This window comes from Dermacentor variabilis, chromosome 2 (assembly GCF_050947875.1).
Source record: "Dermacentor variabilis isolate Ectoservices chromosome 2, ASM5094787v1, whole genome shotgun sequence".
NCBI lineage: Eukaryota > Metazoa > Arthropoda > Arachnida > Ixodida > Ixodidae > Dermacentor > Dermacentor variabilis.
Genome location: NC_134569.1, coordinates 168,970,046 through 169,114,224, shown reverse-complemented (window position 1 = coordinate 169,114,224; position 144,179 = coordinate 168,970,046). Strand labels below are relative to the sequence as shown.

At 46.8% G+C, this 144,179-nt stretch overlaps 3 protein-coding genes across 11 annotated transcripts; all 3 read left to right on the top strand.

Annotated features, from left to right (window-relative positions):
- The first annotated feature begins 4,161 nt into the window (after window positions 1-4,161).
- On the top strand, window positions 4,162-33,423 carry LOC142572931 (uncharacterized). Of its 3 annotated transcripts, XM_075682390.1 has the most exons (4): window positions 7,007-7,137; window positions 9,261-9,368; window positions 19,526-19,811; window positions 32,968-33,423. In XM_075682390.1, exons 3-4 carry the CDS (start codon window positions 19,550-19,552, stop codon window positions 33,270-33,272), a joined length of 567 nt encoding a protein of 188 aa, XP_075538505.1. In that variant the 5' UTR covers window positions 7,007-7,137; window positions 9,261-9,368; window positions 19,526-19,549; the 3' UTR covers window positions 33,273-33,423. The 3 variants fall into 3 exon arrangements, 2 of the variants coding, with proteins under 2 accessions (XP_075538504.1, XP_075538505.1); XM_075682389.1 differs by lacking the exons at window positions 7,007-7,137; window positions 9,261-9,368 and adding an exon at window positions 4,162-4,537; XR_012826172.1 differs by lacking the exons at window positions 19,526-19,811; window positions 32,968-33,423 and adding an exon at window positions 13,035-15,893.
- Window positions 33,424-37,230: 3,807 nt separating this feature from the next.
- Window positions 37,231-140,019, top strand: LOC142572926 (uncharacterized). Of its 7 annotated transcripts, none has more exons than XM_075682383.1 (4): window positions 37,231-37,935; window positions 82,772-82,945; window positions 134,352-134,459; window positions 138,300-140,019. In XM_075682383.1, exons 1-4 carry the CDS (start codon window positions 37,523-37,525, stop codon window positions 138,649-138,651), a joined length of 1,047 nt encoding a protein of 348 aa, XP_075538498.1. In that variant the 5' UTR covers window positions 37,231-37,522; the 3' UTR covers window positions 138,652-140,019. The 7 variants fall into 7 exon arrangements, 2 of the variants coding, with proteins under 2 accessions (XP_075538498.1, XP_075538499.1); XR_012826168.1 differs by lacking the exons at window positions 134,352-134,459; window positions 138,300-140,019 and adding exons at window positions 85,384-85,491; window positions 92,224-94,556 and having other exon boundaries at window positions 37,631-37,935; XM_075682384.1 differs by lacking the exons at window positions 82,772-82,945; window positions 134,352-134,459; window positions 138,300-140,019 and adding exons at window positions 42,719-42,826; window positions 75,248-78,296 and having other exon boundaries at window positions 37,235-37,935.
- On the top strand, window positions 105,985-120,493 carry LOC142573351 (uncharacterized). The gene is made up of 4 exons (XM_075683004.1): window positions 105,985-106,109; window positions 108,942-109,200; window positions 111,939-112,056; window positions 118,395-120,493. The coding sequence occupies exons 1-4, from the start codon at window positions 105,985-105,987 to the stop codon at window positions 118,697-118,699; spliced, it is 807 nt and encodes a 268-aa protein (XP_075539119.1). The 3' UTR covers window positions 118,700-120,493.
- Window positions 140,020-144,179: the final 4,160 nt, after the last annotated feature.

Here is a 144,179-nt window from a genome sequence, read left to right as displayed (position 1 = left end):
AACAGGAGGAAAATGCATGAAACTACATGAAAGAGCTGGTGATAATAATAAATTGCATTCTGCACTACGGTCACAAAGAAGTAAACAAAATATGGGAGAACCCTGACGAACAGAATGGCTAGAAAAGCGTAAAAGGAGGAAACGAGATGCTTGTTTACGCTCCTCCCCTCCCCCCCTTCTTTGTCCGCGCATTTCACTGGGGAAGCCCACGTGCGGCTAAGCGTCCACTTAAGCTTGGGATCAATCCCGTTCATCCGTACTCGGTGCTGGCGTGGCGAGATTTCTGAATCCCAGTCACGTCTGTCTCGCTCTCGTGCCTCATTAATCTCAGAGTGCGTTACCGAGTCTCTGGTGATGTTTTTGCCGTATTTTGGATCAGCTCGGGAAAGAAAGTTTGCTTTGCCATGGCCCTTATAGTTTCTCGAAGTCGACATAGGCTCGCCATCGAGGACGTGCCCACCAATTGGCGTTTCCGTGATGTGCGTCTCTTAGATTGAAGACAATATTAGAATTACACAGAGAGACTGAAATCCTAACCTTAGTGATCGCTTTTGCTTTCACAGAGAGCTGTAAGAAGTGACGCTGGAAGCAGTAAAAAGACTGATATGTAAGAAATTGTGTTCGACGCGTGAAGTGAAATTCCCTATAGGAGCGTTATTCAAAGGCGTTAAGAAAATAAGTTACGGTAATTTTCAGAGGTTTTGACACAGGTGGAGCATTCATCATATTATCACGGGTACAGAGCCCGAAACAAGTTCGGAACTAACCGCTAAGTTAGTGCTTTTCTATACATAGCTCAGCGTTCCTAGGCATTGACGTTTCCGGGTGAAAACAAGTGTGGGATATTACCGCATACAGTTTTCTATGAGGCCCTTTTTCTTGTTTTGTGGCCCGTTGCCAGTATTATCGCACTCTCACACCTGTGAGAATGTATCTTGCGATATCATCGTGGTAATGATGCAGTACTGGAAGCCACTTAATAACGCTTTGGCTGATTGCAGCGAATGTATAGTTGGCGGTGCTCGCACCTTATATCCAACGCTGGTTGCTCATTTTGACTAATAGAGATTGTCGCGAAAGACAAAGTGAAAATTGGCAGTAGCTCGTCATGTACCACTGGTAATAGCCCCCAACTTCAAGCTAGACTAGTTATAATCGCACAACATTGATTTATTGCGTCATTTGCAAGTGACACTTCTCTTGCATTTCACATACCTTCTGCAAGCTTATACCATATCTATTATCGACAACGTTAATCTAACTTCTTAATGGTTGAGAAAGCATACCATGAGACACAGTGAAATTGCTTTAGAACTACTCCGTCAAAAAAGTTGCACCTGCTTGCACCCGCTTGCACAGGGGTATCTGTAGACAGAGCAGCGTAAAACTAATCGTATGCATACACATGCGCGAACCCAATTTTCAACACATTCACGTCTGAAGAAGGGACGTGGCCTAATCACTCTGCGTTATACGACATTACACCAATTGCAAGGTTTTTTTTTTTTGCTTCACTGGAGCTTACGTGTAGATTATCAAGTTCAAAGAAGGACTATGATTGATCTGTTGGTGTATGACCTTCAGATGTTCGGGAAAAAAGTAAGGTGACAAACAGATGCATGTGAACGACAAAACGACCTAAGTGAGAAAGGTCACTGTGGCACTTCTTTATCAGCGGCGCCTGCAGTCAACATAAAGAATCATTGGTGCCGCCTAATATGCACATTCGGTGTTCAAGTAACGTATGTCGCCGTTCCTACTTAGCAAGCACCTCTGTTAACGGCTACATGCTTTTTTGGATTTCAGATCATCATAGTTGAGACATTTAGCACTGCCAGCTACAGAATGTATGATTTTCTGAACGTCACTTAGGTAGATTGATGTGAGAGATGAAGAATCCGAATGCTACATATTTCGCTGCTAACATCATATATAAGGTCTTGTCATACGAAGCCGTTGCTAGGCCAAGGATTGTCGGTTCTGATAATAGCCCGTCATGGGTTTTTCGTAGCTTAAAAATTGTATGACAAAACCATACAAGGAGCACGACACTTCCGACACTTCCTTTTCTTCGCAATTATCGAACTGCCAACCTACAAAAGCACGCCAACCTGTTGCGTCTCATTTCACTAAAAGCCAAAACCCGTGGTGGCGCAATGCACGGAGAGTCAACGTTGACGTGCACGGAAGCGCACACTCCGTCAATATGCTTGTCGGGGGTCGAGCGGGACTTCACGAAACAGCGACACCCTTGAGCTTTAGCGGCGAGACGCTTAGGGTTCTTTGGCGCGAAATTGCACGGAATGTAGTTATTTGTAGTTGAAATAAGCAGCTTTTGTGGCCGGATAATTTGTTAACTTGCTCAGATAATTGCACGGGCACTCCGCCATCGCATTTATGAAGACACAAAGTCAGCCACCACGGTATTCCAATGGATATGAATGACTCTCTGGTGCTGAGCTCCTGTTCGCTTGTTCCATCACCACCGCATTTCGATGAAAAAAAAAAGTCGGCAGCGACACCAAAGACTGATTTTGTGTGGGAATGCGCTAGCGTTTTAGTCCCTATGGTAAAATGAACTTTTACGCTCGTTCTTTTTTCGCGCAAGCTGTCGCTTGCGTTTTTACCGCGCCTCGGTAAGGCCAAATGAAAACGCGCCAAGCGTCTGAACTTGTTCGCTTGTTCGCGAGCAGTTGATAACTAGAATGACGGCTCAGCGGCATTCGTTTGCGCAATAATGCTTTTTATGCAAAAACATTATATGCCAAATTACGCCAAAGTCGACGCAGTCGGCGGCGTGACCGAGTGAATGTACCAAAAATGGTCATGGCGCAAAAACAAATAAAAACACGTCGAAAAATGCCGAGATTGACGTCAATATTTTTAGTGAGGTTCCTGTAAACAAAGCAATGTCTTTGATAAGGAAATTTCGTAAATTTCCGTCAATGCGGGAATCGAACCCGGGCCTCCGGGGTGTGTGAAGAGCAAGCTTCTCAGGAATCATGGCGGGGTTTCTATTTTCTTTATCGCCACAATGAACAGCATGAACAACGAATAAAAATATTTGGGAGCTAGTCTCTAAGAACTGCCCTTCTTGTGTGAACCTGTTAATATTCGCGCATGTTTAGCAATGCTTCAACCGTAGGGAGCCCTTCAGGCTCTGGGGTTTCAAAGTGGTATACAGCCATAATTCGGCTGTTGCTTTCCTTGAAAGAGAGCCGTATCGGCTTAGTGTCTACGGCAGCGTTCCGAACTGTCATCTTCCACCACCAAATGCTATAGAGCCTCAAGAGCTTAATGAGGTCGAATCGAATGCCATCCTCATTTTCAACTGGCAAACATCTTACGTCGAAAGCGGCCAAAAGCAGGTCTTTCTTAAAGGTACGTTGTAAGATACCCCAGAAGAAAAATGCTTCCCAACAATCCAGAAATTCATGCTCGATCGTTTCTGGCTTGCGTAACAATTGCGCCGAGAGCATGGCCCATTTAAACGGGTAAATACAGCATTACGTTAAAATTATGGTAAATTACATAATCCTGTTACCAGTACGCTAGGCATTATGGAGCTATTGTATGTTAGTATTGCTGTTTTCGATACATTTCTATTAATCGAATGTGTCATTCCTACTTTACGAAACCCAATAAATTGAGGGCTGAACTTTGAGATCTCGTCTATAGGGAGCATCAAGAGCTTGCTTGCTGTTTTCGCATCCTCATTGCCTTTCTTGAGATACGCGTTCCTTCAATATGATCATGATGGTGATGCTACATAATAACACATACCCCCAACCGTGGATTGGCTAAGAAGTGGGCGACTAAATCATCCCAAAAGTGCATGTTTCGATGTTTAAAACACCTCATCAATTTGTACATAGAAAAAATATCCTACCCACGCTCTGATCATCCGTTAAAAGTAGGATCTTAGAATTACTGATCATGTCATTCGCAACGCCAAATTCCTTATTTTTTACCAGAACATCAGACTTCTAACTGCAATATTAGGAAAGGGTATGGTTCATAGCACAGATAGTTACACGTCCAGAAGACTGTTTGTTGTTATCATTTTGCAGGCATTCAAGTTTTCTCGGAAACACTGCACGCGCAATTGAGCCTTGAATTGAGCTGCGTTCCAGCGCGTTCCAGCGCGTTGCAACGTGGCGCTCGAACGCGAGGGGCTCGAGCTGTGCATGAGCTGAAATCACGCTTACACGCGCAGTCGTTCGGCCGGAGCTCTTTTCTTCTCTGGACGGCGCACCGAGAGAACTGCGGAGGCAACGCGACTGCTCCGAGATTGGCGTGGCTGACCACGATCATCTTCGCAGCAGTCAGCCTCAGCGGTACGGTGCTGCCTTCCGTGGTTCTCTGTGGCAAGCTGCACCAGGGTCAGGCCAGGACATGGATGAAGCCAGCCCCGTTCCGGTACTGCAGCCGGCTTTCTCGATGTTTCTCTCTGTGCCAGGCAATGCAGGCCCTGCAGCACTTCGTCCGCTGCTGGAAAAGGCGCTTGTTTATTGCAACTGCATCGGTGACAGGCACTGTGAGTCAAATTTCATATTTAAAAGAGAGCGGGTGTCTACTCTCAACTATACAGTTAAACTTGTAGTATAGGCTGGAGACCTGACAGATCAGATCTGCAGAAGCCCGCGCAGGGCAGGATAATTTGTGCAAGAGAAAGTTTTAGCCCGCAGAAATTACAGAACGAAAATAGAAATCAAGCCCGTACTGGTTTACTGCAAAACTTTACAATTGACGAAAATTTCCTCCTGATCCGGAGTTGTTAGGAGTCGTTAAAGATGCTATGTGTGATTAAACGGACAGTACTTCCGATGGGAGTGAGGGCTCGCTTATTCGGATTCGCTGTCTTTGTTGTACCACTTGTTATCTTGGCATATATCTTGGAAGGATTGTTGTCAGGTCGTGTATCGCCGTCTCAAGCGGGAAGGTCAGCCAGGATACTGTGCTACTTCGGTGGTAAAGAGCAGCCAGCGATGCAAACAAAAGCACATTTCTAATCATGTAAATTGTTTTCCCCTTGCGGGGCGCCATCCTGTAGTACTGCAGTTGCAATGTGGCCGTTAAAACCACTAAATTAAAAGACAACAGATAATCTTTAGTAATTAGCCCAGTAGATGACACGAGCCAACAAATTGAAAACTTAACCTGGAGTCCCCCTATACGGCCTGCCTCACAATCAGACCGCCATTTTGGCTCGCAAAACCCCCAAAATTAATTTTAGCCAATTAAATAAATATTCTTGGGTAATTCCTGGTAATCAGCTAGCGAATTGAGATAGTTCTTCAATCACCTAATAGATGTCACTATGAAGGAAGAAAGGGTGAAGGAAGCATATTCGCATCGGGTAATATTAGCAATATGCATATCCCATGTCGTCTGGAATCAGTGAGCTCGGAAGACAAAATGTTTCATTAAGACGAGAGAGGCGGTGCGAATTTCAGTGAAGAACAGGTGCTGCGGCCGTCTAGGTGGTTTTCCAAGAACAGGTTGAAGTTTTATTCGGCACTAAAACGTTGTTGTAACGTGCCCTAGTACTACATTATGATAAGAGAAGCGCCATGAATTCCTGAACGTGTCCCACAACTCATATCTCGACGGACATCTAGGACTTCTCCGAGGTCATTTTTTGTCAGTTGATGCTATAAGTTTATTCTCGTTAACCTCCCTGCCTTCTGCTTTTATCTTTCCCTCTTCCTCCTGATGCTATACGGGCAGGACCTAACGCGGCAAGCGTTTCAAAGCGCCAGCCTGCAAGAGGGAAATTCGTAGGAGTGTTTATTGCGCGTTTCAGGCGCAAAGGTGCCTGGCCAGCGCTTCAAATCGGCGGTGTTTCTCTGAGGCCGCGAAATATTCTATACAACAATAAACTTGTTCCTCCTATCACTAAAGTTGCTCATTCATTGTCTTAAATTCTTTACAAAGTCAGTCCTCGGTATTTTCAGAATGACAGCCCACAAACAAGTGTCATGAAAGAAAACATCGACAGCAAATGCTCATGCTTTCTTTTGAGACTTACAAAAACAAAAGATCGGCCCGCGCAACAGGCCGCATTTCTACTAGAGAGCTCGCCTTCGTGCATAGCGTTTTGCTCAGACGCCGCGGTGCGCGATGCTCGTGTTCGCGGCGTCTCTTTACGTGCGTAGCAATGGCGCGTTCCCTGTGCCACACCAGGCGTTGCACCGTCGATATCACTGTAGCGACCGCCTTTTCAGTTTTTGCTTCGACGCAGCGGTGCTCACTGTGCTAACGCCTCCTTGGCTGTGAATGTTCGCGGCGTCCATGCACTTTTCGCAACCAGCGTCACTTCTTTTCTTCAGACATGTGCCCTTGGCCTAATAGATAGACCATCGGGTGTTTATGCCGTGGCGCAATTTCCAAGAGGTTGATGTAGCGCGGCATTTTACGTCAGTGGATAGCAGTAAGATTATCCCCACACTGCAGGGAGAGGCTAGGCGAGCTACTTTCAAAATGTGTACGTTAACATAGATCAACCAGACACTCGCACGTCATAAGTGCGCCAAATTAGACAGACATGGCGAGCAAAGTGCTCGATGCGGCTACATGGAGCCCTAGATGTTACATGGTGTCCTACAGTGCAAATGAATAGTTATTGCAGTCATTCTGCAAATATAGAAAAGTAACAGAAGCATTTTTGTTACTAGCGCCAACAGCTAACTCGTCACTCAGAGCCCAAAAAGAGAGGTCTTAACAGTTACAATTTTGCTTGCTCATGTGGCCCTTACTCAGGAGGGTGCATGCAACAAAGCACGGTACTAGTGCAGTTTAGCAGAGCGTTGCTTCAGCACCCCTCACATTTTAGGCGGACGGGTGAGTTAATCGAGTTCGCTTATTTAAGAAGCGTGTCTACCAGTGACGCCAGCGAGGCGCTGCCAGTTTGCTGTGAAACGACAAGCAAGCAAGTAGAAGCACCCTGACGCTTCTCTCTCTATCTGCTCTTAGATTCGTAGCGGAGTGTGGGTGGCTTTACCAGAGACCCTGGTTCTACGTTCCCCTGCCTGTCTGAGCTCCATGCGCACTCAAATTAGCCTTCCAACATTTCTGCTTAACGCATGTGAGCAAATTGTTAGGATACTCCGGTCTAAGTGGAGCGGACCGCTTCAGGTAAAACTAAAATTAAAGCTTGCTTTACCTGTTTATTGTCATGTCAGCACACCGACGACGCATGATTACTTGCCCAGCAGCAATGCCCTATTCATGTACTTTTAGTATGGTCATATACGCAGGCTGACATAATCAGTTCGTTCATGAACGAATGAATTTGCTTTTCTAACAAGATAAATTTATTTGCACGTGTGTTGCATGAATTCTTACAGACCTCTTTAGCATTGAGGTGTTTTTGAGCATTGAGTTTTTACTGACACTGCGAGACATCTGGCACAAGTACTCTTTAGTTACCATAAGAACGATGGCTGTAGTTCATGTATTTGCTATAATTGTTATTCTGGCTTCGAATTTTGTTGTAGTTCTCTTTATTAGGCTTATCTTCCCAAATGGCAAGTCACATTTTTCATAAATGGGCGAAAGCAACAACTTTTTGCGCACTGGCAAGATCAGCGTAATGAGTGCTAATTTCTGCAATTATAACGCAATATTGTGTTCAAAAAAGTAAGTCATGTAAAGCTAGAACGAATTTATGATAAATCTACGTACGTTTAACATTGCCACGCTGGCTAAACCGCCTTACTTGCCGCTCATGTGCGCACTAGAGCCAGATATATTCCAAGTAATCTTTGCAGGAAACTCTATATCGTATCTCCTCACCTTCTATGGCATTTATTATCCGCAGCAGGAACATACATGCACTAGTCGTGTTACCTTGTGGTGAGGGTATGCTGGCTCTCGCAATAGGGGCGAAGGTGTGCTGTGCAAATGTTATACCTTTACTAACCAGTGTCGAGCTTTATGACAACTCGAGATACTTCCCAGGGCGTGTCTTGTTTTCTATACCTAATCCGAAGATTGCTGCGTTTTTCGATTACAATAACAAGTTGCCTCAGAATGTCAATCATCATACTTTCATCCATGGTGCGGTGGGCGAAAGCGATCGGTGGTGTGGCTGGTATTGTTTGCACACCGCACGTAGGTATGAAAAATACCACTACAATATTATGCCTCACACATGTGTGTCATGTGATGCTAACTTCAATGACTGCTCAAAAGCTTTTCTTCACGCCATCAAATCTTCCCTGATGGCATTGTCAATGATTTAGCTTAATTGTGCCAATGTATTGAAACTATGATGAGAAGCTAGTAACGGAAAGAGGAGCCTAACTTTGCAATAGTTTCTATTTGTTGCCAATACACCCCGACTCCATTCACTGCTGTCCGTATGCCCGCGGATGCATTGTCAAAATTACGCCTGATCATTGATGCTCGCTTCGGAATGCCTTCGGAACGCTTCGGAAAGCGGCAGTTGTAGTGTAGCAAGTAACCCAACCGTGAATTTCAGTCTTTTATTTCTTTTCTGCGTCAAAACGTCAATTATCAGTTAAAAGATCCCACAGCGGACAATAAGAAATCAGCTAAGCTGTGTGGATATTAATGCCAATCCCTCAACTGTGTTTTTGGACACGACATCATGTCGCGAGGTAATTGTTGCGCGCGATTGTCGCACCCAATGGAGAACAGTGCTTTGTTCGCCTCATGACTAGCACCTTTGCTCTAAGTCAGAAATAACCGCCGATAAGGAAAAATCTGCTCTGATATTTGAGGGGGGAGGGGAGTGAGTGACAAAACGGAAACTACTTGAGAAAAACTTCAACGCCTACAGCTGCATAACTTCCACGTAAGAGAGAGATAGCGAAGGATAAATGAAAGGCAGGGAGGTTAAGCTGGACTAAGCCCGATTGGCTACGCTACACTGGGGGAGGAGAAATGTGGAGGGAATGATTAGGAGAATAGAAAGTCCACTGTGGATATCGCTGACGTGGTAACAGTTTTCTGGTCCATATCACTGGCGGTCACTCAGTCCGGATCAAAAACGTGAGACATACTTGTACTAAGCAGATGGTCAGTATTACCATCTCGGAAAACTACAGATTCTCTCGCCCCAAACTGAACCTCTAGCTTGCTGTTGTGTACAATTCTTTATAGCCTAATGGGTAAGCTTTTCAGTCATGAGACATTCCAGCTCTTTTAGGAGAACTTTGGCATTTTTCTCGCCCATAGCACCCCTTTAAGAGCCATACGAGAAGCCACTGAACCCCATGCTTAATTCCTTACAGTACTATTGGCTGGAGGCGACCATGTCAATGGCTTCGCCGTCATCCTGAAGCTGCCAGGCCTGTTGCACCACCAGCCGCTCCATAGCTACGCCGTAAACCTGTTTACTGGTAAGGTACACCTATTCTCATGATGTTTGCGTCATAGAGATTTCCAGTAAGACACTGGCCCCTTTGAAACCTGCTAATAATTTGAACCTATAGATTACCCTTTGTAGATTATGCGCAGCGTCCAGACATTAAGCTATAGGTACGTGAAAGATCACGGTGGGCTTGAAGCACAATGCATTGCGAAGCTCACGCAGTGGGAATCAGGCGCGGCTTTCAAGCAGTATAAAAAATCCCACTCTCGCCAATTAGCCATTGTATTGCAGCAGGCCAAACCACGTCGCTGACGGATGATCGTATGGGGAACTTGTCTGATATGAAAAAATAGGTGAGGACACCTTTGTGCGTAGAGAACCGGTGCATGAGGATTGGGCTGCTGCCATGTCCAATGCGAAGCATAGAGTCAGGCACTTAGGATCACCTTGGCGTAGTGGTAATAGTGGTAAGAACTAGGTTGTCTGTTATAATAATGTTGTAGCTGAGGAACGGAAGAAACGTTTCTGCTTACCGGGCTTTAGCGGTCTAGAACAGCTAACTCCTTAGCGAACGCCTGCAGAAGGCGGAGAAGCGGGTGGGCTGGAGGGCAGGGGAGTTAATATGGCGATTGATAATATAGTACAGAGTGCACGCAGCCCAGACAAACTTTAATATACTGCAACCTATGCAGGCGTCTTAGCTAAAGTTAGCAAAGGTTTCAAGATATTCATGTGCGCTATAATATGACACTAATAAAATCATGTAACTAGGCACTTTAGGGAACAAATAAGGTTTTTGTTGCATTGTGTTAACTGAATATTTAGTAAAAATTATTCTACTTGACCAGAATTGATATTTATAAAAAAGTTAGGGAGAAACAGGCAAAAATAAAATGAAAGTCTATTTTAGGAAACATTCAATTGAGAAGTATTTATCTTTTCACCCAATGCCCAGCCACTTTTCCATGGTCATGAAAGAAGTCCATTAAAAATGAAAAAAAAACTGCACTTGAACGTACTCGCAAGCAGCCATAATAATGGTCAAAATATTACCATGTGCGAACGGATGTATATATATATTTAAGGTAGCATACTGATAGGGAGAAAGTCGCACGGCGAAGACGATTTCAGCTCCTTCATTGTGTTTATCACTGCGTTAACATCCCCGGCTGTTTCATTTGGCAGCGTCACCTAGAAGGAAACACGTACCTCGGCACCCTGTCACTTCCTCAGCAACAGCGCAGTGGATTCACGCATAGCACAAATGCAACCAATGCTATAGCGAAGCGGCAGCGCGTGTTGGCGTGGCGATTTTCTATGCGTCGTCGATGTTGCTTCTGACGCGGAAAAAAAACGCAATGGACGAGAAGCTAAATACTGCGGAAATAACAGATTTCCTGGAAAATTCAACATCCCCGTGGTACATTTTCTGGAAATTTGTAAATTCCGAGGCCGAACTTAGACTTTTTTCGACTAAAGAGAATAAAATAGTGCATCGACTTGCTTATTAGAAAGGCCACCAACAAAACTTGTCAGGTTCTATTATATCGCTCCTGTAGATCGTTCTGCTATGCGTGAGCGACTGTAGCTCAGACGGATGTTATGAGTATCATTTCTTTACAAAAGAAAATGATTCGGTACAATAATAGCACGTTTTTTCGAGAGACGACGCAGCCAGCTTTCTTAAGCCGTAAAGTTGTTGAAATAGAACATCGCTATGTTTCTCACCTTTTGAATCTATTTTACATCTAAATTGTTGCTTTGTAAAATTTTCTATCGGATACCACCTCCTTGACACCAAGACTCATTTCTGGCAATACGGGAAATAATGGTACATGGTACGTCCCGTGGTTTTGTAATAATTATAGGCTGCAGTCATTACAACATAATCTGCCATACATTTTAAATCGATATGAACGCGTAAATGTTTTTTTTTTCATGCAAGGAACTTCGATCTCATTTTATAACGAATTGATCCGCGATATCATTTCATTTTGAGTGTGCCTTGTGCTCTTTAATTCCCTTGAGCACTCTTATTGTCGTGATTGCGTTGTCGTTTTTCAGAGCCAAGAGTATTTTTTGCAACCCTAGCATCTGTGCTGGTGTATCAAATATGTAGTTTTCAGTATCTAAATAGTGTTAATGTGTCGGTGCACCCCCATGTTTGCCTTGTGAAGTACATGGGTCCCACTCCAGCTGTTTACAATGCCAACAATGATAGCCAAACTTTGTCAGTCTAATAATCGCATTTTGCACCGTGTTTTTGAAATCATTTTTTTAGTTGAACAGCTTGGCTAACGTTATTTGGGGCACACTGCATACATTTTCTTTCTAGAGCTACCGCAGTACGAACTGTTCGAGGGCCTCCGTGTCCAAGCAGTCCTTGCATGCGTTCGAGTAAGCGACGTTCAGGAGTTGCATGTCCTCTTTTGTCGATGCAAACAAACCCTACACACAACCGCAACAACACTGTGCCATGCTTCCCAGATATGCTCTGGCCAGCGTCTCTCTGCACGCTATTCGCGGGTTGGGGTGCATTGTGTGAGATTATAAGGCGGACCGCATGTCGTCGCTTTTCAGCAGAAAGGCGGATGATGGATGGCGGGCGCCTGCCACAAACTTTCTGCAGTCTCGCTGCCGATGAAATTGTTCTTTCTTCAGCGTGCATTGAGCTTCCGGATGTTTTGTGGAGTGGCGTATGCGGATCGAGTATTGATGTGGGCCTGATCCGAGGTTGCAGGCGCAGTAGGGGTGCGTATGTTTTTCGCAGTTTGTACTCATTGTTTTTCAACCGTGCCTATGTGATACCACTGATGTAAGAAGAAAGCAATAGAGGTAAGACAAAACGACTTGAATCGCAACTTTTTCATCTAGCCTCAGTTGGTCGAAGACATCCTTTCTCGCACTTGCCTAAATATATGTGGACTCCTTCCCCCTCGGACGTAAAGACTTACCGACAAAATTTTCACATACCTGTCGTCTCACTCCGCGTAAGTGAAGGCGCGGACTTCCCCGGCAAGGGGCGCCCTTATCAGGGTGCTCGTCTGCTTACCTCTGCGTGGTTGCAAATTTTCCGAGCCCAGCGTATGATCGACTGGTTATGAAGGACACATTCTTGAAAAACAGTCTGAGCGAAAGGGGAAACATGTTTTATTTTCTTCCCTCCCTATGGCACCCCGCGCACCCCACCCGCAATAAACTAATTACCGAAAACACTAAAGGCATTCCACACTGTCTTGTTACGATGCTTCCATGTTCTTGATGAGAATGGCAGAAGAATAATTTCTTTGCGGTTAATAGGCACCACTTCTTGCTCAAATTTCAGTAAAGCGACATTTGATAGCGTCTCTGGACTTTACGTAGCGGTGACATCCCTTCGTTGCTATTTGAAGCGCTCGGGATTCTGCACTTTATTCCGGAAATAACTCCGATCAACTAGTTTTATTGCCGTCATTTTACTGTAATAAAATTTTTGATCAGGTCTGTTTTCTCCCGACTCGGTTCTCATCAGTGCACGCTTAAAGAAATATAATTCATAGATAGCTTTCGAAAGCATCAACCTTTAACGGGAGCGTACGACATACTGCAAAGAGCTCGCTTTCTTTTGACGTTCTCCAACTATAGTTCATCGCGAATGCTTTCTGTATAGCAAAGTAGTCCCCAGGGGATTCGAGACACAGCCTTTGTTTCGCAGTTGAAAATCACCACGAGACTGCAGCCGGGCACCACATCAACCCTTGGCCCACCAGCGTGACATGGGTAGACGCCATCTGCCTAGAGGAGCTGACTCGGCCAACGGCTTTTCTACAGCACTGTTCGTGCATGCGTCGGATGTCACCTGTTACCCACATGGCCGCACAGAGAAGCCACCAAGTCAAGCTCCAAGCACGAGGCCAGCCGCTCGTGGGCCACGAAATCCAAAGTGGAGAGCGCACAAAATTTACTGTCCATAGGGCTTGCGGATGCGAGTGACGGCGTAGCAGGGGGCTACCGCCAAGGCGTGCCGATAGCTACGGCTAATTAATACGCCTTCGGGGCTTGAAGGTGTTGGATACACGAACGACGAGGCCTCACCGTGCCGCGATCCCACGTGTTTATAGCTTCGAAAAGCCGGGCGCGGTTCTAGCTCCTCTTGCTGTGGTGGCGGTATACACTGGCGTGCTTTTGCGTTTATTTCCTGTAGCGGCTATCCTTGGGCGAATTTCGGATTTTAGCGTATTTGAGTGTACCTATCCTTTTCGGATGGTATATATTTCTCGATTTATGCGTTATTGTCTTCGTTATTTTTATCGTTTAAACTTCTGCGTTATAGTTTATTCGTTTTGAAGAGTTCCGGAAGGATCGCGAAAAGAGTTCCAGTAGACTTTCCTAAGAGTTCCGGTATACTTTCCTAAGAGTTCCGGAAGGTTTACCAACGTCTTATTCCAGCAAGCGACCTTCCAAACAACCATCAACAAAAGCAAAACATTGCTGCAGATTTATCAGTAGTGACTATTATTCACGCCTATTTCACAATGTAGAGCATTTAAGCGTTCATATTCGTTGCGACTGGTATATGCCTCTCGATTATTGCGTTATTCGTTATTATTTGTCGTTTAACACTGCTGCGTTGCAATTTATTCCACTGGAAGAGTTCCCCTAGGCTTTCTTAATGGTTCCGGAAGGTTTGCCAACATTTTGTTTTGAGCTAGCGACCTTCCAAGCAATCATCATCAAAAGTCATTGCTGTAGATTTCTCAGTAGCGACTGTCAGTCGCGCCTATTTTGGAATGTAGCGTATTTAAGCGCGCATATTGATTTCGTCAGCTATGTATCTATGGGTTTACGCGTTATTATTTGCGTTAATATGTATCGTTTGAATTTTTGCGTTTATTTTCTGTAGCGGCTATCCTTGCGCGAATTTCCGATTTTTGCGTATTTAAGTGTACCTATCTTTTTCGGATGGTATATATTTCTCGATTTATGCGTTATTGTCTTCGTTATTTTTATCGTTTAAACTTCTGCGTTATAGTTTATTCGTTTTGAAGAGTTCCGGAAGGATCGCGAAAAGAGTTCCAGTAGACTTTCCTAAGAGTTCCGGTATACTTTCCTAAGAGTTCCGGAAGGTTTACCAACGTCTTATTCCAGCAAGCGACCTTCCAAACAACCATCAACAAAAGCAAAACATTGCTGCAGATTTATCAGTAGTGACTATTATTCACGCCTATTTCACAATGTAGAGCATTTAAGCGTTCATATTCGTTGCGACTGGTATATGCCTCTCGATTATTGCGTTATTCGTTATTATTTGTCGTTTAACACTGCTGCGTTGCAATTTATTCCACTGGAAGAGTTCCCCTAGGCTTTCTTAATGGTTCCGGAAGGTTTGCCAACATTTTGTTTTGAGCTAGCGACCTTCCAAGCAATCATCATCAAAAGTCAGACATTGCTGTAGATTTCTCAGTAGCGACTGTCAGTCGCGCCTATTTTGGAATGTAGCGTATTTAAGCGTGCATATTGACTTCGTCATCTATGTATCTATCGGTTTACGCGTTATTATTTTCGTTAATATGTATCGTTTGAATTTCTGCGTTATAATTTATTATTTGAGAGAGTTCCGGAAGATAAGCGTTAGAGTTCTGGTAGGTTTGCTTAAATGTTCAGGAACGTTTTCCAGCATGTTATTTCACCTAGCGACGTTCCAAACAGCCATGAACAAAAGCCAGATGTAGTCTCAAAAGAACATTGCTATAGATTTATCATGTTCAAGTGCGGGCATTGTGAACCGCAGCCAGTTTGTACGAGGCTCGAGGCTAATGTGTTGCGTGCTTTCTCTTAAAGAAGATCGTTCGCGTTTACGCTCAATTGTAGGGTAAATGCACATGTATATTTCATGCGATGTGTACAGTTCAATGTAATAAGCGTTAGTAACGTTGTCGTTTCTTACTTGTATTTCTGTGTTATATTCATTGCAAGAAGATCTGGAAGGTTTGGTTGCAGGGACAACTGATAGCGATCTTCCACGCAAATATCAACAAAAGTGAGACTATGGCTAAGAAACAACCTTGGTGTAGGTTCATTATATCTCAGTGAAACGAACTGGCCTCGTCTCAGTGGAATCCATGCGAATTTCTTGCAAACTCAGGTTTTGGGACTTACTTGTGGACAAGAACTGTGACCTTTCTGTGAAGGACTGTTGTTGTGTACCCAAGAACTATACAAGCACTTGCGCGCAACTCAACTTACAGTCGGTGCAAAACTTCATGCGATGAGGAAATGTGATTTTTTCCTTTTCTTTTGCGAGAAGGGCGAGGCCGTCAGGATACAAGCCTGAAGTGGTTTGTGGTATCATCCTGACATTTTTATATGGAAGCAGATATCGCCACTTTGAATTACAGTGGAACTGAAAAGAGACATTCAAAGTGATTTATTGCAAATTACTGAACAGCATTTAGTTAACGTGTCAATAAATGCTATACGAGAGAATGTGATACGTTTGGTTATCCTTACTGTCCTGTTCAACGGGACTTTTCGTGGTAATATTTGCTTGCGCACGGGAGGTCACAGCTGTAATCTTTGTCTGCGTTGCACAGCCCACAAGCTGTGTTAAAGTGTGAATGTTAAATGGGCAGACGTGAACGGACCTCGACGCCGCGCTGTCACAAGGGCGAAGGCGATGTATGATGCATTCTTACCGAAGAATGGTAATGTGAGGTTTATGCACAGCCAGACAAGATAATTGTGATTGGTGCACCCTATACGCCCAGATAGGAGTTGGCAGAAACTGGCCGCACCTTGGCAGCACTTTAGTGTTGCTTGATCTTGCACCCATTTTTCGAGACGAATTATTGGCCACCATGCTAGCGCCGCGCAAGTTGCCATAAAATGTCTCGACATCCAATATTTTGGGATTCGCTATCTTTATACGGAACTCACTGGGAGAACAGGCTGGAGAATGGCATTTGAATCTCATTGCTGAGTCAATCAGCATTTAAAATTGTGTACCAGGTCACTGTGGTTCATATTTCAACAAAATGGTAGGCTCTCCTGCCTTACCTTCCCTGAATTGCCCTGTAATTTCCGTTTTTCCGTATTCGTGAACGTCGCAAATCAATATACACAAAACTCAGCCTTAATCAAACATATAGAAAACAAGCGGTCTTATCGAATTCGCAGTTCCTAGATCTGCAGTTTCCCCGCATGACGCAATGTCTGTCACGCAAATATGAGGTCTCATTTACGAGATTGCGATGCCGCATTCCACATTAAAAATTTTACTTGCATAGGGCTCGTGTGACGCAGGCCCTCTCTCTCACTTCTGTAATGCGACAGTGACATTACTTCATTTCTTGCAGTGTTGTCGTCGATTGTCTCCGAAAAAAAAATCTTCTCATGCCTCTGGCTCCCCAACTTGGAGAATTGACTTCCCCAATTATACTTTCTTGCCTGGTCTCCGCACAGCACATCAGGTGCAAGTATACTTGCCTTGTTATATGCAGTTTCATTGACAATACGAAAACATTATTGTGATAATTTATATTAAGCGATCACTGCACTGCTGAAGTGAGTGGGCCCCTTTTTATTCCACCGTATGATAGGTGGGAAGAGTTTTGCTGTTCATTGTATGCGAAGGGCGGGGGGGAGGGGTTGGTTCGGCGTCTCATTGTGGTCACACTAACGGCTTAACCACGCTTTAATATTCACTGCTCTGCAGTAGCTAAAGCGGCTTCTATCCCTAATGCCCCCGCCCCTCATTATGGGCTAGGCAACGCAGCCTTTAGGCTAGGCTTCGCACCCCTTGGGAGGATTCCTTTGAGTCAGGCGTTCTGGGGAAGCAAAGTATAAAAGAACAAGTATAGCGGAAATCGAACAAAGAGTATAAATAGTGACGCAACGCTTAGAAATAGTTTCCCACAAAGATTTGAATCATATGCTCCACGAAGGTGAGTCGACGCGTTAGCGGCGCCCTAAAATTCTCCCGAATAAAAACTATATCGATCTTTGTTGTTCTTTATAAGACTATTATTTTTATTTATATATACTGCAATTATGTACAAGATTATACAAGATCGTTCCGAAGGTTACAGTAAGCATTGAAACACAGAAGACGGTCAAATAGACTATTGTGCACCGTTCTCTATCGCACATTAAATTATACGAAACTGCGCTGCTAATGTTACTTATTTGAACGGTCAAATACAGCGTTCATTTTGCATTATCCTCAATTACATATTCCTGTTACCCGTACGTTAAGTGTCATTACGCTGTTGTGCATTTTGATTACTTTTTGCGCTAAATGTCCATTAATATATTCGGTGTCTAATACTTTGCAAGATGCAATAAATTTCCCACTCATATTCAGATCTCGCCCAGAGCGAATCACTACGCCAATCTGGGCTTTCGGCATTCACATTCTCATTGCGGTGTTTCAGGTATACATTGCTTTAATATGATGATGATGATGATCCTAGAAAATGACACGTGCCTTGAACAGTACATTGGCTAAAAAGCAGGTGGTACAAGAATCACAAAAGACTCGGTCTGAATTCGTCAATCGCCTCAGTTCTTTGTGCTCGCGAAAAGTAATCACGCAAGCCACGAAAGTAACTATTGGTTGGATGGACTTGTGCCCAAAAAAATTCACCCACAATTACGATACTCCGTGATGCTAAATTTGAGCGCACTTCCTTACATGTTTTCATTACTTGAACTATTGTCGCGAATAAGGTTCAGCGACAGCATAGGCAACAGATAGAAGCAGCGATAACATTGAGAAACTTCCGTCACAGAAAGGTGCGACCTGCGCCGACTAACAACATTTATCTTTGACGGCTAATCAAAAAGCATTTACAATAAGATAAGCATGTATACGCCTCACTATCTAACCAACACTTCGGTAATCCCGAAAAATAATATCTTACAGAGTTACTAAGCAAGTCCTCCATGTCTCCCCTTTATTTTATCCGAACACCAGCCCCGTAAAAATGCTTACACGAAAGAACAGGGTATAAGCACCGAAACCTTCACTTTCGGTTGGGTTTAGTGTTATGGTTTTTATGTATTCATGTTTTTTTGTAAACGCTGCACGCGCACCTGAGACTTGAACAGAAATGGAAGCAGCAGCAGTTGGCAGCCTTCACTCGATTCATAGAAATTTCACTGAATCAATAATATGGACAGCATTACAGCACCTAAAATTTCCGTGGAAAATACAGTGGTGTCTGTCAAGACAATCGGAAGCAGTGATCACCAGATTACCAGTCTGATCACCGTAAGTGGTGATCAGACCAGTAGATTACCAGTAGTAATAAGTCTCTTGGCGTCCGCAGCTTCGCCGAGTTGGGTGAGCGAGAGATGAGAAAGAGAGAGCGTGATGGCAGAGTAGAAAAATAGGATCGCGCAGCATAACGACGCGGCGAGGGTGGGTCCATCCAGATTGGGGGGAAGGGGCGGTGCGCACGCGAAGCAAGGAACGCGGCCCGGATGCATGCCCTCTCCTGTGGCACGCGATGCAGGGGGGTCAGGCGAGGGAGCATCACCTCTTCGCCTGACCCCCCTGCCTCGCGCGCTGGCAGCTGCTAGGGTGCTTCGATGTCGTCCTCGCCTGCTACTCCGTACAGAGTGAAGACAACTCCGGCGTATAGTACGACCTTGACCACGCGAATCGCGCACGCCGTAGGGACGCGTTGCCGGCGTTAGTGTGTCTCGTGTGCGGTTTGGCACTGCTTTACTGGCCTTACCCAAGCTTCGCTGGTTTCTGGTGCTTGGAATTACAGAGTCACACAAATTTTTGCTATGGCGCGGATACAAATTGTTAAGGAAACGACTTCTAGAAATTCCGCTTGGCGAATTAGGGTTAATCTTATCATCAGAAAGAACACTATCTTTCGGCACATAAAATATAGGTTTCAGCCACACGGACGTGGTTGACGCCGTTTGCGTCTGCATAATATCAACTAATCGAATAAATTTGTAATGTTTCAAGTTTTGTTTATTTTCGCATGCTTCCTTTCTTGTTTTAATCAGTCATATAATGCTTCAAAAGAGTAAGTAAACGTCTCAACAAGCGATTCTTGGCCAATCCCCCAGTGTATGAGCCATAATATTAGATCTTATTCATCATCATCCAGCGCGTTGCCACGCGCACGTGCTCGAACAAGAGGGGCTCGAGCAGGGCATGAGCTCAAGTCACGTTTCCACGCGCAGTCGTTCGGACGGCGCTTTCTCGTTATGGACGACAGCAGAGGCAAGGCGGCTTTTCCGAGACCATCTTCCCAGTCCTCGACCATCCTGTCAGCAGGCAGCGTCAACGATGGTGTGCTGGCTTCCGTGGTTCTCGTTGGCAAGCTCCACCACGGCGACGCCGCGACTTGGCCCATGGCGGACCCGATCCTTTACTGCTCTCGGCTGTCTCGCCGTTTTTCCCTATACCTGAGAGGCAAGGTCCTGGATCAGAAGCAGCCGTCGTTCACCAGAGTTTCATCGGTGACAGGTACTGTGGGTGAAATTTTATCTAAACAGAAACGGAGATATACTGTCAACTGTACCGTTAGACTTGTACATTACGCTGGATACCTGGCAAATCCGCTCTGTGGAAGCGCGAAAGATAGAAGCCAATTCTAGCCAGGGAAAAATTCTCATCCACGGAAATTGGAGCATGAAAATACAGAGGAAGCCCATTACGGGCTTATCGGAAAACATTTAGGTGGAAGAAAATTTCTCTTCCTGGGATTGCTGTACGCAACTTATTTCCCATCAAACTTCATCCACCTTCAGTAGTTACGAGTCGTTAAACATGTCCCACTTTCTATGGGCGTGAGAACTCGCATATATGACTTGACTGTCTTTGTTGTATCATTTGTCATATCGGCACATATTTGTGAAGCACCAATTGCTGTCGTGCGGTGTTTGTGTGGTCTTGTGATAGAAAGCAGCGAGCAATGCAACCAGCAGTGCTTTTCAGATGATGACAGTAGCTCTCACGTCTGGCGGCGTGATCCTCGAATACTGTCGTTTTAGAGTAGCAGTATAAACGATTAAATGATTATTATTGGCTAATTTTGGCTAATTAGCTAACGAACTGTTATGGCTTTTGACACATCACGTTTGTCACTCTGAGGGAAGAAACGATATTCGAGAAACGAGTGAAGAAAGGATATTCGCATCGGGCAATCTTAGAAGTATGCATATCTCATGCGATCTGAAAATCAGTGAGCCAGCAAGGCCAACGCATCGAGACGGCAGATGCGCTGCATGTTGCACAGCCATCTGCACCCTTAATGGTGTTTTCATATCGCCCTGGTAACACCCTAACCGCTAGGGCCTTGCAAAAATGTATAGAGGACGAAAACGGAGCTCTAATTAGACGTGCGATGACAAACAACTTAGCTGAGAACTATCTCATTCTGACAGCCTTGGGATCACTGAAATATCCTGCAAGAAAATTTCACATGGATAAATATGAAACTCTCTTGTCGGATATTTCTGTTTGCCCAAGGCTATCAGAAGGATTACCGTTTTCAAGTACGTCCTTCGTCATCGTACGTCTAGTTCAAGCACCATTGCCGTGATTTATAAATTTCCGCAAGGCCATAGCGGTCATTGGGCTACCAGTGCGACAAGAAAACACCCTTATGAGTGTTAACCTTTTTACCGTGTATTTCAAGAGCGAGTGGAAGTTTTACCCAGCATGAAAGCGGTGTTCAATCACAGCACGTGAGTCGCTAGACCTTGTTGTAATGTTTCCTTGCGTCACAGTACGATGGGAGGCGCGCAGCGAATTTTAGCCATGAATGCGCCCTGCAATTTATATATTCATGGCCACCTGGGACTTATCCGCCGTCGTAATTTATGTGTAAATTGTTGATATGCGAGGCGAGTCTGACGTGACAAGGGTCTCAAAGCGCTAGCTTGCACGTAGGATATTTGTAGCGCTATTTGTTCCGCATTTTCACGCATGCGTTGACGGCCTGATGAATGCACCATCGGGCGTTTATGAAATATCAAAATTTCCAAAACTTTGCGTTAGTGCGGCGTTTTGACGACGGTGTGCACTTGCACAGTTGTGAGCAGTCAAATTATCTCCACAGTGCAGGAACCTGATGCGGCCGTTTAAGCTTGGAGAGGACATTGGTTTGTTCCTGGTTAACTTCGAGCGAACGTGCGAGAAGCAGGGGTTCTCTCGGGAAACGTGGCCACAGCGCTTGCTCACTTTGTTACCCGGCGAGGCGGCCGACGTAGGCGCTCGCTTGAAGAGAGAGGAGGCAGAGGATTTCGACAAAGTGAAATCGAGTCTGCTAAAGAAGTATAGGCTGTCAGCGGAGGCGTTCCGTCGGAAGTTTCGGGAAAATGAGAAAGGCAAAAGTGAGTCATTTACAGAGTTTGCCTACAGGCTTATGTCAAACATGCAGGAGTGGCTCAAAGAAGAGAAAGCGTTTGGTGACCACGAGAAAGTTCTGCATTGTTTCGGGCTGGAACAGTTTTATAGTCGGTTACCTGAGAACGTGCGGTACTGGGTCTTGGATAGGCCAGACGTTTGTACGGTGGCTAAAGCCGCCGAGCTAGCCGAGGAGTTTGTGACGCGTCGGGCTCGCGGAGCTAAGGACGGTCAAAAGGGTGAATTTGGCTGCAAGTTTGAGAGGCCGAAGTTCACACCCATGAGAGCAAGGGGGGACACACGTAGTGCGGATGCGAGTGAAAGTCCAACAGAACGTAAGGAGACGGCGGCAGCCGAAGCCGAACGCAGAAAGCGGTTCGAGACGAGGCAAGTGCGCGTGTGTTATACGTGCCAGAAGCCGGGTCACTTTTCGGCGCAGTGTCCGGAAACAAAAACAAAAGTCGTGTTTTTGTCATTATGCAGCACTGACGAGAACATGAAGCTTCTCGAGCCTTACATGCGAGACCTCCTCGTGAACGGGAAAGAGTGCCGAGTGCTTCGCGATTCCGCAGCTACGATGGATGTAGTTCACCCCTCTTACGTAGAACCCGATATGTTCACGGGCGAGTGCGCATGAATCAAGCAAGCCGTGGAAGCTCATAGCGTGTGTCTGACCGTAGCAAAAGTGCTTATTGAAGGACCTTTCGGAGCACTTGAGACGGAGGCCGCAGTGTCATCTATGCTGCCTCCCCAGTACCCGTACCTATTTTCGAACAGGTCCGATCACCTCCTGCGCGAGAAGGGGCTTTTGTTTGGTGAGGCTAGCGTTCAGGCCTTAACCAGATCGAAGGTTCGGGAGCTCGCTGCAAAGGCGGTAGTTGCGGGGCCGACGTTGTCGAACAATGAGAAAGGGTTAGAGGTGCAGCAAGCTGATATTCGGAGCACGTCCGAACTGAATAAAATTGAGTCTGTCGCGTTGAAGGCACCAGATACTGGAGAGGAAATGCCCGACACGGGAAAGTTAGAAGAGCTATCTGCAGATTTGCCCATCGCGCCTACGTCAGACGGACTTAATAGGTTGCTAAAAGTCAGCCGGTCGGCTTTGATAGCCGAGCAAAAAAAGGATGGCAACCTAGAAAACATACGCTGCATTGTCAAGGAAGGTATCGCCAAGAAAAAATGCTCGCTTTGTGGAAAGAGGTGGGGTCCTGTACCGGAAGTATCTAGACCGCAGGGGAGTGGAGTTCGATCAACTGATCGTGCCTCAGTGCTACCGTCAGGATCTGTTGCGCTTGTCGCATGAGGGTTCGTGGTCCGGACACCTAGGAGTTAAGAAAACTAAGGACCATCTCTTGCAAGAGTACTATTGGCCAGGGTGTTTTCGGGACGCAGACCACTTTGTGAGGACATGTGACACCTGTCAGCGGGTGGGCAAACCAGGGGACAAATCGAGGGCGCCATTGAAGTTGGTACCTATCATTACGGAGCCTTTTAGACGGCTCGTTATTGATACAGTGGGACCTCTGCCGGTAACAGCCACGGGGTACAGACACATTTTGACTGTGATCTGCCCAGCGACAAAGTTCCCTGAAGCAGTGCCGCTTAAAGAACTCAGCTCAGTTGAGATAGTCAATGCACTACTGTCCATATTTGCGCGAGTTGGTTTTCCTGCGGAAATCCAGTCAGATCAGGGCACAGTGTTTACTAGCGCTTTGACGACAGTCTTTCTCGAAAGGTGCGGGGTAAAGCTGTTACACAGCTCAGTGTACCACCCACAGTCGAATTTCGTTGAGAAGCTCCACTCCGTCATGAAGCGCGTGTTGAGGGCATTGTGGTTTGAACAACCAACTGACTGGGAGCTGGAGGCAGGATTTTTAACATATTGCTTTTGTTTAGTGTTTCAAAGCGATGACGTGCTTTCTAGTGCAATTTTCCAATTTGTGGACGCGTTCTGAGTGCTGCTAGACTACTGTCAGGAACTAGGCCGTGGTATAAAAGGGGAAAGAGCCTGGCAGGGCTTAGTGAGGGTTGTTTCGTGCTTGCTGGCTGAGCGGTTGAGTTTCGGCGTAGTTCTACCGCTTGCCGGGAACGAGAACAAAAATGTCAACTCTTCCGAAGTCACTTTGCAGTGTCCTGTGTGAACCTGAACGAGAGAACGAGGCCTTCTCTGTGCGCTGCGCTCAAGAAACGCCGAAGGACGCCCGACTTCGGTTATGAGCATCATCGAGCGACATCCCTCCGGACAGCGGATGCAGTCCCCTGACAATCGGGATCTCCTTCCCCCGGCGGGGCGGTCTGTTACGTTTCGCCTACGACGCGCGGTATAGCCGGCGCGGATGCAACGGACGCCGGGGCTTCGTTCAAAGCGGCGGACATTTTGGCCCGTTCGGCGCCGCCGCACTTGGGACTTGCGACCCATTTGCAACAACTCGTGCCAGCGGTGCGATTGCAATAACGGGTGTCAGCACAGATTCCAACAATCTGGAGTGCTAAAAATGGGAAAGCGGGGAGGCAGCGCGCCGTAATCCATCGCGTGCGTGGTCCCTCGGGGAATGGAGAGAGGGCGACGGACATCGTTGTACTCCACTTGCAACTGGGTATTCTGCGGCCGCACGCGCATTATCCTGAAAGCGATTGGCAAACTAGATATACCGACTTCGCCGGCGGCTCATAGCTGTATGGTGCTGTGTTCTCGCTGCTGAGTTTGCGTTGAAGCGATATACAGCACGAATGTCACTTAGCTCGCTGCTGCCGCCGCGCTTCCTCACGGCAGTATCAGTTTCCACGGGCACGTTCACCACAGGCCCCAGAATGTCCTATTGGCTGCCCTTGTCGACAAGCCGCCGAATTCGCATAAACAGTACCCGGTAGGATATCCGCCGTTCTACAGCCAAGTTGGACTTGGGTAAGTGAGGTGGCTTGCGCGGACGCACGTACACGTTGGAAGTGGAGAGAGACCTGGACCTGACCTCTCCAGAGCACGGTTTGACAGGTGTTGCAAACATACAAGGCTGTTACGTCTGCTTCAGGAAACTTGCTGCAGCACGAAAGCCTATGCTTCGTAGACGAAAAGGATATCTCGCAGATGCCGGAGACGATCACACACACTATGCACAAGTACCAGAACAAGTTATTGCTGAAATCCCTGTTAAACATTCTTGTGGCGCCCGCGCGAAGCCGGGTGCTGCGCTTCCTTCTCGTCGCGCAAGACACTGCGCTGGGCTTCCAAACGGGCTTGACGATGTTGAACATTTTCTAAGCTTCGTACAGCCTCTTGCCTAGCAGACCCGCAAGCCTCCTAGCACGTTCCTCTGAAGTATCCTGGGCATGCCATCATCATCACCATCATCATCATCGTCATCATCATCATCCTGGTTGCGCCCACTGCAGGGCAAAGGCCTCTCTTATACTTCTCCAACTACCGCGGTCATGTATTAATTGTGGCCATGTTTTTCCTGCAAACTTCCTAATCTCATCCGCCCACCTAACTTTCTGCAGTCCCCTGCTACGCTTCCCTTCCCTTTGAATCCAGTTCGTAACCCTTAATGACAATCGGTTATTTTCCCTCCTCATTACATGTGCTGCCCATGCCCCATTTCTTTTGATTTCAACTAGGATGTCCTTAACTCGCGTTAACAACGCCACCTAGTGTCGTATGCTGCATGTGTGAGCGTTCGGTATGGTGCGAGCCAAGTCCCCGATTATTGCCGCACTTGTTCAGATTGAGCCTGGCGGTTCGCCCCGACTTCGGCATGAGTCGACTCGCGGTTGGCCTGCAGCCGCTTGCGTTGGCGCTCCATCCTTCTCACTCGGCGCTAGGCCACTCGATCACGGCAGGAATCCGGTGCCTCGAGAGCGGTCATAAAAACCGTAGCAACTGCCAGAGGAGTCAACCTAGGTCAACTCAGCATGCCTCCGCCTACCTTCCTCCTCCGCCACGCTTGGTGTTGTTTCTCCATGCCGTTTTATTTCGCCGTTACCTACACTTTCTTCTAGGAGGCTTTAACTTGCGACGCGCTCATCGCGCTACTGCGTACTTTCGCCGGCGCGCGATGCTCTTCACATCCAGACGGTTTCCTCCTTCGCGGCTTCCAACAAGCATTTGCCGATTTCAGTAGGTGGCCGGTTACGTTTGCGCGTAAAAGGCAATAAAGCCGCCTTATAGGATGTAAAACCTCACACAAAGACTATTTACAAAGTATGTTTACAAAGGATAGCTGCAGCGCTGGCCAGTTCAGCTGACAGCTCGGGAGCCAGAGAGCATTCGTCGTCTTCGTCGGGGCGCCTGCGTGCATCGTCCGCAAGAAATGCGCAATATGCACGTATTATGTACAAAGCAACTTTTTTATTTTCTGCTTATTTTCATCGCAAGTAGAGTGATGATAGGGATGGCTGAGAGCGCGAAAACTGGGTGCTATACCAAAACCTGCTTAACTTTCGTGTGACAAATTATTGTCCGCAGCTGATGTTCAGAATTATGAACTTTAAACTGCAGCTTCTGTCATTCCAGCCATAGCTTTAGCTCGCGGTCGTGCACAGCAAACTTTTTACCGTATTAAAGATAACGTTTTTAGTTTTGAGAGAAGCCAAGACAGTCAATTTTTTTGCGACCTTAAGGGTAATGTTTTCAGCCATGAAACAAGCGGCCACCTTTAGTGTGGCGTAAATTTCGCATGCTGCTCGCCCATGACAACACTTAAAAAGCCACGCGAAAAGCCACTGACACGCATACTGAATGCATTACAGCAACATTGGCTGGAGGCAGCCACCTGAAGCGCTTCTCCGCCATCGCGAAGCGCTTAGGCTTCTTGCACCATCAGCCACCCCGTGGATTCGCCGTTTACAAGGATACAGGTAATCTGAATTTCTTCTCCTCACAATTGCATGATATGGATTGCCAGTAAGGGACAGGTCCCTTTGAAATATCCTAATAGTTATAACATATAGATTACCTTAGATAGAACATTTGCAGCATCATAGCTTTAGGCTATATTGCTACGATTGAGCGCTGGCGCTTGAAGAGCGGTTGATTGCGGTATTCAGATGACGGGACTCTGGCGTGTGGGTCGGACAGTATCAAGAAATTGACGCTACCTATTTAGCCATTACATTGATAAACTCCGCACCATGTCGCCAACGGGTGACCGTGCAGAGAAGCAGATGAGGACACCTGTGTGCTCAGAGAGGTGGTGCCTGAGGATTGGGTTTCCCCCATGTCGAATGCGAAGAACCACAGAGGGACGTGACTAGGACCACCTTGGCCTAGTAATAGTAATGGTGCTAACTAGCTGTTTCATTATACTGATGGTGTAATGGAGGAAGTGAAGAAAATTTTTGCTGGCCGGGCTGTAATGGTCGAGAAGCACACCTTACTGTCTAACGGCGGGCTTGAGGAGATGGAGAAGGAAAGGGGGTAATAAAAGTAACAAGAAGGATTGATAACAAACCGTATGTCGCACACAAGAGCTCAAAAGAACAGCGAACTACAAAGACGTCCCAGCTGCAGTTAGCCAGTGTAGGGTGCGCTTTAAGATGCCAGGAATAAAGCCAGGAAAATTGGCATTCTAAGGGCAAACATTTTTTTTACATCTTGGTAATTGCATAATGAACTAGTATTACTCCAATTTGCTAGTGGTATGCATAAAGAAAGTTAGATAAATACTTCCAAGAACAAAACTTAGAAGTGTGTTAGCAAACGTGCGTTTCCGGTGAATTATGTTGCTAGCCGAATGCGGAACCGATTTTTCCGCGCTTATGAAATAACTCGACAATATATAAAAAAGTACATGTGACTCCGTAGTCGCCGTATCACGGTCGTCCAAATATTGCCACGTGTGAACAGACTGCACTTTTAACGCAGTATACTAGTATTCAGGAAGTCGCACGGCTGAGGTGATTTCATATTTCAAACAAATTGACTTGCTTGCTGCATGTATGCTCGTTTCATCACTACATAAAGTGTCCGAGCTGACGTTGGCCAAGCTCTTCATCGAGAAAAATAATTCGGTAAACGAAGTTCACAGTAAGAATTTTAGATATGTGCGGTATTCGGCCGTCAGACCACTGCAGCGGCCGAACGTCGTCGGTCTTATAATTGTATCTAGCACCGTGTTCTTGAATATATACATATATATATATATATATATATATATATATATATATATATATATATATATATATATATATTCGTTGAACCGCTGGAATAACGTTATTTGGGATACACAGTATACATTTTGTTAATAGAGCTCTCGCAGTTCGCGAATGCCCTGTAACCGCAGAGGTGAGCCGTTAAGTTGTCGGTGGGCAGCCCTTTCCCTCAGTTCCTTCTGCTAACATGAGAATACGCTGCGCCGCAGGACTAACTTTCCGAGGATATCCACATACAAACAGTGCATGCATATGCTCGAGTAGGCGAGCTTCAGGAGTTGCATGCGCTGTTTTGTCCATGCAAACACGTCGAACACGCAACCGTATCAACCCTGTGCAATTCTTCCGTGAAATGGTTTGCCCAGCGCCTTTCTGCACGCTATTCGCTGGTTGTGGCGCGTTGTGTATCATTAAAAGACTAATCATATGTAGGCTTATCAGCAGGCAGGTGGATGATGGATGGCGGGCGCCTGCTGCAAATTTTCCGCAGATTCGTTCCGATGAAATTCTTTTCGGCCTCTGGGGATCCATGGAAATCGGTCCCCTGAGCACGAGTGGATTAGCTTACCGCCTATGTCACGCAAGACGCGTACACCGCTGTTCCTTCCCCCGCATGCGGCTGAAAGCCGCGCAGGAATCGCACATCACCGAACATTTTTGTGGCGCTGTGCATATGACGTTAACAAACATCATCAGCGGATGAAAGCTGTAGCTTCGCTCGTTGCTCTTCCATGCTCTGAAGAGGTGGAATGACTGCCGCACTGAGTGATTTCCCTCCACGCGTCTGGAGGCGATCGATCTGCACTTGCAGATAGTCGTGTAGTTTTTCCTTAAGAAGCAGTCTCTCAAACTTCTTCAGGGTGCACTGAGTATACATTTCTTGCGCAGTGGCCTGCAGGGCACTATGCGTATCGAGAGTTGGTGTGGGCCTGACCAGAGCTTGTAAACGCAGTAAGGGCGCGTGTGTTTTTCGTACAGGCGCGATTTTTCCTCATTATTTTTCAACCGTGCAGATGTGATGCCACTGCTGTAAGAAACGATTGCGGTAACACAAAACGACTTGAATCGAAAGTTTATCATTTAGCCTCCGCTCGTCGAAGACACCCTTTTTCGCCCTCCCGTAAAGATGAGTGCACTACGTCACGCTCGCGCCTAAAGAATTCGCGAGAAAATTCTCAACTAACGCGTTACTCCGTGAAATTGAAGGTCCCTGGAAGGCGTGCCCTCATGAAGGTGCTTATGTCGGCTTACCCATCTTCTTCATAATAATAATCATCATTAACAACATCATTATCGTAATCAGCCTGGTTACGCCCACTGCAGGGCAAAGGCCTCTCCCATACACCTCCAACTACCCCAGTCATGTACTAATTGGGGCCATGCCGCCCCTGCAAACTTCTTAATTTCAACCGCCCACCTACCTTTCTGCCACCCCCTCCTACTACACTTCCCTTCTCTTGGAATCCAGTCCCTAACACTTAATAACCATCGGTTATCTTCCCTCCTCATTACATGTCCTGCCCATACCCATTTCTTTTTCTCGATTTCAACTAAGATGTCATTAACTCGCGTTAGTTCCTTCACTCAATCTGCTCTTTTCTTATCCCTTAACGTTACACCCACCATTCTTCTTTCCATAGCGCGTTGCGTCGTCCTCAATTTAAGCAGAATCCTTTTCGTAAGCCTCCAGTTTCCTGCCGCCTATGTGGGTACTGGTAAGACACAGCTTTTATACAATTTTCTCTTAAGGGATATTGGCAATCGGCCGTTCATGATCTGAGAATGCCTGCCAATTGCACCCCAGCCCATTCTTATTCTGATTATTTCAGTCTCATGATCCGGATCCGCGGTCACTTCCTGCCTTGGGTAGATGTATTCCCTTATCACTTCCAGTGCCTCGCTACCTATCGTAATCTGCTCTTCTCTTCCGAGACGAGTTAGACATTAGTTTAATGCAGATTAATTTTTAGACCCACCCTTCTGCTTTGCTTCTCCAGGTTATTGACCATGCATTGCAATCGATCCCCTGAGTTACTAAGCAAGGCAAAACCATCAGCGAATCACAAGTTACTAAGGTATTCTCCATTAACTCTTATCCCAAATTCTTCCCAATCCAGGCCTCTGAATACCTCCAGTAAACACGCTGTGAATAAAATTGTAAAGATCGTATCTCCCTGCCTGACGCCTTTCTTTATTGGGATTTTGTTGCTTTCTTTATGGATGACCACGGTGGCTGTGGAGTCGCTATAGATATCTTTCAGTATTTTTCCATACGACTCATCTACACCCTGATTCCATAATGCTTCCATGACTGCTAAGGTTTCGACTGAATCAGACGGTTTCTCGTAATCAATGAAAGCTATATATAACGGTTGGTTATATTCCGCACATTTCTCCATCACCTGATTGATAGTGTGAATAGTGTGAATATGGTCTATTCTTGAGTAGCCCTTACGGAATCCTGCCTCGTCCTTTGGTTGACAGAAGTCTAAGGTGTTCCTGATTCTATTTGCGATTACCTTAGTAAATACTTTGTAGGCCACGGACAGTAAGCTGATCGGTCTATAATTTTTCAAGTCTTTGGCGTCACCTTTCTTATGGATTAGGATTATGTTAGCGTTCTTCCAAGATTCTGGTACGCTCGAGGTCAGGAGGCGATGCGTTTACAAGGTGGCCAGTTTATCTCGAATAATCTGCGCACCATCCTTCAGCAAATCTGTTATTACCTGATCCTCCCAAGCTGCCTTCCTCCTTTGCATTGCTCCCAAGGTTTTCTCTACTTCTACCGGCGTTATTTGTGGGATTTCAAGTTCCTCTAGACTGCTATTTCTTCCATTAGCGTCACGGGTCCCACTGGTACTGTATAAATCTCTATAGAACTCCTCAGCCACTTTAACTATCTCATCCATATTAGAAATGATATTGCCGGGTATGGCCTCTTAACGCATACATCTGATTCTTGCCAATTCCTAGTTTCTTCTTCACTGCTTTTAGGCTTCCTCCGTTCCTGAGAGCATGTCCAATTCTATCCATACTATACTTCCTTATGTCAGCTGTCTTACGCTGGTTGATTAACTTCTAAAGTTCTGCCAGTTCTATTCTAGCTGTAGGGTTACAGGCTATCATACATTGGCGTTTCTTGATCAGATATTTCGTTTCCTGCGATAGCTTACTGGCATCCTGTCTAACGGACTTACCACCGACTTCTATTGCACACTCCTTAATGATGCCCTCAAGATTGTCGTTCCTTGCTTCAACACTAAGGTCCTCTTCCTGAGTTAAAGACGTATACCTGTTCTGTAGCTTGATCTGGAATTCCTCTATTCTCCTTCTTACCGCTTACTCAGTGATCGGCTTCTTATGTACCAGTTTTATCCGTTCCCTCCTCAGGTCTAGGCTAATTCGAGTTCTTACCATCCTATGGTCACTGCAGCGCACCTTGTTGAGCACGTCCACCTCTTGTATGATGCCAGGGTTAGCGCAGAGTATGAAGTCTATTTCATTCCTAGTCTCGCCGTTTGGGCTCCCCCACGTCCACTTTCGGCTATCCCGCTTGCGGAAGAAGGTATTCATTATGCGCATATTATTTGTTCCGCAAACCTTCCTAATAACTCTCCCCTGCTATTCCTAGTGCCTATGCCGTATTCCTCCGCTGCCTTGTCTCCACACTGCTTCTTGCCTACCTTGGCATTGAAGTCGCCCATCAGTATAGTGTATTTGGTTTTGGCTTTCCCATCGCCGATTCCACGTCATCATAGAAACTTTCGACTTCCTGGTCATCATGACTGGATGTAGGGGCGTAGACCTGTGCAACCTTCATTTTGTACCTCTTATTAAGTTTCACAACAAGACCTGCCACCCTCTCGTTAATGCTATAGAATTCTTGTATGTCACCAGCTATATTCTTATTCATCAGGAATCCGACTCCTAGTTCTCGTCTCTCCGCTGGGCCCCGGTAGCATAGGACGTGCCCTCTTTTTAGTATGTTTCATTTGTCCTCCTAACTTCACAGAGCCCTATTTATATCGCATTTACTGTCCTTTAATTCCTCCAATAGCACCGCTAGACTCGCCTCAGTAGATAACGTTCTAGCGTTAAACGTTGCCAGATTCAGATTCCAATGGCGGCCTGTCCGGACCCAGGGATTCTTAGCACCCTCTGCCGCGTCACAGGTCTGCCCGCCGACGTGGTTGGTTGCTTCGCACCTGCTGGGGATTGAGGGCCGGAGTTTGATTGTTGTATTCATACAGGAGGTTGTGGCCAAGTACTGCACCAGGGTGGCCAATGCTGCTCTGGTGAGGGAGTGCGTTAACGGTTGCGGTCACCGGAATCAGGCCGCAGTCGAGGCCTGTTTATGAAATCTTATCAACGCGCGGATTTTTTTTAATCTGGGGGACAATTGCACGGCACTGGGATTCGAACCGCGGTCCTCTTGCTCGCGAGGCGGATGCTCTACGTGTACGCTACCGCTACACCCTGTCGGCTTACAAATTTCGAAGCCCACGTCTTATCGAGTGGTTGTAGAGTACACATTTTCATCGATACAGTCTGAATGAAAGCGGCAACACGTTTCATTTTCTTCCCTCTTTATGACACCACGTGCACCCCACGCGTAATAAGAAAATTGCCGAAAACTGGAAAGCCATTTCACACTTCTTATGCAGCTTCCACGTTCTTCATGGGAATAGCTAGAAGAATAATTTTTCAGTGGTTGGAAGGCACGACCACTTGTTCAATTTTCGTTAAAACAACACTTGGTAGCGTCTCTGGAGTTTCCGCAATGGTGACGTCTCTTCGTTGCTTCTTTAAGCCCTCGACAATTTGCATTTCAATTATGAAATAACTCCAGTCAATCAATTTTGTTGTACTCACTTTATGGCAATAAGCATACCTTTATTACGTCGGTTTTGCCCCGACTAGGTTCTCACCAGTGCAAGCCTAAACAAGTGTAATTCAAAATTAGCTTTCGAAAGGACCGCCCTTTACCGGGAACGTACAGCATACTGCGAAAAGCTCGCGGTCCTCTAAGGTTGTCCAAGTAGTTCGTCGCGAATGCTTTGAAATGCCACCTTCTGTGCAGTAAAGTATTCCCCAGGGGATTCGAGACACTGCCTTCATTTCGCAGTTCACGATCGCCGCGGAACTGCAGCTGGGCAACACATCAGCCCTTGGCCCACCAGCGAGACATGGAGAGATGCCATCTGCCTAGAGGAGCTGACTCGGCCGCCGGGTTTTCCTTGGCTGTGTTCGCGCATGCACCCGATGCCGCCTTTACCGCGGACGGCCACGCAGAGAAGCCACCGAGTCCAGCCAAGGTACAAGGACGAGGCCAGCCGGTCGTCGGCCAAGGAAGCCACAGTGGAGAATGCACAGGCTTCAGTGGACACGGCGCTCCATGGCCACGGGGCTCCAAGGATCAGGAGTGCTTAGGCCACGCTGTCATCAGTCCCTGCCGTGCCGCGAGATCATGTGTTTAAAGGGACGAACTGTAGGACGCAGTTCTTCACGCCCTTGCTTTGTTTGCGGCATATTCCTGCGTGACTTGTGCGTTTATCTCCTGAACCGACCATATCTCACGCCAATGTCGGATTGTAGTATACTTATGCACGCGTATTCATATCGTCGGGTACCTATTTCTTGATTTATGCGTAAATTTTTTCGTTGATATTGCTTGTTTTAATTTCTGTGTTGTAATTTATTCGTTATGAAGAGTTCCGGCAGGCTTTCCTAATAGTTCCGGAAGGTTTGCCGACATCGTTTTTCATGTAGCGACGTTTCAAAGAACCATCAACAAAGACCAGATATAGCTAGAGATTTATCAGTAGCGACTTCTGTTCGCGCCTATTTCGGGATCTAGACAATTTAAGCGTAGATATCAATTTTGTACGCTATGTATCTATCAATTTATGCGTTACTATTTCTGTTATTATTTATCGTTTTGAATTTCTGCGTCAAAATTGATTCTTTTGAAAGAGTTCTGGAAGGTTTGCTCAAGAGTTCCGGTAGGCTTGCCTAAAAGTTCAGGAACGTTTGCTATCATGTTATTTCACCTTGCGACCTTCCAAACAACCATCAACAAAAGCCAGACACTGCTTTTCATTTATCAGTAGCCACTCTGGTTCACGCCTATACCGTAATCTAGCCTATTTAGGTGCACATATTCACTTTGTCAGCTACGCATCTATCGATTTATGCGTTAATATCGTTTGAATTTCTCCCTTAAAATTTATTCCTCTCGGAGAGTTTCGGAAGGTTTGCAAATATTTGCTTTCTGCTAGAGACCTTCCAAACAACCATTAACAAAAGCTGAATACCTCAAAATGATATTGCTGTAGATCAATCCCTTATAAGCGCGCACATTGCGAACCGCGACCGATTCGTACGAAGCTATTTTGCTGCGTTCTCCCTCTTGAAACGATCGTTCGCATCTACTCTGAATTGTACCGTAATTTCTCATGTATACTCATGCTATATGTACAGTTGAATCTAAGTGTTAATATTGTTATTTATTATAACTTACAATTCTGAGTTATAATTGCAAAGAGATCTTGAAGGTTTGGTTGCTGGGGACAACTGACATTCTGAGATAGCGACTTTCGAAACAAATATTAACAAACGTTAGACAGTCCCTTACAAAGAGCCTTCGTGTAGGTTCATTGCATGTCAATGAAATGATCCGGCCTCCTCTGAGTTCAATTCATGCGTATATTTGCGTGCATGACTTTTCAGACGTACTTGTGGACAAGAACTTGGACCTTTCTGTGCGAGACTGTTGTTGTGCACACAAGGACTTGCGGGCGCCTCATTTTACAGTCGGTGCAAAACTTGTGTGATAAGGTAATGCGATTTTTCTTTTTGCCAAGAAGGGCGCGAATATCAGGAAACCAAGCTGCAGTGGTTTGTGGTATTACCGGGACATCTTCGTATGGAAGCAGATTTCGCCTGTTGGTCATGGGTTGTCGAACTGAAAAGGAAATGCAGCATTCAGCGTCACTTCGTCAACTAAGCTCTAGTCAACTTGTTAATAAAAGCTATACGAGAAAGTGCGATGGGTTTGGTTGTCCTTCATGTCCTATTCAACGAGACATTTCTCGTCCATATGTGCTTACGCATGGGAGGTCAGAGTTTTAATATCTTGCACTGCGTTGCACAGCCCACAAGCTGTGCCGATATATAGTTTAAATCAGTGGATGGGAATGCACCTGAGCGCAGCGATGTCATAAGGACAAAGGCGATGTATGATGCATGCTTAGCGAAGTATGGTAAAGTGAGGTGCATGCACAACGAAAGGTAACTGGTGCATCCATATACGCCGAGATAGGACAATGGCAGCTCTTCAGAATTGCCTGATCTTAGACCCATTTTTCAAGAATTATTGGCCATCATCCCAGCCCTCCGCAAGTTGCCATAAAACGTGTCGGCATCCAATATTCTGGGATTCGCTGTCTTTGTGCAGAACTTACTGGGAGAACAGGCTGGGTCACTGTGGTTAGTACTTTAATAAAATCTTACTCTTTTCCTGTAGCTTCCCTGAAAGGCCGTGTAGTTTCCGTTTCGCCGGTTACGGCGTACATTGCTTGATCAATATCAAGAAAATTCTATATTAATGAAACGTCTAAAAAACAAGCCGTCTTATTAAATTCAGACTTCCTGCATGTTCAATTTACCCGGAATTCTCAATGATCTGAATGACGTCAAAATGACGTTTCATTTACGAGATTGCGATGTCGCATACCATATTAAAATTTTTCTTGCATAGAGCTGATCTGTCCCTTCTGTTTAGAGACGGTGACATTAGCTCATTTCTTGTAGTGCTGTGTTAGCACTTCATGGGCTCGCAGCAACGACGTAAAATCGTGGCATTATCCTACGTCTGCGGCAGCTTAAGTGGCATCTAAACCTAACACCTCCTTACTAAAGTATTATTGCAGAACAAAGGAGACTGCATGTAAGAGAAAAAGACACAAAGTGCAAACTTTCAACTAAATTTATTGTACCACTGAATAAATTATTGTAGGGGCAAAATCAATTGTACCACTACAATATAGTACCCCTGAATACAATAAATTTAGTTAAAAGATTGCGCTTGTTGTGTCTTCTTCCCTTACGTCCCTGTCGTTCTTGCGCACTAATACTTGTGTACACGTTTACCAACTTAGCCCGGAATGCGGCTCTCACTAAGACCCCCACCTCCTTTTTGTGAGGTAGGCAACGGGTCGGCTCCGCTCCACTTGGAGTACTTTGACTCAGGCGTGTGGTGAAGCGAAGTACAAAAGAAAACGTATAGCAGAAGCCGAACTAAAAGGAAAAGAAGTAATGCAGCAACCCTATAAAAGCTCGAGACGAAGAGATTTCAATCATGGGCTCCGCACTCGTGGGCCTACGCTTTTCAGCGGTGCCATAAAATTGGATGAACACGTTTGGCCTTACACAGGTCCCGCGTCGGCTGCGGTTACTCGCCAACATAGTGTTACGACTATGGTGAAGGGCCGCCTCACTATATTCAGTTCCTTCTTAATATCCTCCATACCCATGCTTAATATTTGTCGTGCAATATTCGGAAGTTTATTGCATTCCTGTTTGTTCAATGCTGCGCGATTCCTCTTATACATATATTCGCTAACGCAGATAGTGCCTCGAGTTTCCTAATATATGGTTTACTTTCAGTGCACCACCCTCTGCTGGACCAAACCACATTGTGGGTATGTTAAATTTAAGGAAATCATCATTATTATCAGACGCTGGCTGGCTTCGTCACGCCTTGTCGGCCGCCTGCCTGACGTAGCGGAGGAATTTCTGGTCGAAACTTGGTCTTGGTCGAAACTGGAGAACTTGGTCGAAAAGGCTCTCGTTCTTCGAAGAGGCATGACTAACAGGCGCTCTGAGTCATATCTAGGGCAATAGAGATAACTAGTTTCTTCTTGTTCTTTGTTTCTGGACTTGTCTTTTAAACTAACGTTGTTGTTTACAAATCATGCTGTTGGTGTGATTGTTTTCTTTTCATGTGAGCCTTGCTAAAGCTATGCAGTGCAGTTTCGCATCCTCGATCAAGAAGCAAGTATAGCCTGAACACAACTGTGTATTCCATCGTTCGGGTCATGTTCTTATTGTTTCTACGTGTTCGAAACAGCAAGTGAGAAAATAAGGACGCAATAGAAAAGAAAAAAATGCCATATAAACGCCATATATAGATTTAAACGGACCGATAGTTGCTAACGAGAAACAGATCACTTAGGCTGCTGGGAAGGCAATGCCAGCTCTTCAACTATCTTGTTGGTCATGACGCCGTGTCACAAGGTAAATATTGCGCGCAGCTATATCACCTAACGCGGCATAGTAAAACATTTTGTATCTTTAAACGTTTTTTGTTCGTCTAAGGATGTACACCTTAACTCTTATTCTTTTTTGAATGTCACACGGCCTAATGTGACAATGCACTTAAAGCATGCAAGCCCGTTTCATAGAATACTGCAACAGCGAATTACTGAGAATGTGATCCTCCACCTTTTTCCTTTTCTTTTCTCCACCCTTTTCTTTGACGGAACGCCAGTCCATTACCAACATTTTCAGGGAACAGTATGCTGTATAGCACAAAAATTCAACGCCCAGAAGGCTGTTCGTTGTCAATATTTTGTAGGTGTTCATCTTTGAGCCAAAAACGCTGCACGCGCAATTGAGAGATGGAGCGAAAAAGAGGAAGCAGGAGTTGGCCGCGTTGGAGCGCGTTGCCACGCGAACATGCTCGAACACTAGACGCTCGAGAAACGCATGAGCTAGAATCGCGCTTCCACGCGCAGTCGTTCGGAAGGCACACCGAGACCGTGGAGGCAACGTCGCTGCCCCGAGGCTGCCATCTTAGGCCGGGACCATCTACCCAGCAGACAGCCTCAACGGTGGTGTGCTGGCTTTCGTGGTTCCTGGTGGCAAGCTACCGCAGGATGACCCCGGGACTTCGCTCAAGGCGGCCCCGTTTCGGTACTGCAGCCGGCTGTCTCGCGGTTTCTCCCTCCACCAGGCAAGGCAGGTCCTGCAGCACTTCATCTGCGACCGGGAGAGGTGCTGGTTCATCAGCGTTCCATCGGCGACAAGTACTGTGAGTCAAATATTATATATACAGAAACAGAGATATACTATCAACTACAGCGTTAGACTTGTGGCATATACTGCGCACTTGGCACTTCTACTCCGCGGAAGTCCGCAAGGTGAACGACGATTCATGGAAGGAAAATTGTCATCCACCCATACCACAGTAAGAAAATACAGACTCCTTGCGGGTTTCTCGGAAACCTTCGCAGTTCAGAAGAAATTTTTGTCCACCTCAGGGCATTTGTGGTCTCAATTTCTTTTTTAACGAATCTTCGTCCACCTTGGGTGGAGCCATTATGAGTTGATGCACGCACTATTAGCCATTAAACGCAGCATACTTCCGAGTGGTAACAGAGATCGCCTGCACGGCTTCACTGTGGTTGATGTATAGTTTCCAATATTCGCACACATCTATCAAGTATTATTTGTTGTAATGTCGTACTTTATGTTTTCAACCTTCAACGTAAGATATGAGTTTGAGCGGTTCTGGTGGTAAACAGCAACCAGCAGCTCTTTTAAAACTAGTGTACTCGCTTCCGTTTGCCCGGGCGCGATCCTGTATCAGGACATTTCCAGCCTACCTGTTGAACTACTTAGTAATGATTTTGGTTAATTAGCTGACGTGCTGATATCATCCAACCTTAGTCACCCTGAAGGAAGAAATGGCGAAGAAACCACATTCATATTGAGTAATCTGCAAATTATCCACCTGCCATGCCATCTGGAATCACCGAAAGTTTCAGCCGGCATGGCGATATGACGTAGTACGACGAAAGACGTGCTGCAAATTTCAATGACGAACGCGTCCTTCGACCGGGATTTATACAGCATTGAAACAGCACTCAACCGCAGCATGCGACGTGCTTGGCCTTGTAGCAACATGCCACAATGTCACAGTTACTGTGAGGGACGCGGACTGAATTTCGGTGATGAATGCGTCCCGCAACTCGTTTTCCGCTAGAACTTTCGTGCACTCGGCTATTATAATTGCTGCTCTACGACGCGCCCAACGCCCCGGGCGTCTCAAAACGCTAATTTGCGCGTGGAAAACTCGTAGGATTGTTCATTCCGCATTTTAGGCATGCGTCCGTGGCGTAATAGATAGAGCATCGTAATTTTATGCTGTGGCACAGCTTCCCGCAGATTGTGGGAGCGCGGCGTGGTGACGTCATTGTACACCAGCGCAGTTGGCAGTAGTCAACTTTGCTTTACAGTGTAGAGAGAAGTTAGGATAGCTTCAGTTCAGAATGTTTCCGCTAACAAGATCACACCGTGTACTCTCCCGTGCGAGGTGCTCCAAACAGGATACCTATGGCAAACATAATATTTGCCGTGATCCCGTTTTCCAAACAGTTATTATGGGCAGTTTCCAAAAAGAAAGAAACCCACAACGCCTTCATTACAGAATCCGACAGCTAAGTCGTCAGTCACAGCAGAAAAATAAATCTGCAATCTCAAGAGTTCAGCGTGCTCAAGGGACCCTTGCGCATGACGGTGAAAGGAAAGTGTTGTAATAGTGTTTTAACAGAGCGTTGCTCAGGGAACCGCTGAAATGTTATGCACAGAGGTGGCTGCATGAATTGATGTTGCTTGAGTGCGTCTACCAGAGGTGTCAACGACACGCTATGAGTTGATGGTGATAGTTATATACAGAAGGAAATGACGCATAATTCTGCAATCTTTGAGGCACCATGGTGCAGCGTCGTCAGGGAAGAGGGAGTGGGTAGTGAAAGTGGATAAAGGAAGAGTTAGTATGAGCGGTAGTAGATTCCTAACAGAGGACGATGCAACGAGCTACGGAAAGAAGAATGATTGGTGTAATGTTAAGGGATAAGAAAAGAGCAGATTGGGTGAGGGAACAAACGCGAGTTAATGACATCTTAGTTGAAATCAAGAAAAAGAAATTGGCATGGGCAGGACATGTAATGAGGAGGGGAAGATAAGCGATGATCATTAAGGGTTAAGGACTGAATTCCAATGGAAGGCAAGCGTAGAAGGGGGCGGCAGAAAGTTAGGTGGGGGATGAGATTAAGAAGTTTGCAAGGGACAACATGGCCACAATTAGTACATGACCGGGGTAGTTGCTGAAGTATGGGAGAGGCCTTTGCCCTGCTGTCGGCGTAACCAGGCTGTTGACGACGAAGACGACGATGACGACGACGACGATGATGATGATGATGATGTAGACTCGATCATGTGCCGAAGTGGCCAGGTGGGAGTCCTCAGCAAAGATGCCAGATACCAAGCGGTGCTCACAATGTGGCGATCCCCCAGTTGCATCTCGGAAATCCAGGAGGCTTGCCAGCGCGGAGAGCTGGAGGCGCATTAGGGAATAGCACGTCAGTCCCTTTCCCTGTCGGAAGGCCCTGGCGTCGGTAGGTATTGGTGTCTATTGAACATTCTTACGCCAACGATTAGCAGGCACAGATGAGATGCTCCAGAGTCTCGGAGTCTGCGCACTTCTTGCGGGAAAATGACGTGGCTTGGCCCTTTCTGTGCATATGGGCAGCCGTCGAGCTAGTGCGTACGCGCAGCCACTCCCTGAGGGTCCTAGGAGCCTCTGGGAGGACCAGGTTAACGCTATCCTCGGCTATCCTGACGTCTGAGCTACCAGGTCGCTGAGTACTGGCAAACAAGTCAACGACACTCTACGTCACGCTCCGCTCAATCGGCTTCGTAGCAGAACGTTCGTAGAGTTCTACCAAGGACACTGCTTGTACGTTCTGCTGCCTATGTGAGCGTCGTACGTAGGCTTATTAGCCTGTCCGCTAACGTTCCCGCTGAGCGGTGTGAGCAAATTACAAGGATAAACCCGACTGAGCAGGGCAGACTGCTTCAGCTAAAAGAAAAACTTAAGCCTGCTAAACTTGTATTTTGTCATGTCTGTACCGGTGGACACATTAGTTGCCTAGATGCAATGCCCTATAACTGCACTGTTGGTTACCTACTACAGTTGGCCATACACGTAGACTGAAATGATCAATTTTTTTCCGGAACAAATGACTAGGCTTTGAGAACAAGATAAACGCATTGCACGTGTATGGCATAATAGTTTATCTACCTCTTTATAATTGAGGTATTTCATAATTTATATATATCAATGCGTCCGAGCCTGCCACTATGCGATGCAGTTTGTCGCACATGCTCTGGCTGAATATTGGTCGCACCATTTGGTCTGAATGCCGCAACACAGCCAGGCAGTGCTTGCTCTGCAGCCGCTACTGAGCAATCGTGAAGAGGAAAAAAAGTCATGTGGCGCCAGCCATGTAAAGTTTTCTAGTAAAATTGCTTAGATTGACATCTGATACTAGTATTCTTCGGTTACCATGAGAAGGAAGAATGTAGTACATACATTTGTGGTGATCATGATCGTTGCTTGGCATATCTTCTGGGACTTTTTATTATGATTTATCTTTCCAAATGGCAAACCATACGTTTTCTGAATGAACAGAAGCAACAACTGCCTTTGCACAGGCAAGAACAGCATAACCAGTGCGCGCTGCATGTATAACGCCATATTTTGTTCAAACCAAAATATTTAACACCGTCATTAAGTCCTGTAAAGCAAGAACAAAGTTTAGGGAAATATGCGTACTGTTACCATTGCCATACTGGCTAGACCACCTCCCTCGCAGATGCGGAAGACACTAGCGCCGGATATAGTTCAAGCTCTGTCGTATATCCCCACCTGCAATGGCTCGCATTAGCAACAGTATGGAAACATATATATTAACGCTACTCCCTTGAAACTATGGCCTGCTGCCTGTCGCAATACGGACAAAATGTTACAAGCGTTATATCTTCAACTAACCAGTGTCAAAATTCATTGCATTTCGATAAATTTATGACGGCGTATCCGGTTTACAGCTATTGCTGCATTCTGCTGTTGTAACAGCAAGACGCCTCACAATTTCGGTTGTCACACTTTTTGCAATATGCGCCCTCCTAAAGCGACCACGAGTGTGGCCGACAACGCGTGCACACCACGTATACGTAGAAAAAATACCGCTACAAAATCTTGGCTCACACGTGCGTCCCTTGATGCAAGCTTCATGGACTTCTCAACAGCTTTTCTCCACATAGCTAAATTTTCTCTGACGGGAGTGTTTTTGACTTAGTTTAATTGAACCAAAGTATTACCCCTACAAAGAGCACCAGTGAACGGAAGGATGCGGCTAGCCGTGAAATATAGCATATTTGTGGCCAATGCACCCAGACTCCATTCACTGTTGCTTCTTTTCCCCCGATGCGTTGAAAATTAGGGCACAGTCATTGACGCTCGCTTCGGAGTCAATTTACCGACATAGGAAAGAGCAATTTAGTGGCCTTCAATCCCTAGCAGGTAAACAAACATGCCCGTCTTATGTGCACTGAGAGCTTTAACCGATCCTTCATTCCGTCCGTATCTCATGCACGCGAAGTTGCGTGCTTCAGAAACAGTCTGCATAACCTATACTCACGCACATCAAGGGAACCATTTACAAGAAGAAATCAGCTTTTCTTTCCTGGGCGGCCTTTGCTGCAAGGGGACTTAGAAAACGTAAGCTGCATGAGATAAACTTCGATGTGAGAAATTCTTTTGCTTAACCGGAATAGTGATTCAATTGCTGCAGCTGTGGCTTTAGTTCGCTGTCATGTAGAGTAATTTTTATGGTCTTAAAGGTAAGGTTTTTAGCAATGAAACAAGCCAGAACCTTTGGGGGTGCTTAAACTTGGCATATTTATCCCCTCATAACAACTCTTTAGAGTCACATAAGAAGCCACTAACCACCAAATTGAACACCTTACAGCAACATTGGCTCGAGGCGACTACCTGATGGGCTTCGCCGTCATCCTGAAGCAGTCAGCCCTGTTGCGCCATCAGACGCCCCGTTGAAACGCCGTCGACCCGAATACTGGTAAGCTGCATCTCTGTCTCCTGACGCTTGCTTGATAGCAATTCCCTGTAAGAAACACGTTCCTTTACCTTTGATATATCCGAATGAAGTTCCCCTCGAAGATTGCTGCCATTAGTTTCCCCCGCGAGGACTAGAGGAATGGGCCTTGACGAAACTTTGGCGGCTGGAGAAAGAGAAACGTAGATGTGACCAAGATCGCCGGCGACGACGTGACGAAGCGGATTCGTTCACCGACTTTATAAATCAGCACGATGGTATCCATAGCAGCAGAAAGCTGGCTGCAGAAAGCCTCCTAACGCGACTTCTGGATTAGAGAAGTTACGGACAATGTGGTCCAGTTCACCGCTGTACAAGCAGACTTGTCGACGGTGGGGAGTGTGTCCCAAGTTAGTTCGGAGAGCTGGTGGTCGGCTCCGAGGCCTCTCCTAACACGAGGAGGAGATAACAGGTCGCGGATGCAACCCCGTTGTCGAAGGTGGAAGTGGAGGCTCACTAACTATATCGGCAAACCTCAATGGGCGTGTTTATGGGCACGGCCTGGGCGATATAAAGGCTTTCCACAGCTCCTGGTGTAAGATTTCCATGGCAAAAGCGACTGCTGACTGTGGACGGGTCAGCCACGGTTGGCAGGTTCACACACAATATTCTGCGAATGAGCGTTCGCTAATGCAGGGATTCTAAGCGGTGGCGCTCATACGTGTGTTATTGGACAGGCGCTGAAAGAGTCGGCATTGTTGCTGAACGGCTCGCTCGATTATAGTTGCCACCTTATGAATTCGTCGATCGTGGTTGGTGGGTTTTGTACCAAGCCCGCAAACAATTGCTCTTTAATTGCTCGCTTGAGATGGTGCACTTTCTCGGTCTCACACAAATCGGGGTCAGCTCAGTGAAATAGGCGGGCCATATCCTCGGCATACATGGGGTCGCTTTCGTTGTTTCGGAAAGCGCACTTCGATAAGCTGTTGTGCGTAAACGCACTGGTCGGAACTGGATAGTTTATCCATTAGCTGGCGACGAAAGTCGAAAGTCATTCCAGGTTTGGCAGCACGATTCCCTGTTCCGGAACCATGTGCGAGCGCAGTCTTCTATTGGAAATAAGCGTATAGAATTGTTTGTTCTGCGCTCCACTCGTTGACATTCGCAATGCTTTCATGTTCATCAAGCCTGTCCTCAAAGTTTTCAAACGCGACTTCACGGACGATGTCCCGAACGTGAGGATGCTGAAAAGTCTCTGGGAAGGACTTGCCATCTGTGAAGGAAGGCAGTTCGCTGATATACAAATTTTCGTGGTGGTCGGAGCTGAAATGGTCGTAAATTAGGGGCTGAAGCCAAGCATGCGGCGGCTGAATCTGTGCACAGGAGTGATGAGGAGAGGTTGATTCTTTGGGATGCGTGTGTGGGTCATAGCAGGAGTCCCTACCATCAGGTTCGCGGCGTCGGCGTCGCGGCGTCGGAAACGAGGGAAGAACGCAATAGTCAGCAGGTACAGTGAAATGAATAGGCGGTATAATATCGCATGCTAGTAACTTCTTGTTCGCTGTGTTTCCTTTAAATGCCTAGTTATCTTCTTATCGTCGTCATCCTGGTCGCACTGCGGATGCGGCAATGTGAATACTTTAACTAGGTTATTTGCCTCATTCAAGCTTTTGGTTATATGGCTACAATCGGTCATTGTGGGCTTAGGTGCATTAAGATATTCAAATCACGGAAGTCGGATACATGGGTCAGACAGTATCAAGAAGCGCAGGCTCGCGATTTAGCCATTACATTGTCGAAAGCCAAAGCATGTCACCGACAGGTGAACGTGTTGAAAACTCGACTGATTAGAGGAAACAAAATGTGAGGACACCTTTGTGCTTCGAAAGGCGGAGCCTGAGGATGAGGCTTCTCCAATGTCGAACTCGCAGAAGCATAGGGTGACGGGGACATGACCACCTTGGCGTAGCAGTAGCAGTAGGAGTACTAACTAGTTTTTTATTATAAACATGGTGTAGAGGAGGAACTGAGGATTAATTTTTGCTGACTGGGCTGTAACAGTCGGATTGACAATAGGAGAGAGGGTAAGCAGCACAGAAAACCGGAAAAATAGAGGAACCATACAGTTCGCCATGCTAAAGCTAGCCAACGCCTAAAGATAAACGGGTGCACTCACAGATAACACGAATAAAATCAAGTCAATGGCAGCATTATGGAACAAATAGAACTCTTTCTTGGCATCTTCGTAGTTGCATAACTAGTCATGTTTAATGAACTTTTGAAGTCTTACAGATACAGAAAACTAGAGAAACATTTCCGAAAATGAAAATTAGGAAGTGTTCTTGACAACATTCAAGTCCGGGTTACTTCGCATCCAACCGGATGAGAAGCCATTTTTCTCGCACTCATGAAAAAAGTCCACAAATTAAGAAAAATTTCATGTAACTCTGTATGGAGCGTCTCAATCCTAATGCCATGTGCGAATGGACGGCGCCTTTAATGTAGCACACTGGTAGTGAGAAAGTCGAAGGCCCCGGAAAATTTCAGGTGTTTTATTCTGGATTTTGTTACTTTAACAGCTACTCCTGTTTTGGCATTGAACGCTACAAGGAACCGCCTGTGTTAGTGTCGTGACACTTTCTGAGCAACAGCGTGCTGGATTTACGCATGGCATCCATACAGCTATTGCTGCCGTGGCACATAAGCATGCAGTGACTTGGCAGTTTTTAATAAGTTATCGATGTATTTCTGATGCGAGAAAAATAAATACATAGTAGACTAAAGCCTTAATACCGCGGAATTAGGGATTTCCTGGAAATTTCCACATCTGTGGAACTTCTTTAAATATTTAAACAGCAAAGCTAAATTCCCACTTATCCAACTAAACAGGATGAAATAGCCTCTTAACTTCCTTAGTGACCATGAACACAACTTGCCGCGTCCTCCTATACCGCACCTGCAGATCGTTATGCTACAGCAGGTCCCGAAATGAGGTGAAACGACAAGAGAGGAAGGAGTGCTTTCTCACCCCTTAAAAACTACGAACCAACTTGTACACCAACATACATATTTATCTTAGTTAAAGGTAGCTGGGACACCCCGTATACGCTCGTAAACAATTCATGGAAAAGTAATTAGTTAAACGTTAGGCCGCGTGTCAAACAAATATCGGTGCTTCCGGCATGTATCTTCATTCCATCACTATGTACATTCTTCTCTTGTAGAGGCACCACTGTACTGCACTGCAGTAGGAACCTTTCGAGGTTCAACTTCTCAGTTTTTGCATGTACTCGAGTTGGAGAGGCTAAGGATTTGCATGTGCTTTTTGTTCGTGTGGACAAATCCAACACGCAACTGTATCAAACCCGCGTCATACAGGACAGGGGACAGCTGTCATTCGTTCCCCCGCATGTGTCTGCACAACCCGCGCGCAGCTTACAGCGACGCATTTACAAGAGAAGGCCGCTTCCTATGCTGACACCCCATAACTCGGCTGTTGAACACTGGCGCGTTGCTTGCTGTTGTTCCACGTCGTAAAGGGCTCGGATGACTGTCGCACTGAGCGATCTGCATTCCCGCGGCGCCGAGCCATTGCTGTATGCTTGCATGTGGTCATGTGTTTTTGCCTAACCAAGTAGCCCATGTGGGCTTATTGAGCGTGCATTGTGCCGTTCGGTCTTTTGCTCAGAAGCCTTCGTAGGAGGTGCGCATCGGTCATTTTATAAGAAGCTGTCCGCGCCTCACCCGCTCCCTAGCAGATCAAGCAACAGCTACGGAATCTTCGGTGGACAGGCATGGCTTGAGATTTCGCAATCATGCAGGCGTGGAGCCACTCCACGCACGTTGTCGTGCGAACCGCCTTGCTGCCCAAAGATGGGAAACACGGCAAGCCAGGGCACTTAGTTTACGAGTATATTGGAATACCAATTTGCTAGCGAAAATGTGAAGGCCAACGTTTTAGCGACATTTTAATGCGTGGCATGGTATGGTGAATCGGTTGAAAAATTGTTTGTGAAGCCAGAAAACAATTCTCTTAATACAAGGCGGCAATGCGCAGGCAGCGGCCATTTCATGCACAATTCATAACTGCAATCCGAAGTACATTGGCAAACGACGCATTGTCCGCGATAACAATAGATGGCATAGCACAAACAATTCTGCAAGCCCATTCAATTATGGTGTTCCCTATAAGTTATTCGTAGGAAAAGGCGTTAAAGCTAATCCAGAAATAGCTAAGCCTTTTATGAAAGGTGAATAGCGAGAAACATCTAACACCCTGTTAGACAACCGACCCGTCAGGATGGAAAGGGGCTAAATGGGCCCCAAAATGAGAATATTCTCCTCGTGCAATAATTATGCATGCACGGGTAGCCGTCCCCCTCCACTGCCCATGACGGCGCTAACACCTTTGTTAAGCCGTGCCTAGCATCGCGCAAAAAAAAAAAAAATAAAAAATTAAAATTCTGAACGAGAACTGCTGAATTGCATTGTATGTTCAGCGTTATATGAAGGCCGGCGGGGTGTGGAATGTATATTTTCGGCAATGCAAATTTGTGCATCTCTGTCCTCGCACTCGTAACGTATATAAATAAATAGGTCTATAGCGCGTGCGACATCACAATTACTCTGAACACGTCAATACGACGCATTACACATTCTGCTCCGCGCAGGCCGCCGTATAATGCTACACATATCTTGGACAGTTCCTGTGCAGGAAGGTTCATCCTAATTTTTTTCTTACCAGACTGGGCACGGCCGCTTAAGTAAAGGGGTTTAGATGACGTGTGTGTGATCATTGCCCCAATGCAGTGTATTAAACGAATTCCACGTTGCGGGGCTGTGGCGGAAACGCACATTTATTTATTTTGTTTAGTTATTTATTTATTTATTTATTTATTTATTTATTTATTTATTTATTTGTAGATGCCGGTCGCTTTGTGACTTTTGCTTATGAGTGCACGCGTGGTGCTGACCATGCTCAAGGAATGATTCCGGCATGCACTCATCGCAATCTTGAAATGGCGACAGTGCGGAACCTCTGAACCTCGCAGCATACGGGCAGCGGCTGCCAAGCAGTGATAAAAGGAGCTTCCAGAGCATGCCCTGCAGACGAGCACACCTCTAAAACACTTAACGAATTGAAACGCCGCGGCTTGAAGCAGCCTCTACCACAGAGCCAACGACGGTCTCATGTATGTGTTGCGACTTGGAAATCAATCAATCAATTTCCTCAAAAACGTACATGTGAAGCCGACATTTTAGTCATAGTGGATTCGAGCATGCTGAACGTCCGAGTGTAGGATTATCTATCTCAACGGAAGGCAAAAATCATTATTTTCGAGGTTTTACTCAATAGTGCAATATTTTTAAAAACACCTGTACCATCAGCTAGAATATGCTGCATAGTTTATCGATACACATGATCCGGCTAAAGAATGAAAGGCGGAGAGGTTGGGAAGGTTGGTTATGTAGTTTCTACAAAGTAAATCCAGCAAAAAATTATTCCCTGCTAACTATCGACGGATTTTGCTCCATAACACCTGTTCTAAACTACTTGAAGACCTATTAACCTGACTCGAACACCAGATCACACGCTTTGGATGTGGACGCCAGGAGCCCAAAAGACCTGTTGTATGAACCTGCACATGCCAAGGCGGTAAAAGTGGTTACTGGTATATTTTATTTGAAGGGAGCCTTGGACAAGTAATGTGTTCACCTGGTACATGAAAGCCTGAACAATCAAGTTGATAGGTTGTTCAAAGCTTCTATCACTCTTTCAGTCCTGGTTGCTGTGGCGGAGAAGCACCTGCAGAAATTGAAGGCTAGAGCACCCCGGTAAGGTCGCGGCAGTGGAAAGAGATCAGACCGGTCCCGTATATTGATACGGTGTCTCATAACCGGAAGAATGTAGCCAATCGCTACGGTATATCAGTGGTATCTTCCGGCCGGCGCAACTTGGCCTCACTGTGCCCCTGGATCACCCCCTCAGAAAGGATCGTGCGAGACTGCGCTAAGCGCCACGCCACTCATTTCGTCGGGTGCTCGGCTGGGGTTGTATACGAAATCGCCATGACACGTGGGAAGGTTTATACCCGCTATAAGGGCGATGTATAAATGAACGACGAAGCAAGCTGCAGCTTTCGAGAAAGGGCGGGAAAGGGTCTAATTTGACCCGGCTAACCTAGCCGTGTATCGCGTGTATCACGAGTACCTTTTGGCTATACAAAGGATGATCGGTGCCGGCCTTTGTTGGCAAGAACAAAAACTTTCTCAAGCAGTCGCAAGTTGCATGAGGCCTTATTCATAAGGAACAAGAAAGATGATTGTGTCACTGATACCTGATCAGATCTAGCACGCTCGGAGGCCAAAATTTTGCAGACATGAAAATATAATTGTACGCGTTCTTCTGAATGAACCCAGTCGCGAGTGCGCCCGTCTATAATGCTCATCTTTTCCATGTTTCTCTTTTTCGTAGCCCCTCATTTAACGATGTACGACCGTTTCGTCCAACAGCAGGCACTATTTAATTTACAGTTCATTTAGGAAATCACTCTAATCAATCAGTATTCCGTCAATGTTTTTTTTTACCGTATGGATTCTTGATTACCTTTGCTTAGACCGCTTTCAGTCGTCAGTAGTCCATGTTGAAGAATCAGAATGAACCACTAGCTTACAAAAGCACCGCGGAATACTGGGTACTGCATATTGAGAAGAGCTCGCGTGATTCTGACGTTGTTTATGTAATTCTACGCGAATGCTATGCAATCCCATTGCCTGTGTAGCAAATCAGTCCTAATGGGACACACGACGCGGCATTTGTTTCGCAGTTCACGCACACCGCAACACTGAAGCCGGACAACACATCCCCCCTGGGCACACCGGCGAGGCGTGGGTAATGCCCTCTGCCCAGAGGAGCTGACTCGGCCACCACCTTTTTGATGGCCGTGTTCGCGCACGCGCCTGTAGTCTCCTCGGCCACCAGTGTACAAGGCCAGCCCGTTGGAGGTCACGAAAGCCACACTGGAGAGCGCACAGGCTTAAGTGGCCACGGCGCATGCGGAAGCGGGCGAGGGCGAAGCAGGGGATTATCGCCAAGAAGTGCCGCCGGCGACGGCTGATTAACACTTGTTCGCCGCTGGAACACCTCCGATACAGCACACCGAGAACTCCACCATTCATCAGGAGTGTTTCGGCCTCGGTGTCGTCAGTCCCGCAATTTCAAGTGTATTTAGCGGCGAGATGTCCAGCGCGGGTCTAGCTCCCCTTGCTGTGGTGGCGGTATATGTACGCGTGATTTCTTGCGTCTATTTCCCGTAGCGACTATCGTTCGCGCCAGTTTCTTATTTTAGCGTATTTACGTGCGCCCATGTATTTGGCCCGCTATGTATTTATCAATTTATGCGTTATTATCTTCGTTAACATTTATCGTTTAGTTTTCTGCGTAATAATTCATTCGTTTGAAAGAGTTCAGGAAGGCTTGCCAAAGAGTTCCGGAAGGTTTGCCTAAGCGTTTCAGAAGGTTTGCCAAAATTTTATTTCATCGAGCGACCTTCCAAACAACCATCAACCAAAGCCAGACCTCATCATCATAAACCTCTTCAACCAAATGAACCTTGCTGTAGGTTTATTCGATCGCGCAGCGCAGCCAATTCGTACTAGGCTATTTCGTTGGTTTCTTCATATTGCGATGATTGTTAGCGTCTGCTTTAAACTGTAGCGTAAGTGCCCGTCTATATTTATTTTGTCCTACATATATATATTACTCAGTTTAGACGGTTATGCTAATATTCTTGAACATTTCAATTTATGCTGTATATTTATTCCCAAGTGTCCTGGAAGGCTTGTTTGCTTGCCTGGGAGAACTTTTGTTTGTTTCCGACCTTCCTAACAAATGTCAACCAAAGCCAGACGATGTCTTGCAAAAAGCCTTCATGTGAGTCTATTGTACGCCAGTGAAACACGTCAACCTTGTATTGTTGAATTGAGTCACAATCTTGCGAACCGAGCTCATAGGGCGTTATTTTATGTGTACAAGAGCTGCGACGGTTTTCTGGGATAGTGTTTTATTGCACACAAGAAAATGCACTAAAGCGCAACTCTTATTACAGTCGGCACAAAAGATTGAAAGTTCATAAACTGTGAACAGATTTTTGTTGCATTAAGAGCCATATAGTACATATAGTCTCTTTGTTTACAAAGTGCGTAATTCAACCGCATGTGCTGGTAGTTTCACAAAGATTGCTTTAGTATATCTGGTAAATAAATGACATACCAAAAGATACAGTGCGTTCGGTTGTCCTTTTATTTTGGGGCCGTATAGTATCAAATTATTTCAATATGTATTTATTTCAGTCGCCAGACATCAAATTTGCGTAACCGCCGACGCAAGCATCGGGCGGTCACCCGCAGCGCTGCCTGAACTGCTCAATCAAATGCTCTCGAAGATTATAGGAGGTCATTTTGCTTTGCTTTCGGAACGAATACAACATTGCCTACATTGAGTGGTATTTCGTATGTAACTAGCTGCCAGGAAGCGAAGAACACGCTGAAGGGGAGAGGGTTCCGATGGGGCCGAGCCAGCACAGTGAAAATAGGTAACCGGATGAAGAGAGTGATGCCGGGGCATACGATTTGTCCGCTTTCCCTAACTTTGGTGGCGGTGGCTTGTCTAAAATAAGCGCGGCGTGCAACGGAAGGCTAAGAATATCGCTAAAACGAATCTTCAGCAACGAAGAGTTGGCAAAGCGAGGTCGTAAACGTGCCGAAAGTGCTCGAAAACATTACATGGCCACGGAAAAAGTTTTATTATAGGCAAATAAACCTATGGTCTCAGGCAGGTGCGAGTAGCCAGCGCCTGAACGATCGGCGGCAGTCATCCTTTATTCCTTTCGGGAAGGGGCAACCTGCGGCTATTCGGAATAAAATTCAGTTTTGTCCAGCATATTAATGCATCTTTAACGCGTAGACGTCACTCTGACGCGGTGAATCTTCGCGGCTTCGTGACGTCGTGTGACAGGCAGGTGAAGTTGGTGCAGCCCGAAAACTTTTCATCAATAGCCGAGGGCTACTGGCGAAAAGGCGTCGAATCAGAAGTAAATATTTTTCTTTTGCTTGGTCAAATCATGCATAGTCAGTGTGTACACGTCATGTCAAATCAGGAGCTATCGCAGTTTTCGTGACGTCGCGTGACAGACAAGTGAAGTCTGCTTGGTCCAAAAAAGTTTTTGACCAAACGCGGAGGGCTGATTGAAGATTTGAATTAGAAAAGTTTGGAATAGTTTTACGTTATAGCGCCCTTGGCCATTATTTGCTGACGCACGGCAGGTGGCAACTTTGTGTCACAAACTTGCCGACACAGTGCGCCGCCTGCAAGCTGCGCCGAAAAGTAGAGTAAATCGGCGGATGCAACCGGAACTCAACCTAATGATCTAAAATTAAATGCTGGGGTTTCGCGTGACAAAACCAATTAGGCACGCCATAGATAATTTTGACCACCTGCGGTTCTTTAACGTGCACCTAAGTCTAAGTACGCGGGTTTTTTGCATTTCGCCTCCATCGAAATGCAGCCGCCAGGGCCGGGATTGGATCCCTCAACTTCGTGCTTAGCAGCGCAAAACCAAAGCCACTAAACAAACACGGCGGGCAGCGATGAACTAGGCGTGTGTCCCAATTCTGGCCAGAATCGGAGACAGCCTACGTGTATAGCTAAGGATGGAGCCGAGACAGCTTAGAAGTCGAGTAATGCAATGCGTTTCGAGCCGTTTGGAAGACACTTCTGTGACGTGACGCCACCACGCGGAGACAAAGAAAATGTTTAGAAATGTATACAATTTTGTTGTGTATTTAACTTTTTTTGTCACTCCGAAACTATGAAGAGCACAATATGACTTACACTAAAGGGCATTGGAGAGTGTGTCTACGTTTTCCTGTGGGCGGACGACAATCCCGTTGAGTTTCCAAGCACCCTGCTCAGCCGCCATATTGTTTGGACAGGAAAGTAGCCTGCAACCTTTTTGACTTGGATGCTGTGTTCGCCGAGGCGTCTCCTTTGACGCCTCCATGAGAATTGGAAGGAGAATTAAGGTGACCGCTGTCCACTTAACAGTCTAGTTTGCCCCTGTATGGCTAGTAGTGGAGCACAGCCAAGGAGGACTGGCATGCACGGTGCTTTTTTACCTAAATATGGTAATGCCCCCACCCCCACCCTTTTCGATAGTTGATGGGAGCTTCATGCTCGATAGGAAACAAGAACAACGGTAATGTGACGTGTATGCACAGGGAAGTAAGATAGGTGCAACTGATGCTGGTATCATATGCGATGAGATGAGAGTTGGCATATTCTCTGCACATTTTGGCTGGTCTTTGTAGCTTCGGCTGCCAGATTTGACACCTATTTTTCATGCCGCATATTTGGCTAACAGTATAGCCTTGCAGAAGTTACCATAATATCTGCCAGCATCCACTGTTTTACGATTTGCTATTGTTGTACTCGGCGCTTACTGGGAGAACAGACTCGATTATATTGCTGACGTGCCATTGTTTAGTCCACCATTAAAACTAATTTGCGTACCCGGTCACTGTGCATTATATTTCACTGAAATGCCGTACTCTATTGCCAGACCCTCCGGAGTTTACGCTTTGCTGATTACGGCTTACATTGCCTAAGCAAAACACAAATTTCTGCCTTAATAAAACGTCTACAACACATGTTACCGAATTCAGAAACCCTGCGACTGCAGTTTCCCTAGAATTCTCGATCATATCCAACACGCCATAATGAGGTTGAATTTACGGAGGTTTTGATGCCACATTCCACAATTATTATTATTATTATTATTATTATTATTATTATTATTATTATTTTGCTGTTCTGAGATACTCCCTTCTCTGTCACATCTGTAACAAACAAGGGACTACGTATCCTTCATGCCTTCTAGCCCTGTCATCCATTCTCACTGAAAGGCCTCTCGAGTCTCTAGACCTCGCCACATTGCCGAGCGCTTTGAACCTGATCAGTGATTCTCAGGTGGCGATCCGCGGCTTAGCGCGCGGCCGCGTCTCGCGGGAAGCGGCCCGCATACTCCAAAGCTGTGACGACGGCAGCTCGACATCGCCCTCGCAACACCAAAATTATACAGTCTTCCTCCTCTGGACCCCGGCACACACTGATGTACCGCTCGTGGGCCAAGAGGCGGCCCATGCCGTGGCTCGAGGTCTCACAGGCCGAGCCGCCGTAGATTATGTGGCCGCACCCGAGAGAGGGGCGTCGGATCTGCCAGATCGGGACACTATACGACAAAAAACGCAGCAAGAACGATAATCATAAAGGGCGTGGGACGATGCCTGACCACGTTCAGAGACCTGACCCAACACTAGAGAGTCGAAAGACGCACATTCTCTTTACCGCACAATACATTAAACAGGAACGAGGCCGCCACCTTATGCTTAGTGTGTACACACACTCACCCTAGCCCGGCCCTCTTGCATCACTGTTACCCAGTAATATACCCGACTGAAGCTTTTAAAGCGTGCGGACACAGAGCAACGCTGCGACACAGTTCTCTGTGAACGTGCCGGCAACAACGGTACTAAAACCGCCACCGTTCGCGACGTGTCCTTAGCCGCGGCCGTTACCAGCGTGCATTAAGCCTCGAGCTCTCTTCTTCCCAACGCCGCCCCAAGTGCACGGGCCGCCGGGGACCTTTTCCGTCGGGGTCGCCGCCGCTGGGAGGCCGCTTGCAGAAGTTCATAGCTGAAAAACCAGCTCTAAGCCGTCTGGAAAGACGAAGATGCCACCCGAGCCCAAGGACTTCGAGCCGCCACTGGAGGCCACCACAGCCAAAACTGCCGGATCATTCTTGTTCTTGTTCCCTAGTGAAATGGCACCACCCACTCTGGGGGATCGACCATGAATCGGGTGGCAGAAGGTAAGAAGGGAATAATACTTAAATAGAATTTTGTAATTTAGAAATGATATCAAATAGATACTAATCGTTATAAATTTTAAGGCTGTATTATTTTAGACTTTGAATTTAATATATTTGTGTACATATTGAGGAAAGTAAAACAATGAGATTAGCATGGCACTCTCTTTGTTTCACTTGCAAATTAAAATATGGCATCAAATACGTTTCTATTGCAGTCTCCTAGTGCCCACAACCCAAGAGACAGTATAACATGGATCCTAATGCCCAATCCAAGTGCCCAATCCAATCCAAGGCGGTATGGTATGATATGAATAGCTTTATTTAGGCCCTGAGGGATCAGTCTGGGACTGATGCGGGCCGCTCCCACATCGGTACAGAGAGGCCGAGCCCCTCTGCCGTCACACGGGCCCTCTGGACAGCCCTGAGTTGGTCCGCCAGCACTTCACTGTGCAGCATCCGCTGCCACCACTGTTCACCTCGAGAACCATCACCGACCAATGCCAAGCAGCGCCAAAGCATGTGTTCTAAATCGAGCAAACCCCCACACTTACTACAATAGAGTGAAACCCCGCAGTCCGGATTAATTTTATTCATGATGACCGGGTTAGGGTACGTACGTGTCTGCAGAAGCCTTAATGTAACCGCCTGTGGCCTATTTAATTTAGAATGTGGCAGGGGGAATGCCCTGCGCCCTAGGTAATAGTGCTTGGTGATTTCGTTTTAGGTTAACAGCTGGTCCCTGTGCTCAGGAGCGGGAGATGCAGCCCTTTCGGGGAGTACACGGCACACTAATCCTCGTGCCTTCCCTTGCGCCACCTCGTTGAGTCACAGTGGGTATGTGCCACTAACACCTAGGCTCTACATGTCTGCAACTCGGAGTATTGACTTCCCAAGTTATCTTTTCTAGCCATATGCTTTGCGACAAATCCTCCTAAATAAAAATAAAAACTCATAGTTGGAAGGATTGTTGTTTTATATAAGACTACGCCACCATCTGGCGCGGTGGAAAAATACTGCTGAAACCATGCTGGTGGCACTCTAGATTGCGCCGAGCAACTGAGCATTGCGTCACCCGGTTTAGAGCTCACGCCGGTCCAGTAATATAGACAAGGAAGCCCATTCACATAATGAAATTTGTTCTTATGAAGTCCCGTCATTTCACAATACTGACGAAACATTTAGGGCATGTCATTTTCTAGGGCATTTGTCGTTGAGGAAGCTGCGGCCCGCTATGACTGACCCGTCGGACCGTGTAACTTCATGCATTGCCATTAAAAGAATGTAACACAATGCCGAACTTTTGTTACCGCAGTGATTGCCACACGGTGTAATAATATGCTTAAATACGTGCAGGCCTACTTCGTGCAGAAACTTCGCAGCAATGCAGTTATTGTCCGCTTGGCTTCTCTGTTGAGGACATTAAAGATTGTTGAGATGTCAGTCGGTGGAACTGCGGTTGATAGACAATAACATGGGAGAAAAGAAGGAAAGAGCCGCCATGTCACCTTTTCACGGGTCCAACCCCTCTGACGCAGTTCTCCGCATGAAGTGCAGAGTCCAAGTCGAAGTCACCTTAACCAGTTTGCACCCTAGCACGAATAATGTGTTTAAAGGTCAAACGTACAAAACGCTTCACTTTACGGCATGAAGTATCGGACATTGTATATAGCTATAAGTTATCTTCGGAGACCCATTTCCCCCTTAATTCTTTAACCAGATGATTGTAGCAAGAATTCCACGCTCACAGTATGAGGCTAGCATCCTGTATATGTATGCATGATGGGCGTCAGGAGAATTTTACGGCTGTTGGAATTGCGTATCAAGATTACTGGGTTTTGACCATTACGTGATGTCGTTAGCAAAGATCGGAATTTCGTCGTTCGTACGGTCTTCTCCGCGCCAACAGAATACAAGAATGTTGATCAACTAGATTGCAAAAACACTATTTGTGCAATCGGATGGTTCGACGTAAAATATTTCACCTAGCATCTCAACACAGAAACAAACATCGCCTACAGAAGCATAGTTAATGTAGCGTTTTAGTTAAATGAATCTATCAGCAATTTATCGGTAAAACACAACTATTTATTTCTGTCCCTTGTCACATTTGCCTTTATTCGTTGCGCCTACATTTAAGAAGATAAATATCGAAGCCGATTTTGTAGAAAGCTCGAAGACGCTCTATTGTGTTGCGTTCTTCTTCGCACTAGCTAGAAACAAACTGCGCTGAAAGTCTTCCGCACTTCATCGAATACAGCGTTCACGTTTCAATATTCTCGTTGCATAACTGCGCTACCGCTCTGTTATGCATTCTTGCGTTATAGCAGATAATTGTTTGATTTCTGGATTACATATGCTGTATTATTACAATATGACATTATTATATTACATTATTACATATATTAAAATATACAATAAAATATAGGGGTGATCTGAGGTCTCATCTAGAGAGCATCCAAAGGCCAATCGGCGCTTACTTTTGTTGCATTCTTATTGCGTTTTTTCAGGTACACGTTGCTGTAACATGATGATGATAATCCTAGAAATTAACACGTATCCGCTTTCGTTACCGAAAAGTGCGTCTTGTTCCAGGCGCCAATGTACAACGTTTGTTAACCGGTGAAAAGAGGACACTACGAAAAGATACACGTGTCAATATACTACCAGGAGTGTGCTCTTTTATCGAAAGTGAGATCGTACGCAATTACTCAGCATGTCATCTGCCACGTTTCCTCCTTTTACTTTACCGGAACACCAGCCCTCTAACAGCATTTTCAGGGAAGAATATGGTGTATACCACAGAAAGTGCCACGCTTTCAAAGCTGTTCATCGTTATGATTTTGTAGGCGTTCATGTTTGGTCGAAGGCGCTTCACGCACAATTGAGAGGCAAATCGAAAAAGAGGAAGCAGGAGCTGGCCGCGTTCCACCGCGTGGCCACGCGAACGGGCTCGAACCCGAGACGCTCGAGAAACGAATGCGCGTGAATCAAGCTTCCACGCGGACTCGTTCGGAAGGCGCACCGAGCGGGCCGAGGAGGCAACGTGTCTGCCCCGAAGCTGTCGTGGCAGGCCGCGACCATCTTCACAGCAGGCAGCCTCCATGGTGGCGCGCTGGCTTCCGCGGTTCCCGGTGGCAAGCTGTTGCAGGGTAACGCCGGGACATGGCTCAAAGCGGCGCCTTTCCGGTGCTGCTGCGCGCTGTCTCGCCGTTCCTACCCATACCAGGGAGGACAGGTCCTTCAGCGCTCGATCTGCGACCGGAAGGGGCTCTGGTTCATCGGAGACTTCATCGGTGGCAGGTAGTGTGGGTCACTTCAATTTTGCACACTAAATAGATTGAAAAAGAAAGAAAAGCGCATGGTGCGCCAGGAAATAGCTCGAAATGTTTGTTTAGCTGTTTCTGGTAGAAATGCGTGGTCGTTCAGTTGCGGTGCAGTATGGCTCCTAGAGAAAAATAAATCGTAAACGTCAACTATCTATGGAACGCGTAGCGCTATTTGTGGATTATCAAAAAAGCTCGACAGAGCTTGCTGAGCAGATCGCGATATTGACGTGACAGATTCATTAATTATTTTGTTATGAAAGTTAGAACGAATGTTTCAGTTGCGAAATTCAAACGGATGTGTAATAAACCAACGTTGGCTTTGCAGAAATCCTAAAAAAATGCTCCAATTTAGAGGTAACCCCCCTAACCTAAAGAAATTTCCTACAAAATATGTTAGCGCTACGAACTACTCCAGGCGCTCTTTTGGAAAAGTACGTATAAAGGCATTGCATTTAATACCAACACTTGAAGGTCGGATATCAGAAAAAGAGTGCTTGTCTTGCTACTTCAAAGAAAAGACAATTTAAATATTTTGTTGCTTTTGTTTCGCACAAATTGTCATGTAATTACCTAAACAATAAAAAATTGATATATTAATTTGACACTTGGAGTCGCAATTGCTTATAAAGGCAATTTTCGCCTCTCCGACAAATATACCTGGAAAGGTTGAGTGGTGCCTTTCACAAACGATTTCTAAAAAAATACTTTCCCGCTAAAAAGAACGAAAAGGGTGTTACGATTGGCGGTGAACGTTAAGATGTACAATCGAGACCAAAGTGTATGGGCTTATGCTGCAAGGGATTATCATTTGAAAAAGGGGATATCAGCTAAACACAAAAGACGCGCACACAAGAAGGCGTTAGACGCGGACGGACGCACTTTTTCTTCACAGCCTCTGCATGCAGGATGGCCTAGGGGCGCATCTTCGACCAATGCAATTCATCGAAGCAATTCCACGTTGCGTTGGTGTAGAACTCTGTCCGCTTAATTGCACTCATAACATTACGTAGGTTAGTGCTCTCACTTGCTTCTTCCTCCACGCTACATACATTATTTTCTCGTCCCCTTGCCCTCACCCTCAATGTCGTCAATGTCGCGCTGGGTTCCTGACAGACCTTCAGCTGGCAAGAATGTTTCCTCCATAAACTCAACATACCGCGTGTAAATAATAATTTGCTTGATCCGCGAGTAAAAGGCGAAGACATGTTTCTCCACTACTAAACAATAGCCATAACGGGATTTTTTTCCATGAGCCAGCTATGACCCATCGGCATTCATCACATATGCGGGGCTGGTTAAAGATTGCACAGCCGATTAACGAGTTCGGAAGGTTGCTGCTGTAAGGCTAGATGCTTATTTTTGGATTTTTGCGATAAAGTCCTGCACTTTGCCCTTATTTGTGTAAAGACCAACAAGAATGGTGCTAATGCTATATCCATATTGTTATGATGGACACATCAAAAGTCGCACATGTCTGCACTGTCGTACTGTTTAACCATTAACATAAGCCTGTTTTTTTTTCTTCATGGAGTAGCTTGCAGCAAATGTGGTGCCAGGAAGCATTGGCAATACCAAATAACAAGGATGAATGTGCCTGCGATAGTACATAATGATACGTGCACTCATTTCATAACATTTTCGCTTTCAACTTTTTAATGACGTTTCTGCCAAGTGCATACTCAACGTAAAGATTTCCTATGAGATGTATAAATGAAAAGTCAAGCGTCGGATTTATTGGAATGTCGTGCCTGGAAAAGTTTTGTTGTTCACGGGACACTGCAAAACTTAATGCCTCTACTGAGAGTGAAATCTAAGTGTATGGAATTCAGTTGGGTAGGGTCAGAGAGGGAATGTTCACCGTAGCCCGCATTCCCCATATGGCACTGTTTCGTCATACACCATTAACACAGACACGTGTTGAACACGTGGTGTTTTTGGTCAACACAGTAAAGCGAAACAAAAGACTCTATTTTTAATTGTTTCGTCCAGCACGTAACTGAAAACAGCAGCCCAAATGAATGAAAGGGCAAGCACCATCCTCGTTTTCTTTTTTGCCTTTGTGTAGCCTTCCGTTACGTGCTGGACGTATTAAGGCAGAATCAATTCTAGCAAGGCTTCACCTTGCTTTTAAAGTTCCACTGGGAGCAACATTATGTAGTACGTCATCATTCCCTTCAAACAGTGCATATGTGGTGGCTTTAATAGAAGAACAAAATGGAGGCAACGCTAGGATGCTTGAATCGCAACTTCCTTGTTTAGCATCACATCGTCCAAGATGCTCTTCCCCGCCCGGACCTCACGAGGTCCACGCTCCTTCACTCCCCCCCGCACTTAGAAACCTGTCTGCTACTCTCTTCAGTTCCCTGGCGTTGCACTACGTGAAAATGAGGGCGAGACCTCCCTGGGAAAAGCGCGATGTCAAGAGGGCACGCATGTCTGCTCACGACTGCGTAGTTGCCAATTCCCCAAGCGCACATTTGAAAGGCAATTAAAGCACGGCACACCCTATAAACCACCCCCACAGAGTCTGAATCAAACTGGCAAGCAAACGTTTCTTTTTATTTTGTCCACACGATGCCCTCGGTAACTCATGCGTAATGAACGAATATACAAGAGCTAGTAAGGTACTTTGCACTTTTTTCTTGCGTAGTTACCACTTTCTTCGTCGGAAACATGGATGACGCATTTATCTGCGGGAAATGTTTACCACTGCTTCGGTAAAATAACATGCTCTCTGGACACGACGGTGTGGGGACATCCCTTCTTCGGTGTTTGCTACACTGGATAATTTACACTTCGTTAAGTAAGGGGCTACGTACGGAATATAAACACGGCACAGAGGTCCATAAGGCTTGGTGACTCGCGGTTCCTTATGAAAAAGCAGTGTGCTCTTATTGTATGCTATTTGGACGAGGAGATAGTTCTCAAGGTTTTTTTATATACTTAAAAGAGTATCTAGTTTTTAAATAACGACGCTTTGTGACGCACACGGACTATGTCCAAGATACTTCAGCGATCTTAAAACTACACGATCTTTAACCTGCCCCTGCAAAATACCCCACCAGAATAAAATTCAGTAGTTAGTTAAAAACGTGACCAGATCACACATCCTGCATCCACTCGCAACGAGCCCGCAAAGACCTGTTCTACGCATATCCGCACTCCTAGAAGTTAAAACAGCCCATTGGTATGTTCTGTGTGAAGCCAGTCTTGGACAAGTCATGTGTTTACCTGGTACATGACCGCCTGAACAATCATGTTGGTATGTTGCTGAGAGCTGGTTTTCCTATTTGAGTCGTGGACGCTGTGGCGGATAAGCTCCAGCAGTAATTGAAGGCTAGACTACCCAAAAAAGGTCAAGGTAGGGAGGAAAAATCGTATCACTGCTGGTTGTCCACTATGTTAATGTGGTGTTTCACAACCTGAAGTGTGCATATCATACAGAACGCTAATAAAGGCGGGGACAACGGAATAGAATACAAAAGCGACGGCATGGGTGGTGTTGATGCTTTTGCGTTCTTTTCCGCTCTCCCCGCGTTTATTAGCATTCAATATGATATGCAATAAGCCTTAACTAGGCAAAACCTAAGTTCTGAAGAATGTAGCCAATTGCTACGGTGGGTCGGTGGTATATTCCGCCCTAGGCAAGTGCGCCTGACTATGCCGCCGGATCGCCCCCTGAGAAAGGAGCGTGCGAGGCTGCAGTAAGCGTCACGTGACTCATTTCGTCGGGTGCTCGGCCGCAATGTGTAGGAAATCGCCATGACACGTGGGAAGGTTTACAGCCGCAATACGGCCGATGTATATATGGACGACTAAGGGAGCGCCAGCTTTCGACAAAGACAGGAAAAGACATTTGCCCTAACACACGCAGTCGCGTATCCGACGTATCAAGTGACATAACGTGAATATCAAGGGTGGCCTTTGGCTACACGTGAGAATCTGTGCCAGCCTTTGTAGGCAAGGACAAAAACTTTGAGATGCAGTCGCGACCAGATGACACGTGAGCTTGCTAAAGCTTTTTTCATGAGGAACAAGAATGACGATTGTGTCAATGATAGCTTGATGAGATTGTATCAGAATGTAATCAGGTTTCTAAAGTGCCCGCAGGCGATGATTTTGCAGACATACAGGTATAAATACGCGTGTTCTGAATAAAACAGGGTCGCAAGTGCGGCCGTCCTTGTGCTCTCCTTGTCCGTATTTGTATTGCCTAGCACCTGACTTAACAACGTGCGACCGACTCGCCCAACAATAAGCACTATTCCATATCCACTTCATTTAAGAAATCCCTCTGATTAATAAGTATGCCTGCTACGTTATTTTTTACAATACATATTTTTATCTCTGCTTTATCCAGCTTTTGTTGTCAGCAGTCCATGCTTAAAGAATAAGAATGCACGCTCGCATTCAAACGCTCCGCCTTTCAGCGGGAACCTAATGCACATTCAGAACAGATCTCGTCTTTCTGAGGTTGTTTATGTAATTATATGGGAATGTTATGCAATGTCATTGCCTGTGGAGCAAAGTAGTCCTTACGGGACACACGACGCGGCATTGGTTTCGCAGTTCACGTCTGACCACGACATTGTAGCCGAGCAACACATCGCCCCTGGGCTCACCAGCGAGACGTGGGTAATGCCCTCCGCCTGGAGGAGCTAACTCGGCCACCGGCTTTTCGATGTCCGTGTTCGCGCATGCGCCTGCTGTCGCCTCTGCCACGGAGGGCCGCCCAGAGAAGCCACTGACTCCATCCAAGGTCCAAACACGAGGCCAGCCCGTTGGAGCCCACGAAACCCACACTGGAGAGCGCACAGGCTCAAATGGCCACGGCGCTCGCGGAAGAGGGCGAGGGCGGAGCAGGGGTTTAACGCCACGAAGTGGCGCCGGCGACGGTTGATACACTCCATCGGCGCTGGAACACCTTGGATACAGCACGCCGAAAATTCCGCCATCAATCAGGAGTGTTTCGGGCACGCTATCATGAGACCCCCATCGTGCTGCGATTTCGCGTGTTCACAGCGACGAACTGTCGGCCGCGGGTCTAGCCGTATATCCACGCGCAATTTCTGCGTTTATTTCCCCTTGCGACTATCGTTCGCTTTAATTTATGATTTTAGCGTATTTAAGTGTACTATTCGTTTTGCCAACTCTGTATTTATTGATTAATGCGTTATTGTCTTCGTTATTCTTCATCGTTTGAATTCCTGCGTTTTAATTATTTTTTTGAAAGATTCCCGGAAGGCTTGACAAAGAGTTCAGGAAGGCTTGCCGAAGTGTTCCGGGAGGTTTGCCGAGTTTGAATTCCTGCGTTTTAATTATTTTTTTGAAAGATTCCCGGAAGGCTTGACAAAGAGTTCAGGAAGGCTTGCCGAAGTGTTCCGGGAGGTTTGCCAAATTTCGTTTCTTCTAGCGACCTTTCATACAACCATCAACCAAATCCAGACTTTGCGTCAACAGCACCTTGCTTTATATTTATCATATTCAAGCGCGCCGCAACCAATTCGTACGATTCTATTCCGTCGCTTTCATTAGGTTGAGACGTTTGTTCACGTCTCCTTTAGATTGTAGCATAATGGCTGATCTTTTTTTAGTTTGTACTTTATATATTGTGCAGTTTTGACGTTTATGCTATCCTTATTGTTTATATAATTTCTGCTTCGAAATTTATTCTGCGGGGTGCTGGAAGGTACTCTTTCTGGGGAGAACTTTTGTTTTAGTAGCCACCTTCTAATCAAACAACAAAGGCAGACGGTGTCTTGCAAAAATCCGTCGTGTAAGGTCATTCTACGACTGTATAACGCATCCGACTGGGCTGAATTTATTTAGTTTTGCGAAACGAGCGTATAGGACGTTTTCATGTACAAGAACGGCGATGGTTCCATGTGAAAGCGCATCTTGGTGGCCAATAATTTTAAATGCAGGACTGCACCTCATTTTACTGCGAGAACAAAACTCAGAGTTTGAAGAAGTACGAACTTTTGCTCTACTTTAATGGCGAGGCCGTCGTGAAACAAGGCTGCTATGATTCGCTTCATAATCCTGGTATTTTCATGTCGAAGAATACAAGCACGTTGCAGTAGGCCATCGAAGTTGAAAAAAAAATAAGATGCTCATGCCACCTGCACGTGCCGAGAAATTTTGAATTGTAGCTCTTTTCAATGTGGTAAATAAATGCTGCACAACAGAACACGAAGCGCTCACTTGTCCTTTTATCCCATGGGACGGGAGATCTAGTGTCAATATTTGCTTATGCACGGCAGGTAAGAGCTTCAGTCGCATGCAAACTTTGCAGAAAGGCTGCGCAACCTGCAAGCTGTATTGAAATGTGAAGAATAAATCGGCACATGCAAAAGGAGCTCAACGCACCGATTCACAAGTACGAAGGCGATGTTTGATGCTTCTTTAGCTAAGAATGGTAAGGGCTCCCCCACCGCACTTCGGCTCCCGTCCTTATAGTGGGCATGTGCCAAATGCTCGATAGGAAAGAAGAATGGTAATACTATCTGTATGCACAGCGAAATAAGATAATGGCAACTGACGCTTTTGTTATATAGCGTCAGATGCGATTTGGCACATTCTCTGCACACATTGGCTGGTGTTTGTATATTCGACTGCCTTATTTGACACCTATTTTGCATGCTAAATCATTGACTACCATTCTAGCCTTGCCCATATTGCCATAAAATCTGCCAACGTTAGTTTTTAGATTCGCTGTCGTTGTGTTTGAAGCTTATTCGTAGTACAGATTCGGGATAATCTAGCTGACATGTCATTGTTTAGACCGTCGATATTTACAAGTAACTTGAGTACCTGGTCGCACTGTATTTGATTTCAGTGAAATGATAGACTATTGCGGAAACCCCCGCGCATTTCCCGCTAGTTTGCGTTTTGCTGATAACACGTACTTCACTTAAGCAAGATACAGAAAATCCTGCCTTAATCAAACGTCTACAAAAGTCATCTCATCGCATTAAGACTTCCTGCAGATGAAGATTCCCCGGAATTGGCAGTGGTGGATATAACGCCATTTCCACGTAGAAATTAGGATGATTCCGACGCAGAATTCCATATTTATTTATTTTTTTTTGCACAGCGCTGTTGTGACGCTGTCCCTTCTACGTCACTTTTGTAATGAACATGAGACAACAGATCATTCCTTGTAGTCCTGTTATTGATTATGGCTGAAAAAAAAATTTATCAAGGCTTATAATTCACGAACTCGCAGAATACCCCTGAGTGGATACCTAACACTAATATCGAGGGGGCTGTCTATGTCTACAGCTCGTAGTATTGACTTCCCAAGTTATCCATTCTAGTCGCGCCTCGTTTCTGCACTTCGTATTCATGAATGTATGCCTTGCCATATGCAGTTCCATTTGGGCTAAAAAAAGAATCATTGGTGCAATAATCAATAATTTATATCTTGCTCGTCGTTCACTCTTAAATCATTACCATGCGAAATCATTGCCATTTTTGCAGCAGCAGTGGCGGCGCGCGGACACTCGTCTAATCGAGGATTTTCTACTGCCGTTACAGTGCGCAGTCATCGCATCGTGTTGAAGTTATCAGCAGCCCGGAACTCCACTACGCCGCACACGGCACGTGTGCAAATTGGATTTCGAGCGCACCAAGGCCCACCCCACCTACGGATCCAGCTGCTGGTGTCTGCTCACCGCAGATAGCCACGTCACGGCAACGGAAGTGAAAGGCGCCACCGTCGTCTACAAATACGGGCTTCACTGCAATGACCTCCTCATTTGGCAGCAGCCGTGGCGGCGAGCGGACACTCGTCTAATGGAGGATTTTCTTCTGTCGTTACAGGTTGGTGATTGCCGTCCCTGTTTTCGTTAGCCGACTAAGGATAGTCTGCCACTGCTGCTGCCTATTGTTCTAGTTTCCTGTCTGTATTGTTCACTTGTTACCGCATCACTTGACCCAACCACCCTCGAGTACGTCCGTCAGAATGTCTAATTCTGTTTGTGACGAATGTGATGTGGCCATTAAGGTAAATGATGACTATCTGCTTTGCTGCGAATGCTCGGATCAATTTCACATCAGTCATAATTGTACAGGAGTAACCAAGAAAAAATTTGGGTACAATGATGTTGAATTTAGGAAGTCTTAGCGCTGCCCTCCGTGCCGCAGTAGTAAGGCCAGCTTCGCCGTTTGTAAAGTGCAGGATGCCTCGATCGCCACCATGCTCCTGGAAAATAACAAAAAACTTGATGAGCTGCTCCCACTCAAGCAACTGTTAGTGAAATCGATGCATCAGTAAAGCTGCTATCGGAGAAGTACGATGATGTCCTTGTGAACCTTGCCAAGCATGATAGCGAAATAAAGACGCTCGCTGCCAAAGTGATTAAAATTGAGGCATCGTGCGCAAGCATAGAAGTGCAGGCCTTCCGCGCCGCGGTTAATAACCTGTAATATCATAGTCGAAAGCTTAACCTCGAATTTCATGGCATCAAGCAAGACAAAGACGAATCGCCCATGGACAAGCTAAACGTCATAGCGTCTGAACTGGAACTAGCTCCCCTAATTGAGGAAACTGTCTCCGCCATCCATAGATTAAAATCAAGAAACACGACTCCGGGCATAATCATTCGCTTTACTCGCCATCCAACAAAGGACACATGGCTTGCTAAGAAGAAACTCCTTCCAGGTATCGTGCCTGATCGATTCATGCTGGAAAATCTGACGACACAGGATTGAATGCTTCTGAAGACGGTGAAGTAATGGGCGCGTGTCAATAATTTCCGCTTTGCATGGTACCGTAATGGCAAGGTCCTCGTGAGGAAAGAAGAAGGTCAGAATGCTTGCCAAATAAAGTGCGCGGCTCACCTTGATAAGCTGGTATTTTAGGTCGAAGTAACAACACATTTTTTTCTTTCATGTCCTAATGGCATCCTTATGTAAACCTTACGTTTTTCTTTCCGAATTAATGGCGTTCATTGGACCTGTGCACAATGGATCAGTTCGTTGTATTCATGTAAACTCTCAGTCGGCGAGAAACAAGACAGCTGAACTTGACGCCATGTTTAGCAGCCTGGATCTGGAGTTTGATTTTGTTGTGGTGTCAGAAACTTGGTACCACCAGAGCCAGTTTCCCTGGCAGCTCCCGAACTATGATTAGTTTATTCGATCCAAAACTGCTTCACGTGGCGGTGGTGTCTGCATGCTAGTGCGAAACTGCCTCAACGTGAAGTGTGTTGAGGAATTTTCCTGTGTCACTAATGATTATGAAGTGCTGTCAATCCTTCACGCGCGTACAATTTACTCTGTTTTTTATCATCCACCTAATGGAAATTCTGATTGTTTCTTGCTCTTCCTTCAAAGGCTTCTTGAACACACTTCTGATTTCCAGTACAATATCATCATCGGTGGTGACTTTAATATAGATCTTTGTGTTAACACTGTCCTGAGGCGTGGTTTTGAGCTATTGATGCACTCTTTTGCCTTCCGTAATGTCAAACGTTCTCCTACTAGAGTCACTTCTGATACTTCAAGATGCCTTGAATTGTTCATCACGATTTGTGGTCAGGCTGATATCAAATCTGGTGTTCTTTCGTATCACATCAGCGACCACATGCCAATTTTTTTAGCTGGATACGTAACTCAAAAAATAAAAATAAATATCTTCCTATATTTGAAACCATCACCAGCGATAACCTTGACCGTTTTCGGAAGAACTGTGTAAAGTTGACTGCAGTTGTGTTTATTATTCCCAGTGAGCTGACACCACGTATGAGCATCGACACCTTTAGCACGTGTTATCAGAAATATTTTCCGTTCCGTCCACGAAAGCCTCGCGCTTCCTGAATTCGCAAACCGTGGGTCACGAATGACATATTCAAAAAAATAAAGAGAAAAATAGGCTCTTTAACCGGTTTATTATTTCCAACGATCCTGGTGATTTGAAAACATTTAGGTCCTTCCGTAACCGGCTTACAAAACAGCTATGCACGACTCGTACCTCATATTTTCAACAGAACTTTTTAAGAGAGAGAGAACAACTTTAGTGAAAATGCCTGAAGAGTCGGTTAGGCTCCCTCCACGCAGGGAAGACAAGCTTTTACCGCGACGCGGCCACTACGTCAGTCTCATGCATTGTGCTCCTTGAGGTCTTGGTTCCTCGCTACTTCCGCGGATCCGAGAGGGCCGCCGCCCCTTCTTGGGGGTGCTGCCCCCCTTCTCCTCGGTTTCGCCCGGTCGCTGCCTCTCTAGAGCTGCTGAGACCTGCTGGACGGCGTTGAGTTGTGTCTCTTGGTTATAGCTCCTCGCTACAGCCTCTAGCTACGGCGGGATCGTCGTCTTCTCGCTGGCTTCTCGCGGATTTATGCTACAGTCCCAAATGATGTGAGCCGCGGTGGCTCTCTCCTTCGCGCACAGTCTACACACGTCACTCGCGTACACGCTCGGACACACGTGCTACAGCTAGCACCGGGGAGAGCAGGGACCCCGTCTGTAAATGCCTGTATAACACTGCCTCCTTCCGGGTAAGCCCCGGGTGAGGTGGCGGCATAGTCTGTCTGTTAAGTATGTACCACTTCACTATTTCGTTGAAGGTGGTAATCTTGTCCTTGGCACTGCACCACGACCAACACTCCGAGTCGGCGGTGCTTGCAGCTGCGCGGTTCGTTAGTCCTGGCGCGGCCGTGTTGGCCGTCTCGTTGTGGTTCACGTTGCCGCGTTCCGACACGTCACTGCCCATGTGGGCCGGAAACCACTTGATTACCACAGCGCTTCTGCGTCCGATGTCTTCGGCCTTGCGCAGTATGCGCGCGGCCTCACTACATACCCTACCCTTGGCGCAGTTCTTCACTGCCGTTCTAGTCACACAACACTGTAGTACATTCGGGGTCGGAGACGGCCAAAGCGATGCCCACCTACTCCGCCCGGTGCGCCTCTCGAGTCCGGACGCTCGTCGCGGTCTTCGTTGCACCCGTCGATGCCCAGACAGCCACCACCGCGTATGCGTCGCTGCTCCCTGGATACTCCGCCGTCTCCACGTAGACGGTGCCTTCTTCTCTGGCGTGGAGGTCTACGAGAGCCCTGGCCCTCGCCAACCTCCGCTCCTTGTTGTGCTCAGGGTTCACGTTACTCGGGATCGGGCAGACCCTGAGCTTTCTGTTGATGCTATCCGGTATAGGTACGTCTTCCTGCTGCTTGCCTTCCCTCGGCACGAGGCCAAGATCCCGCAGTATCTGTCTTCCGGTTCTCGTTTCAGAGAGACGCTCGAGTGGCGCCGTTCTCTGTGCTTCGGCTCTTTCGTGCAGCGTGTTGTGGACTACAAGGCTTCTTGCACCATCAGCCACCCCGTGGATTCTCCGTTTACAAGGTTACAGGTAATCTGAATTTCTTCTCCTCACAATTGCATGATTTGGATTGCCAGTAAGGGACAGGTTCCTTTGAAATATCCTAATAGTTATAACATATAGATTACCTTAGATAGAACATTTGCAGCATCATAGCTTTAAGCTATATTGCTACGATGGAGCGCTGGCGCTTGAAGAGCGGTTGATTGCGGTATTCAGATGACGAGACTCTGGCGTGTGGGTCGGACAGTATCAAGAAATTGACGCTATCTATTTAGCCATTACATTGATAAACTCCGCACCATGTCGCCAACTGGTGACCGTGCAGAGAAGCAGATGAGGACACCTGTGTGCTCAGAGAGGTGGTGCCTGAGGATTGGGTTTCCCCCATGTCCAATGCGCAGAACCACAGAGGGACGTGACTAGGACCACCTTGGCCTAGTAATAGTAATGGTGCTAACTAGCTGTTTCATTATACTGATGGTGTAATAGCGGAAGTGAAGAAAATTTTTGCTGGCCGGGCTGTAATGGTCCAGAAGCACACCTTACGGTATAACGGCGGGCTTCAGGAGATGGAGAAGGAAAGGGGGTAATAAAGGTAACAACAAGGATTGATAAATTAGCAAACCGTATGTCGCACACAAAAGCTAAAAAAAACTGCGTACTACAAAGACGTCCCAGCTACAGATAGCCAGTGTAGGGTGTGCCTTAAGATGCCACGAATAAAGCCAGGAAAATTGGCATTCTAAGGGCAAACATTTTTTTTACATCTTGGTAATTACATAATGAGCTAGTATCAATCCAATTTGCTAGTGTATGCATAACGAAAGTTAGAGAAATACTTTCCGGAAGAAAACTAAGGAGTGCGTTAGGAAACGTGCGTTTCCGGTGAATTATGTTGCTGGCCGAATGCGGAACCGATTTATCCGCGCTTATGAAAGAACTCCACAAAACATAAAAAAGTACATGTGACTGCGTAGTCGCGGTATCACGGTCGTCCAAATATTGCCACGTGTGAACAGACTGCACTTTTAACGGAGTATACTAGTACTCAGGAAGTCGCACGGCTGAGGTGATTTCATATTTCAAACAAATTGACATGCTTGCTGCATGTGTGCTCGTTTCAGCACTACATAAAGTGTCTGAGCTGACGTTGGCCAAGCTCTTCAATGAGAAAAATAATTCGGTAAACGAAGTGCACAGTAAGAATTTTAGATGTGCGGTATTCGGCCGTCAGACCACTGCAGCAGCCAAACGCCGTCGGTCTTTTAATTGTATCTAGCACCGTGTTCTTGATTATATGTATATATATATATATATATGTATATTTGTTCAACCGCTCGATTAACGTTATTTGGGACACACAGTCTACTTTTTGTGATTAGAGCTCTCGCAGTTCGCAAATGCCCTATACCGCACACGTGAGCCGTTCAGTTGTCGGTTTTCCCTCAGTGACTTCCGCTAAGATGAGAATGCTCTGCGCCGCAGTACTAACTTTCCGAGGATCTCCACTTCAAAACAGTACATGCATAAGCTCGAGTAGGCGAGGTTCAGGAGTTGCATGTGCTGTTTTGCCCATGCAAACACGTCGAACACACAACCGTGTGAACCCTGTGCAATGCTTCCGTGAAATGTTTTGGCCAGCGCCTGTCTGCACGCTATTCGCGGGTTGTGGCGCGCTGTGCATCACTAAAAGACTAATCATATGCAGGCTTATCATCAGGCAGGTGGATGATGGCTGGCGGGCGCCTGCTGCAAGTTTTCCGCAGATTCGTTCCGATGAAATTGTTTTCCGCCTCTGGGGATCCACGGAAACCGGTCCACTGAGCGCGAGTGGGGTGAGCTTACCGCCTATGTCATGCAAGACCCGTACACCGCTGTTCCTTCCCCCGCATGCAACTGAAAGCCGCGCAGGAATCGCACATCACCGAAAATTTTCGTGGCGCTGTGCACATGATGTTAACAAACGTCACCAGTGGATGACAGCTGTTGCTTCGCTCGTTGCTCTTCCATGCTCTAAAGAGCTGGAATGACTGCCGCACTGAGTGATTTCCCTGCACGCGCCTGGGGTCGATCGATCTACACTTGCAGATAGTCGTGTAGTTTTTCCTTAAGAAGCAGTCTCTCAAATTTCTTCAGGGTGCATTGAGTATTATTTTTTTTTTGCGCAGTGGCCTGCAGGGTACTATGCGTATCGTGAGTTGGTTTGAGCCTGACCAGAGCTTGTAAGCGCAGTAAGGGCGCGTATGTTTTTCGTACAGCCGCAATTTTTCCTCATTATTTTTCAACCGTCAGATGTGATGCCACTGCTGTAAGAAACGATAGCGGTAACACAAAACGACTTGAATCGAAAGTTTATCATTCAACCTCGCTTGGTCGAAGACACACTTTCTCGCCTTCCCGTAAAGATGAGTGCACTAGCTCACGCTCGCACCTAAAGAATTCCCGAGGAAATTCTCAACTAGCGCCTTACTCCGTGTAATTGATGGTCCCTGGAAGGCGTGCCCGCATGTAGGTGCTTATGTCGGCTTACCTCTCATCATCATCTTCATCATCACAATCATCATCATCATCAGCAGCAGCAGCAGCAGCCTGGTTACGCCCACTGCAGGGCAAAGGCCTCTCCCATACACCTGCAACTACCCCGGTCATGTATTAATTGTGGCCATACCGTCCTTGAAAACTTCTTAATCTCATCAGCCCACCTAACTTTCTGCCACCCAGTCCTACGCTTCTCTTGGAATCCAGTCCCTAACACTTAATAACCATCGGTTATCTTCCCTCCTCATTACATGTCCTGCCCATGCCCAATTTTTTTCTCGATTTCAACTAAGATGACATTAACTCGCGTAAGTTCCTTCACCCAATCTACTCTTTTCTTATCCCTTAACGTTACACCCATCATACTCGTTTCCATAGCTCGTTGCGTCGTCCACAATTTAGGTAAAACCCTTTTCGCAAGCCTCCAGTTTTCTGCCCCATATGTGGGTACTGGTAGTACACAGCTTATATACAATTTTCTCTTAAGGGATATTGGCAACCTGCTGTTCATGATCTGAGAATGCCTGCCAAACGCACCCCAGCCCATTCTTATTCTGATTATTTCAGTCTCATGATCCGCATCCACGGTCACTACCTGCATTAAGTAGATGTATTCCCTTATCACTTCCAGTGCCTCGCTACCTATCGTAATCTGCTCTTCTCTTCCGAGACGAGTTAAACATTATTTTAGTTTAATGAAGAAAAATTTTTTGACCCACCCTTCTGCTTTGCTTCTCCAGGTCAGTGACCATGCATTGCAATTGATCCCCTGAGTTCCTAAGCAAGGCAATACCATCAGCGAATCACAAGTTACTAAGGTATTCTCCATTAACTTTTATCCCAAACTCTTCCCTATCCAGGCCTCGGAATACCTTCAGTAAACACGCTGTGAATAAAATTGGAAACATCGTATCTCCCTGCCTGACACATTTCTTTATTGGGATTTTGTTGCCTTCTTTATGGATGACCACGGTGACTGTGGAGTCGCTATAGATATCTTTCAATATTTTACATACGACTCATCTACACCCTGATTCAGTAATGCCTCCATGACTGCTGAGGTTTCGACTGAATCAGACGGTTTCTCGTAATCAATGAAAGCTATATATAAGGGTTGGTTATATTCCACACATTTCTCCATCACCTGATTGATAGTGTGAATATGGTCTATTCTTGAGTAGCCTTTACGGAATCCTGCCTCGTCCTTTGGTTGACAGAAGTCTAAGGTTTTCTTATTCTATTTGCGATTACCTTAGTAAATACTTTGTAGGCCACGGACAGTACGCTGATCGGTCTATTATTTTTCAAGTCTTCGGTGTCACCTTTCTTATGGATTAGGATTATGTTAGCGTTCTTCCAAGATTCTGGTACGCTCGAGGTCAGGAGGCGTTGCGTATACAAGGTGGCCAGTTTTTCTAGAATAATCTGTGCACCATCCTTCAGCAAATCTGCTGTTACCTGATCCTCCCCAGCTGCCTTCCTCCTTTGCATAGCTCCCATTGTTTTCTTTACTTCTACCGGCGTTATCTTTGGGATTTCAAGTTCCTCTAGACTGTTATTTTTTCCATTATCGTCACGGGTCCCACTGTTACTGCATAAATCTCTATAGAACTCCCCAGCCACTTGGACTATCTCATCCATATTAGAAATGATATTGCCAGCTATGGTCTCTTAACGCATACATCTGATTCTTGCCAATTCCTAGTTTCTTCACAGCTTTTAGGCTTCCTGTGTTCCTGAGAGCATGTTCAATTCTATCCATATTATACTTCCTTATGTCAGCTGTCGTACGCTTGTTGATTAACTTGGAATGTTCTGCCAGTTCTATTCTAGCTGTAGGGTTAGTGGCTTTCATACATTGTCGTTTCTTGATCAGATCTTTCGTCTCCTGCGATAGCTTACTGGTATCCTGTCTAACGGAGTTACCACCAACTTCTTTTTCAGACCCCTTAATGATGCCCACAAGATTGTCGTTCCTTGCTTGAACACTAAGGTCCTCTTCCTGATTTAAAGCCGTATACCTGTTCTGTAGCTTGATCTGGAATTCCTCTATTTTCCCTCTTACCGCTTACTCAGTGACCCTCTCGTCAATGCCATAGAATTCCTGTATGTTATCAGCTATAGTCTTATTCATCAGGAATCCGACTCCTAGTTCTCCTCTCTCGGCTAGGCCCCGGTAGCACAGGACGTGCCCCCCTTTTTAGTTTCACCGAGCCCTATTATATCCCATTTACTGCCCTCTGATTCCTCCAATAGCACTGCTAGACTCGCCTCACTAGATAGCGTTCTAGCGTTAAACGTTGCCAGGTTCAGATTCCAATAGCGGCCTTTCCGGACCCAGGGATTCTTAGCACCCTCTGCTGCTTCACAGGTCTGACCGCCGCCGTTGTCAGTTGCTTCCCACCTGCTCGGGATTGAGGGCCGGTTTTTCATTGTTGTATTCATATAGGAGGTTGTGGCCAAGTGCTGCACCAGGGTGGCCAATCCTGCTCTGGTGAGGGAGTGCGTTAACGGTCGTGGTCACCGGGATCAGGCCGCACTCCAGGCCTGTTTATGCAATCTTATCGACACACGGATTTTTTTAAATCTGGGGGACAATTGCACGGCACTGGGATTCGAACCGCGGTCATCTTGCACGCGAGGCGAATGCTGTACCTTTACGCCACCGCTACACCCTGTCGGCTTAGCTCTGCGGGTTCACAAAATTTCAAAGCCCACCTCTTATCGAGTGGTTGTAGAGTACACATTTTCATCGATACAGTCTGAATGAAAGTGGCAACATGTTTTATTTTCCGCCCTCTTTATGACACCATGTGAACCCCACGCGTGTTAAGCAAATTGCCGAAAACTGGAAAGCCCTTTCACACTTCTTACGCAGCTTCCACGTTCTTCATGGCAATAGCTAGAATAATTTGTCAGTTATTAGAAGGCACCACCACTTGCTAAATTTTCGTTAAAACGACACTTGATAGTGTCTCTGGAGTTTACGCAATGGTGACGTCTCTTCGTTGCTTCTTTAAGCGCTCGAAAATTTGCATTTCATTTATGAAATAAGTCCGGTCAATCAACTTTGTTCTCACTTTAAGATAATAAGCTTACTTCTATTAGGTCGGTTTTGCACCGACTAGGTTCTCACCAGTGCACGCCTAAACAACTGTAATTCACAATTATCTTTCGAAAACACCGCCCTTTACCGGGAACGTACAACATACTGCGAAAACGTCGCGGTCCTCTAAGGTTGTCCAAGTAGTTCTTCGCGAATGCTTTGAAATGCCACCTTGTGTACAGCAAAGTATTCCCCAGGGGATTCGAGACACTGCCTTCATTTCGCAGTTCACGATCGCCGCAAAACTGCAGCTGGGCCACACATCAGCCCTTGGCCCACCAGCGAGACATGGAGAGATGCCATCTGCCTAGAGGAGCTGACTCGGCCACCGGGTTTTCCATGACTGTGTTCGCGTATGCGCCCGATGTCGCCTTTACCGCGGAGGGCCACGCAGAGAAGCCACCGAGTCCAGCCAAGGTACAAGGACGAGGCCAGCCGGTCGTCGGCCACTTAAGCCACAGTGGAGAGCGCACAGGCTTCAGTGGCCACGGGGCTCCACGCCGTGAATTCGACCAGGCATCAGGAGTGCTTAGGCCACGCTGTAATCAGTGCCTGCCGTGCCGCGAGATCGTGTGTTTAAAGGGACGAACCGAAGCACGCAGTTCTTCACGCCCTTGCTTTGTTGGCGGCATATTCATGCGTGACTAGTGCGTGTATATCTCACGACCATATCTCGCGCCAATTTCGGATTGTAGTATATTTATGCACGCATATTCTTTTCGTCGGGTACTTATTTCTTGGTTTATGCGTAAGTTTTTTTCGTTGATATTGCTTCTTTAATTTCTGTGTTGTAATTGATTCGTTATGAAGAGTTCCGGTAGGCTTTCCGAATAGTTCCGGAAGGTTTCCCGACATGGTTTTTCATGTAGCGACGTTCCAAAAAACCATCAACAAAGGCCAGATATATCTGGAGTTTTATCAGTATCGACTTCTGTTCGCGCCTATTTCGGAATCTAGACAATTTAAGCGTACATATTAATTTTGTATGCTATGTATCTATCAATTTATGCGTTGCCATTTCTGTTATTATTTATCATTTTGAATTTCTGCGTCATAATCGATTCGTTTGAAAGAGTTCTGGAAGGTTTGCGAAAGAGTTCCGGTAGGCTTGCCTAAAAGTTCAGGAACGTTTGCTATCATGTTATTTCACCTCGCGACCTTCCAAACAACCATCAACAAAAGCCAGACACTGCTTTTGATTTATCAGTAGCAACTATGCTTCACGCCCATTCGGGAATCTAGCCTATTTAGGTGCACATATTCACATTGTCAACTACGCATCTATCGATTTATGAGTTAATATTTTTGTTAATATTTAGCGTTTGAATTTCTCCCTTATAATTTATTCATTTCGGAGAATTTCGGAAGGTTTGCCAAAATTTGCTTTCTCCTAGAGACCTTCCAAACAACCATTAACAAAAGCCAAATGCCCCAAAAGGATATTGCTGTTGATCAATCTCTTATAAGCGCGCACATTGCGAACCGCAGCCGATTCGTACGAAGCTATTGTGTTGCGTTTCCCCCCTTAAAACGATCGTTCGCATCTACTCTAAATTGTACCGTAATTTCTCATTTGTACTCATGCTATATGTACAGTTGAATCTAACTGTTAATATTGTTATTTATTATAACTTACAATTCTGAGTTATAATTGCAAAGAGATCTTGAAGGTTTGGTTGCTGGGGACAACTGACGTTTTGAGATAGCGACTTTCGAAACAAATATTAACAAACGTTAGACGGTCCCTTACAAAGAGCCTTCGTGAAGGTTCATTGTATGTCAATGAAATGATCCGTCCTCGTCTGAGTTGAATTCATGTGCATGTTTGCGTACACGACGTTTCAGACGTATTTGTGGACAAGAGCAGGGACCTTTCTTGGCGAGACTGTTGTTGTGCACACAAGGACTTGCGGGCACCTCATTTTACAGTCGGTGCAAAACTTCGTGCGATAAGGAAATGCGATTTTTGTTTTTGCCAAGAAGGGCGCGGATATCAGGCAACCAGGCTGCAGTGGTTTGTGGTATTACCGGGACATCTTCGTATGGAAGCAGATTTCGCCATTTGGTCATGGGCTGTCGAACTGAAAAGGAAATGCAGCATTCAGCGTAACTTGTTGGAAAATTTTTAAACTAAGCTTTAGTCAAGCTGTTAATAAATGCTATACGAAAAAGTGCGATGGGTTTGGTTGTCCTTAATGTCGTATTCAACGAGACATTTCTCGTCCATATGTACCTACGCATGGGAGGTCAGAGGTTTAATATCTCGCTCTGCGTTGCACCGCCCACAAGCTGTGCCGAAATGTAAAGTTTAAATGAGCGGATGGGAACGGACCTCAACACAGCGATGTCATAAGGACGAAGGCGATGTTTGATGCATGCTTGGCGAAGAATAGTAAAGTTAGGTGTATGCACAACGAAAGATAACTGGTGCTTCCATATACGCTGAGATAGGACGATGGCAGCTCTTTAGGACTGACTGATCTTCGACCCATTCTTCAAGAACAATTATGGCCATCATCCCAGCCCTCCGAAAGTTGCCATAAAACGTATCGGCATCCAACATTCTTGGATTCGCTGTCTTTGTGCATAACTTACTGGGAGAACAGGCTGGGTCACTGTAGTTTGTACTTCAATAAAATCTTGCTCTTTTCCTGTAGCTTTCTTGAAAGGCCGTGTAGTTTCCGTTTCGCCGGTTACGGCGTACATCGCTCGATCAAGATGAAAAAAATTCTACATTAATGAAACGTCTAAAAAAGAAGCCGTCTTATTAAATTCGGACTTCCCGCATCTTGAATTTGCCCGGAATTCTCAATGATGTGAATGACGTCAAAATGACGTTTCATTTACGAGATTGCGATGTCGCATCCCACATTAAAATTTTTGTTGCATAGAGGTGATCTCTCCCTTCTGTTTTGAGACGGTGATAGTAGCTCATTTCTTGTAGTGCTGTCTTAGCACTACATGGGCCCGCAGCAACGACGTAAAATCGCGGCATTATCCTAGGTCTGTGGCAGCTCAAGTGGCACGTAAACCTAACACCACCTTTCTAAAGTATTGTTGCAGAACAAAGGAGACATAGATGTAAGAGAAAAAGACGCTAAGTGAAAACTTTCAACTAAATTTATCGTACTACTGAATAAATTAATGTAGGGGCAAAATGAATGGTACCACTAAAATATAGTACCCCTGAATCGGTGAAACCAATTCAGTGGAGCAATAAATTTAGTTAGAAAATTGCGCTTGGTGTGTCTTCTTCCCTTACGTCCCTGTCTTTCTTGCGCACTAATACTTGTGTACAGGTATTGCAACTTAGCCCTCACTGCTGCTCAATGCTGCTCTCACTAACACCCCCACCTCCTTTTTGTGAGGTAGGCAACGGGTCGCTCCGCTCCACTTGGAAGGAGTACTTTGACTCAGGCGTGCTGGTGAAGCAAAGTACACAAGAAAACGTATAGCAGAAGCCGGACTAGAAGGAAAAGAAGTAATGCAGCAACCCTATAGAAGCTCTAGACGAAGAGATTTCAGTCATGGGCTCCGCACTCGTGGGCCTACGCTTTTCAGCGGTGCCATCAAATTGGATGAACACGTTTGGCCTTACACAGGTCCCGCGTCGCTGCGGTTACTCGCCAACATAGTGTTACACGACTATGGTGAAGGGCCACCTCACTATAGTCAGTTCCTTCTTAATATCCTCCATACCCATGCTTAATATTTGTCGTGCAATATTCCGAAGTTTATTGCATTCCTGTTTGTTCAATGCTGCGCGATTCCTCTTATACATATATTCGCTAACGCAGATAGCGCCTCGAGTTTCCTAATATATTGTTTACATTAAGTGTACCACCCTCTGCTGGGCCCAACCCCATTGTGGGTATGTTACATTTAAGGAAGTCATCGTTCTTATCACACGCTGAGCTGGCATTAGCCTATTACGGTAGCTACTGGTGCGGTGAAGCTCTGCATTGCCCAGTGCTGCACCATGGGTAGAGGGGCTGAGAGGTAGAATTACATCCAGGTAGGATGACATGATCTGCGACCACACACTCCCATGCGCAGTCGCTGGAACGCCGCTTTCTCGCTCTAGTCAGTGCACCGAGAAGACGGCCGCGACAGTGTGGCTTCTCCGAGGTATAGGCGAGGCTGGCCCTGACGACCTTCTCAGCGTGCTGAATCCGCGGTACGCCGCTGGTGTTCGTGATTCTCGCTCGCAAGCTGCACCAGGACGACGCCCAGACTTGGCTTGAGCTGGCTTCGTTACGCCTTGTCGGCCGCCTGCCTGACGTAGTGGAAGAATTTCTGCAGTACTTGGTCGAAAAGGCTCTCGTTCTTCGAAGCGGCATGACTAACAGGCGCTCTGAGTCATATCTAGGGCAATATAAATAATTAGTTTCTTCTTGTTCTTTGTTTCTGCACTTGTCTTCTAAAACTAAATTTGTTGTTTACAAATCATGTTGTTCGTGTGATTGTTTTCTTTTCATGTGCGCCATGCTAAAGCTTTGCAGTGCAGCTTCGCATCCGCGATCAAGAAGCAAGTATAGTCTGAACACAACTGTGTATTCCATCGTTCGGGTCATGTTCTTATTGTTTCTACGTGTTTGAAACCGCAAGTGAGAAAATAAGGACGCAATAGAAAAGGAGACATGCCATATAAACGCCATATATAGATTTAAACGGAACTATAGTTGCTAACGAGAAACAAATCACTTAAGCTGCTGGGAAGGCAATGCCAGCTCTTCAACTATCTTGTTGGTCATGACGCCGTGTCAGAAGGTAAATATTGCACGCAGCTATATCACCTAACGCGGCATAGTAAAACATTTTGTATATTTAAACGGTTTTTGTTCGTCTAATGAACTACACCTTAACTCTTACTCTTTTTTGAATGTTACACGGCCTAATGTGACAATGCACTTAAAGCATGCAAGCCAGTTTCATATAATACTGCAACAGCGAATTACTGAAAATGTGATCCGCTACCTTTCTCCCTTTTCTTTGACGGAACGCCAGTCCGTTACCAACATCTTCAGGGCACAGTATGCTGTATAGCACAAAAAGTTCAACGCCCATAAGGCTGTTCGTTCTCAAGATTTTGTAGGTATTCATCTTTGGCCAAAAACGCTGCACGCGAAATTCAGAGTTGTAGCGAAAAAGAAGAAGCAGGAGCTGGCCGCGTTCGAGCGCGTTGCCACGCGAACATGCTCGAACACTAGACGCTCGAGAAACGCATGAGCTAGAATCACGCTTCCACGCGCAGTCGTTCGGAAGGCACACCGAGACTACCGTGGAGGCAACGTCGCTGCCCCGAGGCTGCCATCTCAGGCCGGGACCATCTACCCAGCAGACAGCCTCAACGGTGGTGTGCTGGCTTTCGTGGTTCCTGGTGGCAAGCTACCGCAGGATGACCCCGGGACTTCGCTCAAGGCGGCCCCGTTTCGCTACTGCAGCCGGCTGTCTCGCGGTTTCTCCCTCCACCAGGCAAGGCAGGTCCTGCAGCACTTCATCTGCGACCGGGAGAGGCGCTGGTTCATCAACGTTCCATCGGCCACAAGTACTGTGAGTCAAATTTTATATATACAGAAACAGAGATGTACTATCAACTACAGCGTTAGACTTGTGGCATACGCTGCCCACTTGGCACTTCTACTCCGCGGAAGTCCGCAAGGTGAACGACGATTCATGGAAGGAAAATTGTCATCCACCAATACCACAGTAAGAAAATAAAGACTCCTTGCGGGTTTTTCGGAAACCTCGGCAGTTGAGAAGAAAATTTTGTCCTCCTCAGGGCATTGGTGGTCTCAATTTCTTTTTTAACGATTCTTCGTCCACCTTGGGTTGATCTATTGTGAGTTGATGCCCGCAATATTAGCCATTAAACGCCGCATACTTCCGAGTGGTAACAGAGATCGCCTGTACGGCTTCACTGTGGTTGATGCATAGTTTCCAATATTCGCACACATCTATGAAGTATTATTTGTTGTGATGTCGTACTTTACGTTTTCAACCTTCAACGTAAGATATGAGTTTGAGGGGTTCTGGTGGTAAACAGCAACCAGCAGCTCTTTTAAAACTAGTATACTCGCTTCCGTTTCCCCTAGCGCGATCCTGTATGAATACATTTCCAGCGTATCTCTTGAACTACTTAATAATAATTTTGGTTAATTAGCTGACGTGCTGATATCATCCAACCTTAGTCACCCTGAAGGAAGAAAGAGCGAAGAAAGCACATTCATATTGTGGAATCTGCAAATTATCCACCTGCCATGCAATCTGGAATCGTCGCAACTTTCAGCCAGCATGGCGAATGGCGCATTACGACGAAAGACGTGCAGCAAATTTCAATGACGAACGCGTCCTTCAGCCAGCATGGTGGATCATGCAGATAAAGGGGGGATTTATACAGCATTGAAACAGCACTCAACCGCAGCATGCGACGTGCTTGGCCTTGTAGCAACATGCCACAATGCCGCAGTTACTGGGAAAGACGCGGACTGAATTTCGGTGATGAATGCGTCCCGTAACTCGTCTTCCGCTAGAATTATAAGAGCAGTCAGCTCTTATAATTGCTGCTCTACGACGCGCCCAGCGCCCCGGGCGTCTCAAAACGCTAATTTGCGCGTGGAAAACTCGTAGGATTGTTCATTCCGCATTTTAGGCATGCGTCCGTGGCGTAATAGAGCATCGTAATTTTATGCTGTGGCACAGCTTCTTCCAGATTGTGGTAGCGCGGCGTTGTGACGTCATTTTAAACCTGCGCAGTTGATAGCAGTCAAATTTTCTTTACAGTGTAGAGAGAAGTTAGGATAGCTTCAGTTCAGAATGTTTCCGCTAACAAGATCACACCGTGTACTCTCCCGTCCGAGGTGCTCCAAACAGGATACCTATGGCAAACATAGTGGGTGCCGTGATCCCGTTTTGCAAACAGTTATTATGGGCAGTTTCCAAAAAAAAAGGAAACCCACAACGCCTTGATTACGGAATCCGAACGCTAAGTCTTCAGTCACAGCAGAAAAATAAATGTGTAATCTCAAAAATTTAGCGTGCTCAAGGGACCCTTGCGCGGGACGGTGAAAGGAAAGTGTTGTAATAGAGTGTTTTAACAGAGCGTTGCTCAGGGAACCGCTGACATGTTATGCACAGAGGTGGCTGCATGAATTGATGTTGCTTAAGTGCGTCTACCAGAGGTGTGAACGACGCGCTATGAGTTGATGGTGATAGTTATATGAGTGATAGGTGATAGTAGGAAATGACGCATAATTCTGCAGGCTTTGAGGCACCATTGTGCAGTGTCGTCAGGTAAGAGGGAGTGGGCAGTGAAAGTGCATAGCGGAAGAGCTAGTATGAGGGGTAGTAGATTCCTAACAGAGGACGATGCAACGAGCTACGGAAAGAAGAATGATTGTTGTAATGCTAAGGGATAAGAGCAGATTGGGTGAGGGAACAAACGCGAGTTATTGACATCTTAGTTGAAATCAAGAAAAAGAAATGGGGGGCATGGGCAGGACATGTAATGAGGGGGCAAGATAACCGATGATCATTAAGGGTTAACGACTGGATTCCAATGGAAGGCAAGCGTAGAAGGGAGCGGCAGAAAGTTAAGGGGGTGGATGAGATTAAGTTTGCAAGGGACAACATGGCCACAATTAGTACATGACCGGGGTAGTTGGTGAAGTATGGGAGAGGCCTTTGCGCTGCTGTGGGCGTAACCAGGCTGATGATGATGATGATGATGATGTAGACTCCATCATTTGCAGAAGTGGCCAGGTGGGAGTCCTCGGCAAAGATGCCATATTGCAAGCGGGCGCTCACAATGTGGCGATACCCCAGTTGCATCTCGGAACTCCAGCAGGCTTGCCAGCGCGGGGACCTGGAGGGGCAATAGGGAATAGCACGTCGGTCCCTTTCCCTGTCGGAGGGCCCTGGCGTCGGTAGGTATTGGTGTCTATAGAACGTTCTTACGCCAACAATTAGCAGGCACAGATGAGATGCTCCAGAGTCTCGGGGTCTGCGCGCTTCTTGCAGGAAAATGACGTAGCGTTGTCCTTTCTGTGCATCTGGGCAGCCGTCCAGCTAGTGCGCAGGCACAGCCACTCCCAGAGGCTCCTAGGAGCCTCTGGGAGTACCTTGTTAACGCTATCCTTGGCTATCCTGACGTCTCAGCTACCAGGTCGCTGGGTACCGGCAAACAAGTCAATGACACGCTACGTTACGCTCCGCTCAATCTGCTTCGTAGCAGAACGTTCGTAGAGTTCTACCAAGGATCCTGGTGGTACGCTGTGCTGCCTATGTGAGTGTCGTACGTAGGCGCATTAGCCTGTCCGCTAACGTTCCCGCTCAGCGGTGTGAGCAAATTACAAGGATGAACCCGACTTAGTAGAGCAGACCGCTTCAGCTAAAAGAAAATCTTAGGCCTGCTAAACTTGTATTTTGTCCAGTCACTACCGGTGGACACATTAGTTGCCTAGATGCAACGCCCCATAAGTGCACTGTTGGTTACCTACTACAGTTGGCCATAGACGTAGACTGAAATGATCAATTTTTTTCCGGAACAAATGACTAGGCTTTCAGAACAAGATAAACTTATTGCACGTGTATGACAATAGTTTATCTACCTCTTTATAATTGAGGTATTTCATAATTTATACATTTCAATGCGTCCGAGCTTGCCACCATGCGATGCAGTTTGTTGCACATGCTCTGGCTGAATACTGGTCGCACCATTGGGTCTGAATGCCGCAACACAGCCAGGCAGTGCTTGCTCTGCAGCCGCTACTGAGCAATCGTGAAGAGGAAAAAAACCGATGTGGCGCCAACCATGTAGAGTTTTCTAGTAAAATTGCTTAGATTGACTTCTGATACTAGTATTCTTCGGTTACCATGAGAAGGACGAATGTAGTACATACATTTGTGGTAATCATGATCGTTGCTTGGCATATCTTCTGGGACTTTTTATTATGATTTATCTTTCCAAATGGCAAACCATACGTTTTCTGAATGGACAGAAGCAACAACTCCCTTTGCACATACAAGACGAGGATAACCAGTGCGCGCTGCATGTATAATGCCATATTTTGTTCAAACCAAAATATTTAACACCGTCATTAAGTCCTGTAAAGCAAGAACAAAGTTTAGGGGAAAATGCGTACTGTTACCATTGCCATACTGGCTAGACCACCTCCCTCGCAGATGCCGTAGACACTAGCGCCGCATATAGTTCAAGCTCTGTCGTATATCCCCACCTGCAATGGCTCGCATTAGCAACAATATGGAAACATATATATTAACGCTACTCCCTTTAAACTATGGCCTGCTGCCTGTCGGAATACGGACAAAATGTTACAAGCGTTATATCTTCAACTCACCAGTGTCAAAATTCATTGCATCTCGATAAATTTCTGACGGCGTATCCGGTTTTCAGCTATTGCTGCGTTCTGCTATTGTAACAGCAAGGCGCCTCACAATTTCGATTGTCACACTTTTTGCATTATGCGCTCTCCTAAAGCAACCAAGAGTGTGGCCGACAACGCGTGCACACCGCGTATATGCAGGAAAAATACCGCTACAAAATCTTGGCTCACGCGTGCGTCCCGTGATGCAAGCTTCATGGACTTCTCAAGAGCTTTTGTCCGCATCGCCAAACTTTCTCTAACGGTAGTGGTTATGACTTAGTTTAATTGTTCCAAAGTATTACCCCTACAAAGAGTTCCAGTGAACGGAAGGATGCGGCTAGCCGTGAAATGTGTCATATCTGTTGCCAATGCAGCCAGACTCCATTCACTGGTGTTTCTTTTCCCTCGATGCGTTGAATAAATAGGGCACAGTCATTGACGCTCGCTTCGGAGTCTATTTACCGACATAGGAAAGAGCACTTTAGTGGCCTTCGACGCCTAGCAGGTAAACAGACATGCCCGTCGTATGCCCACTGAGAGCTTTAACCGATCCATCATTCCGACCGTATTTCATGCAAGCGAAGTTGCGTGCGTTCAACCTTCAGAAACAGTCTGCATAACCTACACTCACGCACATCAAGGGAACCGTTTACAAGAAGAAATCAGCTTTTATTTCATGGGCGACCTTTGCTGCAAGTAATCATGATGATAGAGGCGACTGTCAAAACGTAAGCTGCATGAAATATACTTCCATGCGAGAAATTTTTTGTTCAACCAGATTACTGCTTCAATTGCTGCAGCAGTGGCTTTAGTTCGCTGTAATGTAGAGTAATTTTTATGGTCTTAAAGGTAACGTTTTTAGCGATGAAACAAGCCAGGTCCTTTGGGGGTGCTATAATTTGGCATATTTTTCCCTCAGAACAACTCTTTGAGAGTAACGTAAGAAGCCACTGACCACCAAATTGAACACCTTACAGCCACATTGGCGCGAGGCGACTACCTGATGGGCTTCGCCGTCATCCTGAAGCAGTCAGCCCTGTTGCGCCATCAGACGCCCCGTTGAAACGCCGTCGACCCGAATACTGGTAAGCTGCACCTCTGTCACCTGACGTTTGCGTGATAGCAATTCCCAGTAAGAAACACGTTCCTTTGCCTTTGAAATATCCGAATGAAGTTCCCCTCGAAGATTGCGTCCATTAGTTTCCCCCGCGAGAACTAGAGGGATGGGCCTTGACGAAACTTTGGCGGCAGGAGAAAGAGTAACGTAGATGTGACCAAGATCGCCAGCGACGACGTGACGAAGCGGATTCGTTGACCGACTTTATTAATAAGCACGACGGTATACATAGCACAAGAAAGCTGGCCGCCGAAAGCCTCCTAACGCGACTTCTGGCTTAGAGAAGTCACGGACAATGTGGTCCAGTTCACCGCTGTACAAGCAGACTTGTAGATGGTGGGGAGTGTGCCCCAAGTTAGTTCGGAGAGCTGGTGGTCGTCTCCGAGGCTTCTCCTAAAACGACGAGATAACAGGTCGCCGATGCAACCGCGTTGTCGAAGGTAGAAGTGGAGGCCGACTAACTATATTGGCAAACCTCAACGGGCGTGTTTCTGGGCACGGCGTGGGCGATATAAAGGCTTGCCACAGCTCCTGGTGTAAGGTTTCCGTGACAGAAGCGACTGCTGGCTGTGGACGGAGCAGCCACGGTTGGCAGCTCCACACACAATATTCTGCGAATGAGCTTTCGCTAATGCAGGGATTCTAAGCGGTGGCGCTCATAAGTGTGTTATTGGACAGGCGCTGAAAGAGTCGGCATTGTTGCTGAACGGCTCGCTCGATTATAGTTGCCTCCTTATGAATTCGTCGATCGTGGTTGGTGGGTTTTGTACCAAGCCCGCGAACAATTGCTCTTTAATTGCTCGTTTGAGATGGTGCACTTTCTCGGTCTCGCGCAAATCGGGCTCAACTCAGTGAAATTAGCGGGTCATATCCTCGGCATACATGGGGTCGCTTTCGTTGTTTCTGAAAGCGCACTTCGATAAGCTGTTGTGCGTAAACGCACTGGTCGGAATTGGATAGTTTATCGATTAGCTGGCGGCGAAAGTCGGAAGTCATTCCAGGTTTGGCAGCATGATTCCCTGTTCTGGAACCACGTGCGAGCGCTGTCTTCTATTGGAAATAAGCGTATAGAAGTGTTTGTTCTGCGCTCCACTCGTTGACACTCACAACGCTTTCATGTTCATCAAGCCAGTCCTCAAAGTTTTCAAACGCGACTCCACGGACGATGTCCCGAACGTGAGGATGCTGAAAAGTCTCTGGGAAGGACTTGCCATCTGTGAAGGAAGGCAGTTCGCTGATATACAGATTTCCGTGGTGGTCGGAGCTGGAATGGTGGTAAATTAGGGGCTGAAGCCAAGCATGCTGCGGCTGAATCTGTGCACAGGAGTGATGACGAGACGTTGATTCTTTGGGATGCGTTTGTCGGTCATAGTAGGAGTCCCTACCAACAGGTTCGCGGCGACGGCGTTGCGGCGTCGCAAACGAGGGAAGAACGCAATAGTCAGCAGGTACAGTGAAATGAATAGGCGGTATAATATCGCGTGCTAGTAACTTCTTGTTCGCTGTGTTTCCTTTAAATGCCGAGATATCTTCTTATCGTCGTCATCCTGGTCGCACTGCGGATGCGTCAATATGATTACCTTAACTAGGTTACATGCGTCATTCAAGCTTTTGGTTATATGTCTACGATCGAGCATTGTGGGCTTAGGTGCATTAATATATTCAGATCGCGGAAGTCGGATACATGGGTCAGACAGTATCAAGAAACACAGGCTCGCGATTTAGCCATTACATTGTCAAAAGCCAAAGCATGTCACCGACAGGCGAACGTGTTGAAAACTCGACTGATTAGAGGAAACAAAATGTGACGACACCGTCTTGCTTCGAAACGCGGAGCCTGAGGGTGAGCCTTCTCCTATGTCGAGCGCGCAGAAGCATAAGGTGACGTGGACAGGGCCACCTTGGCGTAGTAGTAGCAGTAGGAGTACTAACTAGTTTTTATTATAAACGTGGTGTAGAGGAGGAACTGAGGATTAATCTTTGCTGACTGGGCTGCAACAGTCGGATTGACAATAGGAGAGAGGGTAAGCAGCACAGAAAAACGGAAAAATAGAGGAACCATGCAGTTCGCCATGCTAAAGCTAGCAACTCCTAAAGACAAACTTGTGCACTCACGGATAACACGAATAAAATCATGTCAATGGCAACATTATGGAACAAATAGAACTCTTTTTGGAATCTTCGTAGTTGCATAACTAGTGAAGACTAATTAACTTTCGAAGTCTTACAGATACAGAAAACTAGAGAAACATTTCCGAAAATGAAAATTAGGAAGTGTTCTTGACAACATTCGAGTCCGTGTTACTTCGCATCCAAGCGGATGAGAAGCAATTTTTCTCACAGTCATGAAAGAAGTCCACAAACTAAGAAAAATTTTATGTAACTCTGTATGGAGCGTCTCAATCGTAATGTCATGTGCAAATGGACGGCGCCTTTAATGTAGCGCGCTGGTACTGAGAAAGTCGAAGGCCCCGGACAATTTCATGTGTTTTATTCTGGTTTTTGTTACTTTAACAGCTACTCCTGTTTTGGCATTGAAAGCTACAAGAAACCGCCTGTGTTAGTGTCGTGACACTTTCTGAGTAACAGCGTGCTGGATTTACGCTAGGTGTCCATACAACTATTGCTGCAGTGGCACATAAGCGCGTAGTGACTTGGCAGTTTTTAATGTGTAATCAATTTATTTCTGACGCGAGAAAATAAATACTCAATAGACGAAAGCCTTAATAGCGCGGAATTAGGGATTTCCTGGCCACATCTCTGTAGAACTTCTTTAAATTTATAAACAGCAAAGCTAAATTCCCACTTATCCAATAAACAGAATGAAATAGCCCCTTAACTTCCTGAGTGACCATGAACACAACTAGCCGTGTCCTCCTATACCGCACCTGCAGATCATTATGCTACAGCAACTCCCGAACTGAGGTGAATAAACCACAAAAGCGGAAGGAGCGTTTTATCATCCCTTAAAAACTATGAACGAACTTGTACACCAACATACATATTTATCTTACGTAAAGGTAGCTGGGACACCATGTATATGCTTGTAAACAATTCGTGGACAATTATTTAAACGTTAGGCCGCGTGTCGGTGCTTCCTCCATGTATCTCCATTCCACCACTGTGTACATTCTTCTCTTCTACAGGCGCGATTGTGCTGCACTGCAGTAGGAACCTTTCGAAGTTCCACTTCTCAGTTGTTGCATGTACACGAGTTGGAGAGGCTAAGGATTTGCATGGGCTTTTTTGTTCGTGTGGACAAACCCAACACGAAACTGTATCAAACCCGCGTCATACAAGGTAGGGAACAGCTGTCTTTCATTCCCCTGCATGCCTTTGAACAACCCGCACGCAGTTTAGAGCAACGCACGTGGTGCTGGCGTCACTTACAAGAGAAGGCCACTTCCTATGCTGACACCCCATAACTCGGCTGTTGAACAGTGGTGCTTCGCTTGCTGTTGTTAGATGTCGAAAAGGGTTCGGGCGACTGTCACACTGAGCGATCTGCATTCCCGCGTCACTGAGCCATTAGTGTGCGCTTGCAGGTGGTCATGGGTTTTTGCCTACCCAAGTATCTCGTGTAGGCTTATTGAGCGTGCATTGTGCCGTTCGGTCGTTTGCTCAAAGGCCCTCGTAGGAAGTACGCATCAGTCATTTTGTAAAACGCTGTCCGCGCCTCACGCGCTTCCGAGCGGATCAAGCAACAGCTACGGAATCTTCGGTGGACAGGCATGGCTGGAGATCGCGCAATCATGCAGGCGGGGAGCCACTACACGCACGATGTCGTGCCAACCGCCTTGCTGCCCAAAGATGGGAAACACGGCAACGCAGGGCATTTAGTTTACGAGTATATTGGAATACCATATCGCTAGCGAAAATGTGAAGGCCAACGTTGCAGCGACATTTTAATGCGTAGCATGGTATGGTGGATCTGTTGAAAAATTCTTTGTGAATCCAGAAAACAATTCTCATAATACAAGGCTACAATGAGCAGGCTGCGGCAATTTCGTACGGAATTCATAACTGCTATCCGAAGTACAGTGGCAAACAACGCATTGTGCGCGATAACAATATATGGCACAGCACAAAAAATTCTACAAGCCCATCGATTTATGCCGTTCCCTATAAGTTATTCGTAGGAAAAAGCGTTAAAGCTAATCCAAAAATGGCTGAGCCGTTTATGAAAGGTGAATAGCAAGCAATATTCGACACCCTGGTAGACAACCAACCAGTCAGGATGGAAGGTGGCTAAAGGGGCCCTGAAATGAGAATATTCCCCTAATGCAGTAATTATGCATGCACGTGTATCCGTCCACCTTCAGTGCCCATGACGGCGCTAACGCCTTTGTTAAGCCGTGCCAGCATCGCGCAAGAAAATTATGCTCAACCATTCTGAACGAGAACTGCTTAATTGCATTGTATGTTTCAGCGTTATGTGACGGCAGACGGGGTGTGGAATGTATATTTTCGGCAATGTAAATTTGTGCATCTCTGTCCCCGCACTCCTAACGTATATAAATAAATAACTCTATAGAGCGTGCGACATCACAATTACCCTGAACACACATCAATACGACGCATGACACATTCTGCTCTGCGCAGCCCGCCGTATAATGATGCTACACATATCTTCGACAGTTCCTGTGCAGCAAGGTTCATCCTAATTTTTTTGTTAGCAGGCTGGGCACGGCCGCTTAAGTGAAGGGGTTTATATAACATGTGTGCGATCATTGCCCCAATGCAGTGTATTAACCGAATTCCACCTTACGGGGCAGTGCTACAGCGCATCTTTATTTATTTATTTATTTATTTATTTATTTATTTATTTATTTATTTATTTGTAGACGCCGGTCGCTTTGTGACTTTTGCTTATGAGTGTACGCGTGGTGCTGACCATGATCAAGGAATGATTCCGGGATGCACTCATGGCAATCTTGAAATGGCGCAGTGCAGAACCTCTGCACGTGGCAACATACGGGCAGCGGCTGCGAAGCAGTGAAAAAAGGAGCTTCCAGAGCATGCCCTGCAGACGAGCACACCTCTAAAACACTTATCGAATTGAAACGCTGCGGTTGAAGCAGCCTCTACCACAGAGTCAACGACGGTCCCATGCATGTGTTGCGATTTGGTGGTCAATCAATTCACTTCCTCAAAAACGTACATGTGAAGCCGATATTTTAGTGAGTGTCCGAGCATTCTGAACATCCGTGTGTAGGATTATCTATCATACCGGAAAGCAAAAATCATTATTTTGCAGGTTTTACTCAATAGTGCAAAGCTTTTAAAAACATATGTGCCATCATCTGTAATATTTTGCACAGTTTATCGATACACATGCTCCGCCTAAATAATGGAAGACGGGGAGCTTGGGAAGGTTTGTTATGGAGTTTCTACAACGTAAATCCAGCAAAAAATTCTACAACGTGTTGGATGTGCTCGCCAGGAACCCGAAAAAACCTGTTGTATGAACCTGCGTATTCCAAGGCGGTAAAAGTGGCTACTGGTATATTTTATTTGAAGGGAGCCTTGGACAAGTAATGTGTTCACCTGGTACATGAAAGCCTGAACAATCAAGTTGATAGGTTGTTCAAAGCTTCTATCACTCTTTCAGTCCTGGTTGCTGTGGCGGAGAAGCACCTGCAGAAATTGAAGGCTAGAGCACCCCGGGAAGGTCGCGGCAGTGGAAAGAGATCAGACCGGTCCCGTATATTGATACGGTGTCTCATAACCGGAAGAATGTAGCCAATCGCTACGGTATATCAGTGGTATTTTCCGGCCGACGTAAGTTGGCCTCGCTGTGCCCCTGGATCGCCCACTCAGAAAGGATCGTGCGAGACTGCGCTAAGCGTCACGCCGCTCATTTCGTCGGGTGCTCGGCTGGGGCTGTACACGAAATCGCCATGAAACGTGGGAAGGTTTATACCAGCTATAAGGGCGATGTATAAATTAACGACGAAGCGAGCTGCAGCTTTCGAGAAAGGGCGGGAAGGGGTCTAATTTGCCCCGGCTAACCTAGCCGTGTATGACGTGTATCATGTCATATCACGCGATTATCACGAGTAGCTTTTGGCTATACTAAGGATGATCGGTGCCGGCCTGTGTTGGCAAGAGCAAAAACTTTCTCATGCAGTCGCAAGTTGCATGAGGCCTTCTTCACAAGGAACAAGAAAGATGATTGTGTCACTGATACCTGATCAGATTGTATCAGAATGAAATCAAGTTTCTAGCACGCTCGCAGGCCAAGATTTTGCAGACATGAAAATGTAATTATACGCGCTCTTCTGAATGAACCCTGTCGCGAGTGCGCCCGTCCTAGTGCTCATCTTGTCCATGTTTCTCTTTTTCGTAGCCCCTCAGTTATCGATGTACGACCATTTCATCCAACAGCAGGCACTATTTAATTTACACTTCATTTAGGAAATCCCTCTAATCAAACAGTATTCCTGCAATGTCTTTTTCAAAATATAGATTCTTTATTACCTTTGTTTAGTCCGCTTTCAGTCGTCAGCAGTCCATGTTGAAGAATCAGAATGCACCACTAGCTTACAAAAGCACCGCGCAATACTGGGTACTGCATATTGAGAAGAGCTCGCGTGATTCTGACGTTGTTTATGTAATTCTACGCGAATGCTATGCAATCCCATTGCCTGTGCAGCAAAGTAGTCCTAATGGGACACACGACGCGGCATTTGTTTCGCAGTTCACGCACACCGCGACACTGGAGCCGGACAACACATCCCCCCTGGGCTCACCGGCGAGGCGTGGGTAATGCCATCTGCCTAGAGGAGCTGACTCGGCCACCAGCTTTTTGATGGCCGTGTTCGCGCACGCGCCTGTCATCTCCTCTGCCACCAAAGCACGAGGCCAGTCCTTCGGAGATCACGACAGCCACCCCTGGAGAGCGCGCATGTTTGAGTGGTCACGGCGCTTGCGGAAGCGGGCGAGGGCGAAGCAGGGGATTATCGCCAAGAAGTGCCGCCGGCAACGGCTGATTAACCCCCGTTCGCCGCTGGAACACCTCCGATACAGCACGCCCAGAATTCCACCATTCATCAGGAGTGTTTCGGCCACGGTGTCACCAGTCCCCACCGTGCCCCAATTTCAAGTGTATTTAGCGGCGAATTGTCCGGCGCGGTTCTAGGTCCCCTTGCTGTGGGGACGGTATATGTACGCGTGATTTCTTGCGTCTATTTCCGGTAGCGACTACCGTTCACGCCAATTTCTGATTTTAGCGTATTTACGTGCGCCCATGTATTTGGCCCGCTATATATTTATCAATTTATGCGTTATTATCTTCGTTAGCATTTATCGTTTAAAATTCTGCGTAATGATTCATTCGTTTGAAAGAGTTCCGGAAGGTTCGCCTAAGTGTTTCAGAAGGTTTGACAAAATTTTATTTCATCGAGCGACCTTCCAAACAACCATCAACCAAAGCCAGACATTGCCTCAAATGAACCTTGCTGTAGGTTTATTATATACGATCGCGCAGCGCAGCCAATTTGTACTAGGCTATTTTGTTGGTTTCTTCATATTGCGATGATTGTTAGCGTCTGCTTTAAACTGTAACCTAAGTGCCCGTCTATGTATATTTTTTCCTACATATATATATTACTCAATTTAGACGGTTATGCTAATTTTATTCTTGAACATTTTAATTTATGCTGTGAATTTATTCCAAATGCCTGGGAGGCTTGCTTGCTTGCGCGGGAGAACTTTTGTTTGTTTCCGACCTTCCAAACAAATGTCAGCCAAAGCCAGACGATGTCTTGCAAAAAGCCTTCATGTGAGTCTATTGTGCGCCAGTGAAACACGCCTACCTTGTCTTGTTGAATTGAGTCGCAATCTTGCGAACCGAGCTTATAGGGCGTTATTGTATGTGTACAAGAGCTGTCGCGGTTCTGTGGGATAGTGTTTTATTACAACCAAGAAAATGCACTAAAGCGCATCTCTTATTACAGTTGGCACAAAACATTAAATGTTCATAAAATGCGAACATATTTTTGTTGCATTAAGAGCCATATAGTACATATAACCTGTTTGTTTACAAAAGTGCACAATTCAACCGCATGTGCTGGTAGTTTCACAAATAATGCTTTAGTATATCTGGTAAATAAATGACATACCAAGAAATGCAGTGCGTTCGGTTGTCCTTTCATTTTGGGGCCCTATAGTACAAAACTATTCCAATATGTCTTTATTCCAATCGCCACACATTGCGTAACCGACGACGCAAGCATCGGGCGGTGACCCGCAGCGCTGCCTGAATTGCTCAATGAAATGCTCTCGCAGATTATAGGAGGTCACTTTGCTTTGCTTTCGAAACGAATTCAACATTGCCTACATTGAGTGGTATTTCGTTTGTAACTAGCTGCCAGGAGGCGAAGAACACGCTGAAGTGGAGATGGTTCAGATGGGGCCGAGCCAGCGCACTAAATATAGATAACCGGATGGAGTGAGTGATGCCGGGGCATGCGATTGGTCCGCTTTCCCTAACTTAGGTGGCATTGGCTTGTCTAAAATAAGGGCGGCGTGCAACGGAAGGCTAAGAATATCGCTAAAACAAATCTTCAGCGACGAAGTGTTGGCAAAGCGAAGTCGTAAACGTGCCGAAAGTGCTCGAAAACATTGCACGGCCATGGAAAAAGCTTTATTATAAGCAAATAAACATATGGTCTCAGGCACGTGCGAGTAGCCAGCGCCTGAACAATCGGCGGCAGCCATCTTTTATTCCTTTCGGGAAGGGGCAACCTGCGGCTATTAGGAATAAAATGCAGTTTTGTTCGGCATTTTCATGCATCTTTAACGCGTATACGTCACTTTGACGCGGTGAATTTTCGCGGCTTCGTGACGTCGTGTGACAGGCAGGTGAAGTGGGTGCAGCCTGAAAACTTTTGACCAATAGCCGAGGGCTACTGGCGAAAAGGCGTCGAATCAGAAGTAAATACTTTTCTTTTGCTCGGTCAAATCATGCATAGTCAGTGTGTACACGTCATGTCAGATCAGGAGCTATCGCAGTTGTCGTGACGTCGCGTGTCAGACGAGTGAAGTCGGCTTGGTCCAAAAAAGTTTCTGACCAATCGCGGAGGGCTGATTGGAAATTTTGATTAGAAAAGTTTGGAACAGTATTACGTTATAGCGCCCTTGGCCATTATTTGCTGGCGCATGGCTGGTGAGAACTTTGTGTCACAAACTTGCCGACACACTGCGCCGCCTGCAAGCTGTGCTGAAAAGTAGAGTAAATCGGCGGATGCAACCGGAACTCAACCTAATGATCTAAAATTAGATGCTGGGGTTTTGCGTGACAAAACCAATTAGGCACGCCATAGATAATTTTGACCACCTGCGGTTCTTTAACGTGCACCTAAATCTAAGTACGCGGGTATTTTTTCATTTCGCCTCCGTCGAAATGCAGCCGCCAGGGCCGGGATTGGATCTCACAACTTCGTACTTCGTAAACCAAAGCCACTAAACAACCATGGCGTGCAGCGATGCACAAGGCGTGTGTCCCAATTCTGGCCAGAATCGGAGACAGCCTACGTGTATAGCTAAGGATAGAGCCGAGACAGCTTAGAAGTCGAGTAATGCAATGCGTTTCGAGCCGTTTGGAAGACACTTTTGCGACGTGACGCCACCACGCGGCGACAAAGAAAATGTTTAGAAATGTATACAATTTTCTTGTGTATTTAACTTTTTTTGCCACTCCGAAACTATGAAGAGCACAATATTACATTAAAGGGCATTGGGGAGCGTGTCTACGTTTTCCTGTGGGCGGACGACAATCCCGTTGAGTTTCCAAGCACCCTGCTCAGCCGCCATATTGTTTGGACAGGAAAGTAGCCTGCAACCTTTTTGACTTGGATGCTGTGTTCGCCGAGGCGTCTTGACGCCTCCATAAGAATGGGAAGGAGAATTAAGGTGACCGCTGTCCACTTAACCGTCTAGTTTGCCCCTGTATGGCTAGTAGTGGAACACAGCCAAGGAGGAATGGCATGCACGGTACTTTTTTACCTAAATATGGTAATGCCCCCCCCCCCCACCCTTTGCTATAGTTGATAGGAGCTTCATGCTCGATAGGAAACCAGAACAACTGTAATGTGACGTGTATGCACAGGGAAGTAAGATAGATGCAACTGATGCTGGCATCATATGCGATGGAATGAGAGTTGGCATATTCTCTGCACATTTTGGCTGGTATTTGTAGCTTCGACTGCCAGATTTGACACCTATTTTTCATGCCGCATAATTGGCCAACATTCTGGCCTTGCCGAAGTTACCATAATTTCTGCCAGCATCCACTGTTTCACGATTTGCTATTGTTGTACTCGGCGCCTACTGGGAGAACAGACTTGATTATATTGCTGACATGTCATTGTTTAGTCCACCATTAAAACTAATTTGCATACCCGGTCACTGTGTATTATATTTCACTCAAATGCCGGACTCTACTGCCAGAGCCTCCGGAGTTTCCGCTTTGATGATTACGCCTTACATTGCCTAAGCAAAACACAAATTTCTGCCTTAATAAAACGTCTACAAAATATCTTATAGAATTCAGAAATCCTGTGACTGCAGTTTCCCTATAATTCTCGATGCTGTCCAACACGCCATAATGAGGTTGAATTGACGGAGGTTGTGATGCCGCATTCCACAATTATTATTATTATTATTATTATTATTATTATTATTATTATTATTATTATTATTATTATTATTATTATTATTATTATTATTATTATTATTATTTTGCTGTTCTGAGATGGTCCCTTCTCTGTGACATCTGTAACAAACAAGGGACTACGTATCATTCCTGCCTTCTAGCCCTGTCATCCATTCTCACTGAAAGGCTTCTAGAGTCTCTAGCCCTCGCCGCAGTGCCGAGTGCTTCGATCCTGATCAGTGATTCTGAGGTGGCGATCCGCGGCTTAGCGCGCGGCCGCTTCTCGCGGGAAGCGGGCCGCATACTGCAAAGGTGTGACGACGGCAGCGCGACATTACCCTCGCAACACCAAAATTATACGGTCTTCATTTCGTTTCATTTATTTCATTTATTTATTGTACCTTCAGGGCCCGAAGGCGTTACAGAAGGGAGTGGAACTAAATACAGAGTATGTGCAGATAACAGGGTATGATTATAACAAGAAAAAAATTAGGAAGTCGGATTAAGAAAAGTATTCTTCAATAGTAGTTCTAAAAGCAGATGTATCGGTTATGTTACCAGTTGAGGCCGGCGGATGATTCCATTCTTTGGTAGTTTTAGGAATAAATGAATAAAATATAGGTTCGTGCGACAGTGTGGAACGCTCAATTTATGCCGGTGGTCAGTACGAGATTATATATATGCAGGTTCGGACAAAAGTTCACTTTTTAATTCCGGATTGTAATAATAAATTTTGTACAGCAGTGATAAGCGTGCTAACTTCCTACGGGATGAGAAGAGGGGGAGGTTTAAAGTAGCCTTCATAGATGTTACGCTTGATGTCTGAGAATCCTTAGAATGAAACGCGCGCTACGATTTTGTATAGATTCTATTGCATTTGTTAAGTAATTCAAGCCAGGGTCCCATACAGAAGAGGCATATTCAAGCTTAGGACGTATTAGTGTTTTGTATAGAAGTAGCTTTAAGTTAGTGGGTGCCATAGAGAAATTTCGACGGAGGTAACCAAGCGTACGGTTAGCATTGTTAGTGATGTGGTTTATGTGTGTTTGCCAGGGAAAATGAGATGTTATGTGGACGCCTAGGTATTTATAGGAACTGACTTCTTCGAATACAGAGTGGTTCAAGTGATAGTTGGATAGGTTAGACGAAGCAGTATTGCGGGAAATCCTCATTAGTTTGCACTTTTGGCGGTTAAGTCGCATTTTCCAAGTGTCGCACCAGTTAGTTACCGTGTCTAGATCAGATTGTTAGAGTGTCAGAGTTTGATATTACTCGGTAAATGACACAATCGTCTGCAAATAACGTTATGGAGGACGCTACACAGTTAGGCAAATCATTAATATAAATGAGAAAAAGCAAAGGTCCGAGAACGGAAGCTTGCGGCACCCCGGAACTGACAGGACAACGTGAAGAGTCAAAATTGTTAGCTGAGACAAATTGTGTTCTATTGGATAAAAAGTGTTCAATCCATGAGATAATGTTACGGTCAATGTTAAGCGTATTTAATTTTAGACAAAGTAATTGGTCAGAGACGAGATGAAATGCTTTAGAAAATTCTAAGAAGATGGTGTCAATGTGAAATTCATTATCCAACGTGGCACAGATGTCATGTGTAAATGAAATAAGTTGAGTATCACAGGAAAACGATTTACGGAACCCATGCTGACGAGATGAAAAAAAATGAATTTGTTTCTAGGAAGTTGATGAGAGTAGAGTATATTATATGCTCTAAAATTTTGCATGGCACACTTGTTAGAGAAATTGGCCTGTAATTTAAAGGTTAATGCACGTCGCCAGACTTAAATAATGCAACCACCTTGCCGACTTTAAAGTCCTTTGGTAATGAGCACGACAGAATAGATTGCTACAATCATGTGGTTAAAGAATTAAGGGGGAAATGGGTCTTCGAAGATAACTTCCTCCTCTGGACCCCGGCACACACCGACGTGCCACTCGTGGGCCACGAGGCGGCCCATGCCGTGGCTCGATGCCTCACACGCCGAGCCGCCGTGGAATATGTGGCCGCACCCGGGAGTGGGGCGTCGGATCTGCCAGATTGGGACACTATACGACAAAAAACCCAGCAAGAACGAGAATCACAATGGCCGTGGGACGATTGCCTGACCCCGTTCAGAGACCTCACCTAACACTAAAGACTCGAAAGACGCACATTCTCTTTACCACTCGATACATTAAACAGGAACGAGGCCGCAACCTTATACTTACAGCAAACACACACCTACCCTAGCCCGGCCGTGTTACATCGCTGCTACCCAGTAATATACCCGACTGAAGCTTTTAAAGCGTGTGGACACAGAGTAACGCTGCGACACAGTGCTCTGTGAATGTGCCGGCAACAACGGTACTAAAACGGCCACCGTTCGCGACGTGTCCATAACCGCGGCCGTTACCAGCGTGCATGAAGCCTCGCTTCGCTTCTTCCCGACGCCGCCCCACTTGCGGGGGCCGCCGGGGATCTTTTCCGTCGGGGTCGCCGCCGCTGGAAGGCGGCTTGCAAAAGGTTGTAGCTGGAAAACCAGCTGTAAGCCGTCTGGAAAGACGAAGATGCCGCCCGAGTCCAATGACTTCGAGCCGCCACTTGAGGCCACCACAGCCAAAACTGCCGGACCATTCTTGTTCTTGTTCCCTAGTGAAATGGCACCGCCCACACTGGGGATCGACCATGAATCGGGCGGCAGAAGGTAAGAATACTTAAATAGAATTTTGGAATTTAGAAATGATATCAAATAGGCACTAATTGTTATAAATTTTAAGGATGTATTATTTTAGAATTTGAATTTCATATATTTGTGTACATACTGAGGAAAGTAAAACAATGAGATTAGCATACCAGTCTCTTTGTTTCACTTGCAAATTAAACTGTCGCATCAAGTACGTTCCTATTACAGTGTCCTAGTGCCCACGCCCCAAGAGACAGTATAACAGGGAGCGTTATGCCCAATCCAAGTGCCCAATCAAATCCAAGTGCCCAATCCAATCCAAGGGGATCCAATCCAATCTTTCTAAACAAGTTTTTTTTTCTTCGAGTCTTTCTTTAAGCAACTCGCCCAATCCGTCACAGTGGGTATGTGCCACTAACACCTAGGCTCTATATGTCTGCTACTGGGAGTATTGACTTCCCAAGTTATCGTTTCTAGCCATATGCTTTGCGACAAATCCTCCTAAATAAAAAAAACGAATGGTTTGAAGGATTGTTGTTTTAGATAAGACTACGCCACTATCTGGCGCGGTGCAAAAATTCTACTGAAACCATGCTGGTGGCACTCTAGATTGCGCAGAGCGACTGAGCTTTGCGTCACCCGATTTAGAGCTCACGCCCGTCCAGTAATACAGACAAGAAAGCCCATTCACATAATGAAATTTGTTCTTATGAAGTCCCGTCATTTCGCAAAACTGGCGCAACGTTTAGGGCATGTTGTTTTCTAAGGCATGTGTCGTTCAGGAAGCTGCGGCTCGCTATGACGGACCCTTCGGACCGTATAACTTCATGCATTGCTACGTGTGAAGCAGACTTTCACCTTGACGTGTTACAAGAATGTAACACAGTGCCGAAGTTTTTGTTACCGCAGTGATTGCCACACGATGTAATAATATGTAATATGTGCAGGCCTACTTCGTGCAGAAACTTCGCAGCAATGCCGTTATTGTCGTCATGGCTTCTCTGTTGAGGACTTTAAAGATTGTTGAAATGTCAGTCGGTAGAACTGCGGTTGATGGACAATAACATGTGAGAAAAGAAGGAAAGAGCCGCCACGTCACCTTTGCACCAGCCCAACCCCTCTGGTGCAGTTCTCCGCATGAAGTGCAGAGTCGACGCCGAAGTCACCTTAACCAGTTTGCACCCTAGCACGAATAATGTGTTTAAAGGTCATACGTACAAAACGCTTCACTTTACGGCATCAAGTATCGGACAGTGTATATAGCTCTAAGTTATCTTCGGAGACCCATTTCTCCCTCAATTCCTTAACCACACAATTGTAGCAAGAATTCTACGCTCACAGTATGAGGCTAGCATCCTGTATATGTATGCATGAAGGGCGTCAGGAGAATTTTGCAGCTGTTGGAATTGCGTATGAAGATTACTTGGTTTTGACCATTATGCGATTTTGTTAGTAAAGATCGGAATTTCGATGTTCGTACGGTCTTCTCCGCGCCAACTGAATACCAGAAAGTTAATCAACTAGATTGCAAAAACACTATTTGTGCAATCCGATGGCTTGACGTAAAATATTGCACCTAGCATCTCAACAGGGAAATAGACATCGCCCACAGGATCATAGTGAGTATACCGTTTTAGTTAAATGAACCTATAGGCAATTTATCGGTAAAAACACAAGTATTTATTTCTGTCGCTTGTCACATTTCACTTTATTCGTTGCGCCTACATTTATGAAAGAGAAATATCGAAGCCGCTTTTGTAGAAAGCTCGAAGACGCTCTATTGTGTTGCGTTCTTCTTCGCACTACTAGAAACAAACTGCGCTGAAAGTCTTCCGCACTTAATCGAATACAGCGTTCCCGTTGCAATATTCTCATTGCATAACTGTGCTACCGCTCTGTTATGCATTCTTGCGTTATCGCAGAAAATTGTTTGATTTCTGGACTACATATGCTACATTATTACAATATGAGATTATTATATTACAATATTACATATATTACAATATACAATAAAATATAGGGGTGATCTCAGGTCTCATCTAGAGAGCATCCAAAGGCCAATCTGCGCTTACTTCTTTTGCATTCTTATTGCGTTTTTGCTTTAACGTTGCTTTAACATGATGATGATAATCCTAGAAATTAACACGTATCCGCTTTCGTTACCGAAAAGTGCGTCTTCTTCCAGACGCCAACGTATAACGTTTCTTAGCCGGTGAAAATAGGACACTACGAAAAGATACACGTGTCAATATACTACCAGGAGCGTGCTCTTTTATCGAAAGTGAGATCGTACGCAATTACTCAGCATGTCATCTACCACGTTTCCTTCTTTTACTTTACCGGAACACCAGCCCTGTAACAGCATTTTCAGGGAAGAATATGGTGTATACCACAGAAAGTTCCACGCTTTCAAAGCTGTTCATCGTTATGATTTTGTAGGCGTTCATGTTTGGTCGAAGGCGCTTCACGCGCAATTGAGAGGCAAATCGAAAAAGAGGAAGCAGGAGCTGGCCGCGTTCCACCGCGTGGCCACGCGAACGTTCTCGAACACGAGACGCTCGAGAAACGAATGAGCGCGAATCACGCTTCCACGCGCACTCGTTCGGAAGGCGCACCGAGCGGGCCGAGGAGGCAACGTGGCTGCCCCGAGGCTGTCGTGGCAGGCCGCGACCATCTTCACAGCTGGCGGCCTCCACGGTGGCGTGCTGGCTTCCGCGGTTCCCGGTGGCAAGCTACTGCAGGGTAACGCCGGGACATGGCTCAAAGCGGCGCCGTTCAGGTGCTACTGCGCGCTGTCTTGCCGTTCCTACCCATACCAGGGAGGCCAGGTCCTTCAGCGCTCGATCTGCGACCGGAAGGGGCTCTTGTTCATCGGAGACTTCATCGGTGGCAGGTAGTGTGGGTCACTTAAATCTTGCACACTAAATGAATTGAAAAAGAAAGAAAAGCGCATGGTCCGCAAGGAAATTGCTCTAAATGCTTGTATAGCTGTTTCTGGTAAAAATGCGTGGTCGTTCAGTTGCGGTGCAGTATGGCTTATAGAGAAAAATAAATCGTAAACGTCAACTATCTATGGAACGCGTAGCGCTATTTGTGGATTATAAAAAAATCTCGACAGAGCTTGCTGAGCAAATCGCGATATTGATGTGACAGATTCATTAATTATTTTGTTGTTATGAAAGTAAGGACGAATGTTTCAATTGCGAAATTCAAACGGATTTGTAATAAACCAACGTTGGCTTAGCAGAAATCCTAAAAGAATGCTCCAATATAGAGGTAACCCTCCTAACCTAAAGAAATTTCTGACAAAATATGGTGGCGCTACAAACTACTCCGGGTGCTCTTTTGGAAAGGTACGTATAAAGGCATTGCATTTAATACCAACACTCGGTCGGATATCAGAAAAATAGTGCTTCTCTTGCTACTTCTAAGAAAAGATAATTTAAATATTTTTTGCTTTTGTTTAGCACAAAGTGACATGCAATTACCTAAACTATAAAAAATGTATATGTTGATTTGACACTTGGAGTAGCAATTGCTTATAAAGGCAATTTTCGCCTCTCCGACAAATATACCTGGAAAGGTTGAGTGGTGCCAGTTATAAACGATTTCTAAAAAAATAGTTTCCCACTAAAAAGAATGAAAAGGGTGTTGCGATTGGCGGTGAACGTTAAGATGTATAATCGAGAGCAAAAGTGTATGGGCTTATGCTGCAAGGGATTATCATTTGAAAAAGGGGATATCAGGCCCCTGACAGGCCTTCAGCTTGCAAGAATGTTTCCTCCATCAACTCAACATATCGCGTGTAAATAAAAATTGAGTAAAAGGCGAAGATATATTTCTCCACTGCTAAACAATAGCCATAACGGGATTTTTTTCCATGAGCCAGCTATAACCCATCGGCATTCATAACATATGCGGGGCTGGTTATAGATTGCACAGCCGATTCACGAGTTCGGAAGGTTGCTGCTGTAAGGCTAGATGCTTATTTTTAAATTTTTCCGATAAAGTCCTGCACTTTGCCCATATTTGTGTAAAGACCAACAAGAATGGAGCTTATGCTATATCCATATTGTTATGATGGAAACATCAAAGGTCGCACATGTCTGCACTGTCGTACTCTTTAACCATTAACATAAGCCTGTTTTTTTTTTCTTCATGGAGTAGCTTGCAGCAAATATGGTGCCAGGAATCATTGGCAATACCAAATAACAAGGATGAATGTGCCTGCGATAGTACATAATGATACATGCACTCTTTTCATACCATTTTCGCTTTCAACTTTTTAATGGCGTTTCTGCCAAGTGCATACTCAACGTAAAGATTTCCTATGAGATGTATAAATGAAAAGTCAAGCGTCGGATTTATTGGAATGTCATGCCTGGAAAAAGTTTTGTTGTTCACGGGACACTGCAAAACTTAATGCCTCTACTGAGAGTGAAATCTAAGTGCATGGAATTCAGTTGGGTAGGGTCAGAGAGGGAATGTTCACGCTAGCCCGCATTCCCCATATGGCACTGTTTCGTTATACACCATTAACACAGGCACGTGTTGAACACGTGGTGTTTTTGGTCAACATACCAAAGCGAAACAAAACATTCTATTTTTAATTATTTCGTCCAGCACGTAACTGAAAACAGCAGCCCAAATGAATGCAAGGGCAAGCACCATCCTCGTTTTCTTTTTTGCCTTTGTGTAGCCTTCCGTTACGTGCTGGACGTATTAAGGCAGAATCAATTCTAGCAGGGCTTCACCTTGCTTTTAAAGTTCCACTGGAAGCAACATATATGTAGTACGTCATCATTCCCTTCAAACAGTGCATATGTGGTGGCTTTAATAGAAGAACAAAATGGAGGCAATGCCAGGATGCTTGAATCGCAACTTCCTTGTTTAGCATCACATCGTCCAAGATGCTCTTCTTCGCCCGGACCTCACGAGGTCCACGCTCCTTCACTCCCCCCCGCACTTAGAAACCTGTCTGCTACTCTCTTCAGTTCCCTGGCGTTGCACTACGTGAAAATGAGGGCGAGACCTCCCTGGGAAAAGCGCGATGTCAAGAGGGCACGCATGTCTGCTCACGACTGCGTAGTTGCCAATTCCCCAAGCGCACATTTGAAAGGCAATTAAAGCACGGCACACCCTATAAACCACCCCCCACAGAATCTGAATCAAATTGGCAAGCAAACGTTTCATTTTATTTTGTCCACACGATGCCCTCGGTAACTCATGCGTAATGAACGAATATACAAGAGCTAGTAAGGTACTTTGCACTTTTTTCTTGAGTAGTTACCACTTTCTTCGTGGGAAACATGGATGACGCATTTACCTGTGGGAAATGTTTACCACTGCTTCGGTAAAATAACATGCTCTCTGGATTCTACGGTGTGGGGACATCCCTTCTTCGGTGTTTGCTACACTGGATAATTTACACTTCGTTAAGTAAGGGGCTACGTACGGAATACAAACACGGCACAGAGGTTCATAAGGCTTGATGACTCGAGGTTCCTTATGAAAAAGCAGTGTGCTCTTATTGTGTGCTATTTGGTTTCTTTTAGATACTTAAAAGAGTATCTAGTTTTTAAATAACGACGCTTTGTGACGCACACGGACTATGTCCAAGATACTTCAGCGATATTAAAACTACACGATCTTTAACCTGCCCCTACAAAATACCCCACCAGAATAAAATTCAGTAGTTAGATAAAAACCTGACCAGATCACACATCCTGCATCCACTCGCAACGAGCCCGCAAAGACCTACGCATATCCGCACTCCAAGAAGTTAAAACAGCCCATTGGTATGTTCTGTGTGAAGCCAGTCTTGGACAAGTCATGTGTTTACCTGGTACATGACCGCCTGAACAATCATGTTGGTAGATTGCTGAGAGCTTGTTTTCCTATTTGAGTCGTGGACGCTGTGGCGGATAAGCTCCAGCAGAAATTGAAGGCTAGACTACCCCAAAAAAAGTCAAGGTAGGCAGAAAAAATCGTATCACTGCTGGTTGTCAATTATGTTAATATTGTGTTTCACAACCTGAAGTGTGCATATCATACAGAACGCTAATAAAGGCGGGGACAGCGGAATAGAATACAAAAGCGACGACATGGGTGGTGTTGATGCTTTTGCGTTCTTTTCCGCTCTCCCCGTGTTTATTAGCATTCAATATGATATGCAATAAGCCTTAACTAGGCAAAACCTAAGTTCTGAAGAATGTAGCCAATTGCTACGGTGGGTGGGTGGTATATTCCGCCCTAGGCAAGTGCGCCTGACTATGCCCCCGGATCGCCCCCTGAGAAAGGAGCGTGCGAGGTTGCACTAAGCGTCACGTGACTCATTTCGTCGGGTGCTCGGCCGCATTGTGTAGGAAATCGCCATGACACGTGGGAAGGTTTACAGCCGCAATACGGCCGATGTATATATGGACGACTAAGGGAGCGCCAGCTTTCGACAAAGACAGGAAAAGACTCTCGTTTGCCCTAACACACGCAGTCGTGTATCCGATGTATCAAGTGACATAACGTGAATATCAACGGTGGCCTTTGGCTACACGTGATATTCCGTGCCAGCCTTTGTAGGCAAGGACAAAAACTTTGAGATGCAGTCGGGACGAGATGACACGTGAGCTTGCTAAAGCTTTTTTCATGAGGAACAAGAATGACGATTGTGTCAATGATAGCTTGATGAGATTGTATAAGAATGAAATCAGGTTTCTAAAGTGCCCGCAGGCGATGATTTTGCAGACATACAGGTGTAAATACGCGTGTTCTGAATAAAACAGGCTCGCAAGTGCGGCCGTCCTTGTGCTCTCCTTGTCCGTATTTGTATTGCCTAGCACCTGACTTAACAACGTGCGACCGACTCGCCCAGCAATAAGCACTATTCCATATCCACTGCATTTAAGAAATCCCTCTGATTAATAAGTATGCCTGCTACGTTATTTTTTACAATAAATATTTTTATCTCTGCTTTATCCAGCTTTTTTTCGTCAGCAGTCCATGCTTAAAGAATAAGAACGCACGCTTCCATTCAAACGCTCCGCCTTTTACCGGGAACCTAATGCACATTCAGAATAGATCTCGTCTTTCTGAGGTTGTTTATGTAATTATACGCGAATGTTATGCAATGTCATTGCCTGTGCAGCAAAGTAGTCCTTATGGGACAAACGACGCGGCATTTGTCTCGCAGTTCAAGTCCGACCACGACACTGTAGCCGAGCAACACATCGCCCCTGGCCGCACCGGCGAGATGTGGGTAATGCCCTCCGCCTGGAGGAGCTGACTCGGCCACCGGCTCTTCGATGTCCGTGTTCGCGCATGCGCCTGCTGTCGCCTCTGCCACGGAGGACCGCCCAGAGAAGCCACTGAATCCAGCCAAGGTCCAAACACGAGGCCAGCCCATTGGAGCCCACGAAAGCCACACTGGAGAGCGCACAGGCTCAAATGGCCACGGCGCTCGCGGAAGAGGGCGAGGGCGGAGCAGGGAGTTATCGCCACGAAGTGGCGCCGGCGACGGTTGATACACTCCATCGGCACTGGAACACCTTGGATACAGCACGCCGAAAATTCCGCCATCAATCAGGAGTGTTTCGGGCACGCTATCATGAGACCCCCATCGTGCTGCGATTTCGCGTGTTCATAGCGACGAACTGTCGGGCGCGGGTCTAGCCGTATATACACGCGCAATTTCTGCGTTTATTTCCCCTTGCGACTATCGTTCGCTTTAATTTATGATTTTAGCGTATTTAAGTGTACCAATTCGTTCTGCCCACTCTATATTTATTGATTAATGCGTTATTGTCTTCGTTATTCTTTCTCGTATCAATTCCTGCGTTCTAACTATATTTTTTTGAAAGATTCCCGGAAGGCTTGACAAAGAGTTCAGGAAGGCTTGCCCAAGTTTTCCGGGAGGTTTGCCGAAACTTTATTTCTTCTAGCGACCTTTCATACAACCATCAACCAAATCCAGACTTTGCGTCAACAGCACCTTGCTTTATATTTACTATACTCAAGCGCGCCGCAACCAATTCGTACGATTCTATTCCGTCACTTTCATTAGGTTGAGACGTTTGTTCACGTCTCCTTTAAATTGTAGCATAATGGCTGATCTTTATTTCGTTTGTACTTTATATATTGTGCAGTTTTGACGTTTATGCTATCCTTATTGTTTATATAATTTCTGCTTCGACATTTATTCCGAGTGGTCCTGGAAGGTACTCTTTCTGGGGAGAACTTTTGTTTTAGTAGCCACCTTCCAATCAAACAACAAAGGCAGACGGTGTCTTGCAAAAATCCGTCGTGTAAGGTCATTCTACGACTGTATAACGCATCCGACTGGGCTGAATTTATTTAGTTTTGCGAAACGAGCGTATAGGACGTTTTCATGTACAAGAACGGCGATGGTTCCATGTGAAAGCGCATCTTGGTGGCCAATAATTTTAAATGCAGGACTGCACCTCATTTTACTGCGAGAACAAAACTCAGAATTTGAAGAAGTACGAACTTTTGCTCTACTTTAATGGCGAGGCTGTCGTGAAACAAGGCTGCTATGATTCGCTTCATATTCCTGGTATTTTCATGTCGAAGAATACAAGCACGTTGCAGTAGGCCATCGAAGTTGAAAAAAAATAAGATGCTCATGCCACCTGCACGTGCCGAGAAATTTTGAATTGTAGCTCTTTTCAATGTGGTAAATAAACGCTGCACAACTGAATACGAAGCGCTCACTTGTCCTTTTTTCCCATGTTACGGGAGATCTCGTGTCAATATTTGCTTATGCACGGCAGGTAAGAGCTTGTCACATGCAAACTTTGCAGAAAGGCTGCGCAACCTGCAAGCTGTATTGAAATGTGAAGAATAAATCTGCACATGCAAAAGGAGCTCTACGCACCGATTCACAAATACGAAGGCGATGTTTGATGCTTCTTTAGCTAAGAATGGTAAGGGCTCCCCCACCGCACTTCGGCTCCTGTCCTTATAGTGGGCATGTGCCAAATCCTCGATAGGAAAGAAGAATGGTAATGCTATCTGTATGCACAGCGAAATAAGATAATGGCAACTGACGCTTTTGTTATATAGCGTCAGATGCGATTTGGCACATTCTCTGCACACATTCGCTGGTGTTTGTATATTCGACTGCCTAATTTGACACCTATTTGGCATGCTAAATCATTGACTACAATTCTAGCCTTGCCCATATTGCCATAAAATCTGCCAACGTTAGTTTTTAGATTCGCTGTCGTTGTGTTTGAAGCTTATTCGTAGTACAGATTCGGGATAATCTAGCTGACATGTCATTGTTTAGACCGTCGATATTTACAAGTAACTTGAGTACCTGGTCGCACTGTATTTGATTTCAATGAAATGATAGACTATTGCGGAAGCCCCCGTGCATTTCCCACTAGTTTGCATTTTGCTGATAACACGTACTTCACGTAAGCAAGATACAGAAAATCCTGCCTTAATCAAACGTCTACAAAACAAGCCATCTCATCGCCTTCAGACTTTCTGCAGATGAAGATTCCCCGGAATTGGCAGTGGTGGATATAACGCCATTTCCACGTAGAAATTAGGATAATTTCGACGCAGAATTCCATATTTTTTTTTTTTTTGCACAGCGCTGTTGTGACGCTGTCCCTTCTACGTCACTTTTGTAATGAACAGGAGACAAGATCATTCCTTGTAGTCCTGTTATTGATTATCGCTGAAGAAAAAATTATCAAGGCTTATAATTCACGAACTCGCAGAATACCCCTGAGTGGATACCTAACACTAATATCAAGGGGGCTGTCTATGTCTACAGCTCGTAGTATTGACTTCCCAAGTTATCCATTCTAGTCGCGCCTCGTTTCTGCACTTCGTATTCATGAATGTATGCCTTGCCATATGCAGTTCCATTTGGGCTAAACAAAGAATCATTGGTGCAATAATCAATAATTTATATCTTGCTCGTCGTTCACTCTTAAATCATTACCATGCGAAATCATTACCATTTTTGCAGCAGCAGTGGCGGCGAGCGGACACACGTCTAATCGAGGATTTTCTACTGCCGTTACAGTGCGCAGTCATCGCATCGTGTTGAAGTTATCAGCAGCCCGGAACTCCACTACGCCGCACACGGCACGTGTGCAAATTGGATTTCGAGCGCACCAAGGCCCAGCCCACCTACGGATCCAGCTGCTGGTGTCTGCTCACCGCAGATAGCCACGTCACGGCAACGGAAGTGAAAGGCGCCACCGTCGTCTACAAATACGGGCTTCACTGCAATGACCTCCTCATTTGGCAGCAGCCGTGGCGGCGAGCGGACACTCGTCTAATCGAGGATTTTCTTCTGTCGTTACAGGTTGGTGATTGCCGTCCCTGTTTTCGTTAGCCGACTAAGGATAGTCTGCCACTGCTGCTGCCTATTGTTCTAGTTTCCTGTCTATACTGTTCACTTGTTACCGCATCACTTGAACCAACCACCCTCGAGTACGTCCGTCAGAATGTCTGATTCTGTTTGTGACGAATGTGATGTGGCCATTAAGCTAAATGATGACTATCTGCTTTGCTGCGAATGCTCGGATCAATTTCACATCAGTCATAATTGTACGGGAGTAACCAAGAAAAAATTTGGGTACAATGATGTTGAATTTAGGAAGTCTTAGCGCTGCCCTCCGTGCCGCAGTAGTAAGGTCAGCTTCGCCGTTTGTAAGGTGCAGGATGCCTCGATCGCCACCATGCTCCTGGAAATTAACAAAAAAATTGATGAGCTGCTCCCACTCAAGCAACTGTTAGTGAAATCGATGCATCAGTAAAGCTGCTATCGGCGAAGTACGATGATGTCCTTGTGAACCTTGCCAAGCATGATCAGTCGGCGAGAAACAAGACAGCTGAACTTGACGCCATGTTTAGCAGCCTGGATCTGGAGTTTGATTTTGTTGTGGTGTCAGAAACTTGGTACCACCAGAGCTAGTTTCCCTGGCAGCTCTCGAACTATGATTAGTTTATTCGATCCAAAACTGCTTCACGTGGCGGTGGTGTCTGCATGCTAGTGCGAAACTGCCTCAACGTGAAGTGTGTTGAGGAATTTTCCTGTGTCACTAATGATTATGAAGTGCTTTCAATCCTTCACGCGCGTACAATTTACTCTGTTTTTTATCATCCACCTAATGGAAATTCTGATTGTTTTTTGCTCTTCCTTCAAAGGCTTCTTGAACACACTTCTGATTTCCAGTACAATATCATCATCGGTGGTGACTTTAATATAGATCTTTGTGTTAACACTGTCCTGAGGCGTGGTTTTGAGCTATTGATGCACTCTTTTGCCGTCCGTAATGTCATACGTTCTCCTACTAGAGTCACTTCTGATACTTCAAGTTGCCTTGAATTGTTCATCACGATTTGCGGTCAGGCTGATATCAAATCTGGTGTTCTTTCGTATCACATCAGCGACCACATGCCAATTTTTTTAGCTGGATACGTAACTCAAAAAATAAAAATAAATGTCTTCCTATATTTGAAACCATCACCAGCGATAATCTTGACCGTTTTCAGAAGAACTGTGTAAAGTTGACTGCAGTTGTGTTTATTATTCCCAGTGAGCTGACACCGCGTATGAGCATCGACACCGTTAGCACGTGTTATCAGAAATATTTTCCGTTCGGTCCACGAAAGCCTCGCGCTTCCTGAATTCGCAAACCGTGGGTCACGAATGACATATTCAAAAAAATTAAAGAGCAAAATAGGCTCTTTAACCGGTTTATTATTTCCAACGATCCTGGTGATTTGAAAACATTTAGGTCCTTCCGTAACCGGCTTACAATACAGCTACGCGCGGCTCGTACCTCATATTTTGAACAGAACTTTTTAAGAGAGAGAGAACAACTTTAGTGAAAATGCCTGCAGAGTCGGTTAGGCTCCCTCCACGCAGGGAGGACAAGCTTTTACCGCGACGCGGCCACTACGTCAGTCTCATGCATTGTGCTCCTTGAGGTCTTGGTTCCTCGCTACTTCCGCGGATCCGAGAGGGCCGCCGCCCCCTTCCTGGGGGTGCTGCCCCCCTTCTCCTCGGTTTCGCCCGGTCGCTGCCTCTCTAGAGCTGCTGAGACCTGCTGGACGGCGTTGAGTTGTGTCTCTTGGTTATAGCTCCTCGCTACAGCCTCTAGCTACGGCGGTATCGTCGTCTTCTCGCTGGCTTCTCGCGGATTTATGCTACAGTCCCAAATGATGTGAGCCGCGGTGGCTCTCTCCTTCGCGCACAGTCTACACACGTCACTCGCGTACACGCTCGGACACACGTGCTACAGCTAGCACCGGGGGGAGCAGGGACCCCGTCTGTAAATGCCTGTATAACACTGCCTCCTTCCGGGTAAGTCCCGGGTGAGGTGGCGGCATAGCCTGTCTGTTAAGTATGTTCCACTTCACTATTTCGTTGAAGGTGGTAATCTTGTCCTTGGCACTGCACCGCGACCAACACTCCGAGTCGGCGGTGCTTGCAGCTGCGCGGTTCGTTAGTCCTCGCGCGGCCGTGTTGGCCGTCTCGTTGTGGTTCACGTTGCCGCGTTCCGACACGTGACTGCCCATGTGGGCCGGAAACCACTTGATTACCACAGCGCTTCTGCGTCCGATGTCTTCGGCCTTGCGCAGTATGCGCGCGGCCTCACTACATACCCTACCCTTGGCGCAGTTCTTCACTGCCGTTCTAGTCACACAACACTGTAGTGCATTCGGGGTCGGAGACGGCCAAGGCGATGCCCACCTACTCCGCCCGGTGCGCCTCTCGAGTCCGGACGCTCGTCGCGGTCTTCGTTGCACCCGTCGATGCCCCGACAGCCACCACCGCGTATGCGTCGCTGCTCCCTCGATACTCCGCCGTCTCCACGTAGACGGCGCCTTCTTTTCTGGCGTGGAGGTCTACGAGAGCCCTGGCCCTTGCCAACCTCCGCTCCTTGTTGTGCTCAGGGTTCACGTTCCTCGGGATCGGGCAGACCCTGAGCTTTCTGTTGATGCTATCCGGTATAGGTACGTCTTCCTGCTGCTTGCCTTCCCTCGGCTCGAGGCCAAGATCCCGCAGTATCTGTCTTCCGGTTCTCGTTTCAGAGAGACGCTCGAGTGGCGCCGTTCTCTGTGCTTCGGCTCTTTCGTGCAGCGTGTTGTGGACTACCAGACTTCTTGCACCATCAGCCACCCCGTGGATTCTCCGTTTACAAGGTTACAGGTAATCTGAATTTCTTCTCCTCACAATTGCATGATATGGATTGCCAGTAAGGGACAGGTTCCTTTGAAATATCCTAATAGTTATAACATATAGATTACCTTAGATAGAACATTTGCAGCATCATAGCTTTAGGCTATATTGCTACGAGGGAGCGCTGGCGCTTGAAGAGCGGTTGATTGCGGTATTCAGATGACGAGACTCTGGCGTGTGGGTCGGACAGTATCAAGAAATTGACGCTATCTATTTAGCCATTACATTGATAAACTCCGCACCATGTCGCCAACTGGTGACCGTGCAGAGAAGCAGATGAGGACACCTGTGTGCTCAGAGAGGTGGTGCCTGAGGATTGGGTTTCCCCCATGTCGAATGCGAAGAACCACAGAGGGACGTGACTAGGACCACCTTGGCCTAGTAATAGTAATGGTGCTAACTAGTTGTGTCATTATACTGATGGTGTAATAGCGGAAGTGAAGAAAATTTTTGCGGGACGGGCTGTAGTGGTCGGGAAGCACACCTTACGGTCTAACGGCGGGCTTCAGGAGATGGAGAAGGAAAGGGGGTAATAAAGGTAACAACAAGGATTGATAAATTAGCAAACCGTATGTCGCACACAAAAGCTCAAAAGAACTGCGTACTACAAAGGCGTCCCAGCAACAGATAGCCAGTGTAGGGTGTGCCTTAAGATGCCACGAAAAAGGCCAGGAGAATTGGCATTCTAATGGCAAACATTTTTTTTACATCTTGGTAATTGCATAATGAGCTGGTATCAATCCAATTTGCTAGTGTATGCGTAAAGAAAGTTTGAGAAATATTTCCCAGAAGAAAACTAAGAAGTGCGTTAGGAAACGTGCGTTTCCGGTGAATTATGTTGCTGGCCGAATGCGGAACCGATTTATCCGCGCTTAAGAAAGAACTCCACAAAACATAAAAAAGTACATGTGACTGCGTAGTCGCGGTATCACGGTCGTCCAAATATTGCCACGTGTGAACAGACTGCACTTTTAACGGAGTATACTAGTACTCAGGAAGTCGCACGGCTGAGGTGATTTCATATTTCAAACAAATTGACATGCTTGCTGCATGTGTGCTCGTTTCATCACTACATAAAGTGTCTGAGCTGACGTTGGCCAAGCTCTTCAATGAGAAAAATAATTCGGTAAACGAAGTGCACAGTAAGAATTTTAGATGTGCGGTATTCGGCCGTCAGACCACTGCAGCAGCCAAACGCCGTCGGTCTTTCAATTGTATCTAGCACCGTGTTCTTGATTATATGTATATGTATATGTATATATATATATATATATATATATATTTGTTGAACAGCTCGATTAACGTTATTTGGGACACACAGTATACATTTTGTGATTAGAGCTCTCGCAGTTCGGAAATGCCCTATAACCGCACAGTTGAGCCGTTCAGTTGTCGGTTTTCCCTCAGTTCCGTCCGCTAAGATGAGAATGCGCTGCGCCACAGTACTAACTTTCCGAGGATCTCCACATCAAAACAGTACATGCATAAGCTCGAGTAGGCGAGGTTTAGGAGTTGCATGTGCTGTTTTGCCCATGCAAACACGTCGCACGCACAACCGTATCAACCCTGTGCAATGCTTCCGTGAAATGTTTTGGCCAGCGCCTGTCTGCACGCTATTCGCGGGTTTTGGCGCGTTGTGCATCACTAAAAGACTAATCATATGCAGGCTTATCATCAGGCAGGTGGATGATGGATGGCGGGCGCCTGCTGCAAGTTTTCCGCAGATTCGTTCCGATGAAATTGTTTTCCGCCTCTGGGGATCCATCGGAATCGGTCCACTGAGCGCGAGTGGGGTGAGCTTACCGCCTATGTCATGCAAGACCCGTACACCGCTGTTCCTTCCCCCGCATGCAACTGAAAGCCGCGCAGGAATCGCATATCACCGAACATTTTCGTGGCGCTGTGCACATGACGTCAACAAACGTCACCAGTGGATGACAGCTGTGGCTTCGCTCGTTGCTCTTCCATGCTCTAAAGAGCTGGAATGACTGCCTGACTGAGTGATTTCCCTGCACGCCTCTGGGGGCGATCAATCTACACTTGCAGATAGTTGTGTAGTCTTTCCTTAAGGAGCAGTCTCTCAAATTTATTCAGGTTGCATTGAGTATTATTTTTTTTGCGCAGTGGCCTGCAGGGCACTATGCGTATCGAGAGTTGGTGCGGGCCTGACCAGAGCTTGTAAGCGCAGTAAGGGCGCGTGTGTTTTACGTACAGGCGCAATTTTTCCTCATTATTTTTCAACCGTGCAGATCTGATGCCACTGCTGTAAGAAACGATTGCGGTAACACAAAACGACTTGAATCGAAAGTTTATCATTTAGCCTCGCTTGGTCGAAGACACCTTTTTCGCCCTCCCGTAAAGATGAGTGCACTACCTCACGCTCGCACGTAAAGAATTCCCGAGAAAATTATCAACTAGCGCCTTACTCCGTGTAATTGATGGTCCCTGGAAAGCGTGCCCTCATGAAGGTGCTTACGTCGGCTTACCTCTCATCATCGTCTTCTTTATCATCATCATCATCATCATGATCAGCCTCGTTACGGCCACTGCAGGGCAAAGGCCTCTCCCATACACCTCCAAAATGCCATCGCTGCAAACTTCTTAATCTCATCCGCCCACCTAACTTTCTGCCACCCCCTCCTACGCCTCCCTTATCTTGGAATCCAGTCCCTAACACTTAATAACCATCAGTTATCTTCCCTCCTCATTACACGTCCTGCCCATGCCCATTTCTTTTTCTCGATTTCAAGTAAGATGTCATTAACTCGCGTGAGTTCCTTCACCCAATCTGCTCTTTCTATCCCTTAACGTTACACCCATCATTCTTCTTTCCATAGCTCGTTGCGTCGTCCTCAATTTAAGTAGAACCCTTTTCGTAAGCCTCCATTTTCCTGCCCCATATGTGGGTACTGGTAAGACACAGCTCTTATACAATTTTTTCTTAAGGGATATTGGCAACCTGCCGTTCATGATCTGAGAATGCCTGCCAAACGCACCCTAGCCCATTCTTATTCTGATTATTTCAGTCTCATGATCCGGATCCACGGTCACTACCTGCCTTGGGTAAATGTATTCCCTTATCACTTCCAGTGCCTCGCTACCTATCGTCATCTGCTCTTCTCTTCCGAGATGAGTTAAACATTACTTTAGTTTAATGCAGATAATTTTTTAGACCCACCCGTCTGCTTTGCTTCTCCAGGTCATTGACCATGCATTGCAATTGATCCCCTTAGTTACTAAGCAAGGCAATACCATCAGCGAATCACAAGTTACTAAGGTATTCTCCATTAACTCTTATCCCAAATTCTTCCCAATCCTGAATACCTCCAGTAAACACGCTGTGAATAAAATTGGAACGATCTTATCTCCTTGCCTGAAGCCTTTCTTTATTGGGATTTTGTTGCTTTCTTGATGAATGACCACGGTGGCTGTGGAGTCGCTATAGATATCTTTCACTATTTTTCCACACGACTCATCTACACCCTGATTCCATAATGCCTCCATGACCGCTGAGGTTCCGACTGAATCAGACGGTTTCTCGTAATCAATGAAAGCTATATATAAGGGTTGGTTATATTCCGCAGATTTCTCCATCACCTGATTGATAGTGTCAATATGGTCTATTCTTGAGTAGCCCTTACGGAATCCTGCCTCGTCCTTTGGTTGACAGAAGTCTAAGGTGTTCCTGATTCCATTTGCGATTACCTTAATAAATACTTTGTTGGCCACGGACAGTAAGCTGATCGGTCTATTATTTTTCAAGTCTTCGGTGTCACCTTTCTTATGGATTAGGATTATGTTAGCGTTCTTCCAAGATTCTGGTACGCTCGAGGTCAGGAGGCGTTGCGTATACAAGGTGGCCAGTTTTTCTAGAATAATCTGCGGACCATCCTTCAGCAAATCTGCTGTTAGCTGATCCTCCCCAGCTGCCTTCCTCCTTTGCATAGCCCCCAAGGTTTTCTTTACTTCTACCGGCGTTATTTGTGGGATTTCAAGTTCCTCTAGACTGCTATTTCTTCCATTATCGCCACGGGTGCCCACTGGTACTGTATAAATCTCTATAGAACTCCTCAGCCACTTGGACTATCTCATCCATATTAGAAATGATATTGCCGGCTATGGTGTCTTAATGCATACATCTGATTCTTGCCAATTCCTAGTTTCTTCGCTGCTTTTAGGCTTCCTCCGTTCCTGAGAGCATGTCCAATCCTATCCATACTATAGTTCCTCATGTCAGCTGTCTTACGCTTGTTGATTAACTTCTAAAGTTCTGCCAGTTCTATTCTAGCTGTAGGGTTAGAGGCTTTCATACAATGGCGTTTCTTGATCAGATCTTTCGTCTCCTGCGATAGCTTACTGGTATCCTGTCTAACGGAGTTACCACCGACTTCTATTCCACACTCCTTAATGATGCCCGCAAGATTGTCGTTCCTTGCTTCAACACTAAGGTCCTCTTCCTGAGTTAAAGCCGTACCTGTTCTGTAGCTTGATCTGGAATTCCTCTATTTTCCTTCTTACCGCTTACTCAGTGATCTGCTTCTTATGTACCAGTTTCATCCGTTCCCTCCTCAGGTCTAGGCTAATTCGAGTTCTTACCATCCTGTGGTCACTGCAGCGCACCTTGTTGAGCATGTCCACCTCTTGTATGATGCCAGGGTTAGCGCAGAGTATGAAGTCTATTTCATTCCTAGTCTCACAGTTTGGGCTCCCGCACGTCCACTTAGGCTATCCCGCTTGCGGAAGAAGGTATTCATTATTCGCATATTATTCTGTTCCGCGAACTCTACTAATAACTCTCCCCTGCTATTCCTAGTGCCTTTGCCGTATTCCTCTGCTGCCTTGTCTCCACCCTGCTTCTTGCCTACCTTGGCATTGAAGTCGCCCATCAGTATAGTGTGTTTTGTTTTGGCTTTACCCATCGCCGATTCTACGTCTTTATAGAAACTTTCGACTTCCTGGTCAACATGACTGGACGTAGGGGCGTAGACCTGTGAAACCTACATTTTGTACCTCATATTATTTTTCACAACAAGACCTGCCACCCTCTCGTTAATGCTATAGAATTCCTGTATGTTACCAGCTATATTCTTATTCATCAGGAATCCGACTCCTAGTTCTCGTCTCTCCGCTAGACCCCGGAAGCACAGCACGTGCCCTCTTTTTAGTATGTTTCATTTGTCCTCCTAACTTCACAGAGCCCTATTATATCCCATTTACTGCCCTCTAATTCCTCCAATAGCACTACTAGACTCGCCTCACGAGATAACTTTCTAGCGTTAAACGTTGCCAGGTTCAGATTACGATGGCGTCCTGTCCGGACCCAGTGATTCTTAGCACCATCTGCTGCGTCACAGGTCTGACCGCCGACGTGGTCAGTTGCTTCGCACCTGCTGGGGATTGAGGGCCGGAGTTTGATTGTTGTATTCATATTGGAGGTTGTGGCTAAGTGCTGCACCAGGGTGGCCAATCCTGCTCTGGTGAGAGAGTGCGTTAACGGTTGTGGTCACCGGGATCAGGCCGCACTCCAGGCCTGTTTATGCAACCTTATCAACACGCGGATTTTTTAAAATCTGGGCGACAATTGCACGGCACTGGAATTCGAACCGCGGTCCTCTTGCTCGCGAGGCGGATGCTCTACCTTTACGCTACCGCTACACCCGGTCGGCTTACAAATTTCCAAGCCCACGTCGTATCGAGTGCTTGTAGAGTACATATTTTCATCGATACAGTCTGAATGAAAGTGGCAACATGTTTTATTTTCTGCCCTCTTTATGACACCACCTGCACCCCACGCGTAATAAGCAAATTGCCGAAAACTGGAAAGCCATTTCACACTTCTTATGCAGCTTCCACGTTCTTCATGGGAATAGCTAGAAGAATAATTTGTCAGTGGTTGGAAGGCACAACACTTATTCAATTTTCGTTAAAACAACACTTGGTAGCGTCTCTGGAGTTTACGCAATGGTGACGTCTCTTCGTTGCTTTTTTAAGCGCTCGACAATTTGCATTTCCTTTATGAAATAACTCCGGTCAAACAATTTTGTTGTTCTCACTTTGTGCTAATGAGCATACTTTTATATTAGGTCCGTTTTGCCCCGACTATGTTCTCACCAGTTCACGCCTAAACAACTGTAATTCACAATTATCTTTCGAAAACGCCGCCCTTTACCGGGAACGTACTGCATGCTGCGAAAAGCTCGCGGTCCTCTAAGGTTGTCCAAGTATTTCGTCGCGAATGCTTTGAAATGCCGCCTTCTGTGCAGTAAAGTATTCCCCAGGGGATTCGAGACACTGCTTTCATTTCGCAGTTCACGATCGCCGCGAAACGGCAGCTGGGCAACACATCAGCCCTTGGCCCACCAGCGAGACATGGAGAGATGCCATCTGCCTAGAGGAGCTGACTCGGCCGCCGGGTTTTCCTTGGCTGTGTTCGCGCATGCGCCCGATGTCGCCTTTACCGCGGAGGGCCACGCAGAGAAGCCACCGAGTCCAGCTAAGGTACAAGGACGAGGCCAGCCGGTCGTCGGCCACGGAAGCCACAGTGGAGAGCGCACAGGCTTCAGTGGCCACGGCGCTCCATGGCCACGGGGCTCCAAGGATCAGGAGTGCTTAGGCCACGCTGTCATCAGTGCCTGCCGTGCCGCGAGATGGTGTGTTTAAAGGGACGAACTGTAGGACGCAGTTCTTCACGCCCTTGCTTTGTTGGCGCCATATTCATGCGTGACTTGTGCGTTTATCTCCTGAACCCACCATATCTCGCGCCAATGTCGGATTGTAGTATATTTATGCACGCGTATTCATTTCGTCGGGTACTTATTTCTTGATTTATGCGTAAATTTTTTCGTTGATATTGCTTGTTTTAATTTCTGTGTTGTAATTTATTCGTTATGAAGAGTTCCGGTAGGCTTTCCTAATAGTTCCGGAAGGTTTGCCGACATCGTTATTCATGTAGCGACGTTTCAAAGAACCATCAACAAAGACCAGATATAGCTGGAGATTTATCAGTAGCGACTTCTGTTCGCGCCTATTTCGTTATCTAGACAATTTAAGCGTAGATATTAATTTTGTACGCTATGTATCTATCAATTTATGCGTTACTATTTCTGTTATTATTTATCGTTTTGAATTTCTGCGTCAAAACTGATTCTTTTGAAAGAGTTCTGGAAGGTTTGCTAAAGAGTTCCGGGAGGCTTGCCTAAAAGTTCAGGAACGTTTGCTATCATGTTATTTCACCTTGCGACCTTCCAAACAACCAGCAACAAAAGCCAGACACTGCTTTTCATTTATCAGTAGCAACTCTGGTTCACGCCTATACCGTAATCTAGCCTATTTAGGTGCACACATTCACTTTGTCAGCTACGCATCTATCGATTTATGCGTTAATATCGTTTGAATTTCTCCCTTAAAATTTACTCGTTTCGGAGAGTTTCGGAAGGTTTGCAAATATTTGCTTTCTGCTAGATACCTTCCAAACAACCATTAACAAAAGCTGAATGCCTCAAAATTTTATTGCTGTAGATCAATCTCTTATAAGCGCGCACATTGCGAACCGCGACCGATTCGTACGAAGCTATTTTGCTGCGTTCTCCCTCTTGAAACGATCGTTCGCATCTACTCGGAATTGTACCGTAATTTCTCATGTATACTCATGCTATATGTACAGTTGAATCTAAGTGTTAATATTGTTATTTATTATAACTTACAATTCTGAGTTATAATTGCAAAGAGATCTTGAAGGTTTGGTTGCTGGGGACAACTGACATTCTGAGATAGCGACTTTCGAAACAAATATTAACAAACGTTTGACGGTCCCTCACAAAGAGCCTTCGTGAAGGTTCATTGTATGTCAATGAAATGATCCGGCCTCCTCTGAGTTGAATTCATGCGTATATTTGCGTGCATGACTTTTCAGACGTACTTGTGGACAAGAACTGGGACCTTTCTGTGCGAGACTGTTGTTGTGCACACAAGGACTTGCGGCCACCTCATTTCACAGTCGGTGCAAAATTTGTGTGATAACGTCATGCGATTTTTCTTTTTGGCAAGAAGGGCGCGAATATCAGGAAACCAAGCTGCAGTGGTTTGTGGTATTACCGGGACATCTTCGTATGGAAGCAGATTTCGCCTGTTGGTCATGGGTTGTCGAACTGAAAAGGAAATGCAGCATTCAGCGTCACTTCTTGGAAAATTTTTAAACTAAGCTCTAGTCAACTTGTTAATAAAAGCTATACGAGAAAGTGCGATGGGTTTGGTTGTCCTTCATGTCCTATTCAACGAGACATTTCTCGTCCATATGTGCTTACGCATGGGAGGTCAAAGTTTTAATATTTTGCACTGCGTTGCACAGCCCACAAGCTGTGCCGATATAGTTTAAATCAGTGGATGGGAATGCACCTGAGCGCAGCGATGTCATAAGTACAAAGGCGATAAAAAGGCGATACAAAGGTGCACGCACAACGAAAGGTAACTGGTGCTTCCATATGCGCAGAAATAGGACAATGGCAGCTCTTAAGAATTGCCTGATCTTAGACCCATTTTTCAAGAATTATTGGCCATCATCCCAGCCCTCCGCAAGTTGCCATAAAACGTGCCGGCATCCAACATTCTGGGATTCGATGTCTTTGTGCAGAACTTACTGGGAGAACAGGCTGGGTCACTGTGGTTTGTACTTCAATAAAATCTTACTCTTTTCCTGTAGCTTCCCAGAAAGGCCGTGTAGTTTCCGTTTCGCCGGTTGCGGTGTACATTGCGTGATCAAGATCAAGAAAATTCTACATTAATGAAACGTCTAAAAAACAAGCCGTCTTATTAAATTCGGACTTCCTGCATGTTCAATTTACCCGGAATTCTCAATGATCTGAATGACGTCAAAATGACGTTTCATTTACAAGATTGCGATGTCGCATCCCATATTAAAATTTTTCTTGCATAGACGTGATCTGTCCCTTCTGTTTAGAGACGGTGACATTAGCTCATTTCTTGTAGTGCTGTCTTAGCACTACATGGGCCCGCAGCAACGACGTAAAATCGTGGCATTATCCTACGTCTGCGGCAGCTTAAGTGGCATCTAAACCTAACACCCCCTTACTAAAGTAGTATTGCAGAACAAAGGAGACGTGGATGTAAAAGAAAAAGACACTAAGTGCAAACTTTCAACTAAATTTATTGTACCACTGAATAAATTATTGTAGGGGCAAAATCAATTGTACCACTACAATATAGTACCCCTGAATACAATAAATTTAGATAAAAGATTGCGGTTGTTGTGTCTTCTTCCCTTATGTCCCTGTCGTTCTTGCGCACTAATACTTGTGTACACGTTTACCAACTTAGCCCGGAATGCGGCTCTCACTAAGACCCCCACCTCCTTTTTGTGAGGTAGGCAACGGGTCGGCTCCGCTCCACTTGGAGTACTTTGACTCAGGCGTGTGGTGAAGCGAAGTACAAAAGAAAACGTATAGCAGAAGCCGAACTAAAAGGAAAAGAAGTAATGCAGCAACCCTATAAGAGCTCGAGACGAAGAGATTTCAATCATGGGCTCCGCACTCGTGGGCCTACGCTTTTCAGCGGCGCCATAAAATCGGATGAACGCGTTTAGCCTTGCACAGGCCCGCATCGGCTGCGGTTACTCGCCAATATAGTGTTACGACTATGGTGAAGGGCCGCCTCACTATAGTCAGTTCCTTCTTAATATCATTCATACCTATCCTTAAAAGTTGTCGTGCAATATTCCGAAGTTTACTGCATTCCTGTTTATTCAATGCTGCGCGATTCCTCTTATACATATATTCGCTAACGCAGATAGTGCCTCGAGTTTCCTAATATATTGTTTACTTTCAGTGCACCACCCTCTGCTGACCAAACCCCATTGTGGGTGTGTTAAATTTAAGGAAATCATCATTATTATCAGACGCTGGCTGGCTTCGTTACGCCTTGTCGGCCGCCTGCCTGACGTAGTCGAGGAATTTTTGCAGCAATTGGTCGAAAAGGCACTCGTTCTTCGAAGAGGCATTACTAACAGGCGCTCTGAGTCATATCTAGGGCAATAGAGATAACTAGTTTCTTCTTGTTCTTTGTTTCTGGACTTGTCTTTTAAACTAAGCTTGTTGTTTACAAATCATGCTGTTGGTGTGATTGTTTTCTTTTCATGTGAGCCTTGCTAAAGCTATGCAGTGCAGTTTTGCATCCGCGATCAAGAAGCAAGTATAGCCTGAACACAACTGTGTATTCCATCGTTCGGGCCATGTTCTTATTGTTTCTACTTGTTTGAAACAGCAAGTGAGAAATAAGGACGAAATAGAAAAGAAAAAACGCCATATAAACGCCATATATAGATTTGAACGGACCCATAGTTGCTAACGAGAAACAAATCACTTAAGCTGCTGGGAAGGCAATGCGAGCTCTTCATCTGTCTTGTTAGACGTGACGCCGTGTCACAAGGTGAATATTGCACGAAGCTATATCACCCAACGCGGCACAGTAAAACATTTTGTATTTGTAAACGTTTTTTGTTCGTCTAAGGATGTACACCTTAACTCTTCTTCTTTTTTGAATGTCACACGGCCTAATGTAACAATGCACTTAAAGCATGCAAGCCCGTTTCATAGAATACTGCAACATCAAATTACTGAGAATGTGATCCTCCACCTTTTTCGTTTTCTTTTCTCCACCCTTTTCTTTGACGGAACGCTAGTCCATTGCCAACATTTTCAGGGAACAGTATGCTGTATAGCACAAAAATTCAACGCCTAGAAGGCTGTTCGTTGTCAAGATTTTGTAGGTGTTCATCTTTGGGCCAAAAACGCTGCACGCGCAATTGAGAGATGGAGCGAAAAAGAGGAAGCAGGAGCTGGCCGCGTTGGAGTGCGTTGCCACGCGAACATGCTCGAACACTAGACGCTCAAGAAACGCATGAGCTAGAATCACGCTTCCACGCGCAGTCGTTCGGAAGGCACACCGAGACCGTAGAGGCAACGTCGCTGCCCCGAGGGTGCCATCTCAGGCCGGGACCATCTACCCAGCAAACAGCCTCAACGGTGGTGTGCTGGCTTTCGTGGTTCCTGGTGGTAAGCTACCGCAGGATGACCCCGGGACTTCGCTCAAGGCGGCCCCGTTTCGGTACAGCAGCCGGCTGTCTCGCGGTTTCTCCCTCCACCAGGCAAGGCAGGTCCTGCAGCACTTCATCTGCGACCGGGAGAGGTGCTGGTTCATCAGCGTTCCATCGGCGACAAGTACTGTGAGTCAAATATTATATATACAGAAACAGAGATATACTATCAACTACAGCGTTAGACTTCTGGCATATGCTGCCCACTTGGCACTTCTACTCCGCGGAAGTCCGCAAGGTGAACGACGCGTCATGGAAGGAAAATTGTCATCCACCCATACCACAGTAAGAAAATAAAGACTACCCGCCGTGGTTGCTCAGTGGCTATGGTGTTGGGCTGCTGAGCACGAGGTCGCGGGATCGAATCCCGGCCACGGCGGCCACATTTCGATGGGGGCGAAATGCGAAAACACCCGTGTGCTTAGATTTAGGTGCATGGTAAAGAACCCCAGGTGGTCAAAATTTCCGGAGTCCTCCACTACGGCGTGCCTCATAATCAGAAAGTGGTTTTGGCACGTAAAACCCCCAAATATTATTAAAATAAAGACTCCTTGCGGGTTTCTCGGAAACTTCGGCAGTTCAGAAGAAAATTTTGTCCACCTCAGGGCATTTGTGGTCTCAATTTATTTTTTAACGAATCTTCGTCCACCTTGGGTTGAGCCATTATGAGTTGATGCACGCACTATTAGCCATTAAACGCAGCATACTTCCGAGTGGTAACAGAGATCGCCTGTACGGCTTCACTGTGGTTGATGTATAGTTTCCAATATTCGCACACATCTATCAAGTATTATTTGTTGTGATGTCGTACTTTACGTTTTCAACCTTCAACGTAAGATATGAGTTTGAGCGGTTCTGGTGGTAAACAGCAACCAGCAGCTCTTTTAAAACCAATATACTCGCTTCCGTTTCCCCTGGCGCGATCCTGTATCAATACATTTCAAACGTACCTGTTGAACTACTTAATAATGATTTTGGTTAATTAGCTGACGTGCTGATATCATCCAACCTTAGTCACCCTGAAGGAAGAAAGTGCGAAGAAACCACATTCATATTGTGGAATCTGCAAATTATCCACCTGCCATGCCATCTGGAATCACCGAAAGTTTCAGTCGGCATGGCGATTTGACGCATTACGACGAAAGACGTGCTGCAAATTTCAATGACGAACGCGTCCTTCAACCGGGATTTATACAGCATTGAAACAGCACTCAACCGCAGCATGCGACGTGCTTGGCCTTGTAGCAACATGCCACAATGCCACAGTTACTGCGAGGGACGCGGACTGAATTTCGGTGATGAATGCATCCCGTACCTCGTTTTCCGCTGGAGAGACGCTGGCGTCGGCGTCGAGAGCAGTCGCACCTCGCGTCGGATCCGCCAATTTTCGGCCCTCGTGCCGGTTCTTTTATCCCTATCCGGACAGTTTCTTCACGAGTGGGTGAAACAAGTCGTCAGGACCATTTTGGATACCAATCTTATACCAATACTCGCCCGGGGGGGCCCAGGAGAGTTTTGGGAAGCCCTTGACCACGCCGTGCGCCGACCTAGGCCTACCCGGCCTAGCTCGAGTGCGGCCGCCCGCACGCCAGCGCGCAGACAACGGGGCGACCACCCGGCCGCCCGCCACCGCCTCGTCGCCCATCTCCCGGCTGCCCACCGCCATGGAGATTGCTGTCCAAGGACAAGAGGTGACCCCCGAAGAACTTTCGGATGCTTCCTGGCAGACGCCAGGCCTCCGCGCCCAAGAGCAACGCCGCGCCGCGTTGCGCCTCGCCGCCGCCGACGCAGCTAAATCGCCGCGTTCGAAGCAGGCAAGTGCTTCGCCTCCTCAGCCCCGCCGTCACGCTCCACTCCCTCGCCTCCCGGCCGACACGATTCACGTCGTCGGCCGCCCCAAAACCCCCGTCGACCTCACCAAACTCCAGCCTTGGCATTTATACACCGCCTGGCTGCAAGCAGCGAGCCTGCAAGACCTCCCGCCCGCATCTCGCGACACGGTGCGGATCCACCCGGTCAACAACACCTTTACGCTCAGCGTCGCGGAATCGGCTCGCGCTCAAGCCTACCTCCGCATCACCTCCCTCACGGTGTCCGGCACCACTTTCACCATCCACCTCTACGTCCCACCGCCGGACGACGCCCTAAGGGGCATACTCTACCACGCCTTCGACGATTTCACGGATGAAGCCATCCTTGACGATCTGCAGGCAAGCAATCCTGCACTTTCTATTGTGGGTGCCCGCCGTATGGGCAAGACTCCCCACATCTTGGTCACCCTCACGGACCCCAAACTACCCCGGTGGATCTTCTACCATGGAGTCCACCTTCGCCTCCTCCCTTTCCGCAACAAGGTGGAGGCCTGTTTCAACTGCCGCTCGACTGGCCACCGGACCGACGTGTGCCCCAAGCCACACCAGGACAGGTGCCATCGTTGCGGCGACACTCACCCCCCACCGCTCGAGGGCTCGCCCCCGACTTGCATCCCCCGCTGCATCGTTTGCAACGGGAATCACTCCACGCATAGCTCCAACTGTAAGCACCGCTACGTGCAGCGCCCTCAACCTCCGAAGCAAGCGGCACGCGGTCCTCCGCCGCCTCCACCCTCCAAGTCGACCACTGACTTCCCGCCCCTCGCCCCGGCGGCGCCTAAACCAGCCTCTAAACCCACCCAGTCGACGTGGTCCCGCGGCCCCCCCGGCGCTCCCTCGGCCCCCCCGGCGCTCCCTCGGCGTCCTCCTCGTCGCAGGTCGTCGCACTGCAGCAAGAAAACGCCTCCCTACGACAGCAGCTCACTGCACAAACCGCTCAACTTGCGGCACAGAAGACCCAAATTGAATCCTTCCAAGCCAAACTGCGAGCTCTTGAGGAGAAGCTCGAGGCAGCCATCACGATCCCATCCTGTCTGCCCTCCTCAATCGCCTCCTCCTCTGACATGGATGTTCAGACTTCCGAAGGAGGCACTAGCAAACGCCGCAGACCCAACACCCCCCTTGCATCTCTCCACTTTTCCGAAGAGGTCCAGGCAGCCATCAAGAATGCCCTGGTGGACCTTGAAAAACGGCTGGATAGCCGTTTCAACTCAATATACCAGCTTCTCACGGCACAACAAGAAGCCATCAATGCCATGCGCACGGACCTCACTGCCTATTCCCCCGCCACGTCCTTCCAATCTCTCCAAGAGACGGTCGATAGCCTCCAAACTTCCATGCTCGCAACCATCCGAGCCAAGCCACCCCTCCACGTCCGCACCACCTCATCCTCTGCTGCCCGACCCTCGCAAGCACCAGCCGAGGCAACACCTTTTTCTTCCGCTACTAATCATGGCTGACCGCTCTGTCGTCACCGTTTGGCAGTGGAACTGCCGTGGTTTTCGCCCCAAGCGTAACCACCTCCTCCTACACCTTCAACAACTGGACCCTTCGGTCTCTCCTGACGTCATCGTACTACAGGAGACTCATGCCACCGTTTCCCTCTCGGGTTACGTCGCCCACGACCAAGTAGCTCATCACCCTCTGCCCCATCCCGTCACGGCCATCCTCACTCGGCGGACGCTCACGGTCAATCGAGCCGACCTGCCCTTCCCTACGGTCCACCATGTCTTTATCGAGGTCCTACCTCAGCAACGGGAAGAGCCCTCTCTTTTTATTCTCAATGTTTACACCCCCCCACGCGTCACCAAAGACTTCTCGCTCGTTGCTCTGCTCCGTGCCGCTGCAGCGAGAGCAGCCAAATCCCCCTCCTCGTTCTCGGCGACTTCAACGTCAGGCATCCGGACTGGGGTTACTCCAAGGCCGATGGCCCCGGCACGAGGCTGTGGCAGCTCGCACACGACCTCCACCTCTCCCTGCTCACCGACCCCACGCAACCCACGCGCATCGGCAACAGCGTGTGCCGCGACACCACTCCGGACCTCAGCTTTTGCCGTTACGTGAACGACGCGCGCTGGTCCAATACGCATCAGTCCCTGGGCAGCGACCACTACGTCCTCGCCATCCAAGCCCGTACCTCCCCGTGCAAGCCGCGCCCACACACGACCCGCTATACGGATTGGGATGCGTTCCGAGCCCGCCGGCTGCACTCTGCCGCCCCCGACATCGAGGACCTTTCGATGTGGACCGACCAGCTACTGGCGGACCTCGACGGGGTCACCGCCTCGATCCCCACCACGGAGGACCATCCCGCAATTGACTCCCGCCTCGCCCACCTGTTAGCCGCTCGCACGAGCCTCACCAACCGTTGGCATAAGCAACGTCACAACCGTCGCCTGAGCCGCCGCATCGTATACCTCGATCGCGAGATCGAGCATCACACCAATGTGCTCGCCCGCCAACAGTGGGAGCAGCTTTGCTCAGGGATCTCCGGTCAATTGGGCTGCAAGCAATCCTGGCATCTCCTCCGCCACCTCCTCGACCCTGCTTCCGCAAAGTCAGTCGCTCGCCAACAATTACAACGCGTTGTCCGGGCCTACCCCGGTGACACACCGTCGCTGATAGCAGACCTGGCCGCCAAATACCTCCAGCTGCCACCCCCTGGCACCTCTTCTCCCCCTCTCGCATCCTACTCCGGGGCCCCCAACCACGAACTAGACGCCGATATCACGGAAGCTGAAGTCTACGCGGCGCTACACAAGCTCCGCACCACCTCCGCCCCCGGACCAGATCGCATTCCCAACAAACTTCTCCGAAATCTTGACGCCCCTTCGGTCGTTGCCCTCACTTCGTTCCTGAATGAGTGCTGGCGCTCCGGCAACCTCCCCCAGTCGTGGAAACACGCTCGCGTGGCTTTCATCCCGAAGCCGGGCAAGAAACTCACAATCGAGAACCTCCGGCCCATCTCACTCACTTCGTGCGTCGGCAAGCTCATGGAGCACGTCGTCCTAGCTCGCTTGCAAACGTACACGGACGCTCACCACCACCTTCCCCGCACCATGATTGGTTTCCGTCCCCACCTCTCCACACAAGACGTCCTCTTGCAACTCCACCACGACCTTCTCGATCCGCCCACCTTCTCGGACACTAAGGCTCTCCTTAGCCTCGACCTTCACAAGGCGTTCGACAACGTCTCCCATTTGGCCATTCTTACCGAACTCGCCACCATCAACCCCGGCTCTCGCACCTACCACTATATTCGCTCCTTCCTCACAGCCCGCACGGCCGAAATCATCGTGGGAGATATCTCGTCTCCCACGTATGCGCTTGGATCTCGTGGTACCCCTCAGGGCGCCGTCTTGTCGCCTTTCCTTTTCAATCTCGCCCTTCGCTCACTTCCCGACAAGCTCGACCGTATCCCCGATCTCAAACACACCCTGTACGCGGACGACGTAACTCTTTGGGTCACGTCTGGCTCCGACGGACACATTGAGCAGACGTTGCAACGCGCAACTGACGTCGTCACAAGTCACGTGCACGCGGCCGGTCTCGCTTGCTCGGCGGCCAAATCGGCCCTCCTCCTCATGCGGCCCCCCGACCGGCGTCGCCACAAGTCGCCTCCCCCCACCATCACGATTCACGCCAATTGCACTCCTGTTCCCGTCGTCTCGCATCTCCGGGTGCTCGGGCTCATAGTACAGTCAAACCGCCATAATGCTCACACCATCGACCAGCTCTCGCTTTCGGTTCAGCAAACCGCGCGCATGCTCGCTCGTGTCCGAGCGCGGCGCATGGGCATGCGCGAACACGATCTCCTCCGCCTAGTCGACGCTTTCGTCGTTTCCCGTCTCACGTACGGCCTTCCTTATACTCGCCTTCTCAAATCGGAACGCGACAAGGTCGACGTCCTCATCCGCCGGGCATACAAGACTGCTCTCGGCCTTCCCCCCCCAACGCGTCCACGGAGCGACTCCTCCGCCTGGGAGTCCACAACACGCTCGACGAACTGATCGAAGCTCACCGCACCGCTCAGGTGCAACGCCTTCATCGTTCGCCGACCGGTCGCTACATCCTCTCTTCCATCGGTCATGACACTTCTTCTCACCCGCCAGACCTGGTCTCACTACCGCATGTTCTTCGGGCAGCGTTTTCCATCAAGCCGTTACCCAAGAATATGCTCGCAGGACACCACGACGCCCGTCGCCAAGCCCGTGCGGCCATGCTTCACGCCAAGTACGCCGACCACCCGGCCATCGCCTACGTGGATGCGGCCCGATACGCCTCGCCCGGGGACACCTTCGCAGTCGTCTCCGTCTCGCCCTCCTCGGCACCTTCGGGGCCGACAATCACGGCCGCCACCGTTCGAACGCCGTACGTCGTCGAGGCTGAGGAGGCGGCCATCGCTTTAGCCGCCACCTCGACCGACGCCAGCGTCATACTCTCCGACTCCAAGCACGCCATCTCCAATTTCGCCCGAGGTCTCGTCTCGCCTACCAGCTTACGGCTCCTTCGCCCACTCCTACTGGAGGACGAACCGTGTCACATTGAACTGGTCTGGGTCCCCGCCCACTCAGGTCACCCCGGGAACGAGTCGGCTCACCAACACGCTCGAGGATTCGTCGACCGAGCGGTGGGCCCCTCCGCGTCGGACGCCCCGGTGCCGGAGCCCCTGGTCACCTACCAAGACATTACCCAGCACTATCGCCTCAAACGGTACGCCTACCCACCCCAACATGGCAGTCTTCCCAAGCGGTCCGAGATCGCCTGGCGTCGCCTCCAGACCCGCACCTTTCCGTGCCCCCTAGTGTATTCGCACATCCACCCTGGTGTCATTGATCCACGCTGCTGCCTGTGCGGCGACGTTGCCTCCTTGAACCACATCCTCTGGGGCTGCCCGGAAGACCCCCCGCCCGCCGACCTCGTCACGTCACCCCCCACCGACGAACAATGGGAGGCCCTTCTCTCCAGCACCGACCGAGACATCCAAACACGGGTCCTGGCACGAGCTGAGGACGCCATCGTGAAGCACAACCTGGAAGCCTACGTAGCTTAGCCTCCCTTATCCCTTACCCCTTCTAATAATAAAGTTGACACTCACTCACTCGTTTTCCGCTTGAACTTTCGTGCACTCGGCTATTATAATTGCTGCTCTAAGACGCGCCCAACGCCCCGGGCGTCTCAAAACGCTAATTTGCGCGTGGAAAACTCGTAGGATTGTTCACTTCGCATTTTAGGCATGCGTCCGTGGCGTAATACATAGAGCATCGTAATTTTATGCTGTGGCGCAGCTTCCCGCAGATTGTGGGAGCGCGGCCTGGTGACGTCATTGTACACCTGCGCAGTTGATAGCAGTCAAATTTGCTTTACAGTGTAGAGAGAAGTTAGGATAGCTTCAGTTCAGAATGTTTCCGCTAACAAAATCACACCGTGTACTCTCCCGTCCGAGGTGCTCCAAGCAGGATATCTATGGCAAACATAATATGTGCCGTGATACCGTTTTGCAAACAGTCATTATGGGCAGTTTCCAAAAAGAAAAAAAAAACACAACGCCTTCATTACAGAATCCGACAGCTAAGTCGTCAGTCACAGCAGAAAAATAAATGTGTAATCTCAAGAGTTTAGCGTGCTCAAGGGACCCTAGCGCGGGATGGTGAAATGAAACTGTTGTAATAGTGTGTATTAAAAGAGCGTTGCTCAGGGAACCGCTGACATGTTATGCACTAAGGTGGCTGCATGAATTGATGTTGCATAAGTGCGTCTACCAGAGGTGTCAACGACGCGCTATGAGTTGATGGTGATAGTTATATATAGTAGGAAATGCCGCTTAATTCTGCATCCTTTGAGGCACCATGGTGCAGCGTCGTCAAGGAAGTGGGAGTGGGTAGTGAAAGTGGATAGAGGAAGAGTTAGTATGAGGGGCAGTACATTCCTAACAGAGGACGATGCAACGAGCTACGGAAAGAAGAATGATTGGTGTAATGGTAAGGGATAAGAAAAGAGCAGATTGGGTGAGGGAACAAACGCGAGTTAATGACATCTTAGTTGAAATCAAGAAAAAGAAATTGGGGGGGGGCATGGGCAGGACATGTAATGAGGGGGGAAGATAAGCGATGATCGTTAAGGGTTAAGGACTGGATTCCAATGGAAGGCAAGCTTTGAAGGGGGCGGCAGAAAGTTAGGTGGGCGGATGATATTAAGAAGTTTGCAAGGGACAACATGGCCACAATTAGTACAGGACCGGGGCAGTTGGGGAAGTATGGGAGAGGCCTTTGCCCTGCTGTGGGCGTAACCAGGCTGATGATGATGATGATGATGATGATGATGATGATGATGATGATGATGATGATGATGATGTATACTCCATCATGTGCAGAAGTGCCGGGTGGGAGTCCTCAGCAAAGATGCCAGATTCCAAGCGGGCGCTCATAATGTGGCGATCCCCCAGTTGCATCTCGGAACTCCAGCAGACTTGCCAGCGCGGAGAGCTGGAGGCGCAATAGGCAATAGCATGTCAGTCCCTTTCCCTGTCGGAAGGCCTTGGCGTCGGTAGGTATTGGTGTCTATAGAACATTCTTACGCCAACGATTAGCATGCACAGATGAGATGCTCCAGAGTCTCGGAGTCTGCGCACTTGTTGCAGGAAAATGACGTGGCGTGGCCCTTTCTGTGCATCTGGGCAGCCTTCGAGCTAGTGCGTACGCCCAGCCACTTCCAGAGGCTCCTAGGAGCCTCTGGGAGGAGCTACTGGGAGGACCTCGTTAGCGCTATCCTCGGCTATCCTGACGTCTGAGGTACCAGGTCTCTGGGTACTGGCAAACAAGTCAACGACACGCTACGTCACGCTCCGCTCAATCGGCTTAGTAGCAGAACGTTCGTAGAGTTCTACCAAGGATACTGGCTGTAGGTTTTGCTGCCTATGTGAGCGTCGTACGTATGCTCATTAGCCTGTCCGCTAACGTTCCCGCTGAGCGAGGTTATCTTGGCAGCCGTCGAGCTGGTGCCTACGCGCAGCCACTCGGAGAGGCTCCTAGGAGCCTCTGAAAGGACCTCGTTAACGCTATCCTCGGCTATCCTGAAGTCTTAGCTACCAGGTCACTGGGTACTGGCAAACAAGTCAACGACATGCCCCGTCACGCTCCGCTCAATCCGCTTCGTAGCAGAACGTTCGTAGAGTTCTACCAAGCATACTGGTTGCACGTTCTGCTGCCTATGTGAGCGTCGTACATATGCTCATTAGCCTGTCCGCTAACGTGCCCGCTGAGCGGTGTGAGCAAATTACAAGGATAAACCCGACTAAGCAGAGCAGACCGCTTCAGCTAAAAGAGAAATTAAGCCTGCTAAACTTGTATTTTGTCGCGTCAGCACCGGTGGGCACATTAGTTGCCTAGATGCAATGCCCTATAAGTGCACTGTTCGTTACCTACTACAGTTGGCCATACACGTAGACTGAAATGCTCAATTTTCTTCCGGAAGAAATGACTAGGCTTTCAGAACAAGATAAACTTATTGCACGTGTATGGCATAACGGTTTATCTACCTCTCTATAATTGAGGTATTTCATAATTTATACATATCAATGCGTCCGAGCCTGCCTCTATGCGATGCAGTTTGTCGCACATGCTCTGGCTGAATATTGGTCGCACCATTTGGTCTGAATGCCGCAACACAGCCAGGCAGTGCTTGCTCTGCAGCCGCTACTGAGCAATCGTGAAGAGGAAAAAGTCATGTGGCGCCAGCCATGTAAAGTTTTCTACTAAAATTGATTAGATTGACATCTGATACTAGTATTCTTCGGTTACCATGAGAAGGACGAATGTACTACATACATTTGTGGTAATCATGATCGTTGCTTGGCATATCTTCTGGAACTTTTTATTCTGATTTATCTTTTCAAATGGCCAACCATACGTTTTCTGAATGAAGAGAAGCAACAACTCCCTTTGCACAGGCAAGACGAGCATAACCAGTGCGCGCTGCATGTATAACGCCATATTTTGTTCAAACCGAAATATTTAACACCGTCATTAGGTCCTGTAAAGCAAGAACAAAGTTTAGGGAAATATGCGTACTGTTACCATTGCCACACTTGCTAGACCACTTACCTCGCAGATGCCGTAGACACTAGCGCCGGATACAGTTCAAGCTCTGTCGTATATCCCCACCTGCAATGGCTCGCATTAGCAACAGTATGGAAACATATATATTACCGGTACTCCCTTTAAACTATGGCCTGCTGCCGGTCGGAATACGTACAAAATGTTACAACCGTTATATCTTCAACTAACCAGTGTCAAAATTCATTGCATCTCCATAAATTTATGACGGCCCATCCGGTTTACAGCTATTGCTGCATTCTGCTGTTGTAACAGCAAGACGCCTCACAATTTCGGTCGTCACACTTTTGCAATATGCACCCTCCTAAAGAGACCAAGAGTGTGGCCGACAACGCGTGCACACCGCGTACAAGCAGAAAAAATACCGCTACAAAATCTTGGCTCACGCGTGCGTCCAGTGATGCAAGCTTCATGGACTTCTCAACAGCTTTTCTCCACATCGCTAAATTTTCTCTGACGGGAGTGTTTTTGACTTAGTTTAATTGATCCAAAGTATTACCCCTACAAAAAGCACCATGAACGGAAGGATGCGGCTAGCCGTGAAATGTGGCTTATTTATTGCCAATGCACCCAGACTCCATTCATTGGTGTTTCTTTTCCCCCGATGCGTTGAAAAAATAGGGCGCAGTCATTGACGCTCGCTTCGGAGTCTATTTACCGACATCGGAAAGAGCATTTTAGTGGCCTTCGACGCCTAGCAGATACACAGATGTGCCCGTCGTATTTGCACTCCGAGCTTTAACCGATCCTTCATTCCGACCGTATTTCATGCACGCGAATTTGCGTGCGTTCAACCTTGAGAAACAGTCTGCATAACCTACACTCACGCACATCAAGGGAACCGTTTACAAGAAGAAACCAGCTTTTCTTTCCTGGGCGGCCTTTGCTGCAAGTAATCATGATGATAGAGGCGACTTAGAAAACGTAAGCTGCGTGAAATAAACTTCTATGCGAGAAATTATTTTGCTTATCCGGAATAGTGATTCAATTGCTGCAGCTGTGGCTTTAGTTCGCTGTCATGTAGAGCAATTTTTGTGGTCTTAAAGGTAAGGTTTTTAGCAGTGAAACAAGCCAGAACCTTTGGGGGCGCTTAAACTTGGCATATTTATCCCTCATAACAACTCTTTAGAGTCACATAAGAAGCCACTGACCACCAAATTGAACACCTTACAGCAACATTGGCTCGAGGCGACTACCTGATGGGCTTCGCCGTCACCCTGAAGCAGTCAGCCCTGTTGCGCCATCAGACGCCCCGTTGAAACGCCGTCGACCCGAATACTGGTAAGCTGCATCTCTGTCTCCTGACGTTTGCTTGATAGCAATTCCCAGTAAGAAACACGTTCCTTTGCCTTTGAAATATCCGAATGAAGTTCCCCTCGAAGATTGCGGCCATTAGTTTCCCCCTAGAGGACTAGAGGGATGGGCCTTGACGAAACTTCGGCGGCTGGAGAAAGAGTAACGTAGATGTGACCAAGATCGCCAGCGACGACGTGACGAAGCGGATTCGTTGACCGACTTTATTAATCAGCACGATGATATCCATAGCACAAGAAAGCTGGCTGCAGAAAGCCTCCTAACGCGACTTCTGGATTAGAGAAGTTACGGACAATGTGGTCCAGTTCACCGCTGTACAAGCAGACTTGTCGACGGTGGGGAGTGTGCCCCAAGTTAGTTCGGAGAGCTGGTGGTCGTCTCCGAGGCTTCTCCTAACACGAGGAGGAGATAACAGGTCGTGGATGCAACTTCTACCTTTGTCGAAGGTAGAAGTGGAGGCCGACTAACTATATCGGTAAACCTCAACGGGCGTGTTTCTGGGCACGGCGTGGGTGATATAAAGGCTTGCCACAGCTCCTGGTGTAAGATTTCCGTGACAGAAGCGACTGCTGGCTGTGAACGGAGCAGCCACAGTTGGCAGCTCCAGACACAATATTCTGCGAATGAGCTTTCGCTAATGCAGGGATTCTAAGCGGTGGCGCTCATAAGTGTGTTATTGGACAGGCGCTGAAAGAGTCGGCATTGTTGCTGAACGGCTCGCTCGATTATAGTTGCCTCGTTATAAATTCGTCGATCATGGTTGGTGGGTTTTGTACGAAGCCCGCAAACAATTGCTCTTTAATTGCTCGCTTGAGATGGTGCACTTTCTCGGTCTCGCGCAAATCGGGGTCAGCTCAGTGAAATAAGCGGGCCATATCCTCGGTATACATGGTGTCGCTTTCGTTGTTTCTGAAAGCACACTTCGATAAGCTGTTGTGCGTAAACGTACTGGTCGGAACTGGATAGTTTATCCATTAGCTGGCGGCGAAAGTCGTTCCAGGTTTGGCAGCACGATTCCCTGTTCTGGAATTACGTGCGAGCGCTGTCTTCTATTGGAAATAAGAGTATAGAATTGTTTGTTCTGCGCTCCACTCCTTGACATTCGCAACGCTTTCATGTTGATCAAGCCAGTCCTCAAAATTTTCAATCGCGACTCCACGGACGATGTCCCGAACGTGAGGATGCTGAAAAGTCTCTGGGAAGGACTTGCCATCTGTGAAGGAAGGCAGTTCGCTGATATGCAAATTTCCGCTGTGGTCGGAGCTGAAATGGTGGTAAATTAGGGGCTGAAGCCAAGCATGCGGCGGCTGAATCTGTGCACAGGAGTGATGACGAGAGGTTGATTCTTTGAGATGCGTGTGTGGGTCATAGCAGGAGCCCCTACCATCAGGTTCGCGGCTTCGGCGTCGCGGCGTCGGAAACGAGGGAAGAACGCAATAGTCAGCAGGTACAGTGAAATGAATAGGCGGTATAATATCGCGTGCTAGTACCTTCTTGTTCGCTGTGTTTCCTTTAAATGCCGAGATACCTCCTTATCGTCGTCATCCTGGTCGCACTGGCGGATGCAGCAATGTGATTACTTTAACTAGGTTATTTGCGTCATTCAAGCTTTTGGTTAGATGTCTACGATCGAGCATTGTGGGCTTAGGTGCATTAAGATATTCAGATCACGGAAGTCGGATACATGGGCCACACAGTATGAAGAAACACAGGCTCGCGATTTAGCCATTATATTGCCGAAAGCCAAAGCATGTCACCGACAGGTGAACGTATTGAAAACTCGACTGATTAGAGGAAACGAAATGTGAGGACACCTTTGTGCTTCGAAAGGCGGAGCCTGAGGCTGAGGCTTCCCCAATGTCGAACGCGCAGAAGCATAGGGTGACGTGGACATGACCACCCTGGCGTAGGAGTAGCAGTAGGAGTACTAACTAGTTTTTTATTATAAACATGGTGCAGAGGAGGAACTCAGGATTATTCTTTTCTGACTGGGCTGTAACAGTCGGATTGACAATATGAGAGAGGGTAAGCAGCACAGAAAACCGGAAAAATAGAGGAACCATACAGTTCGCCATGCTAAAGCTAGCCAACGCCTAAAGATAAACGGGTGCACTCACAGATAACACGAATAAAATCATGTCAATGGCAGCATTATGGAACAAATAGAACTCTTTTTTGGCATCTTCGTAGTTGCATAACTAGTCATGATTAATTAACTTTTGAAGTCGTACCGATACAGAAAACTAGAGACACATTTCCGAAAATGAAAATTAGGAACTGTTCTTGGCAACATTCAAGTCCGGGTTACTTCGCATCCAACCTGATGCGAAGCCATTTTTCCCAGTCATGAAAGAAGTCCGCAAACTAAGAAAAATTTCATGTAACTCTGTATGGAGCGTCTAAATCCTAATGCCATGTGTGAATGGACGGCGCCTTTAATGTAGCACACTGGTAGTGAGAAAGTCGAAGGCCCTGGACAATTTAAGGTGTTTTATTCTGGTTTTTGTTACTTTAACAGCTACTCCTGTTTTGGCATTGAACGCTACAAGGAACCGCCTGTGTTAGTGTCGTGACACTTTCTGAGCAACAGCGTGCTGGATTTACGCATGGCGTCCATACAGCTATTGCTGCAGTGGCACATAAGCATGCAGTGACTTGGCAGTTTTTAATGTGTAATCGATGTATTTCTGATGCGAGAAAAATAAATACACAGCAGACGAAAGCCTTAATAGCGCGGAATTAGGGATTTCCTGGAAATTTCCACATCTCTGTGGAACTTCTCTAAATTTATAATTAGCAAAGCTAAATTCCCACTTATCCAGTTAAACAGAATGAAATAGAATCTTAACTTCCTTAGTGACCATGAACATAATTTGCCGCGTCCTCCTATCCTGCAGATCATTATGCTACAGCAGGTCCCGAAATGAGGTGAAGAAACCACAAAAGAGGAAGGAGCGCTTTCTCACCCCTTAAAAACTACGAACCAACCTGTACACCAACATACATATTTATCTTAGTTAAAGGTAGCTGGGACACCCTGTATACGCTCGTAAACAATTCATGGAAAAGTAATTTAAAAAAGTAATTAAAAGTAAAAAGTAATGCCACTCGGATGCTCTGCCTTTACGCCACCGCTACACGCTGTCGGCTCACCTCTGCGGGTTCGCAAAATTTCCAAGCCCACGTCTTATCGAGTGGTTGTACAGTACACATTTTCATCGATACAGTCTGAATGAAAGTGACAACATGTTTTATTTTCTGCTCTCTTTATGACACCACGTACACCCCACGCGTTATAAGCAAATTGCCAAAAACTGGAAAGCCATTTCACACTTCTTACGCAGCTTCCTTGTTCTTCACGGGAATAGCTAGAAGAATAATTTGTCAGTGCTTAGAAGGCACCACCGCTTGTTCAATTTTCGTTATAACGACACTTGATAGCGTCTCTGGCGTTTACGCAATGGTGACGTCTCTTCGTTGCTTTTTTAAGCGCTCGACAATTTGCATTTCATTTATGAAATAACTCCAGTCAATCAATTTTGTTGTTATCACTTTATGCTAATCAGCATACTTTTATATTAGGTCAGTTTTGCCCCGACTAGGTTCTCACCAGTTCACGCCTAAACAACTGTAATTCACAATTATCTTTCGAAAGCACCGCCCTTTACAGGGAACGTACAACATACAGCGAAGAGCTCGCGGTCCTCTAAGGTAGCCCAAGTAGTTCGTCGCGAATGCTTTGAAATGCCGCCTTCTGTACAGCAAAGTATACCCCAGGGGATTCGAGACACTGCCTTCATTTCGCAGTTCACGATCGCCGCGAAACTGCAGCTGGGCAACACATCAGCCCTTGGCCCACCAGCGAGACATGGAGAGATGTCATCTGCCTAGAGGAGCTGACTCGGTCGCCGGGTTTTCCTTGGCTGTGTTCGCGCATGCGCCCGATGTCGCCTTTACCGCGGAGGGCCACGCAGAGACGCCACCGAGTCCAGCCAAGGCACAAGGACGAGGCCAGCCGGTCGTCGGCCAAAGAAGCCACAGTGGAGAGCGCACAGGCTTCAGTGGCCACGGCGCTCCATGGCCACGGGGCTCCAAGGATCAGGAGTGCTTAGGCCACGCTGTCATCAGTCCCTGCCGTGCCGCGAGATCATGTGTTTAAAGGGACGAACTGTAGGACGCAGTTCTTCCCGCCCTTGCTTTGTTTGCGGCATATTCCTGCGTGACTTGTGCGTTTATCTCCTGAACCGACCATATCTCGCGCCAATGTCGGATTGTAGTATATTTATGCACGCATATTCATTTCGTCGGGTACTCATTTCTTGATTTATGCGTAAATTTTTTCGTTGATATTGCTTGTTTTAATTTCTGTGTTTTAATTGATTCGTTATGAAGAGTTCCGGTAGGCGCTCCTAATAGTTATGGAAGGTTTGCCGACATGGTTTTTCATGCAGCGACGTTCCAAAGAACCAACAACAAAGACCAGATATAGCTGGAGATTTATCAATAGCGACTTCTGTTCGCGCGTATTTGGGAATCTAAGCAATTTAAGCGTAGATATTAATTTTGTACGCTATGTATCTATCAATTTATGCGTTACTATTTCTGTTATTATTTATCGTTTTGAATTTCTGCGTCAAAATTGATTCTTTTGAAAGAGTTCTGGAAGGTTTGCTAAAGAGTTCCGGTAGGCTTGCCTAAAAGTTCAGGAACGTTTGCTATCATGTTATTTCACCTTGCGACCTTCCAAACAACCATCAACAAAAGCCAGACACTGCTTTTGATTTATCAGTAGCAAGTCTGGTTCACGCCTATACCGTAATCTAGCCTATTTAGGTGCACATATTCACTTTGTCAGCTACGCATCTATCGATTTATGCGTTAATATCGTTTGAATTTCTCCCTTAAAATTTATTCGTTTCGGAGAGTTTCGGAATGTTTGCAAATATTTGCTTTCTGCTAGAGACCTTCCAAACAACCATTAACAAAAGCTGAATGCCTCAAAATGATATTGCTGTAGATCAATCTCTTATAAGCGCGTACATTGCGAACCGCAACCGATTCGTACGAAGCTATTTTGCTGCGTTCTCCCTCTTGAAACGATCGTTCGCATCTACTCTGAATTGTACCGTAATTTCTCATGTATACTCATGCTATATGTACAGTTGAATCTAAGTGTTAATATTGTTATTTATTATAACTTACAATTCTGAGTTATAATTGCAAAAAGATCTTGAAGGTTTGGTTGCTGGGGACAACTGACATTTTGAGATAGCGACTTTCGGAACAAATATTAACAAACGTTAGACGGTCCCTGACAAAGAGCCTTCGTGACGGTTCATTGTATGTCAATGATATGATCCGTCCTTCTCTGAGTTGAATTCATGCGTGTATTTGCGTGCATGACTTTTCAGACGTATTTGTGGACAAGAACTAGGACCTTTGTGTGCGAGACTTGTTGTGCACACAAAGACTTGCGGGCACCACATTTTACGGCAGGTGCAAAACTTGTGTGATAAGGTAATGGGATTTTTCTTTTTGCCAAGGGCGCGAATATCAGGAAACCAAGCTGCAGTGGTTTGTGGTATTACCGGGACATCTTCGTATGGAAGCAGATTTCGCCTGTTGGTCATGGGTTGTCGAACTGTAAAGGAAATGCAGCATTCAGCGTTACTTCTTGGAAAATTTTTAAACTAAGCTCTAGTCAACTTGTTAATAAAAGCTATACGAGAAAGTGCGATGGGTTTGGTTGTCCTTCATGTCCTATTCAACGAGACATTTCTCGTCCATATGTGCTTACGCATGGGAGGTCAGAGTTTTAATATCTTGCACTGCGTTGCACCGCCCACAAGCTGTGCCGATATATAGTTTAAATCAGTGGATGGGAATGCACCTGAGCGCAGCGATGTCATTAGTGCAAAGGCGATGTATGATGCATGCTTAGCGAAGAATGGTAAAGTGAGGTGCATGCACAACGAAAGGTAACTGGTGCTTCCATATACGCCGAGATAGGGCAATGGCAGCTCTTAAGAATTGCCTGATCTTAGACCCATTTTTCAAGAATTATTGGACATCATCCCAGCCCTCCGCAAGTTGCCATAAAACGTGTCGGCATCCAATATTCTGGGATACGCTGTCTTTTGCAGAATTTACTGGGAGAACAGGCTGGGTCACTGTGGTTTGTTCTTCAATAAAATCTTACTCTTTTCCTGGAGCTACCCTGAAAGGCCGTGTAGTTTCCGTTTCGCCGGTTACGACGTTCATTGCTTGATCAAGATGAAGAAATTTCTACATTAATGAAACGTCTAAAAAACAAGCCGTCTTATTAAATTCGGACTTCCTGCATCTTCAATTTACCCGGAAATCTGAATGATCTGAATGACGTCCTAAAACAACGTTTAGAGCCATTAGAATCAATAATTGCCGAGCTTAAACGCGAAAATGCGCTCCTTAGAGAGGAGAATATCAAATTGAAAGGCGAGGCTCCAAAACCGCAGCAACCATCGAAACGTCTAACGACGATGTCGCCGTCCTCGGCGCCGCGGTCACCGACTCCATCACGGCCTGAGCCGGCCGGGATGGACACGGACTACGAGGGCTGCTCGAGGGGGACGGCGGATGAACGCGATGATCGTCCAGTTACCGCGAAAAGGATCGCACTAGATCCCGCAAGACCCGACAGCAAACAGGGATGCGGCCGTTATGAGAAACTACAGAAACGTGTACACAACATCGAGAAGAGCCTCGAGGAACGCTTTACAAGACAGACGGCTCATATGAACGAAATGTTCAATAACGCGCTAGCTAAGCTCTCTGAACAAATAACACAAATGTTGGCCGCGCACTTGGCGCGCATAGACGACATAGAAACGAGGCTGTCCCCAGCTGCAGGCAGACCAATCAGAACAATGAGCAAGCCGTACGCTAGACAGCAACAACACAATCAGCAGCAGCAAAACACGCTCACAGACGTAGAGACGCAACCGCAGCAGCAACCAAGTCGCCTCGATGGTGACGGGTTAAATTAAACACAGGCATCACCATGGTTACACACGCAAAGAAGCACACTAACACTGGGAAACAACAATACACAATCTGGCAGTGGAACTGCCGGGGCTACAGGGGGAAGCGGGGTAATCTCCAGCAATTCATACGCAGCCGCAAGACGAAACCGGACGTGATCCTTTTACAGGAGACAAAGCATCCGGTTAAACTAGCTGGCTACAAAGCCATAGACGCCACCGCGACGGAGAAGAGGCAAAGAAGGAAACGGGCTACACCCCGCGTGACGGGTGGCGCTGGACCGGGGGCGATGGTGCCGCGCCGGCCGTCTCCCCCGCCACGCCCGTTGCCGGTCGCCGCCGTGCTCGTTCGACGTAATGTCACTGTGGCGCAGCGAGAACTTGCCTGCGTAAATATACCTCACGTGTTCGTAGAATTAATTCCTAAGAGCGGCCGAGGACTCTTCGTCCTTAACGTGTATAGTAAACCCACGCTGCAGCACAGATTCGGGGACCTACTGCGGGGCGCGCGCGCGGCCTCCGGCGGCGAGCCTCTACTTGTTGCGGGCGACTTTAACGCGCCCCACGGAGCCTGGGGCTACACCCGAGAAACACCCAAGGGCAAACACCTTTGGGAAGACTCGCAAGACCAAAGGCTTGCACTGATCGCGAATCCCGCCGATCCTACACGCAGAGGGAACAGCGTGAGTGCCGATACGTTACCAGACCTTGCGTTTGTTTCAAATGTAACAACAGCGCACTGGCAAAATACCCAGGAAGATTTGGGGAGCGACCATGCGCTGATCGAGATCACGATAGGCACGGGCCCGAGCGGTCGTGGTACTAACCCTGAGGGCAAAGGTCGTCAACTCAAACTCGTGAAGTGGGACACGTTCCGCAAGAGGCGAAAAGAAGCGGGGCGAGGTGACGAGCCGATTACGGACATAGACGAGTGGAGTGAGACGCTCAGAAGGGACGTAGGCGCAGCAACGAGCGACGTTCCGCCCGAGGCGAACCTCGAAATAATTGACAGCAGGCTCCTACACATGTGGGAAGCAAAGCGAGCCCTCCTAAAGAGATGGAAATGCCAAAGACATAATAAGGCGTTGCGCAAACGCATAGCACAGTTAGACAGAGGCATTGAAGAACACGCGCTTCAGGTATGCAGGGCACAATGGGAAGACACGTGCAACGGCCTCGAGAGGCAGATGACCGGGGCGAGCGCTTGGCGCCTTTTTAGACACCTATTAGATCCGGAGGAGACTCGGGCCGCTCAAGGCCACAAGACTCGTAGAGTCGTAAGAGATTATAAAGGCGATAACTTCCTCGACGCAATACGTGACCGTTACTTTAAGAAGGCCGAAAGCATCCAGCACGCCGAGTACGACGGCGTCACAAACGAGAAACTGGACGCGGAATTTAGCGATTCGGAAATTCGGTTAGCCTTGTTCGAACTCAACACTCGATCGGCGCCCGGCCCAGACCGGGTTACCAACAAGACTCTCCGAAACCTAGACGACGAGTCAATCTCCCGACTCGCGGCCTACGTCAATGAGTGCTGGCGAGAGGGTTCCCTTCCCGAAGCGTGGAAATGGGCCCGCGTTATCATGATTCCTAAACCTGGCAAGCAGGTTACGCTCGATAATCTAAGACCGATTTCGCTTACGTCTTGCGTCGGCAAAGTCATGGAACACGCAGTTCTCACCCGCGTGACCGACTTTCTCGAAGATCATGACGCGTTCCCGCACACCATGCTAGGATTCCGCCGCAACCTCTCAGCACAGGACGTATTGCTTCAGCTTAAACACCAGGTCGTTGACGACACTACCAGCTCCTCTAAGGCAATTCTAGGCTTAGATATTAAAAAGGCGTTTGACAATGTTAAGCACGAAGCGATCTTAAAAACAATTAGAACATTAGGACTAGGCCAAAGAATGTATAATTACGTTAGAGATTTCCTCACGGGTAGGCGCGCATGCGTCGTCGTCGGCGACGAGGAATCACCGGAATTTAAGACGGGTCCGTGCGGCACGCCGCAAGGGTCCGTCATATCACCATTACTGTTTAATTTAGTTCTACTCGGTCTACCCGAGAAATTAACAGAAATAGAAGGATTACATCACAGTCTCTACGCGGATGACTTCACCATCTGGGTTCCCGGAGGAGGATGTGACGGTCACGTCGAACGAACGCTGCAGGCAGGAGTAGATGCGGTTCAGAATTACTTGCGTGGAACGGGCCTCGAGTGCTCGGCAACCAAGTCCGAGCTCTTACTCTACAAACCCACAAGGAGAGGTCGTAAAACCCTGCGCGAAGAGGAACGGGAATATTCTAAAATACGCATTACATTGGCAGATGGTACTCCCGTACCGCACGTAGAGAAAATTAGAATCCTAGGGTTACACCTGCAGGCAAACGGCCATAACGGAGAGACGGTGCGAATACTTTGTCGTTCGGTAGATGACACGATCCGACTCTTGCGTCGCGTCACGAATGGACGCAATGGTATGCGTGAAGAGTGCGCGATCCGTCTCGTGCAGGCGTACGCGATAAGCCGCATAACGTATGTTGCCCCCTACCTGAGGTGGATCGGGTCCGAAAAAAACAAAGTCGAATGCATGATCCGAAAGGCTTTCAAGAGGGCGGTCGGCGTTCCACTCAACGCGAGCACCGATAAGTTTCTAGAGCT

Coding starts and splice junctions, on each gene's coding strand:
- LOC142572931 (XM_075682389.1), top strand. CDS start 4,400: ATGAAGCCAGCCCCGTTCCGGTACTGCAGCCGGCTTTCTCGATGTTTC. Junction 4,538..19,525: donor CTGCATCGGTGACAGGCACT/GTGAGTCAAATT, acceptor TTCCACGCGCAG/TCGTTCGGACGGCGCTTTCT. Junction 19,812..32,967: donor CAGAGTTTCATCGGTGACAG/GTACTGTGGGTG, acceptor TTCATTTCGCAG/TTCACGATCGCCGCGGAACT.
- LOC142572926 (XM_075682383.1), top strand. CDS start 37,523: ATGGAGCGAAAAAGAGGAAGCAGGAGTTGGCCGCGTTGGAGCGCGTTG. Junction 37,936..82,771: donor TTCCATCGGCGACAAGTACT/GTGAGTCAAATA, acceptor CATCATTTGCAG/AAGTGGCCAGGTGGGAGTCC. Junction 134,460..138,299: donor CGCCGTCGACCCGAATACTG/GTAAGCTGCATC, acceptor TTCATTTCGCAG/TTCACGATCGCCGCGAAACT.
- LOC142573351 (XM_075683004.1), top strand. CDS start 105,985: ATGTCATTGCCTGTGCAGCAAAGTAGTCCTTATGGGACAAACGACGCG. Junction 106,110..108,941: donor CCTGGCCGCACCGGCGAGAT/GTGGGTAATGCC, acceptor ATCGTGTTGAAG/TTATCAGCAGCCCGGAACTC. Junction 109,201..111,938: donor ATTTTCTTCTGTCGTTACAG/GTTGGTGATTGC, acceptor TTCTCGTTTCAG/AGAGACGCTCGAGTGGCGCC.